The following is a 144,179-nucleotide window of genomic DNA, read 5'->3' as shown; positions in this document are numbered from 1 at the left end:
GTGGACAGAGACCAGTTTGTCCCTGCGCACTAGGACCAGCCTGAGGCACATAAGGGTGCACGAGAAAATGACAAAGTCACCACAAAGGACACATGGAGAACGACTGCAGCTGCATTAATATAGAAAGCTGACATACAACCATCAGACAGATGACTATGTTAAGTGTCTCAGGGCAGCGTCCTGTTCACGATTTCCATCATTTACAGGTGCTTCACAGTAATGCACGTGGACAGAGATAACAGGCTGGATAAATGGGCACACTTGCTACAGTGCCATCTGGCTGACCCACTAGTCCCAGAGAGCGATCGAGCGCCTGAGACAGAGAAACGAGATGAGGAAGCAGTGCAATGAGGAAACTGCCCACCTGCCCCCGCGATGCTCCAGCATGTTGAGGTGGTGCAGCGTGCTGGTGATGTCCTGGGGGCAGATGCCCGTAACCTTGCTGAGGCGCCGGATGGTGACCTGCCGGTCACGCAGGTCGTGCAAACACTCCAGCACCACACTTCGCCAGTACGCCATGTAAGAGAGGCGGCCCAGGTCCGACAGCGGTTTCTCCGGGGACCCGGGCTGGCCCTCCCTCTTGGACAGCAGATAGCCTGGGGGTGGGGGGGTCAATGAAGAAAGCTCAAAACGAACTGAAGCGATGAGGGGCCCCTTTTCCATATGAAGGTCAGAAAACGCTGCCTTACTGAAGTCAATGAGGAAGCGTCCATAGCCTTTACGCTGGTACTGGGGGAGAATCATGATGCAGGACACATTGTATTTCTGCTGACAGTGTTTTTCCTGGAGGAAATGGAGAGGTACTATCTTTAGAAACAGGGCTTGTAAAGAAAAAAGATCATCCACGCCACAATAATACAAGGGATTCTTAATAAATCAATGTGAAGATTTTCAAGGGTTTTCACTCACAGGAATAATACTGGTGGCTAGAGTTTAGTACTGTATCTCCTCCTCTTGTGTGGCACTTAATGTTAAGTGTAGTGAGATGATAGAGATACATCAGAAATACTGTAGAGGGCTAAGACAAGCTCACCTTGGAGAAGTAGCCCACCAGGTGGCAGCCCTTGCTGTCATTTTGTGTCAACACATAGAAGAGGAAAGGCTCCACGTCATAGTACAGCGTCTTGTGGTCCAGAAAGAGCTTGGCCAGCAAACACAGGTTCTGACAGTAGATAGTGCTGACATTCCCATCCACCTGGAACAGGAAGTAGCAAAGGGGACAGTTCCTTCTGCAGCTGTCATTTCCTCCCGGGAAGCACGGGATGTGGAGTGCTGCACAGAAGGAGCTCGTGCGTGTCCTGACACGAAGCAAGACCGGGCCTTCAGAAGCCAACTGCCAGAGCAGACGGCCATAGAGGCTAACAAAGCTGTGTGACGACATCCTGGAACACTTCCACTGTCCCCCCAGGGCGTTTTCAAGGCAGTAAACCCATGAGGAGCGAGAACAGTATCTGCTGAGGTGGAATTTCCAGCAGATCACTGAAAGCTACTTTCTAAAAAACTGCCACTGGCTGAGTCATTTAAGTAAATCAGCTTACTTCTATTAAACAGCATCTAAAACATCATTTGCTCTTATTTCAGGCTCACAAATAGCCAACTAGGTCTCTGACTTATGCTGCACACCTTTCCAGGTGTCTGCAAACTCAGGGTGCTAAATATTCCACCTGTAACAAATGATACCACTGCTTTGATATCAGTTTGATCAACTCATTTTCCAAGCCAAAGAGCTCAGTTTTCCTCTAATTGAACCAGTCAAGAAAATTCTCCAGCTCATGAACTTCATCCAAAACTGCCATTTAACTGAAGAATAGAGTCTAGGTCAGGGGTATTCAATTAAAATTAACAGAGGTCCAGTTATTCAGTTATCACCTCAGTAAGGTCCAAACCTTGAATGACATAATTATGGATTCCGGGGGGCTTCACGACAAAGCGAGAAACAGTCATTGTCATGGTTTTTAACCAAAGTCTACATATTTTCAAAATGGATGTGTCATTTAACTAGTATGTTCATCACGTTTCCCTGGTAGCTCGTCTGCAGTTCTACTGGTTTGCACAACAATAGTTATTAACACTATTGGACACGATGCTGCAACAAAAGGACCTGCAGAGCCCTGCTGAATTGACCACTCTGTGCCTTTCCCAAAGTCGTCTGACCTTATACCAAAAATTTTTAGCATCACAAATGATGCTCAGTGGTCCGGATCTGCATCTCTCTGGGTCAGGATTAGGAGCGGAGTCCACAAGTTGGTGACCTCTGGTCTAGGCTACATGACCATATTAATTGCGGGTGCTCAGTTATACATCTGACAAAAAAAAACAAACATTGAGTGAATGAGGAACATTCACCTCTTGCAATGCAATTGCCCCGATCCATCAGAACTTCAAAAGGTACGATGTTGGGCGGCAAGCAGGCGCACTCCCTCACCTCAAACACAGACACACTGTCCTTGCGGTAGATCTCATTGGCTGGTGGGTGAAACCAGGTGCACTTGCGCATGTGCTGGAAAAGGATGCTGCGACTCTTCATGTAGCGAAGGCAGAACTCACATAGGTACAGTTTGGGCAACCTGATGGCAGTAGAAAATTGAGGAAACGTTAAGAGCTGCAAGGGCATCCCCCAAATGCTAGCACACAAGCCCCAATGGCTTACCTGCTGTACTCCTGCGGGTATGGAGACGAGTACCACGTCTGGATCTCATACTTCCCAAACTCGATGACAGATGGGTAACGCATCTGGGGGTCCGGAGGCCCCGTCACCCCCACTTTCTGTAAGTGCAGGAGAAAGACATCAGAAGCAGGGCAGAGCTTTCACAGGGGATTAGGAGACTGTGGGGCAGACAGATTACAAAATAAGGGATTACTGTGCCTTGGCAGCCCCAGCCTGGCCACATGCACACACGCACACATGCAGGGCACGCCTCCTGCTGAATTATTATTAGCACTCTGGTGAGTGTTGAGTGGAAACTGAACATCTGCCACTTCGCTGGGCTCTGTTTTACAGGCTAGTAACCACAAGGTCTGAGGCAGAAGCTGTTGCTGACGCCCTCTCCTTTCTCTCTTTCTCTCTCTCACACACACGCACACGAACACGCACACACACACACACACACACACACACACACACACACGTGCACCCGCAGCTGCATGGGCAGAGATGAGATGCTTCCTACTTCGTCCCCCATCATTTTGTCAAAGCGAGAAATCAGCAGCAAACTCTTTAAAGACTGCAGGTAATCTGCTGAGGATAAACTAGCAAGATCCTTTAGACATTCTGCATGTTTGCAAAAGCTAAACCTCCAATTGCTCTCATTAATGGGTATTTAAAGGCGAACGAGTCTCTCCGTGCATGTTTCGGATGCCTGAAGCCCTGAAAAACAATTACGTGCACAGGCAGAGGTCAAACGTAGACAGGAAGCAGGGACAGCCAGTTACCTGCTGCTGGGCTCGCACTGCAAGCTGATCCATGCCTTCTGACAGGCAGATGCCCTCAGGCAGGGTCCAGTTGGGAGTCCAGCACAGCTGTTTGCACATCTAGCTACTGTCCGTGGGTGCCTGTTCGTCGACTTCTGACTTTCCCTGCCGTCTCGCTGGCCTCACTTCCCCCCTCCCCCTAGCCATGTGGGCTTCCGCTCCCCTAGCGCCAGCCCAGCCGCTCAGTGACGAGGGCGTCCGCCTCCAACCTCACCCCAGCCAGTGCGAGTGCGTCAGTGCCCCCTCCCCCCACCACACTCTGCACACAGGAGTGCAAACACTTAAAGAGAAAGTGTGTAGGACATCCAAAAAAAAAAAAAGAAAACGGTCAGTGTGGGAACGCCTTACTTGTAGTGCTAGTTCCTGAATGTGTCTAAAAAGTTCCACATCCTTCTCAGTCAGGTTCTCATGGCCTGGAAGCCTATCGTCATCATCGTGCCACTCCTTCCCACACTCTTGATTGTCTGTGGAAGACAGAGAGGGAGGGACAGGGCCATGAGCCAAACACCCACGGACAGAAGGCCCTCTGGCAGCGGGGGAATGGCCGCCTGCGGCGCAGAGAGCTTGCGAAAAGCAGATGGACGTGGAGGTTCTCACCTCCAGTTCTGTCCTCCACCTCCCCCTTGCGGTTTGCCTTCTTGCGAATCCGGTGCTGTTGTGAGTAGTCCACCACCTCAGTCCGAGCCTTGCGGCCATCCGGGGAGGGCGTGAAAAACTTGGTGAGGGCATCAATCAAGCCCTTGGTCTTCTTATTGAAGCGCAGCCCCCCCTCTGTGGAGTCATCGCTTTGCAGGGAAAAGAGCATCCGGTTGTCCCCGGGGTAGCCCTCGCAGGATGAGCCCGATGAGGAGGCTGGGGACAAGGAGCCCTGCGAGCGGCGATCTGCCCCTCCCACACCTCGTCGCCGCCGGCCTCGTCCACCTGGCCCACGCAGTTTCTTGAAGGGGCGCTTCGATCTGCAAGCGGCATGGGAGTAGTCAGTGCCAAAATGCCACACGGGTGCAGGAAGTAATTTCAAAGGCAAAGTACTGTTCCATTAAATAGCTTCTATAAGTATGACATGTGAAAGGTGGTCAGATGTTTCAAACCAGGGGCAATAAGATGCTTCTTTACCTTTGATCATCTAACTATCTGTGTGACTGGCAGAGCAGCAGGTTCACACCAGAAAGCAAACGCTTTTTGACATATTTAGTGGATGTTCTCATTTCAAGATTCTCTTTATCATGCTTGTTACTTGTAGGATTTTTAAGCCTCCGTCATGAGAATGTCCTTTGTATTAAATGAAATTTTGTATCTTGCTTGCACAAAAGGAGCAGCGATACCTGCTGTTGATTCATCTGTCTTGGTGCCCAAATGTATTTGTACAAAATTTGTTAAAATTCTTATATACACATTTTTAGTGACGATCTATATCCTGTAGGTCAGAAGGTGCAGGGTTACTTTGTAATACTTATCCCCTACTATGATTTGCATCAAATAAAAAAAATCTGGGAAATATCGCATTTAACATCAACTGCAAATTTCAAAGAATCAAATAAGAGTGAATGAGGATGATTGTTGATGCTTGTAGGGCTATAACTATGAAATAATTTTTGTATTTTTCGAAAAAATTTGAGCAAATTTAATTTTTAAAAGTACACAAGGAAGAAATCTCATTCTTTTGAATTTTAATTAAACTCAATGGTCTTCTCTAAAAGGAGATGACTAGAAATCGCTTAACAGAGCACACTGTCAAAATAGGCTGACCATAATGAAACGGAGATGCTTTTATCATGCTAAACATCCACTGCCTTCATTACTATCGGCGAATGAGCACCAGATCACTGCTGCACTGAGACATATGATTCAAATGCTCTTTAGTGCATGCTGTGCCAAGCCAGTTTATTTCCCCATATTTCACGCCACAGAAAAAGTCCTCCTCTTGGATGCCTTTTGGCTGGATTTTATTATTCCCCCCAATGTTTCCTCAATTTTAAACAACACACACGTTAAGAATACAGGCTATGCCGTCCATGAATTGAGATCAAGCTTCTAAACACATGTATAGCAGTTCCCAGGTGACGGAAAATTCAAAACAGATGATTGCCTGGTACTACGTCACAAAGCTTTTGCTCCCCCCCCTCAATTTGCAGTACAGATTTCAAAGTCCCCTGTCAAGCATGCTGTGACTTGAAGCACTTAACGTATATTTGCATGCAAAACAAAAGACCGGAAACCAGCAGTGCTTAAAGCTATTTGATACATTAAACATCCTTTAACATGCCAACACACTCAGCCAGGCTCCTTCCAGGAAGCAATGAGAGTAATGTGGGGAGTCTTCACCCTTAAAAAGAAATGGCTGACTGCACTGGGGCGCCCCCTGCTGTTAATCATTCTGTAACAAGCTTGAGAGAAAAGGCCATACTGCACATACCTGTTCTTGGGCCGCCCCAGAGGTGCATTGTATCGCCGTTTGATTTGTGCTGCTTTTTCATGTAAGAGTTTCCTTCCCTTTTTCCTTGGCCGGCAAATCTGACAAATCCACATACCTGCAAGACAAACTGTGTTAATTGCAGGACATGAGGCAGCCCTTTCTGCGTTCCTCGATGCGCAGCACCACATTTTCAACCTTTGGATAATAAAGTGGAGAGCAGCAGGCTGGTATGAGAGTCAGCTCTTATGTTAAGCGGGGTAGAGGACGAGGCCAAACCTTTTGGCATCCTGATCAGCGGAGGGTCACAGCACTCCATGTGGAAGCCACGGTCACACGAGTCGCAGAACAGCATATTCTCCTGCATGGGCAACCAGACACATGTCATCTGACTGCTCTCCACACACATTCCAAACCAGTCTTTTCCACAGGAGCAGAAGAAAAAAAAAAAAAAAAAAAAAAAAAAAAAAAAAAAAAACACGTGAAGAGAGAGGATATGGAGAGAAAGTATGACTGGCTACTTATTTTAGAAAACAATGTGTATCCATCCTCCCCTCAAACACACTAATAATAGCAGTGATGCAAAGTCCTGATCTCCACAGAGCTATAGCTCCTCGTAGAAACAGTGTCCTGAAGGCTGAACATGCACATTCACGTCACCCTCACCGCATTCTTTCCCTGGTCCTGACAAGAGCTGCAGGTCTTGCACTCGATACACTGCCACCACAGCGCCTTCACTCGAACGGTGAGCTCTGGAGAGAACTTCAGACATGAAGGATGACCTGTTGGAAGAGGGGAGCACCACTGATAATTGACGACCTGCAGAGCAGTGGGAAAATGCTCCAAATGTTTTGTAAAGGTACGCTGCTTGTGGAACGAGTGAGTTGTGCTGTTCAGGGGGGAGGGGAGACAGCCAAATGACCATGGCTGCAAATACCTGGGGAGGCTACAGACTCAGCAGAGCCGTTGGTGATCCCTGTGACCAGCAGACACCAGACGACTTCTACTCACCGCTGTTCCCACAGTCAGCGCAAGAGATGAGCTCCTCTGGCTTCTTGTCCCGGTTCTGCTCCTTCGTACCCAGACAAAAACTACAGATGGGAATAGGCTCTGCCACCGGCTGTTGGGGGAAGACAGACACACCCTGACAAGCTGCCACTCCGCAATGCTTCGATAAATAGGAAGGGGGCATTGGCAGGCATTTGTTTAGATCAAATCACTAAACGGGGGTCTGCTCCTGCTACAGAAGAGCCTACGAGACACAGCTTCTCTGAAGGAAAATAAAACCAAAAATAAACCATCAAAAGGGACCTTCATATTACAGCATCACAGACATCTCAGGGATTTAACAGAGATGCTACCAGAGGCAGCTGCAGCTCCCCCAGCAGAGATACGCATGCAAGCAGCAGGATGATCTCCCAGACATAGGAAACCCTGTCTGGCTTCTGCTCACTCATCTCTGCAGGTAGAGCTCAATCACCGCCTAGTCCTGCTTTGAGAGCACACGCTTTCTGCATTGCAGAGGACGCAGGGATAGTGTGCAGCACGCACACATGAGCCTCGCACACGCTGGAAAGGCACACAGCACACACCTCCTCTTAACAGCATATGAGAACAATGTCTAATGTTTGCATTTGTGTAATGCAGGACTAGACATCAGGTGTAGGTTATTCTCCTAGGCACTGTGCCATCAGGCTTCGCTAGAGAGATGAGCCGGTGGATCAAGCGGAGAGGTCATAGAGCTGCTGTCACGCTCGCTTGCTTTTCCATGGATAGCAGTTGCAATGCCCAGCCCTTGGACTTGGATCGCGAGCACACGGCCTAGTTACAGAACATGCCAAGTATTCACACTTGATGTGTGCATGTGGCTCCAGCTCGGTTCGGGCAACAACACTGACAGTTACCTAGCTTTCCCCTGCCAGTCACCTCACCACCATCCTTCAACCTAACAGAAGACTACTCAGAAAAAGTAAAAATTCTACACAGAGTAAAAATTCTTTCCACCTTTCAGTAGCTGAAATCATGCATGAGGATCTAGACATGGTACTTCTGTCCAGCTCTGTGAATCTGGCTTTACACAAGCTTAAAAGCTGCCCCCCACCAAAATGTGAAAGCAGTATGAAGGAAGTGATCCTTTCAACACTCATTCAGTCCTGCACCAAACTGATCTTCCACATAAATAAACCCATAGCAACAGAGAAACTGATGGTGAAGTATTAAAGGCAGAGATCGTTTCCCCACTGGGACCAAAGCGTTTGTATTCCTCAGAGGTCGGGGGTGGGGGCAGGTAGCAACATATTCCTAGCTGGCCTCATGTAGCTGCAAGCGAGCAGGTCTGGGAGGAGAATGAGGACAGGAGAAGAGTGTGATTTATGGGGTTCATTTTTTCTGTGACTGGGGCTTGGCTGAAGGCAAGTGTGTGTGTGTGTTTGTGTGTGCGTGGGGGGGGGGGGGATCTTCTCTGATGTGGGGCAGGTATGAGCCAGGTGACATGGGGCTCGTGCTGCCCATCATTACACTCCACCTGAGAAGCCTGGATTCCAGCTGGCATCACACAGGCACATACAGAGATCTTACAGACAGCCCCACACTCCAACACCCCACTATCGTGTGGACGTCCATATACACCAAGATTTACAGTGTCACACCTCCCCTGGTAACAGCACAGTACATACGCTCACTTTCAAAACCAGCCATTTTACAGACTAGATAATTACTGACAGTGTCACCTTTCCAGCATCGCATCCCTCAGGAACCTGGCTGGCCGTCATCCAGGGAGGAGAAAATGAAAGAAAAGCATGCAAGAGGAACCAGAAAAATAATGGGGGTGTGAGTTAGAGAGGGATGGGTGGGGGTAAAAGAGAAGGAGCATAAGAAAAGGAAAAAAAAGCGAGAACCTGCTGTCCTTGTCCGTTCACTAGTCAAGGTTCTCATTAACATGTGAAACCCATCTCTCTCTCCGCTTTCTCACACCCCCCCCACCCATACAAGCAACCCCCCATCACAGCCCCATTGATCACTGTACGGTGAACAGCATTGGCACATGGTAAGGGCAGTCAGGCAGGCATGAGCAGAAAAAGATGACCATGGAGCAGGTGAAAGCATAGAATGCAGCTCCAAGCTTGGAATCACCACTGTTTCCAGACTCTGTGTGCCTTCACCATACCACTACACACAACAGGATTTACCTGCTGCTCACCTGCATCAAGTCACCTGTACATGTGGTTAATGATTTATTTAAATGACTGCTCTGACTGCTGCAACAAACGGGGACAGCAAATTAAGTATAGGCTTCAGAAAGAGAAGCATATAGCAGCAGCCTGCCAATTTCCAACACCCAAATACTCCAAGACAAGTTTGTGTGGTTACTGTGGACGTCAAGCTGTACACGTGGAGTCAAACTGGCCCAGAGGCCAGTTCTACACTTTTCTGATGGAGCAAAACCGCATAACGTGCTCCCATTGGGGAAGATTCAATTCACACACCCACAAAGGGCAAGGACGTGCTTGTCCCTTGGTACCACTGCCTGCTAGTAGCTTGCAGGAGAATAAGTACGATGAAAACAACTAATAAACATGCTAAAGAACTTTGTTCTCTTCATAAAAGCTCTCTAACACTAAAAACCATGTAGCTAGTGTGTTAGTCAAGGTAGATGTCTTCAGTGATTTAATAAAGAGCTTTAATTCAGCACCTGCACATCCAAGGCTTCTGTATGGTGCTCCTTTTGACACATTCAGAATTCACTCAAATAAGCAGATACATGGCATAACTGGTAGCAAGGTGATCTTTTTACCTGTTGGCAGTGAGTTGTTCAATTCTGGCCGTACTTAAACATCCAGATGAGAACAACATGCATTTCTCGGCAGCAGATTAGAAACAAATAAAGTGTCAATATCACGGCCCTGCAATTCACCCTGATTAGGAATCTCAGATAACCCAAGACACCATGTTACCTGCAGGTCCAGATACATCCACATCAGATACTGCTGAGCTGATCTCAAGATTTAAACAGTACTTAAGCTCGCCTGCTGCAACACCCGTTATAGTCGGCTAATACATATCAAGCCAAAGATCTTTATTGGTCCCTGTACAAACACAAAGGCAGAATTGCTTAATTAAAGGCCACAATATTACACTGCACGCAGGCAAGCCTTTAACCAGTTTAATATTTGTTCAAAGGCTCAATAACATTAATCCATTCCCACAAACAGCCAAAAATCATCAGGTCAGCTTGTTGCAGAAACCTGATCCGGTGTCTGAATGATTTTCGTACATACCTCAAAAGCATACCAGCTCTATGGGAATGATGCAGCCCAGACCAGCTGCTGGAGAGGGTAACCCGGGGACTACAATTGCTCTTACTGCTGACTCTGACACAAAACCAAAGTCACACACCTCCTTTATGATGGCTTCAGATTCTAACTGCTACTGCACTCAGAAAAGGAATGAGATTTGCTATCTATATATCCATGACCCCTATCTGACTCCCTCCGTATTGAACCCCCCCTAGCATGGCCTGGCAATGACCCCCTATTAGAGCTGCGGGGGGGCGGGGGATTGTCTGTGGAAAACCTGAACACAGTGGCACTGTGCGCACCCCGACTCTCCATAAGCGGGGTCAGCAGCAGGGCTGAGTAGCTAAGGTCACTGGGCTCATCCATCTGGGCCTGCAACCAAGCAGTACACGCCCAGTCGGCATTTTACAAACCCCCTGTCCATGACAAGAAGGCTGTGCTGCCAAAAATCAAAAAAAAAAAAGTTTTGAGAAGATGGAGGTGTCCCTTTGCAAAAGTCATCAGACCATGACCAAAAATAACAGTGCAAGCAAAAACTCTGGGTGCAATACATGAGGTTCGAGGCTACATAGGGCACAGAAACACCTGTCCTGGGAGTGCATCACGTGACGGGATTCCCCCTAGAAGAGACAGGCTGCTCTCCTCAGGAACCAATGCCCACACATTCCTCATGTGCCTCCTCGCCCGCATGCATGTATCAGAATCCCAGATATGACCCCGTCGGCATAACAGCTAAGGGAACCCTCACACGAGCTGTGATTGGAGGCATGCTGAAAGGAGAGGGAAGGGAAAATATCAAAACGTGGGGGAACTGTCTTATGAGTATCCCGCCCTCCCCACCAAAGTGATATGAGCAAGCGCAAAAAGCAGCTGCACCTAGCAGTTAGGAGAGAGATTGGCCAGCCCAAGTACTCTATGCAGTCTATCGGGTTTCACCAGTAGGCGTGTCTACATGCTACCAGACGCCTCTATGTCTGCCGCACCCGCCTTTGCCTGCTCTGGGCGGCTCCAGACCTGCGTCAGCCTGGCACAGCCAAAGGCATCTCCGCTTGGCCTTACCCCTCATGCTGCAAAGTGGAGCATCAGCCTGCTAGGCCGGACACAAGGGTCCCAAGCAGCACCATCACTGACCTCCCTCAGGGAAGCCTAGGCTGGACAGCTGCCTTAACATTTCTACATGCCCCAATGCCCCATGCCCAACCACCATACCGCTGGCCCATTAAAGCAAAAGCTATTCGGAGCCAGCAAAGGTGTCATGATATTTACCACCCAAGTAAACAAAAATGTATGCTGAATGTTCAAATATCAAAAATTAAAAACTTACACTGATGTGTAAAATTAACACTTCACGCAACACTGCAAACCTCCATGTCCGACAAAATGCAAAGCTTGTTACAGTGGCATGTTTCTTCATACATTTCTCACAAAAGTTAGTTGTGAATGCAAATTGATCAGCCCCATAGACATTGAAGGAGGAGATTTTAATGAAAAGCTCATAACGCTGATAATATACTTAAATGGTAGTATAACTCAATTCATGATACACCTTCCTCTGAAGCATTTATTAGGCAGGTATTGTAGCCCAATGCATATGCTCAGTTACTGTACCTTAAACTGTCTTGAAATATTTTTCATCAAAATGTTATATTTAACATAACCACTAAGACTGAGTAAGGAAAAGAACAAACTACTATTTTTTAATATTGTTTTTCCCCCCTCTGTGCAGCACGGTAGTTACAGGTTTATGCTCCCAACAGGAGAAAAACTTTGCCACATTCACTTAACTACTGAAAATATCACATTATTGGATCACAATGAACCACAAGACAAAGCAAAATGTACAAAATGTATGGCTCTATATAGTTAATAAAATTAGAATTTCAGTTAGTCATTTCCTGTTCTTACTGAACATCTTTGCTGTAGTAAAAAGATGCCGTAAAGGAGAATTTACACTACAAGATAGTACCAGCAGTCACACATTGCAAAAGCAAACTGATGAAACAAAACAGTAAATTCCACTTCCATCTGCTGCCATCTACTGCATTTACTTCTGACTCTACAACTTATCAGGCATTTACTGTCACTACATCTCCTTCAATTAGAAAACATACTGGAAAAAGAATAGATTGACTCTTTCGAAAACTTAATATCTGATGGCTGTCCTTCACTAAATGACATGCAACTGTCCAGACACACAGACAAACAGATAACTGAAAAGTCAAAACACAAACCGAAACACTACTTCTGGGTGGGTACTGCTGGCATCTTCTGAATCTGGACAGAGATCAGTTTCATTGGTTACTATACTCTCCCTATATATCAAATCCCAATTATGAGCTTTGGAATACAAACGGAAACCAAACTAAATGATCTTGAACAAAATGCCCATGAAGAATTTCAGATGTAACTAATTGTGGTCGCGGTCCCAAAGCATTTCACCCAGTAATTTGGAACATCACTAAACTTAGTTAAACGTTAACAATTATGCTAAAGGCTCCACAGAGACTGCTGTCGCTCTACCTCTCTGTCTAAAGCTCATTTCAGTGGCCCTCTTCAGATCCATTGCATGGAATTTCTCCTCCTCCCCTCCCCTCCCCCACTCTTCGTCACACCTTCTTGGACAGACCTGTACCCCATCAGACACCCTCCTGCCTAGCGTGCTACAGCCCTTACCTTGTCCTTTTCATGGGGAAGTAGGCGCACTGGTGGAAGGGAGTCCAGCGACAGGCAGAGGGGCCCCTCGGCCTGCGGGCCCCGGCCGCTCAGCTGGTACAGTGGGCCCCGCTTCAGCAAGCGGCCATGGGCCACAGCACGCTTCACAGCCACACGCAGCTGCTGGTGAAACAAGGCAGGCCCTGCAGAGCCGCTGGCTGACAGGTGGGCCGCCACATCTCCCTGGCACTTCAGGAAACGCTCCATGCTCTTCAGGGAAGAGCCACCCGGCTCATGGAGCCCCTCCAAGGCCCGTTTGATCAGCTTATTCCAGTCCAAGCCGGGGCGCCGGCCCGGGCCAGCCGAGCCCCCACCCCCACTGCCTCCTGAGCCCCCACGTGGCTTCGGAAAGGCCAGGCGACCAGGGTTCTCGGGGTCTTTGTAGGAGTTGAGCCCCTTGTTAGAGACCTTAAGGATGGAGCCATCCTTGACGCTCAGCTCCAACTGTTCCAAGACCGTCTTACGATCCAAGCCATGAGACATGGACACAGCATTGCAGATGCGCTCTTCTGAGGGCCGCTGTTTCTGCTTTTTCACTTTCTTGATGGCCTCCAGGATCCAGTTTGTGTACAGCGGATTGGCCAGCTTCACCATGGTTAACGATTGGCTGCGACGACGGCCTGCCGACACACCCATCCAGGAAGCGCCCGGCCCCTCGCCCTCACGCCGCCACTCCTCCCTCCTCTGTCCAGAGACTATCCTTTGTTCCGGGGCCGAATGGAGAGTCCCTCACAGCCTGAGCGCAAGCAGCAGGGCAGGGGACAGCTCACCATAGCACAGGCCCCCTCCCACCCCCCCAAAACGGAACCTGGTCCACCGGCTCGCCTCTCCCAGCTGGCGAATGGGCCGCAGGGAGAAGAGCTGTCACAACACAGGTAGAGGGGGGCACTGATCCCCACCTCTGGCAGGCCACTAGGATCTTCACGCTAGGCCTTGGTATCCTGACCCACCAAGCATCAATGGCCTACGATACAAATGGAAACCCTGTCGTTTCAGTCCACAGATATGGCTGCTTTCAAGTTTATCCACAATCAGGAATTGACTCTTCTTCCACAAGCTGAAGAATTCTGAGGCGTTTTGGCAAAAACATGGACCATGTGATGGAAGGGAGCGAGCAAGAGAAGGTCGTTAGGGAAAAGGATGATGGCATGAACTGTGTAGCGTGGCTCCAGTGGCTGCTGTCTCCCTCCTCGCTGCGTCACACACCTTCTCTTTCAGCCAATGCAGGACAGAACTCTCACTCCAGGGACCAGCAGAAGCTGATCACCTTCATGCCGACCACGCTTCAGCAGCAAGAGCAGCCTGCAGGGACAAACGATACGGACACACCAGAGGTCAGTCACAGGTTGCCGTGTGGCAGCTGAACGCAGCAGCAACAGGAATACACGGTGGCAGAGGGCAGACCTTGACGAACCCCAAACACAGCCAGATGCCCCCTCAGAAGGGGCTGTGACCTAGCAGGGAGGGCACCCTCCTGAAAGACACTGGACACCCTGAAGGCAACCTAGCCACCCTGAAGACTCGATTACACCCGAAAGAGGACTGCAGTTATGAAGCATGGCCAACTATCTTTGCTGCAGTCCTCCTAGCTAAGTGGACATGCTTGGAAATCCACAACAAGGACATGCAGATCACCATAATGCATCCTAGTGTACCTGCATTACCCTCACAGATGGACTAATCCTATTTTACCACACTCGCCATCTCACTCCTCTCACCAATGAATACTGCACCAGTCCTGATGAACAGCTACCCCCCCCCAAACTCCACCCCCTATGTGCCCATCCAGAACACAGAGGCATGCAGGACAGTAACCCTCCACGGAATCTCCTTCACCAGAAACCCAGGAGCTGACAAAGGGCTCTGGAGCAGAGCCCAGGCCAGATTTCACGGAAGGAAGCAGGATGGGGGGCCGGGCTGAATGAACCCCATTTGCAACCTACGCGTTGTTGTTGTTATTGTTTACTATGGACATGACGGTTTCCAGTCAGCCCCACCGTTACCCGCCCAAATGGCGATTTGACAGTAATGACAGTGCCGGTGAGCGGCACCGGTCTCTTCCCACGACCGCAGAAAGCGCGCCTGTATGTTTACATACAGCGCCGGTTACGAACCTCCCCAGCCCTAACGACAAACCCCGTCCCTGCTACTGACCGTACGCGGAAAGAGCCCCGTGGGAGAGGGGACGCGCTGGGCTCCGTTTTAGGGGCAGCAGCGATCGGCCATGACAGCCCCAAGGCGCCCAGGGTTCGAACAATAACGGCCGCGCCGTCACGCGGCGGTTAAACGTCCAGAACGGCTGGCGGCGTTCCGCTCGCCTTGCGGAACACGGCGCGGCTGGAGATGTCCAGCAGGGCTCGCGGAACACATCGCGGCTCCAGGCATCCAGCGCGGAAAAAAACATGCATTTTCCCCCCTTTTCCGTCTAACAGAGGCGCGGACGATATGGCCGCTCGGCCTCCGTCTCAGCTTCGCCTGCGAGTAGAAATCCGCCCCCCCAGCACGCACACACACACCTCGCCAGCGAGTGGCGTCCCTGCACACGGATAGTCCCCCCCACCGCCGTCTCCACTTCCTTCCTTCCCTCCTGTTCGCCCACCCTCCTACGTAGCGACCGCGGTGCGGTGGAAGACAAGGCCAGCGGAGCGAAGTAGGCCTCGACTCCCCCCTCTCCTCCTCCTCCTCGTTCTCCTCCTCCCACCCCCCCCCTCACTCCCTTCATTTCTCCCCGTACCCCTCTCTCCCTCTCCCTCTCGGTAGGACGGGTCCAAGCCAGGCTTGTTAAAAAATGAACGTTCGGAGAAGCGGAGAAAAGCCGCCTTCACTTCCTTGTGAAACTCACCGGGACTCGGCGTCGATCGGCCGGACAGAGCGCGCCAGAAACCTCCCGAAACGGAGACAACAACAAGCCCGAAAATGCAGCCAGAGACTAGGGGCTCTGGAGCTGACGCCATCTTTGAGTGAAACAGGAGCTGGGCGAGCGGGGGGAGGGGAAAGGGTCGGGCCGAGGGAGCGTCTGCATGGTGCAACCCGCAATCGGAGGCGGAGACGGGCGGTGCGGGAGGGGGATTCGGGGGTTGTAACCGTGGAGGTTGAATACCGGTTGTACGAATGAAATGGAAGAAAAGGACAGATGGTGAAGCGGGGAAAATGGATCGGTGTCCCGCTTCTCCCCCCCCCTTATGCGCGCACACAGTGGCACGGACGAATTAGGGAGCGTCTCGAATTCGCATTTTGCTTTCAGCAGCAGGACGTGGTGGTGGTGATGGTGGTGGTGTGGAGAGGGGGGGGGGTGAGAAGAAAAAAAAAATCAAAGCTACGGATTGTGGTTTTAATGTTAGAGGGTATTTAAAGATCACAGAGGCCCTCCTCCGCTGCTGTGTAGCCCTGCATCGCATTGTTGCTGGCTGCTGTTTTTTTTTTTTTTGTTCACCGCTTCTGAGTGGACTGATGTCAGCCTGCCCCCGGGGAAGACAATATGTCACGTCCAAAATATTCAGCTACCTTCATACATCTGTGCCGATTGATCACTTCCTTCTTTTGTGCATTTGCGTGATTTCGTTCTTTATTGTATTTATATGTGCGATATTTATGTTGCGCAAACGAACCGCAATGCTTAAAAACGAAGTCATCGTGCACCCAAGAAGGGGCTCGTTTGACCGCAATGGGGGGCTGACAGGTGACTCCCGGAAGACCTCCTACGCCAGTATCCAGAAAACCTGTTGTGTGTCAATGCTTATTGCTATCGCACACAATCTCATCTTTAAAGCATCATCCGATCGAACGTCTCCATTCAGCGTTTAATTTGGAACTATTCATGTGTTTTATTAACTGTGTTATTTACTTCCAAAATCACTGGGCTTTAACAGGGATATAATACATGCTCTTTTATATTCTACATTTTGTGTCAATTAGACCTTTTATTTTTGTAAGGAGTTATAATTCATTTTTATAATTTAATAGTAGCAGAGCGTCAAATTAATGACAATAACTAGTTCCTAAATGATCATTTTTAGAACATGCATATCAAAACAATTATTGTTTTACAATTCTCATTTGAATATTAAGTAGTATTGTCCCAGGAATTAGAACTTAATTACTATAAATGTTTTCAGTTACAAAATTAAGCTACAATTAATGTTCTGAACAAATAAAAAAAAGTAGTCAGTTTTATTTGTATGTATTGTATTGTTGTCTTTTTAATTTATTTCATAGAAAGATATGTATCACCTTTTTTCTTTAAAATGGTTTAATTTGAGGAAGTACTTTTTCTGGTGAATAAAATGTATTCGTTTTTGAAAATGTTCTGAACATGGTTTCACTAAATAGTGCTTTAACTGTTTTTTTTGTGTTTTGTACATTACTCTATGTACTTTTAACCATACACCTGAAAAGATAATATCTATGTGATAATTAAATAAAATGCAACTAGAGTGGTGAGTAGGTGTCATTTTTATTTTAAATAAGTTCTATCAATCCGTTTTCAATTTGGGTTACTATGTTAGGGCGGCATGGTGGTGCAGTGGTTAGCACTATTGCCTCACACCTCTGGGACCTGCGTTTGAATCTCTGCCTAGGTTATGTGTACGTGGAGTTTGCATGTTCTCCCAGTGTCGCCGTGGGATTTTCTGCGGGTACTCTGGTTTCCCCCCACAGTCTAAAGATATGCTGAGGCTAATTGGAGTTACTTAAATTGCCCATAGGAGTGAATGGTGTGTGAGTGTGCCTTGCGATGGGCTGGCCCCCTGTCCTGGGTTGTTCCCTGCCTCGTGCCCATTGCGTCCGGGATAGGATCCGGAGCCCCCGTGACCCAGTAGGATAAGCGGTTTGGAATATGGATGGATGGGTTACTATGTTAGGATGTATAGGCTGTAAGAAAAGGTATGTGCCTGCACATCACTTTAGAGGCGGCAATGCATATGAACTGCCTGTAACTGGACAATGGGGAGAAACAGGAGTTGCCAAAGGAAGCCCACACAAACAAGAAGATCTAGCAGCAGGGTCCAAAGGCACATGCCTGGTGGTGAACGTGCAAACTCCGCACAAAGGGTGGCACTGCCCGTCACAGCTCAATGGTACTGCATAAGAGTGGTGAAGGTGAAACACAGTCTGTTTCCAAATGAGTAGTTATTAATTTATTAGTGTACATGTATACAGTATATACAGTATAATATATAGAAGAAGAGAATTCACTGAGATGTATTCTATATTTATAATGCTAGCTACATTGTTACAAGCTCAAATTAGCTTCAATAACTACACCATTAGCACAGAGTCAATCAATACCTAGGTTAAATGGGCCAACATATTGTAAATGGAAGAAACCACAAAACCTTGCTTAGCAGCAGACTGGAAGACTTTGGCTTTTGAGGAGACAGTCAGTCTCTGTGATGACACACCTGCCTGTATTCTGAACAGTGTCACTGCGTCCTACGTGGGCCCAGATAGTGTCATTCTGTCACACATGTCCCTGCTTCACAGGTCACGCACACCCACGAGTCAGGATGTTTGTGGAGAGATTGTGGCCTTAATTTGCATATGTGTTATTTTATAAACCATCAGGCGCCATATGTTGCAAATGTACTACTGTGTTGCTTTGATTAAAATCATGAAAGGCCACCCAGAAAACTCCATTTATAAAATCAACCAGCCGTTGAATCTTAAAAATTCTAGCCTGCCAGCAGACACTAACGAGAGAGAGGTGTTCACTGAGAAATTTCCTCTGTAGGAAAACAAGACACCAGGCAGAAAATCAGATCCTTCAGGCTCAAATGTCTACTAACGCCTGCAGGTGCTGCTCGGCCTTCGAGCGATTTGCTGGGATCAATCCAAGGGCTATACTGCCCGTAATTGCAAAAAGCTAAAACAACCACTTGTTCCATTGATCCCATGCCTACATGTTTATTTAAATCATGCTCAACATCTCTCCTAGATTGTTACAAATCTAATTAACGAGTCCCTTAAACCTGGAACGGTGCCATCGCATTTCAAAATAGATGTGTTTGCCCCTTTCCTGTAGAACACTAATCTCAACATGGAAGGTTTCTGTGAATATTAACTCATTTAGACTTTTTCATTTTTGCCAAACAAAGAGGTAAGAGCTGCCCACCGGAAGTAATATCTAGCATATGTTTGATTTGGTCACAATAAAGCACTCAGACAATAAGTGCTATTAATGACTCACCAAGCATCTCTGAAAGATGAGCAGTATCTCTGATGTTGGGCACGATGACCATTTTTCATGGGGCAGCCATGGTTAGAACTGTTGCCTCACACCTCTTGAGCCGTGGTTTGAGTCTCCGCACCAACTCTGAGTGTGAGGAGTTTACATGTTCTCCCTCTGTCATTGTGGGGTCTCCTCCAGGCACATAACAGTCCAAAAACATGCTAAGGTAATTGGGTTTGCCAGATTGTCTGTATCTGAATGGCATGCGATGGGTTGGGGCCCAGTCCTAGGTTACTCCCCACCTTACCTCATGCCGATAGGCTCCAGACCCCCACATCCTGGCATAGGACAAGTGTGTATGGAAAATGGATGGACTGTTTTCATATCAGTGAATATACTGAGAATTCCCAAGAAAAACTATTTTCAAATGGTCTCCTACACCCTCGCAGGCAGATAATGGAGAGAAGTTCCAATTCAGGGCTATTTCCTGTTAATACGACGCGTCTTGGAAATGTACACAATTCATTCATTTGACCCAGATTTTTTGCTGGATGAAGGTGAATTTGTGCCTGAGATCAGTATAACAGGGATAGCTCATGAGATACCATCATATCACCATCTCTGGTAATAACATCTCCGGTGCAGAGGAGATAATTCCACTCTTCACTCTAGTCGTTCCAGTCTCTAGCGAGGGGTTTGATGCCACCCTGCATTCTGACCCACACATTTACTGAATTATTAAATGTCATTCTTTTCACTGTAAGCTGTTGTTGCCTGGGCTTTGCAGCACTGGAAAAGTGTGAATGGTTGCAGTTTCGGTCTGGGTCACACAAAGGAGACTCCTTCATCAAGCTGGTCTATATATATATATATATATATATATATATATATATATATATATATATATATATATATATATATATACATGTGTGTGTGTGTGTGTGTGCACACGCACATTTTTCAGTCCCTGGGACACGCCTGCACACCACAGTGCCTCGGCCATCTCTCTCTGGAATGCTTCACTCAAACATCTGCAAAGTTCTCAATCGATCACAGCTTTCACATGTGACCTTAAGACAGAAACTCCCATAAGTCTGCCTTTATGTAGCACATTATCTCTATGTGGTCATTAGTCTCCTTTTTGTTGCCTGGTATTACGGTCTTCACTGTATCATTTACCTTGATTTATCTGCACGCCAGACTTTAAAGGTTTCTGTTTAAGGTTCTGTCGGTAGAGTGCTGTCAAAAATGTTTTTTATGATAATAACAAAAACAACAATAATAATCTAGGGTTGTCATAGTGAAAATACTAATTCATTGTTTTTCCTAAATGAAATTTCTGTCGGAAACAGAATTCCTCAAAATTTCTGGTTACTATTTTGGGGACACACCAGTGTTTTGAGTGCTTAAAACTGGAACTGCAGCATAGATAAAATAAATAGACGGGTTGGTGAATGAAGGAAAGACGTAATCGTAACTAAAAAACAGATTAGGAGTTAACAGTGGTCCTTACTAACCCATCGCAGTGTGAAGTCACACTCCACTGTTAATGAACATTAGATTGCGTGTAATATCATATCTGCGTTAAAGGCACCTTAACGAGGAATGATCAGAGTGCGCAGCTCAATAGCACAGCCATCCTCAGTCGTGTTCAGCTGCCGGGGGGGGGGGGGGGGGGGGGGCTGCTGCCTGAGTCCTGCACAGACAGCCAGGCAGCCGTGGTTACTTTTGTCCGTGTGAACCAGAGAGCTTCCTGCTGTGCCTGGCGTAATGCCAAGGAGCAAACCCCAACCCCGCCACTCACACCCCTCCCATCCTGGAATGGGCTGAAACACACAACGGAAATTTCCAGCCCCCCCCCCCCCCCCCCAGCAAACTTCACCATCCCCCATTCCTTCCCCTCCCCAGCCCAAAGGGGACAGACAGCAGCTGGAAGGTGAAGTGTGGCCCAGTGGAGACAGGGAGCCTGGGGCTCGCCAGGGCACCCCCTGCAGCCATTGAATTTGATCTTCAGCCAGCTTTTCTCCGCCTCTCTGTGTTGCTGAATTGTCTTTTTCCATTTTTAATCCCCACCCCCCCTCCCTACCTTAAATCCGAGAGTCGTCAGCACAGGGTCTGCCATAGCTGCTGATTGGCACAGTACTCTTAATTATTACATAATTGCTTAAGTGACTCTAAGTGTACTCCTCTGATTTGACCTTTTTCATGAAAAATAGATAATACTCCTAGTTTATTGGTGAGTCAGGTAATGGCTGGCACTAACTGCAGTAACCTGCCAATTAAATCCTTTTGTGCATATTCTGCTGACAAGATGGAGGATAGTCTCTCTAAAATATTAATGATAATAAGACACCTGTTTTGACTTCTGAAGTTCCTGGTCTTTCATTTCCTATGTCCAATGAAAGGTAAACTGACACTCTTGTGTCTGGAGAGCACCTGTTGGCCGTGAACTCACACCTCGCTCTGGTACCATATGGGGTTTGCCATCCTCTCCATGTAAATAATCATCTTCCATAGAGGTTGTGCAACTAATCATCAACAGCCCCTCACTGTCTTCCAGGGGCACTGGTCTCTCAAGCAGGGCCAGGCCCTCCAGTGGAGAAGCAGTCCCATTGCGTGTCGGTCTCCAGTTTCCAGTATGTTGTTGTGTTGATCCTCCTTGTGACATGTCCATCTACATCTCCGCAGAGACCCAGAGCAGTGTGGGGTGCTACGACGGCCCACGATAGGCCACAAAGAGGATCCAGTGTGAAATAAAACGCGAGTTTTAAACACTTTATCAAAGCTTGTTAGCACAAAATCCACGTTCCTGTCCTGTCTGGCCTATCTGCTCCCAGGTTATTCATCATTACATGTCAGTAAATTCATTGTTCAGAGACATTTGTGAATTCTTTCATTCATTCCTTAAGGTTGTTTTTCTCGTTTACCTGGTAGAACGGAAGGACAGCCTTCAACCGCCAGTCCTAGGTCACTTTCTTACTTTACCTGTCTTTCTATACTGGACTGCTGTCTTTTCTGCTCAGTCTTGTTCACAGACAGTGACTCACTGAAAGACAGCTTATTTTGTCAGGTTTAATCTCCTGTGTGCTGGAATTGGCATGGCTCGGTAGAAGCTGGGGCTTACTGGTGCTTAGTGGGCCAATCTGACAGTAATTCATAAATCTGTAAGATTGTAACATCCCAGAAAATGAAAGGCTTTTTTGGCTCTAGCGAAAGTCCAGCAATCGCATTCCAGACTTGGTACATTTCTTCCAGACTTTCCACTTCGGTTCATATAAGCAAGTGCAAGTGATGTCCGGCACGTGGCTTTGGGCTTAGGACTCCCAGCCGCCTTTGCTGTCATGGGGGGTGACGGTGGCACGGGTTCAATGAAGCGGAACCCACCAGTGATTCTGCTGCACCTCTGTGTTGTCGTGAGTCACACAGAGTTCCGTCCCACTGTAGAGTCTGACTGTTTCTCTGGAGTGGAACGTACGCAGCGAGCCGGCTCTCTCAGTATTTTCGGTGCCTGTCACACTCTTTCTAAAATGAACCAGCAAGATTTCTTACCTGCGAGGCCTGCACATTACTGCCTGTGCAAAACCTTCACTTCACAGCCCTTAACTTCACCCTGACCAGCATCCATCCATCCATCCATCCATCCATTGCATCCTCTTATCCTATTAAGGGTGACATAGCTCTAACCCAGGGGTTAACCCAACCCATCACAAGAAACGCTCGCACACCATTCACACCTACAGGCAATTTTGTAAACTTCAGTTTGCCTTTGCCTGTTTTTGGACAGTGAGGGGAAACCAGAGGAAACCCCCCACAACAATATGGGGAGAACATGCAAACTCCACACACATGGAACTATAGCAGATATTCAAACCCTGGTCCCCAAGATGTGAGGCATTAGTGCAAACTACTGCACCATCACATGACTGGAATTTAAGTAATAAATTAAAAGTCATTCATTCATTAATTTATCTTCTATGCTGTTTGTCAATACATCTAAAAAATAATGTCCAGCTAATCACCGTGTCTGACTAGTCAGTGTTAAATGCGGTATAGAAGTTTTTCTTTTCTGGAAAATTCTTGCATAATTGGAAAAGATATTCATTATCTAACTTGTTCTTTTATGAATTCAGACATCAGGGTAAACCACTGCTCAAAAAAAAACTACTTTCAGTTGTAAAGAGGGCCGCAGTGAGCTACGAGATCACCAAGGTGCGGACCTCAGTAATTAATTAAGAGCTAAAAATAAAATTTTAAGATAAATTTTCACCTGAATAAAAATTAGTCTAACAAACATTTCACATAACTAAGTACTTAAAAAAAATAAACAGCTTATGTAGGGGGGGGGGGGGGGGGGGGGGGCGGTATCAATAATGTGATTGATGAGAGTCACCCCCCCACACCTGTTACTTTTTACAGACCGTGGCTACAAGCCTGGTTGGACATTAATACAAAACCTCCTGCATCTGTGATTCTTCAAGATACATATGAAATATTCCAAGATGACAAAACAGTGGCCAAAGTTTTCTCAGGTCCTGGTTCATTCATTGGCGGATCACTCTAAATGCAAGTCTGCCCCATGCCCCCTGGACAGGCGAGGAGGGCAATTTGAAGGCGAACAGAGTGCAGTTTGTGAGCTTCAGTCTTCAGAAGATTGACCCATGGGAAATTACTTCACACGTTTTCATCTCCTATCTCTCTTTCGCGTTTGGGTTACACTCACTCTAGAGGGGCCCTGTAGAGCGATGACCAAGAAGCATCTTTGCTCAAAGAAAGTGCCTGATTATGGTAGTTTTCGATAGGTTCTGCCATTTTTGCTCATTCACCTGGTTGACCAGAACGGGACTTAAATGAATGAAACTTTCCACAGTGAGATAGGAATGCTCTGGGAACACCTTAAGGCGGGGGACGCTCACCTCGGTGCGCTATATGAAGCGTCAGTCACGGTTTTCCTTATGGCAGCCTACACTGATGCAGCCTGACACCAAGACGCGTTAATAATGGATCATATTCTCCGTTCCTCTGTAACGCCAGGCTAGCAGTATACCCAGTGAGCCATTCATGCTGCAAAAACGGACATAAAAATGCATATTGTATCATTTTCACGCGGTTACTTATTTATTATTGCGATGAAAATAAAAGCGGTACATGGCGATGCTTATTGACTAGTTAAATTATTTAATTATAATCATCTTAATATGCGATTGAGGGTGGTGATTGTTATAATTAGTTCACAATCACTTAAAATAATAACCATAGTCATTATGATAAGTGATCGATGATGCTGAATATTAAAGTAATTAATCAGAAACATCATCGTTATCATCAACTTTCCATTAGACCCCCTTTATTCACCACCATCCCAGTCAAGGTACCGGGTATATAAGTGTGAGAGCTTTGCAGGTGTCTGAAGGTGCCCTGCGCACTAGTGTGTAGGAGATGTACATCACCGGGCCCAGTAGTGAGTTTTTAAATCGTGAATAATATTTGGGCTCGGTTTTTAATAATAAACTGTGCTTTCAGAATAATGCTGACGCTAATTCGAAGAAGGTACAACATCATTTTATTTTGTGAGAAAAATTAATTCTTTAAATGTGTGTTCACCAAAATGACTACGTTTCATTGAACTTTTATTGAATCATTCCTTTCTTTTTGCATGGTGGCTTGGTTTGGGAACCTGAGTCAGGCCATTGAGAATAAGTTTGGTGGAATCAGCCTCAGCTCTCTGACCTTTACAATCGGCAAGTCATAAGGAAGCCTTCTGCCATGTTGGATCGTACTGACCACTCCCTGCAGACAATTACCATCAGGTGGAAGATGTACCATCATAGTATTAAAAGATTTAAAGAATCGGTATATAAGTTAGTAGGGTAAATTCACACAAATGATGGCAGAAAGGACCTATTGCACTCTGCAACTTGGCTCATTATTATCTTCACATGGAGTGAACGTGTATTGTACTCTACTGTAATGCTGTCCTCATGTTCGATCTCTTTATGTTTATCTGTTTATTTACGGTGGATTGTTTAGATTTTTAACATTTGGCTGTGTAACTATATTTCCCCCTAGAGGCATAATAAATTTGACTCGAAGCTTGACTAGAAACTTTCATTTCTTAAACATAAAAATTAATGTGTTTTTCAGAATATCTGCCGCATTGTCCATTTATGTACGTTAAAAATTGTTTCTGGTTTCTGTCTAGAGTAGACTGGGATAAAAGTTTCTCTATGAATATTGTCTTCTCCAGCTGGGATTCATCACTATCATAACTAATCACTCAACTATCAGGCACACGAGCTGGACAGGGAAGTGTGCAGTGAAACGCATTTGGTTTGCATGCTGCACAGAGCGACATCTCTGGAGAGGTGAGGGGTCCTCTCTGACTGCACTGCACTCAGTATGTGCAAACTCTCCCCCCTCCAGCTGTCAGCCAGCCTTCCATCTCATGGTGGGTTGCTACGGTGACAGGAGGCCACATGTCTTGGGGGCGTCGTCTTGGTCAAAGAACCCTATTGTTCTCCCGCTAAGCCGTCCTCACTGTGCCCGTCTGTTTTTGGGAGAGTAGTCACACTTTTACACACTCAAACATGAGACACGTTACTCACATTTACAACTGCACAGCCAACGAGAGAAATCTTTCCTTAATGTTCATTATAGAGAACCAAGCTCATGTGGTACAAATATATCAAGACACAGATAAACAGATTTATATTATCAATAGATTAACTTCAGGTGGAAGCACAGAAAAGCACCAAGTTTTGGTATACGGTGTATAATCTTACAATTTCCACCAGATGGCGACATAGTTCCACAATCAACGAATCGAAGAACAATGGCACGGTCATGACACGAAGTTTTGACTGATTTTACCAGGTGTTTCCAGTTTTAAGAGGAACAGTTTAATATTTCATTGCTGTTAGATTTTCCATTTCACCTCAAAATTAGATTTAAAAATCAAGAAAAAATTGGCAGTCGATATGTCTGACGTACTGTAATTGTATCTGGAGAATTTATTCATATCTGAAATGCAACTAGAAGACAAATACTAGGTCTCTATACTGTGAATGAGATAAAACACCGTTAATTCATCTTTAATTAATAAAATGAAATTTCACATTAGGTATCTACAATCTTAAAGAGGTCATTTTTCTTTACTGGGAAGGTTGTAATAGGAGCATGTAATAAGGGCAGAGGAAAGTGCAGTTACAAAATATCTATGTAGTTTATCAACTTAAACATTTTAATTCAGACTTTAAATCACCTCCCTCCCCAGACAGTCATTTATATTCGGCATTATGCTAACGCGTACCCAACTTTTCCACGTGGCCACCAGAGGGCGTCAAAAGCAGTTAATCGGGAGAATAACGTTTTGAGAAAAAGCGCAGCAGGTAACTGGCGAGCTCCTTACTGGCCCATAGGAGGCACTGTTGCACCACACAATGAACTATTTCTCTCAGAGTTATTAAGACATGGATCTTCCAACAGCTTATCCTTGGTTGGGGATTGGAGGGGGTTGGAACATATAGAAGACAAGGTAGTGAAGAAAGCAGGGATGCTCCCTGGACACCAGTCCATCAGGACAGGGACTGACACACACACACACACACACACACACACACACACACACACACACACACACACACACAGTTTAGATGTGGAGGAACCCATCACAACACAGGGAGAGCAGAAGCAGACCTGAACCATATAAGCACCACCCCTTAATAATTACTGATATTAATAGTTGATAACAGTACTTACTGTGTAATGTAGACCCAGCTCCACAATGCATATGGGGTTAAATTTCAGAAAACATGGACAAACTTATTGTTTTTTTTTTTTTTCTCAAAACAAGAAATATCCCGTTTCTCAGCCGTCGGAAGTCAGCATCACACACATTGTGAAATACATTTCACAGTCGCTACATTAGTGTGGGGTAAGGTCTGTCCAGAAGCTGAATCTGAGATTCAAAGTCGAAACTCAGGATTGATTCCAGGTTCGAATCACGATGCTGAACAGAAAATGGGTCTCAGGCCCGCATCCATGAGACTGGAGCGTTTTCTTTTTAATTAAATATATCGAGCGGCTGCGGGGATTACCTTTCGCTGCCAGAACACGTGTAATTCTGCGTCTTCCTGCCTGAACTGGGATTGATTTACCTCCATTTGCATTTAATGGAGCAGAGAAAACACACAAATAACAAAGAGAAGGATAAACAAATGACAACAGGGGACAGTAAATACATCTGGTAAGCCTGCACCAAAGGGTGCCATCACCACACAATGAAGTTCTGCTGTAAGGGCCTTATAATTGTTTTGTCAAATGTAGCATGACTACAGAAAGGATTCATCTTTAAAAGAAACATTACTAAACTGTTACAGTATCCTGGAAGACACACATATACCCATTTTAATATGCATGGGCTCAGCACTGGTCTACACTGGCCATGATGCCATTGTCTCCAAAGCGCAATGCCTGGAGACACAGAGATTCACTAGCATGCATAATACTCAGAGGCTCAGGATGTGTGACCGAAGCAGTGACTCACAGGAAATATGGCTGCTGCCTTGGATTTTACAGCCGTGTTTGTGTCAGAAAGGTTCTCGTCTTACGGACATGACAGCTTCACCGCTGCTCGTTCTGACGTATCGTGCATAAGTCATTAACATCAAGTTAATTCTCAAAACGGGAGCAATCCCATCAGAACTGCACACAGCTAGAATTATTTCTGGATTTATCACTTATCCAAGGTCACTGGATGAGTATTTATTTATGTCTTTTTTGGTTGTGTTACCATCCACCCTGCAGTGTCTTCCTGTCAGGCCTTTCACCTAATAAATCTTTAGGAAAAAGTCGGCAAAACTCGCTTAGAAGAAGTTGGTTACTGCTGAAAAAGGAACAGGATGCTAGTAGGTACAAGCAACAAAGCATTGTTTGTTTTCCTGAAAACGTTCAACGAATGGATCCATAAATGTTTTCTGTTTTAATGCAAGCAGTTTGTTTAACGCCATCAATTAAAGTAAAACAGCAGAAAATAAAGCAGAAAGTGGCAAACTGATGGCATATACCCGTGTAAAAGTGTTAGATAATATAGCCAAGTTTCTTGTTTATCTGTATGTTTGTCTATTTATCACAGTCTGGTACTATTTTTACCACTTGCAGGCAAAGTGTGAGTAGTAGCACAACAGTTTCAAAATGGTAAAACTTTAATGAACATTCATATTTATTTTTAAATTTAGCAGGAAGTTACATCTGATCTAGATTATTTTGCAATGACAATGATGACAAAAACATATATCGACGATTATAGGTTGGTGGATCCCTTACTGATGCAACTGACTCTCCGACCCACAACATTACATCAACTATCCCAAGGACTTTATGCGCATCTATCAATGTTCATCCCTCCTTGCCTTTAAAGATCAGCATTTCCAGAAACACATAATAAATATTTAAATATTCAGAAAAAATCTTCTTCTCGAGTGTCGAAGGAGGACAGTTTTTGCAGCCCTAGTTGGGGGTCCATGATGGTGTTTTGTCAGGGTCCCAGAATTCCTAGCTATGCCACTGCTTCCAAGATACTTTAATCATCTATTTATTAACTTAATAAAATACACAGGAATTCAAAAGCATGTGAAACAAAACAAGTGTGTTTTATAAGATGCATTCCAGCAACACGAAGTAGCTTAATATTAGGAATCAATGTTAAAATGTACTTAACACAAAATACTAATGAATAAAAGGCAGCGATAATTAAGCACAGCTGAGGAGTCTGACTGGTTTCCACGGTGCTGACTCATCTCCAGGGGGTAGCGTCCAGATTGCCTCCGATGAAAAGGAGCAACTGGCAATGAAAGAAATAACCGCAAACTAGATTAATCATAAAAAATAACAAGCCAGCCAGGGAGAGCAGAGGACTCCAAATAAGCAGCAGTGGGCTGTTCATGGGCGTGTAGTGTAAGTGTGAACCCACCGCTTGCTTTGATAATGCCATCTCCCCACACGTCCTTGGACTCGGCTCTTTTTTCCTCCATTTTTCTGAAATGTCAGTCAAAGCGCGGTCAGAATTCAATAGTCAGTACTCAGGTTGGTGGATTTCACAGCGGTGTGGAAAACCACAGGGGTGGAAGTTATCAATATGAAAGTTCTCAGAGAAAACACTCAGCATTCTGCACAGCATAATGTGACAAAGGAACGCGGCGAGAAGTCAGTGCTCAAATGGCATCTCCGCATTCGACAGTCTCCCTGCGTGGGCTCCGTGTGACCTGCAGGATTTACGTGGTGTTCCTCCAAAACCAAACAGAAATTGATTCGTGAGGGAAGGCAGCTGAAGCAGTGAGAATTCTGGGTCTGTAAGAAAAACTGATTTTTACTACAGCTCAGCCCGAGATTGCTTACAAAAGCTATTGTTTGCACAGTGGGTCACTTCACCTGGTATCATGTAAAGCAGTGTTTCTCAAACTGGTCTGCAGGGATCCCCAGACAGTCTGGGAGGGAGCTGGGAAGGAGCAAGGATGTGGGCTGTTTGGGGGTCCCTGAGAACTGGGTTGAGAAACAGTGATGTAGAGCAGGTAGTAATCACTTCTGAGAGAGACCAGGCAGCAGTTTCCAGCTGTCTAGTGTGTAGTCACTCACCTCCTCACCCACGTTATTCAGCCAGTACTTGAACCAGTCCAAAACCTAAATCAGAGGGGAGGTGTGTGCCAATATGGCTCTTATCTTGACTACGTCTGAAAGAGAATTCACACGAAGGTGTGACTGTCTGTGAGGTCCAGCCATTGTACTCTTCCCCCTTTGCCCATCCCTTCCTAGACAGGATGTGAACTCTGTCACATACACATCGGAGCACAACTTCTGTGTATATCCTCAGTGTTACATGTAAATATTAACACACACAGCTCCTACAGGGATTGGACAATGAAACTGCAACACCTGGCCAATAGTGTTTGAGGCTTCACCTACCTATGCGTGACCTGGTCGCCGATCTTCACCGACTGCACATTCCATCGGTAAGAGCAAAGTCTGGAGATTGAATTAGCAGAGCAATAGCACAGCTGTACATAAGATATTGCAACCCACACAATATAACAAGAGACATATCAGTTCAAAAGAGGACAAATTGTTGGTGCACATCTTGCTGGCGCATCTGTGACCAGAACAGCAAGTCTCTGTGGTATATCGAGGGCCATGGTGTCTAGGGTAATGTTGGCATACCACCAAGAAGGACGGACGGCATCCAACAGGAGTAACTGTGGACGCATGAGTAAGCTGTCTGAAAGGAATGCCCGGGCACTAGGGCTGAGCGATATCATGTCGATATTATATCATGCATGCTCAACTATCAGCAGGGCTTCAGATGATGTGCGAAACATTGGGTCGGATGCTAGCTTTTCGCTGTTATATGGACGTATATTTACGGCCAAAATTTGGTAAGCAGATCAGTAGTATGGCTAAAATATTAATGAGATGCATTTTTGTTATAGCCAAAAGTTAGTAATTAGTATAAACTTGGCGTATCTTTATGTTTATTAAATTCCGTTAGCGGAGCAACTGCATAATAGTGTTGTGGTATACTATGGTTTGGTATACGTCACTTTGATACAGCATGCACTGTAGTGGGGCATACCGCATAATACTATTGTGGTATACTATGGTTTGGTATACGTCACTGTGATATGCACTGTAGTGGGGCACACCGCATAACACGACATCTTTTAAAAGAGATCTTGTGGATAAACAAGGTAAAAAGACGGTGGTGTAATGGTACTTTTCGCAGTTCAAAGTCTGACATTTACAGGCATGTGAAAAAATTAGGACACACCATTAAATATTTAGTTCTTTATTAAGAGATATCAATATATCAGTATTAAATCTTTCAAATTATATCTGTAGATAAAGGTGATGTGATTGCATCATCTATGCAAAAACAAGAAACAAATTCACTTATTTACGAAAACAAATTAACTAAGATGCTAATTTCCACTGAGGAAAAATTAGGACACCCTCACATTCATCACTATTTAAAATTGCTAGAATTAGATTTAGGCGCACCGTACCAGGTGAAAATGATTAGAACATCATTACAAAGCTTTTTGGGCAGAGCCTATCTTATTTAAACCACAGACATTTAGTTTGGTTTGCTCTTGATTGTTGAAATGAGCGGTTTCACCATGGTGAGAGGCAAAGAGCTCTCTGAGGCCTTCAGAAGAAAGCTTGTAGATGCATATGAGTCTGGGAAGGATATAAAAAGATTCCAAAGAGAGTTTGGAATCAGCCATTCCACTGTCCGAAAAAACAATTTATAAGTGGAGAACATTTAAAACTGCCAGCATAGCCAGGGGTCCCTAGGAAGTTCAGCCTGAGAACAGACCGCAAGATGTTGGAAGAAGTCTCCAAAAATCCTAAAATGTCATCATGGTTCATACAAGAAGCTCTTGCCACAGTTGATGTTAAGGTACATGCATCTACCATCAGAAAGCGATCGATTTACATGGGAGCTGTGCAAGGAGGCAACCCGTGCTGTCAAACATACATCTGGCCAACAGTGAAGTTTGTCAGAGATGACCTAGACAAAGACCGGGACTTTTGGAACAATGTGCTTTGGACAGATAAATCAAATTGAATTATTTGGGCACAGTAACAGAGGACATGTTTGGCGTAAACCAAAGACAGCATTTGAGCAAAAGAACCTCATACCAGCTGTGAAGCATGAGGGTGGAAATGTCATGGTTTGGGGCTGCTTTGCTGCAGCAGAACCTGGCCAGCTCATCATCATAGAATCCACCATGAATTCTTCATTATATTCATATAAGAAATGGAGAGTTCTGGAATGGTGAGGTCAAAGCCCAGATCTGAATCCTATTGAGATGCTGTGGGGTGATTTGAAGCAGAAGTTCATGCAAGACACCCTTCAAACATCACACAGCTTAGGGAATTCTGCATTGGAGCGTGGGGAAAACTGGCAGTCGATGTCAGAGATTGATAGATGGTTACAGGAAACGTCTCATCAAGGTTATTTCAGCCAAAGGGGGAAATACTAGCTATTAGGGCACAGGGTGTTCTAACTTTTTCCTCAGTAGGAATTGACATTTTAGTTAATTGACTTTGTTAAATAAGTGAATTTGTTTCTTGTTTTTGCATAGGTCAGAGGTCGGCAACCTTTTTAAGACAAAGAGCCATTTTCTCCTAAATGTCTGACCTAAGATTTACAAAGAGCCACAATGGGTAAGGAAGGGTGGTTGAGATACAATTTTTCAATGTGATACATGTATATAGGCATTTAACACAAATATAAAAGTTGAAGTACTTACAAAAAACTAATAGAAAAACTATGTTGGGTGGGGGGGGGGGGGCATCTCCGGTTTAAATCTCTCAGACGCATAACAGCGCAAGGGTGAATAACAGTGCAACACTTAGTTCTGTTGCGATAGTCTTCACCCTCATCCCTCCTTTCGTCTGGCTCCACAGTCGTCTGCTGTTCACTCTCCACTTCAGTACTGTAACTGTGCAAAATGCACTCACCACTCCAAACTCAGCTGGCTATATGTAACTCGGAGGAAATATAATTCTTCTTATGAAGACCTGGGAAGGCGTGGTGACGATTAACTACAAAAAAGCGTATGAAAGAATTAGGAATCCCAATAGACGGTGAAGCGTATATCCAATCTCAGGTGCTTAAGAAAACTCCGGAAAGCGTACCATTTAACCAGAGACGTAATCTCGTTTCAGCGAATGACTTCGAGGAGGATGTGAATTATGCAATTAAGACGTAACAGAAGCAGACTGCCTCATTCACAGAGTTAAAGAAATATCTAAACGAAAAAAATTACCCCATAAATAAATGATTTATCTTTATGAAAGTATCATATGTTAAGACATGAAAATGTAAATTCGTCTATCGTGATGAGAAGAGTCACATCCGTGTGGCTCGCGAGCTGCAGGTTGCTGACCCCTGGCGTAGGTGATGTAATTACATCACCTTTATCTACACATATAATTTGAAAGATGATTTAATATTGATATTTGTTAATATATAATTAAATATGATTTCTTTCACGACTATATTAAACAAAGATGTCGAATTTATACTGATTACTCACTTTTGGGTGTCATAAAATGCCTCATTGATATTGTAGGTGTACTACTGCTCTGCATGACAAACCGTAGGTGGAAATAAACATCCGTATAATACCAAAAAGCTGGCATTCAGCCATATGCTTCGCCCATCATTGGAAGCCCAGGTGATTATTGTGCATGGGCAGTATAATATCACTATGATATCGCTCAGCCCTACTGAGCGCTAATCTAAATCATATCCGAAAAACAAAAAAAATCAGTCGCCTGGCTCACTGCCAAATTCGAAGTACATGTACATCACAACTCTCCTGTTTCCACCAAAAACATTCATGGTTGGACTGCATTAGCCAATCCTTTGGTCACTCATACCAAAGTTGGTTTCAATGGTGCCAGCAATGCAAATCTTGGGCTGTGGACAATGTGAAACGTATTGTTTTCTGATGAATCCTCCTTCACTGTTTTTCCCACATCGGAGAGAGTTACGGTGCGGAGAAGCCCCAAAGAGGCTTACCATCTGCACAATTGTATACCTAGAGTGCAGCACAGGGGTGGATCAGCGATGGTTTGGGCTGCAATATCATGGCATTCCCTAGGCCCACTACTTGTCCTAGATGGCTGTCTCTCTGCCAAGGACTACCTAACCATTCTGGAGGTTCAAGCATTCTACCTTGAAGGTGGTGTCATGAGTCTGAGTGATAATGCACCAATACACACTGCAACTCTGGTGACAAAGGGGTTTGATGAACATTAAAGTGAAGCTGAACATCTCCCATGGCCCATCACAGTCTGAATGATTGAGCCACTTTAGAACGTCTTGGAGGAGAGTCAAAAAATGTTTTCCTCCAACAGCATAACATAGCAACCTGGCCACTATGCAGGACGGACTTGAATCTATCATTCCCAGGATGAAATGTTGTAGTATTGACCACAAAAGGTCAATAATGGTAGGGAGTCTCCAATAATTTCTATGGGGGGGGGGGGAAACCTAATCTCAGTTATGATAACCTAACCCCCTACCCAGCCCTAACTTTAACAATAACAAAACACAAGACCTTTGGCTATTTTAATTTTTTTGATTGCATTTGGAGATAAATAAAACTGAGGTTTATATTTTGGGGACCTTAAACATATCACAAGCTAAAAAGCAGCAGGTTTTACCTCGTTGTGGGGACATACAAACACTTGAAAGGAACAATGGACTGAAACGAAGACAATGCATTCATTCACATATCCGAGTATGTGGTAGAGCCAGTCCTGCTACAACAGGACTAATGCATTCCTGAAAAATCTCATGTTCACCAAAGCAGGAGCTGGGCATACAGAGCACAAATATTATGGTATACAAAAGACCACTGAAAGCAACATAGCTATAGTCTACAAAAAATAAATGTAAATGAATTTTAAAAGCCTGCTGTGTGTTCTACATGAATTTGTAAAAATATTTTCATAATCTAAATTTTTGACCTACGCAATACATGAACGAACAAAATGTTCTTTTAGATTGGGAAAACCAGTTTAATCGATTCATTCACAACATTCAAAAGAACGACTTGTTCAAGAATTGGATATTACTATCGTTCATTTGGATAACTGTTTTTGCATGCAAGTAGTGTTTCTTGCCAAGACCATATCCCAATGTAGATCACATAGGGCTTATCTCTCGTACTGAAAATCAAGCAAATACAAATGCAATTCTGCATTGTATTGGACTTGGGAACTAATAAATCAATTGTGAGAGAAAACATTCACAGTATGACAATGCAGAAATAACTGTACATTGAACAGTTTTGGGTAGTAAATCAATTAACACACTTATCGCCTCTCTAGATCAAGTTGTATCAAAGTTTTATTTACAAAACACCTTCTGAAAATCTTTTAAATCAGAAGACCATTTATCTGAACTCATAGAGGCATCTTCAGAGACCTGCTTCCTCTGGCAGTGTAGGTCTGGTCCAGCGTTTGCTTCCCCTGCGCAGTGACCTGGAGATGTCTGGAGAGGTGTTGAGAACCCAAGCCAGCCCACACTCAGAAGGGTCCATATTGGCCTGGTTCCGCAGGCTCCTACGGACAGAGCGACGGCCCCTTGAGGGATGCTGCAGGACGTCATCAATGCTGAAGTCCGGCAGTTGCCAGGGCAGCTCCTGATCAGTCCTGACAGCGCCCTGGCTGACCTCGGATGAATCAGTTGACGGAACCCCCATCACGGCGCCACCCTCCCATCTCGCCTCCTCACGTACTCCTGATAGTGAGGGATCGGGCACCTGCTGGGCTGGCGTCTGCTCCTCAGCAAGAATGTGCACCTGGCTGTCCTGCACCCGGCAGCTCCTCCGACTGTTCCCACCCCTCCCCTTCCTCTTTCTGCTTCTCTTTGTTATCTGATTCACGCCAATCTCAATCAGGCTTCCACCCAATTGTGCAGGAGCTGCTTCATCTGAATTAGTTCCCGGTTCACTACATTCCTGCAGCGTGTGCCAATCAGCATCACCTCCCACTTTATGAGGATCGGAGTTCACCTGTGTAGATTCCTCCAGAGGAGGATCGGCAAGACCACTGGAGTGAGTGGGGTAGCTGGAAGGAGCCCTGTTGGTCCCATCAGCTGGCTCCATCTCAATGTCAACCATGCAGCCAACACCTGGCCTCCTTCTACCCCCCTTGCCGCTCTGCTGGTCCGGGCCAGCTGAGGGACCCTCTTCTTCCAACGTGTCCCCTGCCAAGTCATCAGAGTGGTCTTTTGTGGGACCCTCGAGCCGTGGGCAAAACCGCATTCGCCACATAGCAGCTGCAGCGATGACACTGGCAGTGAGATCTGAACCTCTGGGACCGGGGGCAGCATCAGGCACCTCCAAGGCAGGCCTCTCCAACTCTCCTAGGGGAATGAGCTGTGGTGAGATGGTGGCGATGCCATCTTTGGCTTTCACATGTGCTTCTCTGTAGAGGCCATGTTACCTGAGGGTTGCTCTCTGGAGTGGTCAGGCTGCGGAGCAGGCGAGCTGCTGGCAGATAGTGCAGCCTCACTGATGGGGCTCAACGTGGGGTTCTTCGACGCATAGTCCCTCTTCCCATAGAGCGAGCGGTCCACCTCTTTGCTGCCCCAGTGCTTCTTACGCGAGGAGCCCTGGAAGAAGACAACCTTTAACCCTTTATCCGTTCAGACCAGAAGAAGACTCTTGCCCATTCTATTGTGGATGCCCCCACGCTCCAGCCATTATGTTCTGAAGAGCAGGGATGGTGAAGACCAGCAGCGAAACACCAACCAGAGCCGTCACTGAGGACACACAATGGTGGAGACCCTACAGTAGGGGTAAGTTTACATGGGGGCAGCTGCTCTCCCCCCCCCACCGTATGTCTTGCCCCCCAAAGGTTACAGTTGCTAAAATTGTAATTATTACGCAAACGCCACTGCGTCCGTAAGCTGCTCAAATCACTGAAACGAACAGGACATGCAGAGAAATCCAAGTGCAATCTCAGGTCTTGCAAAAACTACAGCACTGCACTTGAAGGTGCACAGGGTAGAGAGCTGACAGCACAAGCCTGCTTGTATGCAGGTGCAGAGGAGAGGAGCCCCTGAGTCGTGCTGCCTTTCAAGGGGGACGTCCAAGCTTCGCCATTTGAAAGTCCACCAAACAAATTTTAGTCAAAGTTAAATTAGTAATGAATGTAATTAATGTATGCTAAATAAGCAATATATGGCTTGGATGATAATGGCAATTCAACAATTAGAGTCCGTTACGGCAGTCGCTCGCTAAACGGAGTTCAAAGACATGATTTCCAGGAGCATTTTAGATTTAAAGGGCTAGCTTTAGTTTTAGTAAAGACAAAAAGCTGCAAAACGCTGTTATATTTGGATGCACAATGTTGAAGTAGTGGGTTGTCAGTGGAGACTGTAGGGTCTGAGTGCGGCTGTGAATCTTAGAAAAAGGAGGGAAAAAAAAAAACCCATACAGTCACGGCAGATGACCAACTGAGGAGTCTAGCTGTTCTCAGAACCAGTGTGGAAGAACACTTAATTTGAATATTTTGCGAAACATTTTGTTGCACAAACAACCATCGCCTTAAAACGGTCTTAAAAAGAAAAATGTGGTCAGACATGACCAGATTGCACGAACAATGTTCTGTTGTTCCTATTGTCGATTAAGATAAACTTGGGAAGTCCAATTCTTGATTGCTTTAGCACATTTCATAAAAACAAACATTCAAGACTGTATGAGCATTTCAAAACAATTCAAGCACTATACTGGCTTTTGCAGCTAAACCAACTTACACAAAACAATTAACTCATCTCTCAGAAGTACAAAATTCCACCAATGAATTAGTCAGCGCCACCAAAATGAGAAGTACAATAAGCATTGTTTTAACCATGAGAGTCAAAATGCTTAGATATATTGTCAGGGTAAGTATGCCCCTGAGCTCCGTAATTCTGAATGATAGTCGGTTCCCATTCTCACTGTCACTGACTGATCATTTTTCTTTAGAAAGACATCAATAGTTTCTTTCCCTTTCAGGTCAAACACAGCAGTTTCGACATTACATACTGTAATGTAGAAGCTTGCAAAGTTCACTGGCAAGAGAAAACACTTGCATGTACATGTACTGTGTTTTGAGATCTGAAGAAGTTACAATAGCAAACCAAAATATCACATAGTAAAAACACTAAAATGCCAATGGAGGAAAACACAATTACAAAAAAAACATGTACTGCAGAAACCAAAAATACAAGGTATATCACTTAAAATGTACAGAATATATTTTTTAATCATTTTGAAATCTTGATTAGGCGTTTTGCACATGGTGGCTAAAACAGTGATCACATACATAAATAGTTCCGGGTGTAAAATTATTACAGTGGGAAACTACATACTCTATTGTGACTAATGCAACTGAAAATTGTACCAAATTATGACAATTGAACAAAACCATTTACGTGTATGCGCTAAAATATTTGAGAATTTGTGTGAAGCAATGAGATATGACGTTCTGTTGTGCAGAAGTGACATGATGTAGGGATTACATTTATTGTGTTGCAAATGTTAATTGTCATGTGAGAAATGCTCCAAAGCAGTAAAGAAACACTAATATTGTTCAAATAAATATTGTAAAAATGTATTTGTGGACCTTTTGGAGTACGTTTAGCTATAGAAGAACAATTGTATTTCTACAAGAGCTCCCACATACTGCTCCACCACACCACCCTGCCAAAAATCTCTTGCCATCCCTTTGCCAGGCCATATGAAATTTCATAGATCTGTCACCTGCCCTACAGGGAAACACGAGTACAGCAGGTAAAATAGTAGGGTGATGTGAACAAGGCCTGCCCTTCTGCACAAGGCATCCAAACTAAACTTCTCCAGCAAAGCACGGCAGATGAGCAGCAAGTGGACCGGAAGCCATATCAGTTAGTGTGGGGATAAATAAATCCTAGGCTTGGGTGAATTGCGTAGGGAAGCATGATATCACATCGGGATGTAATATTTCCAAAAATATCTGCGATATTTATAAAACACAAAAGGTGAAATCACCTGAAATGAATATAGCCATACAGAACATTTTATACACCAACAGAGCGTAAAATAAGATGGTGGTCTTGCCACATACATAACATATTATACACCAATAGAGTGTAAAATAAGATGGTGGTCTTGCCACAGCTTGTGTCAGACACAAAGCACTGCCGACAAATGCAATGAGATTATTGCAGCTGCACAATAAGACGACGCTGACACGACGCATTACGTAGCCCTAGTATTACGGCAATATGGCATACTGTGGTTCTTTGGGTATACCACAGTATTTTGTAATCTTGAGAACAATATATCCCACCAATAAAACCACCAGACTTCTTAGACAACTGAGTTTGCACAGCACAGGGGATGCAGCTGAGCAGCCACCTCATTACACGCGGTCAGTCTTCTCTAAATGTGTAAATCAGAGACATACCCAAGAGTAGGGCTGTAATGTACACAAATTTGTCATGTGCTGTTTACTTACGTCACATCGGGTTCAAAATGCACAGTGAAACGAATGAATACAATTGTTGACATGGACGGAACATGAATTCACAAGTACATGTTCATCACAAAAAACATCACTTATTTTGGGGGTAAGTTGGCTATGGCTAATGCTGTAGTTTGGGAACATATTGGTTTCCCAACAAAATACACCAACACTGGGGAGAAAGTACTTAGTAAGACCAAGACTGATGATTCTGTTATAGCACACTCAGTTATATAACGGGCAACACATCCAACATGCTCAGTGTTTCCCAAACCGGTCCTCGGAGCACACTGGACCGGTCCACATTTTTGTTTTATCCCAGTTCCCAGAACACCTGACCCAAGCAATCAGAAACTACCTTACAGGTGTGATGGGAGCTGGGATAAAATAAAAATGTGGATCCGTCCAGTGTGCCCTGAGGACTGGTTTGGGGAGCACTGTGCTAACTCATGAGACATCATAATCCAAGTGCGCGTACGACCAGAGCAAGGCAGTAACCGCCACTGCAGGTTTTACCAGGAAATTCATACTACTGGGATATTTAAGGCCTCAGACAAACAAGCACACTCCATAGCAGAAAACAAAAAAAAAAAAAAAAAAAAAAAAAAGAAGAGTACGATCATTATGATTGTTATTATGCAATTTTACTTATTTATTTTTACGACATGCAAATAAATGCCTGGTTTTGTTATTCAGACAGTACAGGCATTACACTTGGTTGGCAACCGTTTCTAATAGTGTTTGTAATTTTAATAATCATTTCAAAACAAATTCCTTTTCTCTGCTGTACTGAAATCGCACTGACCCATGACTCCAAAACAAATAGGTACAAAACTGTGAATATTGTTTATCGCTGCACTCCTGCCCAAGAGCACTGTGAGCGGACTGTCAATACAGCCCAAGCATGTTCAACACCACTCAGACTGAGCTACCACAACCACACGTTTAACATCAGAAAACCCCCCACCTTCAATTAATTTCAGATTTATTGCAGAGAATCTTTATGTAACAGTTCCGCATTACAGCCGTGTGACTCCTGGGCAAAACTAATAAAAATGGTTTCCAAGCAACAGAAACCAATTCTCACTGGAACTTGCAAACGAATGACAGAAGATAACCTGAGTTAGGATCCAACACCAGGACTGTCAGCTGAAGATGGTATTTATATTCCATTTGGCTGCTCTCTCTGTCATCGGTGAGAAGGTCACCCTAGTACTTCCTCTCCAATCACAGACCCCGGTTCCTCGCTGTACAGGCTCCTACAGAAAGACACTGACCTTAATCTTCTGCGATGCGCAAACAGCAGCTGTACGGCTCGCCCTTTTCCTGGTCGTGAGGATCTGCTGCGAGCGAGAACATAATCAGCAGCTGACACTGGTCCAAAGTTCACCGCTATGACAAGGCCAGGTGGGGGATGCCACAGGGTCCCTCCCCCATACCCACGCCAAAAGCTGGCTTACCTTCCGCTTCCTGCCTCGAGAGCAAGCTGGAGCGGTTTCAGTGGGGGGCTTCTCCGTGGCACTGGGGGGCTCCGACTCTGAAACGAACAAAACTCGGACGTCGGATTGAAGGCTGCAAAGATGGTGAAGGAAGAGGCAACCAGTGAGGAGAGGACAGGGTCACACACCCGGGTGAGTCCCAGCAAGGGAGTCCTGCCGCACAGGGGGGATCATCCCAGACTGAGGCTGACACGAGGCAATCGGTGCTGGGGCCACGCCTGCAACAAACACGAGGGGTCGGAAACGTGAGGTGACTGCGGCACTTAAACAGGAAGCGTGCCCAGCAGGAAGTGAAACTGCAATGAAGAAGGCTGTACAACAAACAAATGCATCTTACGTCTTTGGTAAAATGTGGAACTGTACAATATGGGGATTGGGTGGTTTTCTGCAAAAGTTACACCGAATAAATATTACGGAATTGATTGTTGAAGTATATTTATAGATCAAGTTTACATCTTGGATGTTAGCAACAGCTAGAGGAAAAGTGTCAGGCACTCAAAAGTACTCAGGAGCACTGCACATACCAGAGGTGCTCAGGGTGCATTTGCTGTCTTCGGTCACATCCAGCAGGGACACCTGTGGACACTGGAGAAGTGCAGGCACCAAATCAGTTCCCCAAGCTCACAGTCGGGGGGGAGCTGGAGGCCCTACACAGCCAATAGGGGCCTGTAAGTATTTGCACCTCATCATCCTCCCTGTTGTGTTCCGTCGGGTCAAACTGCATCTCAGGTGGTGCGCCTCGGGTCTCAGAGGGACTGCCGAAGTCCGGCTGAGGGAAATGCTGGGGTGACCTGTGTGGCGTCTTCAGTAGCGAACGGAACGGAGTCTCGGCAGGGCCTATCAGGCGAGCGGGCGTGCCCCCCTTCTGCAGTGGGGTGCTGGGGGGCAGCGTCATGTCGAATAACTCTGGGATCAGCGGCGCCCCAAATCGCACCCGCTTCTTGGTGCTCAGCAGACCATCTGCTGCACTGGTCACCTCACCTGCAGCTTACACAGAAGGCCATCATCAGACAGGACCGACCGAAACGTTGCATGAACAGCTCAGCTCTTTTGCACGGGACACTGGACTCCCCACCGGGTCTGCTTGCCCCATTTTCCACACGCTGTGCCACCAACACACTGTGCACACAGCCATCATCAGCCCACAGGACACACATAGCGACACTACCCTCTGCTTTCCACCCACAGCCCCACGGGCACCCAGCAGACAGCAGACGCTGCCGGAGAGTGGAGAGGGGGAGGGGGGCTGAGCCACTAACCAGACAGACAGAAGCAAGTTTCATGTTCAGTGGACCTCCTCAGCGCAGACTGCTAATGCGGCCTTGTGGGAAATCGACCCTGGATCCATGGTACAGAGAACTCCTACCCCCAAACTGACAGAAGGCTGGCGTTCAGACTCTATTACTCAGAGTTTTCAGCTCATATGCATCTCGGCAAGCGTGATACAAAATGCAGGGAGGGAACAGCAAGGTCACCGATAGCATTCTTACACGTGGAGTGTTCAGCGGGAGGTGACAGGAACATCAGGGAGCCACTGCGGGGAGCACTTGGCTCATCAGGCAGATGAAGACCGTTAGAATCTGGCCGAGTGTGTCCAGTAGAGTGAGCCTGCGGTATGGAAAAATGCAATATGAAGGTCATCAGAGAGCAGACAGAATCCTGCAGGTTAGGCCATGTAAAGACAGTGATACCTGCTGAGCCGCTGCAGGAGGGAGCCGCTCCGGGTCGGAGCCTCCAGGATGGGCAGCACGGCAGGACAGTGGAGACTCATATATGGCGTACTGCAGCTCAGGGCAATCGGGCACCACGGCGTCCAGCGGGGGCTACGACACGGGGGGCATGCATGCAGAGCGGGTCATTCCGGGTACATCAGCAGCACCTGTGCTGCACAAAAACCTCAACACGGGCGAAGATATGAAAGGTGGATGTCCTGAAAGACTGTCCCCCTCACTTACCCCCGGATGCTGCACTGGGGAGCAGGGCGCAGGCGGTGAGCTGAACATCAGGAAGTAGGGGCTGACTTGCACACACTCCATGCGGGGCTTCTTATATGAGGGAGGTGTAGCAGAAACCAGGCAGCCCTGGGGGTCCATGTTCTCCTTTGCAGACACAGCACTGCTCTCATCTGCAAGTTTCATGCAACTTTAATTAGAAGCCTTCCAGATGGTACCGAGGTAAAATCCAATAGTAGTAAAAAGCTAAAAAAAGGCATCTTAGTGTAGTCATGGCACATTGATAGTTTATATTAATCACAGCCAGTAATGGGGACACACAAGGCTTTGTGTTTATGACTAAGGACCAAAGCGACGGCGCCAAGCCCAGAAGCCCGGCTCTTACCGGAGACCTCTTTCTGCTCCACTCCTGGCAGCAACTCTGCTTTCGGAACCTCATCTATATCCAGCAGGCTCTGGAAGGATGCCATTTTCTGTCTCAGAGTGGAGAAGCCATGGGCAATGAAGGGGCTGGGCGGGAGACTCTAGAGAGGCAGAAATGACAGGGCCACAGGCTGAAAGGCATCAGGGCAGCCCTGCTGTACCGAGGCACCACATCATACGTCTGTGGGAGCACGAAGACCAGAAACTCGGGTCTTACTGGGGGCGTCCGGCATTTCTGCTGGGCCATGTAGCGGATCAGCGAGTTGGTTTCGGGAGACCCTCGCACACCGATAGTGGATCGGCGTCGTGCTTTCAGCTGCGATAATCGGGACTTATCTAAAGAAATGGAGAAAAGACTACTTCAGAAATCAATAAAAGCAAAAGTAACAAAAAGGAGGCGGCCACTGCCTACAGGTTCATGGCGATACATTCAATGCATAAAGTTTGATGCTGTTGAATGAAGTCAAGGACAGCTGCCCCCTGTCCCTTCTAGTGTGTTTGGTCTGTTTTTCCCATCCCTTCACAGCATCCATATAAAACAACCCAATAAAAGCACTACGGTGAGTCTGATGTGTGCTGTGCTGACCTGAACCATAACACAGAGAAGCCCTTATGGGTGTACTACACTGCAGGATCATTTATTAACTCAACACCCACCTCCCACACACAACCTCACAGCATCATCATTCAGACACACAGGAGAAGCTGTAAACTCCAGTATCTTTCCAGAAAAGGCTGCTGCTCTCAGACCAAGAGCTCTGCATTTCGTGACAATCAAACCTTGAGAAACTCTCTCACCCATCTCACCTTTGTTTCGACTAGAAGGGATGAAGCTTTCTGTGGAAATGCCAAACCGGGAGGGGGTGACCCGTGAAAAATCCAGCGGTGGGTTCTTCTCGGTTGACCCAGCTATCGCCTGCCCTAGCTCGTCGGCGTCCTCCATTCCGGCCGTCTGGACTACGGAACAGGCGTTTTTACTGCCAACCCGAAGCGACACAGGAGACCTTAAAAGCCACCGAGAGTCAGCTTCTCGACACCAGGAGGCACAGACAGTCACTTTACTGACTGAGACTGACAGCACACAATAACAACCCCCACAATTCTTGCCAACGCTGTAAATTGAGCCGGACACCTAGCTGACACTTATGTATCGTGCAATAGGGACAAGAGTATCACCCGGCGGAGAGCTGACTGTTTGGGGGTGGGAGGGAGAGTACGTTTTAAAGAAGGCCAGGAAAAGGGTGACCAAAATGGGGAAGTTGGGGATGGCTGGGTGTGCAACTTCGCCAGGGGAGCATTCTTGCTAAGCTGCCAGTGCCGAAGGACTGCCGCTAGGCCGACATATTGAAACGACGCTACATTTATCTTATCTAAAACCTTAACTACGCCCTGACACTAAATTACTACTTTACACGGGACATGTTAATAATGTTGTTATTAAACCAGTTAACGGAACAAATGGGACTGGCTAAAGTAAACCGCGCGGCGAGCTAAACACATTATCTTTTAAAGAAAAGGGTCTTACCTGAGAGGGAAGTCGTTATCGATAAATAAATTGAAAAAAAGTAAAACAATAAAACACCGGGGACCACTAAAAAGCGATTATATACGACGGATCCCCGTAACTATACATATAACAAACAATACAGGAGACCAAGCTGAGCCGCCGAGCGCAGCAGTGCGGCTCAAACTGCGCGCCACACGGCCGTGCCGTATTCCTCCGCCGCCGAAACTAGCGTGATCGTCATACATTTACGTGGCAAAGTAATACAAACTGACGCACAAATGTATCATTTTGTGTAAGTCCTCGTTTGATTTTCTGACCACACATTTATTATTAACATTTCTATTACACTGAATAAGGGGAACTATTTCTTGGCCTCTGGTCATGTACAACACCCCCAGTCTAGTACTGATGTATTTTTATATGAATGAACCAATAAGAGGCGACTCAGCGTATCACGTGTTTCATGGTGTGCAATGATCTTCAGTTAGTTCTCCCCAGCACCAGATTTAATACTACTGTGATATTTCAGAAAAAAATCTTACTCACAACTGAGTCTGTAAAGTTCATAATTACATATTGTCTTTTAAAAAGCTAGTGCTAAAAATAATTGAAATCGTTGTCTGTATTAAAGAGCTGATAATTATTCAAAAACATAAACTATTAATATTCGTACTTTAACAGTATCAGTTAATAAAATATGATCATATTGTAATATGCTAAAGGGTTAGCAGTGTCATCGTTCTATTGTTACTGGTATTTTAAACAGTATTGAAATGCATAAACACTTTAGATGCACAGCACTACTGTAAATAGTGATTACTTTGAGTTATCTTTCTACCAGCCTCTTATCAGGGGAACAGCTGGAGGGGACAAGGTTGGGATACAGCTACAATCCTACACTGGGCAATTTAGGGACATCAATTAGCCTGACAGCTCATCTTTGGACTGTGGGAGGAAACACACTTGACAAGGGGGTACACATATAAATTACACACACACAGTGGAGACAAGATTCAAGAAGAGACATCATGCCTTTCTACTTTAAGTGACCTTCACTCAGTGGCCACTTTATTAGGTACCCCTGCAGAATATCTAGTACAGAATATCTAGACTTTTGTCCCCAAAGCCCCATCAAGGGTTGATGAGTTGTCCATTTGGAGATGCCTTTCCATGTTTTTTGTTCTTTACACCACCTCTGTGTAAACTCCGGACACTGTAGTGCATAAAAATCCTAGGACAGTGATTATTTCTTCAATGCTGGAACCACCACATCTGACACCAGCGATAATATCACACTTAACAGCTCTCAGATCAAATCTTAGCTGCTCCATTGCGGAGTTGAGCGGTTAGTGAACCTTTTGTGAGATTCTGTATGTGTTCTGTTTCAAGTGCATTGTTCACTGTTTAGAGGTGTTTGTACTGTACTTAATAAGGAGGTGTACTGAATAAAACGGCCACTGATCATATGTGAGTAATACATTATATTATTAAACTTAATATAACTTACACTTGACACCAATCCATATAGGGATCACCAAACCTGGACGAGTGAGTAGAAGACATTACCCTACGGAGGTCAGTCAGTCTGGGTGCTGCACAGCGAGTACCACGCCCCCAACGAAGATACTCTGCACTCAAAGGAACCTGGACCAGATGTGCTAGAAGTAGGTGCTGGTCTATTCTCTCATCACCAGGGCCATACTGACTTCATTAAAATCCCGTACAAACAGGGAAGCAGGTCATTCCGCACCTGATTAAATGACTAAAAGCCCAGATGTAATCAGGTGGCCAACAGCCTCAGACAGGTCTCCAGAAAAGGGCTTGGAGGCTTGGAGGGTGGCCTTCATTGAAACTCACTGGGAGGTAAGATTTCAGTACACCAACGCAGACTTTCATTATCCTAAAAGGCAGCAGGCTCTTCGTATTTGTTAAAAAAAGTACTGACTTGTCTCTCTGTATTCCCATTTTCCCAAGTTGCATTTTTCAAACATTGAACTTTTGTTTGCATTGCTAAACGACACATTTGCATATGAAACATTATCATCCTAATTATGGTGAACATTGAAAAACTGTAAACATTTACTTAGCAGCCACTGTCTACCCTCCAGCACGGGTCCTTGGCCGGTGGCATTGATACGACCTGCTCTTCCCTGCTGGGAATCGCAGTGACATAATCCCTCCATTAAAGCCCTAGGGCCCTGAGTATGCGGCAGGATTGTCTTTTGCCCCAAGTCACTTTTGGGAGGCATGATCTCATCCCAAGACAGGGAGGGAAGGTGCTGAAATCCAGCTGGAGGGATTGAGGGGGTGGGAAGATTCTCATGGAAGATCAACGTCAAAAGAAAATGGATCTTTGGGATTCAAAAAAAGAAAAAGACATTTGTTTTCATTTCGCTGCCCGTTCTACTGCAATGTGGTGAATTAACAATAAAACTGTCTTCTGGATTTCAACCCTCTACGTCTTCAGAAAACAGCAACAGTCCCAAGATACAGTAACCACATGCTTTGTCGATTTGTTGAACTACAATGATGTAAGTTTTACCAGAAACTGAGAAACTGTGTTTTGCAACATTGAAAAGAGCAGTATCTCAGAAAGAGCCAAATTCAAACAAACACACAGACACCCCCACATGCACACAGCACACACATCCTCACACACACATCACACACAGACACACATGTACATCACACACAGACACACACCCTCACACTCACATCACACACAAACACACACCCTCACACTCACATCACACACAGACACACACCCTCACACTCACATCACACACAGACACACACACTCACATCACACACAAACACACACCCTCACACGCAGATCAAACACAGACACACACGCACATCACACACAGACACACACGTACATCACACACAGACACACACCCTCAAACTCACATCACATACAAACACACACCCTCACACGCACATCACACACAGACACACACGTACATCACACACAGACACACACCCTCAAACTCACATCACACACAAACACACACCCTCACACGCACATCACACACAGACACACACACACATCACACACAGACACACACCCTCACACTTACATCACACACAGACACACACGCACATCACACACAGACACACACCCTCACACGCACATCACACACAGGCACACACGCGCATCACACACCCCCTCACACGCGCATCACACACAGACACACCCCCTCACACGCACAGACACACCACCTCACACGCACAGACACACCCCCTCACACGCACATCACACACAGACACACACCCTCACACACACAGACACACCACCTCACATGCACAGACACACCACCTCACACGCACAGACACACTCCCTCACACGCACATCACACACAGACGCATCCCCTCACACGCACATCACACACAGACACACACGCGCATCACACACCCCCTCACACGCGCATCACACACAGACACACCCCCTCACACACACAGACACACCACCTCACATGCACAGACACACCACCTCACACGCACAGACACACTCCCTCACACGCACATCACACACAGACGCATCCCCTCACACGCACATCACACACAGACACACACCCTCACACGCACATCACACACAGACACATCCACTCACACGCACATCACACACACACATCCCCTCACACGCACATCACACAGACACATCCCCTCACACACACATCACACACAGACACATCCCCTCACACGCACATCACTCACACACACCCTCACACGCACATCACATAATCACAGTTGGCCTGTTAATTGTTTATATTCCCGAGTGTATCAGGCTGAGAGGTTGTGGCTAAAGTGTTCACGCACGTATTCCCCACAGTCAGAGGAAAATATGGGCCTGGGATCTCTCCCCCCCGCCCCACCTTCAGCCCCCCTTTATCAGAAAGTGGGCTCCCTGTCCCTCGATCACCCCCTTCTCCCCCGTTGCTGTTTTGGTCCGCCTAACCCCAGGAGATACTGCAGCCCTGGCTGAGCTCTGAAGGAAGGCAGGGCCCCGGCTGACCTCGCTGCACACACCATCACACTACACTGGGTGCGCTGAGGCAGGGGCCGTCACATTGCATCACACCGCACTTGGGACACCGAGGCCAGCGCTGTCACACCCGATGCTCCGGAGACCCCGGGCTGTGGCCTTCTGGCCGTCTGGCACGTGGCTGTGTGTGTGTGTGTTGGGTGGGGAGGTACAGCTGTGGAGAGGGATTGACATGGAGAGATGTTAAGTGTAAAACACCCTGTCCTCCTTTTATATCTAAATGTGTAGCAGTATTTATCTCTGAAAGAATCACGCTATGATTTATGTCAGGTCTCCATCACTGCAGATGGACACACTAAGAGCTGAATCTAAACATATGTACAAATCTCACACACACAGGCACGGATGCCATCCCTACCTTTATTTATATTTATATATATATATAAAAATAACAACTTATTTACAGTGACAATAAATACTGATGTTTTATACAGGCAAAATAAGTTACAAACAACATAATCCTGTAATAAACAAAAACTAAGACTCAAGCAGACAAATTATGTAACAGCTTTTCAAATGTGTTCAAATGATAAGTATAAAAACAAAATTAAAGCTGTGGAGTGTAAACAACATTTAAAAAGATGCACGTGTCTGGGTGGGGGCGTGAGGGGGGGGGGGCCTGGCTCAGAGTGAGGGATTCCCCAAGGTTTCCAGACATCAGTCCATTCTCTGAGGGGCTTCCTCAGCAGATGAGTGACGGATGGATGGATGGATTCGTTTTACGAAGCTCTGGGGCCAACGCATGCAAAGCAAAGGCTTCAGCGTGACAGCAAATTGAGTAAAACCCTAAGTACATGATCTGTATGTTACACATCACTAATCTGTAGGGGCAGCGATGAAATGAAACAGCACTGAAACAGCCTATAGACTGGTAGATAACAAGGTGTGTTCTAATCTCGTCTAGCTGTCTGTGAGTAGGAGAGGCACCGGCTGGATTACGTTTTGGGTTCAGGGAGGATTTTGAAGATTTACAATCAGAAAGAAAAAGTGTGGAAAAAAAATCAGGCAGAGAGAAATAAACACTTGCAGTCGTCTTTGGCTTTTCCCCCGGTGAAGAGGTGCAGCCTGAGGGAACAGGGCGTGATGTTATTTTCCAGTTCAAAGCCTGATCGGATCTCAGTCCGGCCTTTGGGGAAGTGCAGCGTACCTCTTCACCTGGAATCTTCATCAAAATTCACACCTTCTTCTTCTTCACGAAGAGAAATCAGAGTCGGCGTGCGAGCCCAGCTTCACACGGGGTTGTGGTGGGTGCAGGGGGGAACGTCTGCAAGGAACGGGACAGCGCCAGAGAGAGGGTGGGGCGACGGTTAGCGAGAGACGCCCCCTATGCACGGTGGAGGGACACGGCGACCCTGCGGAGGCCCCGGCTGTACCTGCGCCGCCGGTCGTCCGGCTCCGTCCGCCTGTGTGCCCGTAGGGGTGCAGCGCCCTCTCCGATGCTCCCTAGCGTCACAGGTGAGGGCGCAGTGAAACCCGCCCACCCACAACACACAAAGCTGTCCACCACGACACATGGACCCCGCATAACTGAGAGAGAGACGTCGGCTGTGATTGTGGCAGTATTAAACTTCTCCAGCCCTTGAACGTGTCAAAATACATCATTTAAGATCATCAACGCTCTCGCCGGATATTAAGACAGAGTCTGTGTGATTTCACCACCTCACTCTGCTCCTGGCCTCCGAAAAGGGCAGCTCTGCGCAGGTTAACGGCGGGCAGAGGGCGCCGCCACGCACCCCTGGCCGTTCCTTCATACGGCTAGAGAGCTTTAAAGCCGTAAGTTATTACTGCCGCAGTCTCATACATAAATAAAGTAGCAGTTTGAAAAAAAGTCATAATCAACAATATCACAATATATTATTTTCACAAGAGCAATAAACAAGCAAGACGGTGTTGAAAAAAGTACAAACAGTTTTTAAGGAGCCCATGAGCTTTATCCTTCATTTGCTTTGTGGCATTCAGCTCCTTCTGTGCTCTCTCTCTCGCTCCGATTGTCCTGAAGTTCACCCGCCCCCCGACAGAAGAATATGATTGTCATCTTATTTTCAGTCTTTAGTTCATGCCTGTCTCTGTCTCTCTCTCTCTCTTTCTCTCTCTCTCCTTCTTTTTCACTTTCACAGAAAACAACCAGTTTAACAGACCGGTTAAGTCCAGAGAAAAAAAGACAGATTCTCCAAAACATATTTTCGGGTTTTCCGTTGACATGCAGTCTGTGTCACTGAACCGGTGTGGTACTGCCTGGAATGACTCGCAGACATGAAGTGTAAAGTACCAGATCTTTTAAGCTCAGAAACATCCGCTTTCTCGATCGCCATGCTTGCGGTCGTCTAGCATAAATACAGAGGTTTTAAATACAACATGTACACCATCCAAGGGATTTCAGAGCAAAATAACGCAAATGCAACACATGGTGCTAAAGTGGAGGGGAGTCCGCCCATGGGCAAAATTCCGGGGATGTGACCCCAATGGAAAGGCGCGGGTTGGGGGGGGGGGATCGGATGAGAGAGAGCAGCACAGGGTCTGGCAAGAGGGGACCGTATCGAGAGAGAGGATTCTGCACAGGGAGGGAGGTAGCTGAATCGAGCCGATGCCGCCGCCGCTGGACTCGGTTCCGCGCTCGGCTACACGGAGGACTCCTCGGGGTTGGCGTCTGGCAGCACGCTCCTCTGCTGTAGGGTGCGGAGCAGCTCCTCCTTGAAGGGGCTTGTGTAGTCATTCCCCAGACTGCCCCCGGCGCCCAGCCCTCCGCCCCCTGCCCCGCCCCCGCCGGCCCGCTCCTCTCCAGCCGCGCTCATGTTGAGCCGGATATATCCGTTGCTCCCGGAGCCGCGGATGTTAGTAAGGCTCAGTCGGCTCGGTGAGTGAATGGGCTGCCCGGGGATGGTGCTGGGGGGGGCCGAGCTGCTCCCGGGGCACAGCGCGTGGCCAGGCACGATCTTCAGCGAGCCATCCGAGTAGTAATAGTTGCCCCCCGTCTCCCAGAAGCGATCCTCGTCGCCGGACATCTTGCTGGGCACGAAGGTGGGCGGTTCTTTGGGCAGGGTGATGGGGTAGACCAGCGTGCTCTCCAGGGGCTTCATCTCGGCGCCCTTGCCCAGGGCCAGCTTGAGGCGCCGCCGCAGGTACAGGGCCACGCCCATCAGCAGCAGGCAGGCGGCCCCCAGAGTGATGACCAGCACCCAGAAGAGCCCCATGCTGGCGTCGGGGGCCCGTGCCTTCATCACCACGGGGGCGCTGGCCACCACCGTCACCTGGAAGCGCTCTGTCTGGAAGCGTACGCCCTGCTCCTCTGAGTAGCAGGTGTAGCGACCGGCCTGCATGGGCCCCGCGTCAGGGATGACCAGAGCACGCAGGGCCCTGTCGAAGCGGGCCCCCACAGCCCCCTCGGGGCCCTGCAGCAGCTCCCGCTCGTTCAGCAGCCAGGACGGTTGTGCCAGGTTAGACACCAGCTGGCAGGGCAGCACCAGGTCAGATCCCACCACCACCGTGACATTCCGTAGCACTGAGTGTTCTGGAAAAAGGGGGGAGTATGTCAGTTTACATCCTGGTGTTTAACTGCGGCCTCCGGACTGAAGCTACCTACAGCACATCAGGGAGATCGAGTGCCGATGGGGTCTGTGGTTCTAACGCAGGACAATGCTATACTGTTCTGTGCTGTTCCGTTCTGTTCTATGCTGTTCTATGTTGCTCCACCCTGGCACTTACCTGGGCTGGGAATGGAAACTGGCTTTTCAAACTTGGCATTGCCCCGGCTGAACCTGTCCAGCAGGAGGTCCTGCATAAGTGTCGAGGTGGACCTGGGGGGGGCAGAAAATGAGTGTGGTCAATGTACCAGCGAAAACAGCAGGCGGTGTTGGGTGGGGAGCTGGCAGAAGCTCGTGGGAGCGACTCACCCGCGATGCTGGTCCACACGGACACAGGCCCGCCCCTCGTTGTCCCAGGCACAGTAGGGGTCGCGGGACAAAAGGCAGTCTGGACTGGACTGATAGCGACTGCAGTTGGCCAGAGGGAGCTGAAGAACTTCTGTTCTGGAGCCAACATAGAGAGATTTCTACAAAGACAGAGAGAGAAAGTCAGACTGTGAACGAGCTTTATGAGATGTATAAACATATAGGAACATCTACAAGGAAGGAAGATCAGGCAGACGGGTGGATCAGGCAGGTGTACAAAGGAATTTACCGTCAAGTGTGATATTGTGAGGCTGTCCACGGGCTGTGGAGATTCAAAAAGCTGGATTTCCTCAATGACATGGGCCTCGGAGCCTAGGATGACCGCCCTCTGCAGCCAGCCATGCGCTGAGCAAGATGGCAGCGAGAAGGAGAAGACAAGATCAATGCTATGGAAACAGGCATGACAGGATCACGTGGTGCGACTGCTAACGGTGGCAGTGAGCAGAGTGAGAGCGATCCTCCCCTGGGGCCGAGCGGGCCGGTGTCAGAAGCCCCCGTCGCCAGTGGACCAGAACCGACTTTGGCGTGCAGTTGATTCTGCGACCGTTTGACTCCGTCTCCCCCCCCCACCGTCAGTTTTCCCTGTGCGGTCATTGACTAATTAGGCTCGCTGAAGGGGCGATAAACGGCTCTCTGGTGCGGGCCTGCGGCGTTTCGCTTGCCAGAGGACAGCAGCCTGCGCCGGAATTACTGCAATGTCAGAGTAACCTACTGCTACTCGGCATCACTCGCATCCATGGAGACGCAAGTCAGCTGACAGTGCAGCGCTGACATATGATGGCAGCGGCTGTAAACCACATGCCAAGGGTGCTGAATATCTCGGTGCAGGCTGAGTCACATACTGCAGATATTGCTTCCTCTATGCCTGGGAGTACGGCAGTGACAGAGGGGCTTACCTGTGCCAATAAACAGCACGCTGTACACCCTCTGGTCCAGAGAGATGACCTGGTCTACAGCCAGCTGTGTGAAGTTTATGCCCTTCGTGAGCAGCAGGGGGCGTGCCTGAGCCTGCTCCTCCATCAGTGGGTGCTTCTTGGCGAAGCTGAGGGTGGCGTCTGGCAGCTGCAGAGAACTGTTGTAGCCATTCTCCCGGTGCCAGCGGGTAATGCACTACGGGGCCGGGGTTCCAGGTTAGTCATGTTCAGTTTATAGTCACTGCAGCACCAAACTACTAAATCCCCCCCTCTGGGCGTGTGCCCGACTCACCGCGCCGGGCCGTGGGCTTGGTACGGGCCCTGTGTAGCGGCCCCACCTCTGCGACGGCTCCCTCAGCTCCTTGTAGGCCCCCTCGAACACCTTCCTAACGTCGGCAATTCGGTACTGGCAAACCACCGACACATCCACGTCGCCCCTGTCGGAGAGTGAGGCCAGTGCCGGTCAGTGCTGCGGGGGCCCGGGGACACCTGATAGTCCGGCGCCCTGAGATAGAGGGTGACTCACCACTGTGCGTGGAAGATGCCGTAGAAGGCGGTATTCCTCCAGTCAGGCTGGCTCACGGTGTAGACGGCGCGCAGGTTGTTGAAGGTGACATGGCGCTCGGGGAGGGAGCACATCAGCCGCGCCTTCTGGAACGTGGTCCACTTCTTCTGCAGAGTCCTAGTGCCACCAACGTCCCCCTGACGGGATACACAGAAGCACGTGAGGTCGGCGGCACGGCAGTCGGGCTCGTCGGCGCCTCTGGGTGGCCGCACTCCGCACGAGCGCTCGCCCCCCCACCTTGCAAATTCGAGCCACACGGGCCACCGTCAGCTCGCTGTCGCAGTCCAGCTCCTGGGCACGCTCGCTGAAGAAGAAATAAATCTTGTCGTCATCTCCCTCGGGGCTCCCTCTGCTCTCCTCCACCAGGGCCGAGGCCACAAAGTCCGGCTCTTAGAGACGACACGAGGAAGAAAATGAAGACCTAGAATCTGGCAGCTTCTCTACATAAGCTCTACATAAGTCTCACCCTTTTACCCTCTCCCTGGCCTCACTGTTGAGACCTCCCCATCTAGGCCCCTCCCCTAACCATTGGCCCCGCCTCCCTTCCAGGCCCCTCTCCTCACCACTGACCCCTCCCCTCACCATTGAGCCAGGTTGGCAAGTGCTCGCTCTTCATGGTGTAGTGCTGCTGTCCCAGGCTCCTCAGTATGACTGGCTCCGTGCCCAGGAAGGTGTTGAGTGTGGCTGAGTACAGTTCCTTGTCTGAGAAATATGGGAGTATTGGAGAAGCTGAGCCAGCTTTGCCCTAAACCCCACTGCCCTTTCATACACAAATAGACTCACAAACATGCAGCAGGGCAGAGGCACTCACCAACTATCAGCCCTGTATGTCCTTTGGCTGGGTCATAAGGGCACTTGCCCTTGCCATCCTCCAGGGCGGCGCTGTTAAGTGTGAAGCCATTTATGTTCTGTAGGGTGGGACAGAGTAGAGGTAGAGGGTGGCTTAGCTGGTGAATACCCCCGGTGTGGAACATTCCAGAAGCTGAGGGTAACACTTACAATGTAGGTACACTTGGGCTGGAAGGCATAGGTGCCACAGCTGTAGAGGTGCGTTTGGTTGTAGCTCTGCAGGAAGCGGATGTAGTTGAAGCACTCGGTCTGTGGATGGGGGAGAGGGGGTTAGATAAAGACCAGTATGAGGGGCCTTAATGTAGTGAGTGTCATAATACTGGGGCAGCTTGCCACAGTGCAGCCAGTGTGCAGTGCACTGTACCTGGTTGCTCTTGCCCTTGGAAACACACTCCCGCTTTTTCTCCAGTGGTGCTTGCCACTCAACCTGTCGGAGAAGCACAGAAACAGACTGTCAGAGCCCCCTCGACAATCGCAAGGAAGCACTCAAACCCTCCCCCCCACCCCCCGAGCCAGATGAGAGGCACAGTGAGCCGCAGGCGTACCGGCGCTCTCAGCTGCCTGCTGATGTTGCTGGGGTCCAGGGCGAAGATGGCTTCCCTCGCACCCACATACAGCACCCTGTCGTGGTCTTCTAACCGGAGCAGCGTGTAGTTCCACCAGCCGGGAGCCCGGAACCGCGGCATGCTGTCGCACACATCTGACAGGGAACCGGAGAAGGTACAATCTTAATAACAACTCATGGGCCCCGGGGCTGCGCTCCCATGCCTGACCAGCTGGAGGTGCTGGTGTGATGGTGGAAAGTGTGATTCGCTGATCGGTCACATGTTTCTGCAGACTTCCTGACTAAACAAAAACAACGGGAGCTGTGATAATGGGATGGGAGCCAAAGGAATATCAGCAGGGCAGGGATGGGTCGGGCCTGGGGGTCTCACTGCACACAGTAGGGCCCTCTCAGACCACGGAGGGCCCACCTTCTGGGGCCCCGTGGTACAGGAGAGGGCCATTCACATGTTTGTGAGCCCCTGCTGTTGCGGCAAGCCCGTTATGAGCGTGCAATCGAATGAGCCGGAAGCCACATTCGGGCCAAAAACTGACCTCTGGCCAAACATTAACTATCACTTTAAAATGACAGGATGTACATCATTAGTATCCTTCAATCGGAGAAGCGGTGGTCCTTGTGTGGGGGCACTCTGCTCATCTTGAGAGGCAGCTGGCTACCCCTCAGGGCCAGATACATGCGAGAGGAGCCGTCCCGGAACATTCCAGCTGTGTCCGCCCTGTGAGAGCCGGCTCAGCCGCCAGTCGCGGGTTAGCATTTTACAGAGCCGCACCGCGGCGCCACACATGGATTAAAATGAGAAGGCTGGCAGAAAGATGGAAGAGCGACTGTCAGAGAGAAAAGGAAGGGAGAGAGAGGGGGAGAGAGAGTGACAGAGTGGAAAACCGTAGAGATGAGAAACGCTTTTCTCTGTCGGGGTCTGTGAGCGCGTCACCAGCCTGATTGTGCCAGGAGGGCTTGCAGACATTTTCCGTGACTGATCGCTGTCACTGAGGATCACGTGCTGTTCACAGAATGAACTGTAACAGGGGTGAACTGCAGAGAGCAGCAGAGACAGGAAAAAGGCAGATGCACTGGTCATATAGGCACCTTCCTGCAGGCCAGAGATGAAAGAGGGCAACGGCACTGAGTGTGCTTTTCAGACAAAGAAACACAATCACCCTGCCTCACCACATGGGGGCAGCACCGAGGCATGTTTTTCAGTCTTCTTGCCGGTGGGTGGGTTCTTTTGTTTGTTTAACCACACTCTCCGTCCCAACCCAAAAAGGTGAGGGTAGTGATTTAGCAAAATAAAACACTGATTGAAGTGTAAACAAAAGAAAGCCTAAAAATAGCTTGGCTTGTGGGTGTAGCTGAAAGACAAATCAAACCACTGGGTGGCGTTTTCCCTTAGGGCTCGGCGCTCCTGTTAGCCCATAGGACAGGGACATTCTGTTAAACTCACGATGCTCTGAGACATATGTGTTACGCTCCCCTGCAGCTCCCTCGTTCATCCGCAGACCCCCCAGGACACTAACGGGGGCCTGTCCCGCCCCGGAGCTCCGATGCCCCTGCCTGTGTGCGATTCGGGCCGTTTCGCTGCTCTACTTGGAGACGCTCTTCTATAAATACAGCTGGGCTCCGGTTATAGCGCATGCCCGCAGTGTAACGCACAGGGCACTGTAATTAAAGCCCTATTTTGAGGACTTTGAAGGAACGGGGCAGGCAGAGGCATAATCTCTGAGATGAGGACGACCCACCTTCATCTGCCGCCACACTACCAATCAGACAGAACCAGGAACACTGAAATGGCACGGGGGGCTCAGAGCCACGGAGGAGGCAGATCGGAGAGGGGGAGGAGAACCGAGAAGGGATTTGAGGCACCACTACTTCGGACCCCGAGGCAGAGAGACCAGGGACTGAGAGGAGAAAGAAGCTGAAGGTGTTAAATGGAGGCAGAGAGACCTGAGGAGAAGGTGGAGATGGAGAAGGACAGCTGGAGGGTAAAGAAGCGAGTGAAAGCATGCTCAGAAATAAACAGGCACGCTCTGAATAAGACCATCCAGGGAGCCTCCGCTTCTGACACAGTGGGGCCATTTATTGGCTGAGTGATTCCTTCATGGCAGTGTGCACTGCTGGCGAGGCATCGCCGCCTCCGAGATGCGAAAGTGGGACCCAGCTGCGTCGGCACCTTTCTGGGTCTGAAAGGGCGGCTGAGCCCCTCCGGCGAAGCCGTCTGCCAGGCTGGAAATGTGGCCTCGCCCGGAGCAAGCCGGAAAACCGGCCACGTCCCATCGGTTAGCCCGGCATGGCGGCAGCCCCGCCCCCTGCCTGGGACCCCGCCCTCCCTCGCAAACCGCTCATTACGCTAATTGGTGGGTAGCGAGGGCTGGGGAGCCATCCGGCCCACTCTCACTGGAGCTCTCCCCCACCAGTACACTTACACTGCCTCTCCTCCGGCTCTCCTTTCTTTCTCTCTCTCTTCTCTCATCCTTCTTTCCACTTGTCACGTTCCCCCCATCCACCACCTCCACCCGGCTCCCCAGATCAAAGCTTGCTTATGTGTGCTTCAAAAAAAACGCACATATTTTTTGTTTCTCCAAAACAAAAGGAGGTCTGTGCTGCTGCCCCCCTGACCGCAGGGCTGAGGTTGTGCTTCTGGACGCTGACAGTGGTGGTGCGGGGGGAGTAGTGAGGAGGGGGGGGGCTGCTGGGTGGGCTCTCTGCCCCCATTTTGCTGATTACATCGTCACTCAGCTCAGCCAATCAGTCTTTGCTGGATTTTCATTTGAAAAAGTCACGACACAAACCTGACCTGGGAGGGATCGAGTAAGGGACAGAAAAAGTGGGGGAGGAGTTACGGAGGAAAACAGAAAGAAAGAAAGAGAGTGAGAGAGATAGAATAGAAAGAGAGAGACGGAGCAGGAAGTTAAACGTGTTTGGGTTTCTCCCCGCTGGAGCACAAATTACTGTAAGCCGCACGTAATTACAGAGGTGGGTCTAGCACAGGGGGCTTTGTGGGTAGTAAATATTATCTGCACTCCCATCTCCCCCCCACCCCCCAGTGTGAGCAGCAAATCCCTCATTCTGCAGACGCAGGCAGAACCCATGCCCCCCCACCCCCCGCTCCCTCAGCTTTACGCTTTATACCTGGGGCTGAGGCTTGCCTCCCCCCCCCCACCTCCCCATGCTCTGGACCGCCCCCTTGTCCTTTTAAGGTCGTCCGTGTGCGTTTCGGCCCCCCCTCTGGCTGATGGTAAAAGTGCCACACTCACAGGGTGGTTTTTTTCCCTTCCAGGTTGGTACTGACTGCGTGTCTATTTTTTATTCCCCTTTTCTGTATCCCCACCCTCCACCAACGTTGAGAGGGGGAGGGGCCAAGCAACTGGAAAACGAACTACGGGAGGAGGGGGAGGAAAGGGAGAGAAAGGGAAGTGAGCTGTGAGGAAACGGAAAACCTACGCGATGGGTGTCAAAAGCCCCACAAATACAGCGTCCCTGCGCAGGAATACGTGGCAGACTGGTCACGATGAGACAAAGGTACAGAACATTATACAGAGGCAGAGAGGGAAGCTGTAGCTAAGAGACAGACAGGCAGCGAAACAGAGACAGAGAGAGACAGACAGAGAAACAGAGAGAGAGAGGCGAGAGAGAGAGAGACAAGGAAACAGAGACAGAGAGAGACAGAGAGAGAGAGAGAGAGAAACAGAGAGAGAGAGACAGACAGAGAAACAGAGAGAGAGAGAGACAGACAGAGAAACAGAGAGAGAGAGACAGACAAACAGAGAGAGAGAGAGAGAGAGACAGAGAAACAGAGACAGAGTGACAGCGAGAGACAGAGAGAGACAGACAGAGACAGACAGAGAAACAGAGACAAAAAGACAAGAGTGAGATAGAGACAGACAGAGAGAGCCGATTGAAGCAGGGCAGTGACTCACCGCTGTATAACACTGTCTTTCGTGGGACCGGGTTCCAGTTCAGACACATGACCCTCCCCCAGCCAATCAGGAGCAACAGCAGCTGTAGTCCGGCCCCGCCCATCACTCCTTAAGATTTCTAACAGAAGGGGCAGCCGAGGAGGAGGGCCGGTAATCTGAGGAGAAGAAGACGGGAACAGAAGCTCAGGGTTAAAAAACAGTCTTCGGAGAACTAAAGTAAGAAGGCAGCAGCATTTACAAACACACCAGGGTGTACAGGAATACGAGCAAGGCCCTCAGCTTGGGCCCTCAGCCAGACATGTCTCTGTATGGCCTCCCTCAGGGACGGCACGCACACACACATACACACACACGCACACACACACACACACACACACACACACACGCACACGCACACACACACACACACGCACACACACAGACACACACACATGCACGCACACATTCACACGCACACGCACACACACACACACACACACACACATGCACGCACACATTCACACACACACACACACACAAACACATAACTGCATGGTTGATAGCTCTCTGACAGCTGGTCACAATCTGCTACATACTTACAATGAGCACTCATAGGTGGCTGTGCACATGCCTAATTAAAAAGAAGAGAACATCCCAAGTGTATGAAGATAAAAGATGTTCTATCCAACACTCAGACGAGCACAAAACCCTAATAACTGGCATATTTTTCACACACCTCAGTACAGATAACAGCATCATTTTTTAAAAACAAATCTCAGACTGCTTTTTGGCAATGAGTCCACAAAGACCTCACTGGTCCTTTGAGTTTCATTCTGACTGAATAGCACTCATCAGCAGACAGCAAAGTCAACACGTTCTCACCTGAGGGTGATTAGTAACGCTCTGTGTCCTGCAGAGAGCGTAGGCAGGAGCTGTGCTACGCAGTGTCTGTACATTACCAGCAGGAGGACAGCTACAGTGCGGCGCTTCCGCGCTCGGCCGTGCCGCTAGCTGATGGGTAGGAATGTCCCATATCTGGATAAAGCTGTCACCCCACCCACAGACAGCTGCCCCTTTAACTCCCCCCCCCCACCCCCAAGGTTTATGCTCACCCAAAAAAACAGAGTTGTGGCACAGATCAGTTTCCTATCAGCAGAAATTGATTTTTGGGTTGGTGGGTGGGTGTCTGTGGGGTGGGGGGGTGGGGTGGAATAAATGAGCCAATGTGGCCGCCAAGAACCCCCCCCCCCCCCCATGTGCCAAACCATCTGTATTGTTCCACAGATGCCTGGTGCTTGCTTACACACATTTGGACCAACTTTCCAAAATATAAGAGTACATGTTAAATGGACCGTGGATGTGTTGGGTGTCCGTCTTCCCAGTGACACACAGAAATAATCACCAAGCTCTTTAAAACCTGGTCATGCTTTCAGAGAATAAGGCCAGCACTTCCCCCACACCTGTATCTTCCTCCTAGTGGGGATAGTTAACGACTGAACGGACAGAAAAATTGGATTTAGGGTCTGATCGGCCAACATACCGTTAAGAAGAAGAGCCCTGAGCACCGGTGCCTCGTCCTGCTGAACACACAGTGGGCCGTTAACTGGCCCGAGATGGACTAACGCTGCTGCAGCACTTGCTGGTTTCATTTTTAGCGGACAAGAGTGCTGCAATGTCCCCGAACACTGAATTTCCGTCAGGCCGCTTCTGGCTTCGGTTCAGCAGCCCAGCGACTCACAGCTGGCAGCCGGTTTTATTGGATCAATCGAACGCCTTTGCGAGGCACACACACACAAACACAGAGATGTGAGTGTTTGAAAACACGACCAGACTGAGTCTGGAGCCTCACACCCTATCGAGCCAAACATAAAAGGGGTGAAAATGAAATTGCTCTTTGTTTTGTGAGCGGGAGAGTCGGTGACCACCATCCCCAGACTGTGCACTTGAGCGAAATACGATCTCTCCAGGAAGTCTCAGAAGCAGCAAGGGAGAAGATGAAAATCTGAGGGATGATAGATATAAACTAAAGGGACTAAAGATTGACAATAACACCAGCCAGAACTTCCGGAACACAAGTGGAAGGTGCAGTAGCTCTATCCTAAGATATTAAGGCAAAACAGGAGGATTCTTTGAAGCACAAGACTGCAGGTATCAAGTATTTAACATTCATAAATTACTGATCAGGCCTGCTTCTGCGCCTTGGGATCTTGTCTCTGTGTGCTTGCTTACATTCATCTTCCTACAGAAATTCCACTCAATAAATCCTGTTCCAGTCCCTGCTCCCTCTCATCCACCGCAAGTCAAGGTCCGCTGGCTGATGTGTCCTTCAGAAACAGTGACCTCCCGAACCCCCAAGAGTCAGAGGTGCCTCTCCGTCAGGGACCCAGCAGGGACACCGCGGAGGACACAGTTCCCAGCACATACGCAAACACGCTCCCCCCCCCTACTGTAACCAAACCAAAACGCACACACACTCCAAACCGGCCAAACTTAAAAACGAAAACCGCTAATAAACAAAGACTTTTAGCAGTTTGAGTTGTTATTTTAAATGATGCAGGCGTGAAAAAAGGTGTGTCCCTTTGGGAGGCAGCCAGGGCGCTTATTTTTTTAACTATACCACACACACACCCACACAGAGACTTACACGCAAGCGCATTTTCATAGGCAAGCAGTAACCTTGACCTAACAAATCAAATTTCCTCTCCATCGGCTCCTGAACTGCACTCCTGTTGGGCCCCTGTGAAAGGCCTGATGTGGCCCGGACATTGAAGGGGGCCACAGCCAGGGCCCAGCCCTCTAATCACCGCCCTGAGAGGGAGCGATGGCGACCCCCACGCGCCCACCTCTCATCCTGGCTTTCATGGCAGATGAAAGGATGACGCTTCACTGAGTTTGTGGTCACCAAGATGAGACTGTGTGCGTGTGTGTGTCTGTGTGGATCAGGTTTATATTACGTTGTGGGGACCAAATGTCCCCTGCTATATTGAAGTTGTGAGGACCATTTTTCAGGTCCCCACAAAGATATGTGAATGCAATCAAAAAAGTAAAAATGGCAAAATCTTGTATAAGGTTAGGGATGGGTAAGGCTTAAGGATATATTTACACACCTGTGTGTGTGTGTGTGTGTGTGTGTGTGTGTGTGTGGTGGGGCCCTGGCGGGGTTTAACCACTGCAAGCTCACACCCAGGCCCTGGGCGGCACCCACAGGCCAGGAAAGAAACGGCAGCCTGTGTTTGTGTTTCTCCAGCCCGGAGCCAGAATTTCCACAGAAGGTGCTGGCCACCCCCACCCAGTCCGAGACAGGTGGATGGAGATCCACCCATGTTAGTTTACTTTTCCCTACGTTTGTGGCTTTTCAGGGAAGTTTCCCCAAGCAGAACAGCTCCCTAGAGCCACAAAACCATGCATAAGTGCGTCTGTCTTTCCGTCTGGTTCTCCAAGAACAGGCGCCCAGTGTGTCCCTGCCATTAGCATGTTAGCCTGCTGGGGCTCCTACCCACCGCCGTCTGTATGTTAAGCCAGTTCCTCACTCCCAATGCAAATGCAAATGCATATATATGTATAACTTAAATAATACATAAAAGTCGCTTATGTGAGTTCTCTTGCCACCTGTTTCCTGCTGGAGCTAAAAACTGTCCTAAAATGACTTCCAGGATGTCCTGTGGGAAGTAAACTGAGATGAGATCAGGGGATAAGAGGAAGACTTAGATTAGAGCTGAGAAGGGGCCTGAGGGTATGGCTCGGAGAACAGCTGAGAGTGAAGCTGAGAGTATAGCTGAGAGTAGGACTGAGGGTATAGCTAAGAGTATAGCTGAGAGTAAAGCTGAGAGTATAGCTGAGGGTAAAGTTGAGAGTTGGACTGAGAGTGAAGCTGAGAGTATAGCTGAGAGTAGGACTGAGGGTGTAGCTGAGAGTATAGCTGAGAGTGAAGCTGAGAGTAGGACTGAGGGTATAGCTAAGAGTATAGCTGAGAGTAAAGCTGAGAGTATAGCTGAGGGTAAAGTTGAGAGTAGGACTGAGGGTGTAGCTGAGAGTATAGCTGAGAGTGAAGCTGAGAGTGAAGCTGAGAGTATAGCTGAGAGTATAGCTGAGGGTAAAGTTGAGAGTTGGACTGAGGGTGTAGCTGAGAGTATAGCTGAGAGTGAAGCTGAGAGTATAGCTGAGAGTATAGCTGAGAGTAAAGCTGAGAGTAGGACTGAGGGTATAGCTGAGAGTTGGGCTGAGAGTAGGCTTGACGAAAGCACTGATGGAGATGACACCAGTGTTTCTCTGTTAGTTTGTCTTCTTGAATCCTTTCTGCTGCCAAACGTAGCTTCTGAGGCGTAAACATGCCCAGCTCGACATAGCTGACGTTCAGAGTGATAAAGGGACGGCTGTATGTGCCAGTATGGGCAGATCACCATCCTACGTGCCGAATAGCACCATTGTGCTGTTCCAAGCCACCGGTTCACCGATGGCCCCCCTCCAGCACCCGCCCCCCAGTCTCATTTCCGACTCCCCTGCTCCAAATTTCCCCTTATGTCCCCTCTCCCTTCCTGGTCACTTCAGGCCTGCTTCCTCCCTACACCCGCATTCATCTCCTCTCTCCCAGCCCCCCCCACCCCACCCCATCCTGCATTCTCAGCTTGACAGTACTGAGCTATTTATGAGTACCCTCTATTCCAGGGCTGAGTGCCACCCCCCCCCCCCCCAAACACAAACATACACACGCACCAACTGAAGGAACAGGCTCCACCCCACCCCCCCTCGCCCCCCCCCCCCCTTCCAGCTGTGCTTTGGCACTCCACTCTTCCTCTCTATCTATCCCCTCAGCGTCAGGTGACCGTGTGTCTGTCTGTGTGTGAGCATTACTCCGCCTGTCACCACCACACAAAATGATCTCCGGGATCAGGGACCTATCGAAACATCTTTTATCGCTGCAATTAAACCACACAAAAATAGTTTTGTGGCTCAGCATCCATAACTGTCTTCTCAAAAGGCAAGTGCTGTGATCACAACTATCCTTACAGCCTTCTCCGGTAATTACATGCACCGTTAAAACACTAATGGATTCATCTGCTCTCCGCTCGCCCGCGAGCGTGATGTTATGAGACACTGTCGCTCCTCGCTCAGTGTGTAAAGCGTCTAAACAAAAAGTCCCCGAGGACAGCCAGCCCTCCTCTCCTGATACCCTCTCTCCTTGTTCTGTTTCCCCCCCCCCCTTTCCCCCACTCTCATTTCCTCCTTCTAGAAAATGCCCTCGTTCTTCTGAGAGTCCCTTACGTTAGTCTGTAAAAAGATGCGTCAGATTTGGAGACTTCCTGTGGGAATGGCAGAGGGAGAAAGTCCTGCTCGCCGAAGGTCACATTGGACGGGTGGGGGTGGAGGGGTGGAGGGAGGGAGGAAGTGGGATAGGGGGAGGGGAGTGGCAGGGGGCAATCTGCTTTCAATCAGGGTAACGTCCTCCTTCAGAGTGCACTCCGACACTTCCAAGCCTGGCCGGGAAGGGCAGAAAATCCGCTGCCACACAAATTTCAACGCACCGTCTTTTCTGTCAGACTAAACTTGGGAGGGAAGCTCATACCTCCACCAGAGCTTAGAAATGGGACGGTCCCATTAGCGGCGGCTCCACGGCGCACTGGTGAAAAAATACAGCATCAGAAAAAGGCTCACTACTGCACAGTCTTCATGTTTCAATTACTCACGAGAAACAGGTCATAGAAACCAGAGGCGAGTATGTGGAGCAGCAGGTTCCTGCAGGAATTAAAGGACACAGCTCACAGATCATACAGATTAAAGGCACAGACTCACAGATCACAGAGATTAAAGGTACAGACTCACAGATCACAGAGGTTAAAGGCACACACTCACAGATCACTGAGATTAAAGGTACAGACTCACAGAGATTAAAGGTACCGACTCATAGATCACTGAGATTAAAGGTACAGACTCACATATCACATAGATTAAAGGCACAGACTCATAGATCACTGACATTACAGGCACAGACTCTCAGATCACTAGGATTAAAGACACAGAGACACAGATCACAGAGATTAAAGGTACAGACTCACAGATCACTGAGATTAAAGGTACAGACTCACAGATCATATAGATTAAAGGTACAGACTCATAGATCACAGAGATTAAAGGCACAGACTCATAGATCACTGACATTACAGGCACAGACTCAGAGATCACTAGGATTAAAGACACAGAGACTCACAGATCACTGAAATTAAAGCTACAGACTCTCAGATCACAGAGATTAAAGGCACAGACTCTCATATCACAACCATTCTCAGCCATTAAGGTTTGGACTCACGACTCAAAAGAGATTAAGGGTATGGACACGTGACTCAAAGATATTAAGGGTTTGGAATCTTGACTCATAGAAGTTACTGGTATGGACTCCCAGCAACTGATGGAACGCACTCATAACCTGAAGCGTGAGTTCTGGATCCTAAGAGAACATTCATCTTTACAGAAGGGTAAAAGTTGTAAAGCAATGCTAGATATATCACTTGGTTTTGGCGATTACAAAAAATGGATGGTTACATTCACAAACTGAATTGTGCCTTGCGCAGACCAAAAAATATCATGCATTTTTTGAGCTGTCAATAAATCAGTATGACCAATCAAAGAATCAGCCAATCAACCATCTCAGGAAGCCCGATCCCCCTGCCTATGCGCACATTACCATTTACCAATCAATTCAGTTCTTACATGGCACTAACAGGCTATATTACACTGCCATTTAGCATGCAGCTTTATAAAGCTCTAATAAAATAAGATAACTTAGGTATTTTGAAAGGAAAATAAAAGCAGACAAGGTAGGTAAACAGAGCAGGCATTTAATTGGGGGGGGGGCGATGCGTCTCTCTCCTTGCTTTCTCATACCCCTTGCACACACACACACACACAGAGTAACCTGTGCATATATCAGTATTTTACCATAGTGGAATGGAAAAACGGAATTGTCTACTCATTAATCTATCCTGGATAGCGTTCTCCTATCCCCCTCTGTTTTATGTGCAGTGCAGTTAGGCTGTTTTTCTTTGTTGACTGAAGCACTGGAGACTATTGAAGAGGACTTAATTTAGCAACCACTAAACATAATTATGACTGTCACTGAAAAATAATTAATCTATATGAATTCATATAATTATTAAGTGTTTGTTTATCTGCATAGACAGAGAAGGAACATGTCATAAAAAACATACGTACCTCAATTGTCTGATGTTTGCATTTTTTGTTCAGTAGTACCGTCATTCATTGCCGCACACACACACACACACACACACACACATGCACACACACACAAGGTATACCTATGCTTATGAGGCCCGCTCATTCACTTCTATGGGAAAAATGCTAACGCTAACTATGACAACCTTAACCCCCACCCTGCCCTAACCTTAACCATAAGTAACCAAGCAAAATACAATAGTTTTTGCATTTTTAACTTTTTCATAGCAGTCACCGATTTTTATAAAATAGAGTTTTCCCTTAGGAAACCGGGTCCCCATAAGAATCACGTTATGGGGACGTTTTGTCCCCATAATGATAGGTATACCTGCTCACACACACATACACACACACACACACACACACACATGCTCCCTCTCTGGCTAACAGCATGTGTGCTATTGCGCTGTGAGGTGTTTCCTAAACAGTGGCTCTCTCCCACCCTTCCTCTGCTTGGATCTGACCCCCCACTCCTTTTGAAGGGGGGGGGGGGGTAAACCCACCTGCAGATGGGATCAGCCCAGAAATGTGTATTTTTCTCAAGCTGGAGCTAAAAGCAACACAGATTTTTAGACACAAGGGGGCCTCGGGGTCCCGCCCCAGGTTTCCCCCCATCTTGCCCATGATGTAATAATAGTTGACAGTGGCACCAGGCATTAAGGTGTGTGGTGACTGTGTTACTGACTCATCATGTCTCCCTGAACATTAAGGAGCACAGAGGCCAGGGGGGGCTTTGCACGGCCACGCCGCTCGCTCTCATGAGCACCACCCGTTACAGTGGTCTGGGGTTTACATGCAGCTCCTCCCAGCTGCTGATGTGGGGAGCTCCGGTTCGCAGAGGATGAAAAGACTGATGGAAACTCGCAGCGCATCCGGACAGAGCAGCTGGCCAGTGCAGCCTGACTCAGCGCCGAGAGAAACCGGTGCCTTCATTAGGTGGGAGTGAAGCACTTTCATGTGGGAGCTAGGAGGGCCCCTCCCCCCCGATGAGCACGACACCTGGCAGGGTCACTGGCGGGAGCGTCCGCTTACCAGCCGGCGCCGTCATGCAGATGGTAGGTGCAGCGGCGCGGGCACGTGGGGGGTCTGAGTGCGGACAGCCCGCACCCCCGGCGCCGGCCCATGCTTATTATTCCTGTGACTGGGCCGGAGTATTCAGAGCACAGAGGCGTGGAGTGCCGTGCACCTGGTGTCGGAGCCAAGCCCGCAGCTGGGAGTCCGGAGCTGTGCCAAAGGGGGACTGATGGGGCAGGGGGGGGGCTTGTGTACGCACACGTCTGATTTTGGGAATCTCGTATGAACAGTTTGGCTCGAACAGCCCCCTAGGCGAGATTCCCCAAAGTCGTGTGACGTTAATCCGTGTATACAAAAATAATTAAAAATGAAACAGAAAGGTCAGCCTAAACGGACCATCAGAAAGGTCGGCCTGTTTCCATAAACACCCACTGCTCCATTCCCAGCCAGAACCTCAGGCTCAGCCCCCTCCCCCCTTGGAGGAGCTAAGGAGCTAATGACTGGAATCAAGGGCAAAGTTAAGACCCCTCTAATGAAAATGAATTAATCATGGTGACTGTAAAGATGGGCTATCATCGCTGTACAGCGTTCGGGACCGTAACCATTATAAGGTGTCAGCTCTCTGCACGCAGCCCGAAAGCAGCAGTAATACAAGGAAGGAACGTTTCCTGTGAGAACACAGACCTGAAGGTCAACAGCAACCAATCAGAAAGGGAATCTGATCCTGAGAAACTGTGAAAGCCACACCCACGTGAATTAATGATGGACAATCACCCCATGGTACCCACCCCACATGTGTAGCATGCCCAGTCACCCCAGGGCAGGAGTGCCTCACATGGTCCCAGCCACACACGGTGGGGGGGGGGGGGGGGGGGGATAAACAGCTGAGCCCAGGTGATGTCATGTGTTTATTCCTCCCCGGCCACCGTATCACCAGGAGAGTTAACGAGCTGACATAATGGCACGCCGCTCCGAGCTAAACCGTGACATAATCCCTGTCATAATTCAGCAAGTCTGGGGCTTGGAAGGGCTTTCTGTGTGTGTCACGACAAGCGTGAAGCACTCAGGATAATTTAGCCGAGGATATGCTCTCATTATTCAGCAGATATGGGAAGCGATGAGGCCTGCTTGTGTATGTGTGTGTGTGTTTGGGCTCTGTGTCTGCAGGGATGAGGTGAAGCACACTGGCCCAAAGCGGCACACTGAAGTCATTTATATTAATAACGCCAATAACAACAACAGGCACGGATGTTACACTGGGACACCCCCAGGTAATGCCACATGGCCCCCAGTTCCTCGGCCCCCGAGGTGGTCCATGAGCCGGAGGCGTGAGGGGGGACCAGCGCTTAAGACAAATGCTGAACTGAAGATGCCAAAGATGGATACTGGCATCCCAGTGACAAGCCCCATCAGGACCGTGCAGGTCACCACAGGGTCTGCAGGACCACAGAAGAAGCCAGAGCGAGTCGAGAGGAAGTGCTGAGGACACGGAACCAGGACCAGAGACCCCAATGCGGGAAACAGAGAAAAAACACAGAAATTCATTCATTCAACTTCAACACTCTTCTTCCCCATTAATTAATTTTGCAATTAATCTCGAATCGTAATGTAATTAGAGTCGCTGGTAAATGCAATTCCGGCTCCTAAATTGAGTTCTATTAACGGAGCGAATAGATTAGCGATGGAATTAGGGGACTGGGGCCCTGAATTGATTTCACAGCAAGTTAACGGAGGAGAAAGGCGAAGGAGCTCGTGGAGACCAGATTATGAGGAATGTTCTGGGGGTCCTGGGTGGCACCAGACCATGGCAGTGCAGAAGGTAATAAAGAGAGCAAGAGAGCAGTTTAACGGCTGGGGGGGCTCTGGAAACAAAGGCTATAGCGGTAATGAAGACCCGGATCCTGGGTTCACCTGCAGGCACTCTTTAAAAAGGTGGGGGCTGCCCCATATAAATCGCCAATAAATCGATGATTCTGCTCTAGGCAGCGGGGGCGGGGTAGTTAGACCCCTTTGTCCCAAGACTGCTGCTACTCCGTCCATAGCGAGTCAGCTGGCCACTGTGTGCCCAAATGACCCCCCCCACACTGCACCAACCTCCCCAGGCCTGTACAGTCAATCAAGAGAGTCTGCAGCTGGGCAGAGCGCCAAGCATTAGCTGTGGTGGGGGGGGTGAGGCACAATGGGGGACGTTTTCCGCCATCAGTGGGACTTGGTCAATCAGCGACTTCTCAGCTGAGGAAATAAAATACCAACATCGAAAAAAATTGCTCAGAATATGGCACCCTCATCCCCTCCCCACCCACCTACCAATAGGACTGACACAAAGCAGGCAGGCTACGTGTTCCTACAGGAGTCACGGCAGAGTCACAGTGTAATCTGCACGGAGTCAAGGTGGAGTCAAAGTTTCGAACTGGCGCAGAATAACTGCGGAGATGAAAAACACCAGCAACGGCTGGATTATAACAGGACAAAACACAAATTCACAGAGTATTATCGGTAACTGGGGAGGCCCGACTGATGATAGGGTCAGGGGGCGCTGGAGAGCTGAGCTTGTGAACAGATATAAATGCATTTAGCTTAACAAAAAATCGATTCATTAACAAACAAGTCTTCCAAGAAGGTGAATGGAAAAGGTAATGAGAAAATCACTCTAAGACACTTAAGGAGGCATAGGATAGGGAGGTGGGGAGACGGTGGACTTAAAAGAGGGACCAAATGGATTTATTAAATTTACCACCACTGCCCCCCCAACTATGAATACTCAGGCTGGAAAGAGTTTGGGAGGCAGAGGGAATGAATGAAAGGCCCCAAACGTATCAGCGTGGATCTCTGAGTAGCACCGTTTCCAGGACCTTTTTAAGAAATACTCTATAGATTTTTTTGATGTGCTAAAGGCCAGTTTAAGAGCTTGGGAGGGGTGCAGACAACCCCTCCCCCTATTGCCAATCCCAAACTGGTTATGGTACTGTTAAGAGTTCACAGTTCCCCGAATATTTGAAAAAAGAGTGAGTGATGGAGGGGGGAGGCAGGGAGGGAGAGGAGAGAACAGGGGCAACAGAAAGTGAGCTGGGGGAGATGGAGAGGCTGGGATGGATGCTGGTCCAGTAAACACGGGGGGGGGGGGGGTTCAAAACCACTCAGCAGCCCCCCTGGCACCCTGAAATAGGCAGGCCTGCCAAACCTGCCACCAACTGCCTCGGTACCGGAATCCAGAGCTGATTGGGCTGGGTGCCCCCTCCGACGCTGGTGGCAGGATGGTGGCTCTGCAGCATTTCCTGTGGCCTGGAGATCCATCTCTCTGCCACATGAGAACAAAGCTCCACCGCAAAAGGTGCTAATGCAAACTAACTGTGGTGCCCCCATCACCCAGCCAAATACCCAGGAGGCTGTGCTGGGCCAAGGCACAGGGTGGGGTGGGGGGGAGCAAGAGGAGCAGGGAAAAACACAGACACAAAATGGAAAATGAGACGGGCATTGCTGCATGTGACCACAAACAGGGCACGTGGCTTCCAACGGGACACGGGGAGCCCGGCCCACGCTGGCCATGTCACGGGGCGGCACTCAGAGAGACCCGAGAGCGGGGAACTGGCCCACGCTGGCCATGTCACAGGGCGGCACTCAGAGAGACCCGAGAGCGGGAAACTGGCCCACGCTGGCCATGTCACAGGGCGGCACTCAGAAAGACCCGAGAACGGGGAACTGGCCCACGCTGGCCATGTCACGGGGCGGTACTCAGAGAGACCCGAGAGCGGGGAACTGGCCCACGCTGGCCATGTCACGAGGTGGCACTCAGAGAGACCCGAGAGCGGGGAACTGGCCCACGCTGGCCATGTCACGGGGCGGCACTCAGAGAGACCCGAGAGCGGGGAACTGGCCCACGCTGGCCATGTCACTGGGTGGCACTCAGAGAGACCCGAGAACGGGGAACTGGCCCACGCTGGCCATGTCACTGGGCGGCACTCAGAGAGACCCGAGAGCGGGGAACTGGCCCACGCTGGCCATGTCACTGGGCGGCACTCAGAGAGACCCGAGAGCGGGGAACTGGCTCACGCTGGCCATGTCACGGGGCGGCACTCAGAGAGACCCGAGAACGGGGAACTGGCCCACGCTGGCCATGTCACTGGGCGGCACTCAGAGAGACCCGAGAGCGGGGAACTGGCCCACGCTGGCCATGTCACTGGGCGGCACTCAGAGAGACCCGAGAGCGGGGAACTGGCCCACGCTGGCCATGTCACGGGGCGGCACTCAGAGAGACCCGAGAACGGGGAACTGGCCCACGCTGGCCATGTCACTGGGCGGCACTCAGAGAGACCCGAGAGCGGGGAACTGGCCCACGCTGGCCATGTCACGGGGCGGCACTCAGAGAGACCCGAGAGCGGGGAACTGGCCCACGCTGGCCATGTCACTGGGCGGCACTCAGGGAGACCCGAGACCGGGGAACTGGCCCACGCTGGCCATGTCACAGGGCGGCACTCAGAGAGACCCGAGAGCGGGAAACTGGCCCACGCTGGCCATGTCACAGGGCGGCACTCAGAAAGACCCGAGAACGGGGAACTGGCCCACGCTGGCCATGTCACGGGGCGGTACTCAGAGAGACCTGAGAGCGGGGAACTGGCCCACGCTGGCCATGTCACGAGGTGGCACTCAGAGAGACCCGAGAGCGGGGAACTGGCCCACGCTGGCCATGTCACGGGGCGGCACTCAGAGAGACCCGAGAGCGGGGAACTGGCCCACGCTGGCCATGTCACTGGGTGGCACTCAGAGAGACCCGAGAACGGGGAACTGGCCCACGCTGGCCATGTCACTGGGCGGCACTCAGAGAGACCCGAGAGCGGGGAACTGGCCCACGCTGGCCATGTCACTGGGCGGCACTCAGAGAGACCCGAGAGCGGGGAACTGGCTCACGCTGGCCATGTCACGGGGCGGCACTCAGAGAGACCCGAGAACGGGGAACTGGCCCACGCTGGCCATGTCACTGGGCGGCACTCAGAGAGACCCGAGAGCGGGGAACTGGCCCACGCTGGCCATGTCACTGGGCGGCACTCAGAGAGACCCGAGAGCGGGGAACTGGCCCACGCTGGCCATGTCACGGGGCGGCACTCAGAGAGACCCGAGAACGGGGAACTGGCCCACGCTGGCCATGTCACTGGGCGGCACTCAGAGAGACCCGAGAGCGGGGAACTGGCCCACGCTGGCCATGTCACGGGGCGGCACTCAGAGAGACCCGAGAGCGGGGAACTGGCCCACGCTGGCCATGTCACTGGGCGGCACTCAGAGAGACCCGAGAGCGGGGAACTGGCCCACGCTGGCCATGTCACTGGGCGGCACTCAGAGAGACCCGAGAGCGGGGAACTGGCTCACGCTGGCCATGTCACGGGGCGGCACTCAGAGAGACCCGAGAACGGGGAACTGGCCCACGCTGGCCATGTCACTGGGCGGCACTCAGAGAGACCCGAGAGCGGGGAACTGGCCCACGCTGGCCATGTCACTGGGCGGCACTCAGAGAGACCCGAGAGCGGGGAACTGGCCCACGCTGGCCATGTCACGGGGCGGCACTCAGAGAGACCCGAGAACGGGGAACTGGCCCACGCTGGCCATGTCACTGGGCGGCACTCAGAGAGACCCGAGAGCGGGGAACTGGCCCACGCTGGCCATGTCACGGGGCGGCACTCAGAGAGACCCGAGAGCGGGGAACTGGCCCACGCTGGCCATGTCACTGGGCGGCACTCAGGGAGACCCGAGACCGGGGAACTGGCCCACGCTGGCCATGTCACAGGGCGGCACTCAGAGAGACCCGAGAGCGGGAAACTGGCCCACGCTGGCCATGTCACAGGGCGGCACTCAGAAAGACCCGAGAACGGGGAACTGGCCCACGCTGGCCATGTCACGGGGCGGTACTCAGAGAGACCCGAGAGCGGGGAACTGGCCCACGCTGGCCATGTCACGAGGTGGCACTCAGAGAGACCCGAGAGCGGGGAACTGGCCCACGCTGGCCATGTCACGGGGCGGCACTCAGAGAGACCCGAGAGCGGGGAACTGGCCCACGCTGGCCATGTCACTGGGTGGCACTCAGAGAGACCCGAGAACGGGGAACTGGCCCACGCTGGCCATGTCACTGGGCGGCACTCAGAGAGACCCGAGAGCGGGGAACTGGCCCACGCTGGCCATGTCACTGGGCGGCACTCAGAGAGACCCGAGAGCGGGGAACTGGCTCACGCTGGCCATGTCACGGGGCGGCACTCAGAGAGACCCGAGAACGGGGAACTGGCCCACGCTGGCCATGTCACTGGGCGGCACTCAGAGAGACCCGAGAGCGGGGAACTGGCCCACGCTGGCCATGTCACTGGGCGGCACTCAGAGAGACCCGAGAGCGGGGAACTGGCCCACGCTGGCCATGTCACGGGGCGGCACTCAGAGAGACCCGAGAACGGGGAACTGGCCCACGCTGGCCATGTCACTGGGCGGCACTCAGAGAGACCCGAGAGCGGGGAACTGGCCCACGCTGGCCATGTCACGGGGCGGCACTCAGAGAGACCCGAGAGCGGGGAACTGGCCCACGCTGGCCATGTCACTGGGCGGCACTCAGGGAGACCCGAGACCGGGGAACTGGCCCACGCTGGCCATGACACGGGGCGGCACTCAGAGAGACCCGAGAGCGGGGAACTGGCCCACGCTGGCCATGTCACTGGGTGGCAGTCAGAGAGACCCGAGACCGAGGAACTGGCCCACGCTGGCCATGTCACTGGGCGGCACTCAGAGAGACCCGAGAGCGGGGAACTGGCCCACGCTGGCCATGTCACTGGGTGGCAGTCAGAGAGACCCGAGACCGAGGAACTGGCCCACGCTGGCCATGTCACTGGGCGGCACTCAGAGAGACCCGAGAGCGGGGAACTGGCCCACGCTGGCCATGTCACTGGGTGGCAGTCAGAGAGACCCGAGACCGAGGAACTGGCCCACGCTGGCCATGTCACTGGGCGGCACTCAGAGAGACCCGAGAGCGGGGAACTGGCCCACGCTGGCCATGTCACTGGGCGGCACTCAGAGAGACCCGAGAGCGGGGAACTGGCCCACGCTGGCCATGTCACGGGGCGGCACTCAGAGAGACCCGAGAGCGGGGAACTGGCCCACGCTGGCCATGTCACGGGGCGGCAGTCAGAGAGACCCGAGAGCGGGGAACTGGCCCACGCTGGCCATGTCACTGGGCGGCACTCAGGGAGACCCGAGACCGGGGAACTGGCCCACTCTGGCCATGTCACTGGGCGGCATTCAGAGAGACCCGAGAGCGGGGAACTGGCCCACGCTGGCCATGTCACTGGGCGGCACTCAGGGAGACCCGAGACCGGGGAACTGGCCCACTCTGGCCATGTCACTGGGCGGCAGTCAGAGAGACCCGAGAGCGGGGAACTGGCCCACGCTGGCCATGTCACTGGGCGGCACTCAGGGAGACCCGAGACCGGGGAACTGGCCCACGCTGGCCATGTCACTGGGCGGCATTCAGAGAGACCCGAGAGCGGGGAACTGGCCCACTCTGGCCATGTCACGGGGCGGCACTCAGAGAGACCCGAGAACGGGGAACTGGCCCACGCTGGCCATGTCACTGGGTGGCACTCAGAGAGACCCGAGAACGGGGAACTGGCCCACGCTGGCCATGTCACTGGGCGGCACTCAGAGAGACCCGAGAGCGGGGAACTGGCCCACGCTGGCCATGTCACTGGGCGGCACTCAGAGAGACCCGAGAGCGGGGAACTGGCTCACGCTGGCCATGTCACGGGGCGGCACTCAGAGAGACCCGAGAACGGGGAACTGGCCCACGCTGGCCATGTCACTGGGCGGCACTCAGAGAGACCCGAGAGCGGGGAACTGGCCCACGCTGGCCATGTCACTGGGCGGCACTCAGAGAGACCCGAGAGCGGGGAACTGGCCCACGCTGGCCATGTCACGGGGCGGCACTCAGAGAGACCCGAGAACGGGGAACTGGCCCACGCTGGCCATGTCACTGGGCGGCACTCAGAGAGACCCGAGAGCGGGGAACTGGCCCACGCTGGCCATGTCACGGGGCGGCACTCAGAGAGACCCGAGAGCGGGGAACTGGCCCACGCTGGCCATGTCACTGGGCGGCACTCAGGGAGACCCGAGACCGGGGAACTGGCCCACGCTGGCCATGACACGGGGCGGCACTCAGAGAGACCCGAGAGCGGGGAACTGGCCCACGCTGGCCATGTCACTGGGTGGCAGTCAGAGAGACCCGAGACCGAGGAACTGGCCCACGCTGGCCATGTCACTGGGCGGCACTCAGAGAGACCCGAGAGCGGGGAACTGGCCCACGCTGGCCATGTCACTGGGTGGCAGTCAGAGAGACCCGAGACCGAGGAACTGGCCCACGCTGGCCATGTCACTGGGCGGCACTCAGAGAGACCCGAGAGCGGGGAACTGGCCCACGCTGGCCATGTCACTGGGTGGCAGTCAGAGAGACCCGAGACCGAGGAACTGGCCCACGCTGGCCATGTCACTGGGCGGCACTCAGAGAGACCCGAGAGCGGGGAACTGGCCCACGCTGGCCATGTCACTGGGCGGCACTCAGAGAGACCCGAGAGCGGGGAACTGGCCCACGCTGGCCATGTCACGGGGCGGCACTCAGAGAGACCCGAGAGCGGGGAACTGGCCCACGCTGGCCATGTCACGGGGCGGCACTCAGAGAGACCCGAGAGCCGGGAACTGGCCCACGCTGGCCATGTCACTGGGCGGCAGTCAGAGAGACCCGAGAGCGGGGAACTGGCCCACGCTGGCCATGTCACTGGGCGGCACTCAGGGAGACCCGAGACCGGGGAACTGGCCCACTCTGGCCATGTCACTGGGCGGCATTCAGAGAGACCCGAGAGCGGGGAACTGGCCCACGCTGGCCATGTCACTGGGCGGCACTCAGGGAGACCCGAGACCGGGGAACTGGCCCACTCTGGCCATGTCACTGGGCGGCAGTCAGAGAGACCCGAGAGCGGGGAACTGGCCCACGCTGGCCATGTCACTGGGCGGCACTCAGGGAGACCCGAGACCGGGGAACTGGCCCACGCTGGCCATGTCACTGGGCGGCATTCAGAGAGACCCGAGAGCGGGGAACTGGCCCACTCTGGCCATGTCACTGGGCGGCACTCAGGGAGACCCGAGACCGGGGAACTGGCCCACGCTGGCCATGTCACGGGGCGGCACTCAAAGAGACTCGAGAGCGGGGAACTGGCCCACGCTGGCCATGTCACTGGGTGGCACTCAGAGAGACCCGAGAGCGGGGAACTGGCCCACGCTGGCCATGTCACGGGGTGGCACTCAGAGAGGCCTGAGAGAGCAGGGAACCAGGGGGAATGTAAACATGCTCACATACAGCGTGCAGATCACTAACACAGCCGCCAGCTGCAGATGGTCAGTGCTGCTCAACTGCTAACAAATGCCTCACTGTGAGTCCTGCCTTCCACCTCCGAGCAGCGAAGGCCCCCACCCCCACACTACTGCGTCTCATTTTTCCGTTAGCTACGTCTCCTCCCCCTTCTCTCTCTCTCTCTCCCGACTATCAGCTCTGTTTCAGTAATCACATCCGAAAGGTGGGATTTGTTTTTAAATGAGGCAGCCAATCAAGTCCAGGGTCAACCCTGACCCCCTCCCCCAAAGGGAAGGCCATAGGTCAGGCTTCCCCTGAAAATGCCACTGGACCATAAAACACTGAGGCCCACACTAAAGAAACAATGGGGGGGGGGGGTTCTGGTCAGAGGAACTACACTTCATGGGGAGACATGGAAGTGATCACCCTCCACACACACCACCTGCCTTAACCCATACAGCTGTACACAATTCACTCCAGTGTGAGCCTACAAGCCATATGGCCATGGGGGGGCCAGGATGCCACCACCGTGTGCCTGAGAAATGGCGGGCAAGCGTTTGCTGGTGATTCTCCAGACAGGGGAGCAGACGCCCCCACCCCTGACTCCAGGACAGGCCTGTCACTCCTCTGCTCTGGCTAATTGCCCCCGGACCATTAGCACCACACTGAGATCTCGGAGCCCACCACAGGAATGATAGCGGGTCATTTGGCTCATTTTCCACTAGAACTGAGAGGGAAAAATGGGGGGGGGGTGAGTAATTGGAGAGAAATAAAGTAGACAAAGGGGGGTGGAGATGGAGAACGTGTAGGAAGAGAAAAAGAGAAAAAGCTGTATGAAGTGTGGCTATCACATATCACCTAATGTCAAACTGCAGCATTAGCTTTTGGCTAGCTTTCTGTTAACTCCTGGCTAGCTTTCTGTTAGCATCTGGCTAGCTTTCCATTATCTTCTGGCTAGCTATCTGTTAGCATCTGGCTAACTTTCCACTACCTTCTGGCTAGCTTTCTGCTAGCATCTGGTTAGCCTTCCATTAGTTTCTGGCTAGCTTTCCAATAGCTTCTGGCTAGCTTTCCATTAGCTTCTGGCTAGCTTTCTACTAGCTTCTGGCTGCTTACGTACTGTGTCTATCCAGACGTCATGCATTTCACCATCCACACAGCTGCCCACAGTATTTTGGCTGGGGGTCTCGTTGAGACGACCTTCAGGTTTAAATCTGCGCCCTGCGCCCCCATGCTGCTACGTCCGATGGGAATAAACTGTTTCAGAGCTGTCACAGATATTTCATTTGAACCACTTGCAAAGGGCATGGCCCACTGCTGTTTCACGGGGCTGTGGACGGGTGATACTGTGTGTGTGTGTCTGTGCTATTGGGATGTTGATGGAACAAACGCGGTCGTCAGATTCTGTGCCGTCAAACCCTGTTTTTTGGGCCCCAGGAATAACAACTCAGCCTTTTTAACACCTATTCAAGATGTCCGCCCTCATCTGTTACGTGCTGACCTGACCGACACCACCATGACCAGGTGCCCGTGGGCCAAACATCAACTGGACAGCCAATGAGATCCAGAAAGTGCAGCAGGGAGACTGTATGACAGGGTAATTGGTTTGTTCTTCATTATTCATTATATGCATCTGCAAAACCAGTTAACATTAAAAGGCTCACAGACTGCAAATCAGCGTAGAAAAACACTGCAGAGTGGGGCGGGGGCAGGGTGGAGGGGGGGGGGGGGTCCTCAGGATGTATGTCCATTGTGAGTCTGACAATGAAGAGATCAACTCTGCAGGAATCCAATCCGACTCTCAATGCACAGATTAACATCTGGGGTGAAGTGGCAAGAGAGTTTCCACCGGCCTGTTACCCCCACCCCCAACGCACACACACACACAAACGTGGATATGTCTATGCACCCTTTCGGAAACACATTCGCGAGCGTGCACACACACACACACACACGCACACACGCACACACACACACACAAACCATCTAACAAAAACACAACGCACAAAACACTAAACAGATGAATAAAGGATTTACTGGTAACTACAGCCAGCCGTTGATATTTATCCCCAGAAGAAAATGACACTACTGGGGGGGGAGGTCTCCCACACTGAAACACTAGGGTCCAGTCCCTATGCATCACAGCAGAGCAGCTCCTACCCACACAGGTCACGCTGCAATTACTATAATCACCCAGCTGCTGTAGATGCGTATTTCATTACCTCCTAAAAGAGGCAAAGAACAAAGAAAGCGAGCCGCTTTGCGCCTTAATTCGCAGATGGGGACTAAATAACGTCTAAGATAAACGACGTAAAACTGCCGTTTAAAAGAAAGTTGGTGCTATGCAATACGTGTATTGCAAAGTACCCCCAGTGCACGAAAATGGCACAAATGTAACTGGTCGGTGACCCGAGTTAAAAGCAGATCGCCATCCATTTAAAACCGTAAGAGCTCCGAGGATGGCTCACCACTCAGCGTAGGAAACGCAAGTGAATCGGAGTAAATGACATTACAGTAGTACAATTCAGCCATGGTCCGGAAAAAAACGCACTGAATCGCAAATGTTTCCTAACTGAATTAGAATAAAACGAACGCTGCTCCGTACGTAGGCTATAACCACGATATAAAAACAGCCTATTATGTTTTATTCGTATTTTTCTCCGTCAAAGTCCCTCCATCCCCCGGACAGGATTGCGCTACGTCCACACCACACCGCTGGAAATAAAGTTGCAGCTGGAATTAAATGCAATCCGTTTTAAGTATTTTATACAAATAAAACTGTGATGTTTTGGGCAACAGCTGGAGAACAACCCGGTTCTGGTGAAGTCGAGCAGCAGCATTACATGCCCAAACCCAATTTCTTCACAGCGCAGCCCCAGAAAAAGACCCACACAGTAGACACTTCGGAGCCCACAAAAGGTAAATATCGGCCGGAGCAGAGGCTCAAACTTACCGGACTTTTGCGCTGCCTGTTCAGCTGTTCATGCGGTATTCCCGATCCGAAAGCCGCTCCGGGAAAGTGCAGAATAACAGATATCCGCTTTCCTGATGCGGTCTGTAGGGTCCGGGAGATCACGGACACCCGTAATGCTGGCTGTACGTTTGTGTGTCCGTGTGTGTGTGAGTGTGTGTTTACTCCTCACAAACTCCGACCCTTTTGTTTATCCTGGATTTCTGGGGAAACTGTGAAAACGATGCTGTTAATAGTGGCCATAGAAGCGCGTCTCCGTCGTGGGCTCCACACTCGCCCTGCGCTGTAATAGGAGCCCGTAGGGAGGACGCATGAACCCGGTCCGCTTCCAAAATACACACGCACACACACACACACACACACACACACACACACACCGACACACAGGCTCTGCCTCTCCCTGCACGGATAAGCCCGTCTGGGAGGATATGCGCAACGCCTTTATTCGTACAGAGACCAGCCTTATTTCCAGCCGAGTGTGCGGCTCCTGCTCCGGGTATCCGGGTACGGACGGCTATAGACGTGGCTCAGCAGATACACGAAGCGGACTCCAGAGCATTTCGCCTAATCCAGCCCCGGACAAAACACACAGAATACCATATAGTCTATAGTCCGAAATATTTTGAATAATAATACCAATACTACAATACAGGCTGCTGGCAAAAAACATGTTCTTCAGATAATAACAATCAAACCATCGGCTTGGTCCTTTTAGTGTTCTGACCATCTTAATGGATTTTCACGTCTACTGCGACAATACCTGCAGAACTATTTATAGAAAAGTAAATAAATACGAAACCTAGGCTAGGCATAGATAATTTCGAAACACTTTTAAAAGATTTAATTTATTCTTAGCAAGAATATTTCCTGGGTAATCTTGAACATGAATATTTATTTAGAAAATATTTAAAATAATAATAGAAAGCTCTAGATTTAGGGATATGACAAAGATCTTTAGGATCTACCTTGAACAAAACATGAAAAATCCTCATTTAAGGTTCTCACAAAGTATTTTCATACTTAATGTGAGAAGTTTGATCCGTAGATTATTTTACCTTTTTTCTGGGTGGGGTGAGCAGTGAATTGTCGAACCGCTGTCTTAAATTACTGTTTTAAGGTTAATAATGATTATAGAAGCATATCTCATATATCTGTTTTGTTTAGCTGTCTAATGGCTATGTAAAATTCCATTAGTGTATGTTAATGCTTAAACGTTACGAGTTGATAATCTCTGCATGATTACGTTTCTCACTGAGAAAATTACATATTTTCTTTTATCGATTGCCCTTATTTAACACTTCACCATTTCTATACATAAATAAAATCATCATTTATCATTTGGAGTTGCATGAAGGTAAGAAGCGAATGAGTTTAATACAATAATTATAACGGTATAATTATCCCACAGTGTATAGTGTACAGTTTGTACGGCTAATCAGGCTTCCTGAGGTTTAATACGGAGAAGGTTCATACTCCTTCCAACAGTACTGTAGGGGGCGCTGTTAAAACCGAATTCTGTTTCAAAAATTTCCTTGCAGGCCCTACAGCTTTCAGTCCCAATAAAAAAAAAATCACTGCCAAATCTAAGAAAAAAGAAGAAAAAAAGAATTTTATCCACCAGCCACTGTGAAGAGCGGGTGGTGCGTATGTGATTCCCTGAAGCACAGAAGGTGATATAAATCTTTGACCAAGTTAACTACATTTTTAACTGTCTTGTAGAGCTGGGTTCATGGTAAATGCTTTTTCTTGTATTATTTACCCTGTTTGCAGAGACCCTCATCTAGATGACTATTCAGAGGGGGGACCCATCCAGGCTGGACAAGTAGGCCAGAAATTTTGGCTGATGCTGGACCCTGTGCCTCCCCCCACCAGTGTGACCCCGGACTGTACCTAGCATGGGAGCACTGGGCAAAACGGAGAAGTCTGGGGTCACGGAGAGTTTTTGGGGGCGCCCAGAAAGTTAAAACACAGCAGGACATATACAGGTGTTATAGTGGTTAGGAAAACCAGACTGGGGGGGGGGGGGATTGTTAGGGGGAGTAGGAGGAGTGGAAGGGCACTCTGCCAGACACTCAGGCAGAATGTCTGATTTCAGCTGATATAGCACAAATATCAGCAAATAAAATCTTGAGGTAAGGAACTATATGCATTACTTTGAGTGAGAGTACCGTCCGCCCCACTAAAAAATTAAGCAGGCAGTTTGATCTGATGGACAAGTGGACGCTGATTGGTCAGCAGTGTAACATACAGCCCGCCTTGTGCACCGTTCCACAGAGTCATTCTTGTTACCGTCCATGACAGCAAGCAGAAGGCAGAGGAGTCCTCCAGGCACCCAAACGTGAGCCAAGGCAGACTCTGCCCAATCCATGCCAGCATGTGGATGCTAGGAAGATCTCCTTTACATGGACTCACCTGACAGGAATTCATTTCTCTTTTGTTTTATCAACAAAACACAGAATTTTAAGTATGGGGAATAATGTATACAGCCCTTTATCAATGGCCCTTCATCTGAAATTCAAATGCGGCACAAACAAAACAATTATGTGCAAAGAGGACGTCTTGCCAGGAGAACGGGGTCTCTGTAGGCCGTGCATGGTCATCGCGTGGCACCGCGTCCCCGTGGGGGTGGGGGGGGGGGGGGTTGGGGGGGCTGTGAGTCTGCCCTCGTCAATATCGATCAACATCAGAGGATGGACTGGCCTCTGTGGATCACTAGACATCTTTACAGGCAGCAGTCAAGTAGGACTCCATGCTGAAACATCACCTGGAAGACAGAGAGTGAACCGCTGGAAGATATGAAAATAATTTGAATAAATCATTTATCCATCCATCCATCCATCATTCCATAATTGCTTATCCAATCTATAGTCAAAGGCCCCAAATATCCTATATTCTCACCTGAAACATCAATCATCAACAAGCCAATAGCTGATACTCTGTGGGAACCAGCAGAGGCTCAGAGGAAAAGACAGAGGAGTTGGACTGATGAGCAGGACGGCAACAGCTGGAGCCAACCATGGAAACAAAGGTAGGATCAGCTGCTGAAATCAGGTCGATCCGCCCAGCAACAAGACCACCGTGAACCGACTGGAAATTAGACCCCGAAAAGCTTCTCAAGGCAGAAGAACCCTCACTACCAGAAACTAGGGGAAAAAATCCCGCAGGATATCTTCAACAAATGTCATTTTTTTAACCCAGAAACCCTTTGATCCATAGTGGCTGTTTTTAATATTCAGCAGCACAGTGCTAAAACATTTTATGCAAATTAAAATTAAAAAGTGGGTTAGCAATGGGATTAATTAATCCATGGTCAAGGACATACCATTTCCATGTTACCTGGACCGTTCCCCTGAAAAGCTTAAAAAAAGAGTCCTGAGTGAGCGGTGCATTGCAAATATGCCTTAACGAGCATTATAAATGAGCGATGTCAAAGAGGCAGTTATTTAATAGCAATCATTTAAACACATTTCCCATAGTGTGCCTTCAGAATACAAAACAAAAGTATGTAATATATATTGTCTCTGCGGTACATAGGCAGACAATGTGGGGATAATGAGGGCACTGTCCCTCCTGTCTGCACGCTGCAGTGCACCAAGCATATTACAGACGTTGCATGAACGTTTCTGCAAGCAGCTTGTTACTAAGGGCGGTATTAATATGGTGTTTGCGGTAAGACGCTGCCTGTCTGTCTTCTCATTTTTCCAGTGGTTAGTTTTAGTTTTTCTACGGCTGTGTGTATGTCTGTTTCAAAACAGCCTCCCCCACCTCCCTGGACCGGCCTCTTCAAATAAAGTCTGTTTTATTACAGCTTAACACTTTAACACAAGCAAACACCAAAGGAGGAGGGGCAGGGGGTTCGGATTAGGGGATGCGGCGGAAATCCCAGAGCACCGTGGGACACGGGGCTGCATCTTCACACTCGAGGCTGTCGTGCGCCATACCCCGTCAGCCGTTTGCCCCCCCCCCCGACACGCCCGCTCTGGTGCGAGGGCTCTCGAGGCTGAGAGGATCACTCCCCAGGTGTGCTAATGCTCACCAGATGAGGCGAGATGCACTAATACTTAGTGGTGGCATCGTACCTAGTATGTAGGGATCTTTTGCATCATGTATTTTATAGTGTAAATAAATATAAATGTTATAAATAGTTATAATGGAGGAACAATTTGGAGGACCGCCCCCCCTCCACCACCAGAAAATACAGGACTCCCCACTTTCCCGTCTTCATCACAAAACGTTCCACAAGTGGAACGAGCAAGCGATCGAGTCGTCTTGCTAGTTTACAAACACGGTACTTTGGAACGAATGCCAATCTGCACATCCTTATCCGCCTCTGCTCCAGACAGCACGGTCCTCCACGCTCAGCTGTCTCAAACAAACATTCATATCTGCGACTTTTCTGTTATGAGTTTCTAGAGATAAACACGCTGCATCACGACAATTAAAGCGTGCAATCAGACGAACCGTTTACTGCAGTGAATGTTTACAAACAACAGTACGTGCTGGAAGCTTCAGCGGTGGGGGAGGTGAAACTGAGAAGGTGTGTGTGGGGGGGGCAGCTTTGGGGCATGAGTGAAATGAAGCATGTGGAGACCCCGCCCAGTGACCTGGGAGCTCGCCGAGGGGAGGGCGCAGCCAGTCACTGTGTATGCAGAGAGTGCTTGCATCTGTCCAGCAGCTCAAAGATCTGCAAATTGACACCCAGGAGCATCGCAGCCTCAAGTTCGTCCAGAAGCGACGTCATGCTAATTTAATCAGATCCACAAGCTTGTTCCTTGTCACAGCAATAAGTGAATGTGATTTGTCTGCAGGAGGCTGCCGAGATCCCTGCACTTAGTCACAATTTGTGTCCATGTTTATGCCGTTTAGGCAAGTGACACAGTTCCACTCGTCGGTGTTTAAAGACTCCTCGATTCAGTGCAGAAAATTTTATCCATCTGCAAGGAACATAATAAACACACAACAAATCTTGCCAGTGAATTATGTGGAATTGAAATTAAATTTAGTGGAGAATGTTTTTTATTCCACACCTTTGGTGACCCTGAGCTCTGAGCACCTGAAGGACATACTGAACCAAGCCGTTACGGTGCTACGGACTGGATCGTAGATGGCTCTGCTTCGGAAAATCGGTCACTTCATGCTGAAACCTCCCTCTAACACCCTCAGTTCAGAGGTATCTGATCACCACCTGAAGGCTACGATACCACAGGTTGTTTCTGCTATTTCAAATGTGCCCAGACAGAGCATCATTCTTCCCATTCTGCAGACAGATTGAGCCATTTGTCTCAAATGGTTCCCAAAAGGCCACTCCATGAATCAGGTCAATTAATAGGCTTGGGGACTGCAGGAAGAGCTTTTTGACCCATCAAGGATCAGAAAGGTACATATGGCTAACTCGGCTGGCTAAGCTAACACTCCTCAAGGATCAGAAAGTGAAACACAGCTAACTCAGCTGGCTAGGCTAACACGCCTCAAACATCAGAAAGTGAAACACGGCTAACTCGGCTGGCTAGGCTAACACGCCTCAAAGATCAGAAAGCGAAACACGGCTAACTCGGCTGGCTAGGCTAACACGCCTCAAAGATCAGAAAGTGAAACACGGCTAACTCGGCTGGCTAGGCTAACACGCCTCAAACATCAGAAAGCGAAACACGGCTAACTCAGCTGGCTAGGCTAACACGCCTCAAACATCAGAAAGTGAAACACGGCTAACTCAGCTGGCTAGGCTAACACGCCTCAAAGATCAGAAAGCGAAACACGGCTAACTCAGCTGGCTAGGCTAACACGCCTCAAACATCAGAAAGCGAAACACGGCTAACTCAGCTGGCTAGGCTAACACGCCTCAAACATCAGAAAGCGAAACACGGCTAACTCAGCTGGCTAGGCTAACACGCCTCAAACATCAGAAAGTGAAACACGGCTAACTCAGCTGGCTAGGCTAACACGCCTCAAAGATCAGAAAGCGAAACACGGCTAACTCAGCTGGCTAGGCTAACACGCCTCAAACATCAGAAAGCGAAACACGGCTAACTCAGCTGGCTAGGCTAACACGCCTCAAACATCAGAAAGCGAAACATGGCTAACTCGGCTGGCTAGGCTAACACGCCTCAAAGATCAGAAAGCGAAACACGGCTAACTCAGCTGGCTAGGCTAACACGCCTCAAAGATCAGAAAGCGAAACACAGCTAACTCGGCTGGCTAGGCTAACACGCCTCAAAGATCAGAAAGTGAAACACGGCTAACTCAGCTGGCTAGGCTAACACGCCTCAAACATCAGAAAGTGAAATACGGCTAACTCAGCTGGCTAGGCTAACACGCCTCAAAGATCAGAAAGCGAAACACGGCTAACTCAGCTGGCTAGGCTAACACGCCTCAAACATCAGAAAGCGAAACACGGCTAACTCAGCTGGCTAGGCTAACACGCCTCAAACATCAGAAAGTGAAACACGGCTAACTCAGCTGGCTAGGCTAACACGCCTCAAACATCAGAAAGTGAAATACGGCTAACTCAGCTGGCTAGGCTAACACGCCTCAAACATCAGAAAGCGAAACACGGCTAACTCAGCTGGCTAGGCTAACACGCCTCAAACATCAGAAAGTGAAACACGGCTAACTCGGCTGGCTAGGCTAACACGCCTCAAAGATCAGAAAGTGAAATACGGCTAACTCAGCTGGCTAGGCTAACACGCCTCAAACATCAGAAAGTGAAACACGGCTAACTCGGCTGGCTAGGCTAACACGCCTCAAAGATCAGAAAGTGAAACACGGCTAACTCAGCTGGCTGGGTTAACACTCTTCAAGGATCAGAAAGGGAAACTGTCTATGAATCAATCAATAAGTGTGACAATAACCACAATTAGATGCAATGATTGACTGGATAAATTCATATGCTAAATCACAGTTCTGTAGGCTGTTTTGATCTAATGATTAAAATAAAAGTCATAAGTATTGGGGAAGTTCTTCCAACTTTTCAAAGGTCAGAAAGAGGAGAGTCTGAGGTGGAAGGGGGTTGGAGGCTGCATGGCTCAACACACACACACAGGAATGCACATGTGTGGTTGCACACAGAGATGGCTGTGGGCTGTGAACCTACATACACACAACAAAGCTTTGTGCACAGTTAGTCATGGGATCCCCAAAAGGTCTGAAAAAGCCCCCTTTGTGTGAGCCTGTGTGGGTTCGGTACTGTACAGCACAGTCCTCTTTTGTGCTGGGGATGAATTGTGCTTTTTAGCCACACGTATGGTCCCTCCCCCTGTGAAATCTCATTAAATCACGAATTATTATCATTCTGCCATGTGTGACTCTTAACTTTGCAGAAAGACAGCTTTCAGACCTCTGCTTTACCAAGAAAATAAATCTAAAACTGTCCATGAAGCTTTTTCCACCGGGAACGGAAAGTTACAAAGGGGAGGCCAGTCCCACTGGCAGCGTAGAAACAGCAGTCGGTGTTCGAGAGCCCCAAGCTGAAGCGAAACATGCACAGCTGTGAGTATGTGAGCCGTCTGTTTACCTTGCAGGCCGGACTTAGGGCCTCCCCAGGAGGGGCCACGTGGCTTTGGGTTACCTCCTCGGGGGAGTGGTCCTCCTCCCCTCCGAAGGACGACTGGCCCTTTTAAAAACAGTTCTGGTGTTACCAGCATGGGCCTATGAGGGGGTTGGTGAGGCACTCTCTGCTTGGTGCCTGAGTGGATTGGGGGCCTGAGGGGGGTGGGGGAGGGGCCAGCTGCTGCATCAGCGTCTGTGCAGTAATGTGATAGCGAGCCAAGCCGCGCTATGAAAACAGGAGCTCAGAAATGCTGCTGCCAGGCCCCGGGGGAACGGCACTGGCCTAATTATGCATGCAGAGCTGGGTGCGCACGCTCACCAGGCAGGAGACGCGGGCAGGGCCGTGCCACGCTGCACCAAATCTGCCTTCGCACATGTGAGCCATTTCCTCTCCAGCAAAACAGGCAGGCCACCCTCCCACCCCGTGACGTGGGACCACCAGCTGGGACAGCGTCTGACACAACAGGCTCATAAAACAGCGTGGTTCGGGTGACACTGCTCACGTGCCAGGGTGTCTGACAGTGAAGTGGCCTAGGATAATCGCTTTACTGCGCAGGATGGCGTCATGCTGTCCAGGGAGAGTCCTGTGGGATTTAGTGGGGGTACAGTACAGCCACATGCAGCAGTACAGAAAAAAAGTAGACTTGGGAGCTGGCACAGACACTGTACAGCTGTACAGTGCAGACATGACCAGAGCTTAGCCTAACACAGACACTGTACAGTACTGACAGAACCAGAGTCCGTCACAAACACCTCAAATCTGTACAGTACTGTAAGAACCAGTGCTCAGTCTGGCACAGACACCTCACAGCTGTACTGTACAGCCAGGACCAGAGCCCAGCTTGGCACAGACACCTGTATGGACAGGACCAGAGTTGGGACACTGTACAGTCAACCTGTCCCCCCCCGCTGAGCCCTCCTTTGTGTTTACTCCAAAGTCATCTCCCTTTGAAACTCGATGCCCTCCAGCTCTGCATTGTCTGTCAGACTTCTTACCGGCATTTTCTAACAGAGGCTCTTTGTTGCTCTACATGTCATGTGTCCTCCTACGAATTCAGTATGAGATTCAAGGCCAGCGTGACGTGAGGAGAAGCGCGTTTGGGAAGCCGATCGACCGGATATCACCACTGCGTCAGCCTCCAGAGCCAGACACCATTTCCTCTGCACCTGATTGCATCAGTAGCAGCCTTAGCCCTGGGGAGCTCGGTAATATGGTAAATGAACTGACTCCCTTCTCACAAAATTAGAAAAGGAGGGTGGGAGGAACAGAAGGAAAGATGGGGGAAAGAATGGCAGAAGTCAGAAAGGCAAGCAAAGGATGGAAAGCGGAGCTAATCTGAGGAGCAGAGGGTTTGTTGTGCTGCAAGGTGAACTGCTGAGGAAGGCATGTGCAGACAGTGAGAGGTGTGGTTTCCCAGGCAGGGGGGATACTGCTGTTGAACCATCAGAATAAACCTAAGAGAACTCGGTTGTCAGTAACACACGTGCGAACACACACACACACTTACTATAGCATCCCCAGCCAAAACGGGGCCACCAACTGGGACAAAATGTTACCTTGTAAAAAGATTTGTGGGTCCTTTAGCCCGAAAAGCACTATGTGGGAGAAGCCCAGCTGAGCTCTGGACTCAGCCTAGGAACTCGCACAGCAACATTCTCAGCGGGCCGTTGAACGCAGCGGATTTGAGTGCTTGTGTGCGCTGCTCTTTGTCGCATTGAGACATGGTGCCCGGTGTGACGTCATTGGCATTTTGGAGCTGCTGAAATGCAGCATGATTTGTAGAAGCAAGGGAAATGTCACTGAAGGGGCAGAGAGTTCTGTGGGAGTTGAATGGTCTGCACGTGCTGCATGCTCCGGAACCACTGCCCACTGCATCGCCTGGAATGTGTGCCAGTTCCGCTCACAGGACACTTGAGAGCCATTCGGGCGAGACTGACCTAAGCCCCCCCCCCCCCATGATGGCCTTGCTCCCTCAAATCGAGAACGCCATCTGTTCCTGTCTCTCCAGCTCAGACAATGGCCAGCCAGGACAGACAATGCACAGCTGGCCCCATCACAGTCATAAACACCCCCTCAACCCCCCCCCCCCCCAAGTCTCTGAAACATCTGCTGTGCCTGCTCTCAGAGCACTGCAAATCTACGGGGGGGTCCAAATGCATTTAAATGCTAATCCAGGCATTTGTTTCTTTGGTTCGTTCTTCCAGTAGAACACGTGGTGAAACGGCCCACTGTGTGAAGAATGTTTCGGTTATTGGTGAGGACATTCCAGCGGCCAGGCTGTAGGTGTCACCGTGGATGCACAGACAGGACCGTCGGTTCTTGCCAAAACCCTTTGACAAGGGCCACTTGTCTACTGTAGGGGCCAATAGTGTGTGCGTGTGCAACATCGCTATCCAGGCAGTAATCATGAGGAGCTCACCTCCACGTCCCTTCCAATGTCTGGGCCACAGGATCTTAAATACACAGCCTGTTTTATACATCTCACCCAGGGACGGATTATGGGTTGTGTGGCCCCTGGGCAAAACGTTCGCGAGGGCCTCCCTCCCCCCCCACCACCACCACCAGCACCACCACAACCACCACAATTCAAGGGCCCTCCCTATAGGGTCAGGGGCCCTTGTAGGCAGAGGATCAAAGAATGTAGGCCCTCTAAAATAGACAAACGAAAATACATTGTTGATAAGCGTTGCAAATTGTTTTGGGCTAGGGGCCCCACGGGCCCCCTGCACCCCAAGGGCCCCTGGGCAGCGGCCCCGCTGGCCCGGTCCTTAATCCGTCCCTGATCTCACCTGCTTGGGAGACTCAGTCATTACTGAGGAACGGGGTGTTTATTAGTCAGGGGTCTGCTCCTTCCTGTGGGCTCGTTATCCTCTGCCATTAACTGTCACCTGGGTCATTATCCTCCATCATTAGTTGTCGCCAGTCCGACGCCTCCTTGTTTCATGCTGACAGAAAGATTGACGCAGCACTGACGATGTTTGTTTGTCAGTAGCCATATTCATCACCACGTTGCTATCAATAGTGTGCTTTTGTAACTCCTCCTCCGAGTCCAAACACACAGCAGAGCCGGACTGCCGGACCCAGGGAAGCACCCTGTGTGGTAGACCAATACTTTACCAGAGGTTAAGTAGATCAAGTAGCACTCAAAGGTACGCAGCCTCCTGGGACTTGAACCAGCAACCTACATAGCACAACCTGAATTAGCATCACACTATATACGGTAGGTGCTCTGGTGACGCAGTGATCCGTGTGTTCGTTGGGGTTTAGGTCGCCCTGCAGAGGTGCAGGCCCAGGTTTCATGAGTGGACATGCAATGGTCATCCTCTGCCAGTGTGACAAATCCAGTGAAGGGGAGAAGCAGAGGGGCTAGTTTGAAGGGGGGAAGAGAAAGACAGGAAAATAAAAATACAGGAGGGAGGGAGAGGAGGACAATGGGGCCGAGAGAGGAAGGAGAGAGAGAGGGAGGGAAGGGCAGGGAGTAAGGGATAGAGGGAAAGATTGAGGGAGAGAGGGAAAGACAGGCAGTAAGAGACAGAGGGACAGAGAGGGTGGGAAGGACAGGGAATAAGAGAGAGAGGAACAGAGAGGGAGGGAAGGACAGAGAATAAGAGAGAGAGGAACAGAGAGGGAGGGAAGGACAGAGAATAAGAGACAGAGGGACAGAGAGGGAGGGAAGGACAGGGAATAAGAGAGAGAGGGACAGAGAGGGAGGGAAGGACAGGGAATAAGAGAGAGAGGAACAGAGAGGGAGGGAAGGACAGGGAATAAGAGAGAGAGGAACAGGGAGGGAGGGAAGGACAGGGAATGAGAGACAGATGGACAGAAAGGGAGGGAAGGACAGGGAATAAGAGACAGAGGAACAGAGAGGGAGGGAAGGACAGGGAATAAGAGAGAGAGGGACAAGGAGGGAGGGAAGGACAGGGAATAAGACAGAGGAACAGAGAGGGAGGGAAGGACAGGGAATAAGAGAGAGAGGGAGAGAAAGGGAGGGAAGGACAGGGAATAAGAGACAGAGGGACAAGGAGGGAGGGAAGGACAGAGAATAAGAGACAGAGGAACAGAGAGGGAGGGAAGGACAGGGAATAAGAGACAGAGGAACAGAGAGGGAGGGAAGGACAGGGAATAAGAGACAGAGGGACAAGGAGGGAGGGAAGGACAGGGAATAAGAGACAGAGGGACAAGGAGGGAGGGAAGGACAGAGAATAAGAGACAGAGGAACAGAGAGGGAGGGAAGGACAGGGAATAAGAGACAGAGGAACAGAGAGGGAGGGAAGGACAGGGAATAAGAGAGAGAGGGACAGAGAGGGAGGGAAGGACAGGGAATAAGAGACAGAGGGACAGGGAGGGAGGGAAGGACAGGGAATAAGAGAGAGAGGGACAGAGAGGGAGGGAAGGACAGAGAATGAGAGACAGATGGACAGAAAGGGAGGGAAGGACAGGGAATAAGAGACAGAGGAACAGAGAGGGAGGGAAGGACAGGGAATAAGAGAGAGAGGGACAGAGAGGGAGGGAAGGACAGAGAATGAGAGACAGATGGACAGAAAGGGAGGGAAGGACAGGGAATAAGAGACAGAGGAACAGAGAGGGAGGGAAGGACAGGGAATAAGAGAGAGAGGGACAGAGAGGGAGGGAAGGACAGAGAATGAGAGACAGATGGACAGAAAGGGAGGGAAGGACAGGGAATAAGAGAGAGAGGGACAAGGAGGGAGGGAAGGACAGGGAATAAGAGACAGAGGGACAGAGAGGGAGGGAAGGACAGGGAATAAGAGACAGAGGGACAGAGAGGGAGGGAAGGACAGAGAATAAGACAGAGGAACAGAGAGGGAGGGAAGGACAGGGAATAAGAGAGAGAGGGAGAGAAAGGGAGGGAAGGACAGGGAATAAGAGACAGAGGGACAAGGAGGGAGGGAAGGACAGAGAATAAGAGACAGAGGAACAGAGAGGGAGGGAAGGACAGGGAATAAGAGACAGAGGAACAGAGAGGGAGGGAAGGACAGGGAATAAGAGACAGAGGGACAAGGAGGGAGGGAAGGACAGGGAATAAGAGACAGAGGAACAGAGAGGGAGGGAAGGACAGGGAATAAGAGAGAGAGGGACAGAGAGGGAGGGAAGGACAGGGAATAAGAGACAGAGGGACAGGGAGGGAGGGAAGGACAGGGAATAAGAGAGAGAGGGACAGAGAGGGAGGGAAGGACAGAGAATGAGAGACAGATGGACAGAAAGGGAGGGAAGGACAGGGAATAAGAGACAGAGGAACAGAGAGGGAGGGAAGGACAGGGAATAAGAGAGAGAGGGACAGAGAGGGAGGGAAGGACAGAGAATGAGAGACAGATGGACAGAAAGGGAGGGAAGGACAGGGAATAAGAGACAGAGGAACAGAGAGGGAGGGAAGGACAGGGAATAAGAGAGAGAGGGACAGAGAGGGAGGGAAGGACAGAGAATGAGAGACAGATGGACAGAAAGGGAGGGAAGGACAGGGAATAAGAGAGAGAGGGACAAGGAGGGAGGGAAGGACAGGGAATAAGAGACAGAGGGACAGAGAGGGAGGGAAGGACAGGGAATAAGAGACAGAGGGACAGAAAGGGAGGGAAGGACAGGGAATAAGAGACAGAGGGACAGAAAGGGAGGGAAGGACAGGGAATAAGAGACAGAGGGACAGAAAGGGAGGGAAGGACAGGGAATAAGAGACAGAGGAACAGAGAGGGAGGGAAGGACAGGGAATAAGAGAGAGAGGGACAAGGAGGGAGGGAAGGACAGGGAATAAGAGACAGAGGAACTGAGAGGGAGGGAAGGACAGGGAATAAGAGAGAGAGGGACAAGGAGGGAGGGAAGGACAGGGAATAAGAGACAGAGGGACAAGGAGGGAGGGAAGGACAGGGAATAAGAGACAGATGGACAGAAAGGGAGGGAAGGACAGAGAATAAGAGAGAGAGGGACAGAGAGGGAGGGAAGGACAGAGAATGAGAGACAGATGGACAGAAAGGGAGGGAAGGACAGGGAATAAGAGACAGAGGAACAGAGAGGGAGGGAAGGACAGGGAATAAGAGAGAGAGGGACAAGGAGGGAGGGAAGGACAGGGAATAAGAGAGAGAGGGACAGAGAGGGAGGGAAGGACAGGGAATAAGAGACAGAGGGACAGAGAGGGAGGGAAGGACAGAGAATGAGAGACAGAGGGACAGAGAGGGAGGGAAGGACAGGGAATAAGAGAGAGAGGGACAGAGAGGGAGGGAAGGACAGGGAATAAGAGAGAGAGGGACAGGGAGGGAGGGAAGGACAGGGAATAAGAGAGAGAGGAACAGAGAGGGAGGGAAGGACAGGGAATAAGAGAGAGAGGGACAGAGAGGGAGGGAAGGACAGAGAATGAGAGACAGATGGACAGAAAGGGAGGGAAGGACAGGGAATAAGAGACAGAGGGAGAGAGAGGGAGGGAAGGACAGGGAATAAGAGAGAGAGGGACAGGGAGGGAGGGAAGGATAGGGAATAAGAGAGAGAGGAACAGAGAGGGAGGGAAGGACAGGGAATAAGAGAGAGAGGGACAGAGAGGGAGGGAAGGACAGAGAATGAGAGACAGATGGACAGAAAGGGAGGGAAGGACAGGGAATAAGAGACAGAGGGAGAGAGAGGGAGGGAAGGACAGGGAATAAGAGAGAGAGGAACAGAGAGGGAGGGAAGGACAGGGAATAAGAGAGAGAGGGACAGAGAGGGAGGGAAGGACAGAGAATGAGAGACAGATGGACAGAAAGGGAGGGAAGGACAGGGAATAAGAGACAGAGGAACAGAGAGGGAGGGAAGGACAGGGAATAAGAGAGAGAGGGACAGAGAGGGAGGGAAGGACAGAGAATGAGAGACAGATGGACAGAAAGGGAGGGAAGGACAGGGAATAAGAGACAGAGGAACAGAGAGGGAGGGAAGGACAGGGAATAAGAGAGAGAGGGACAGAGAGGGAGGGAAGGACAGAGAATGAGAGACAGATGGACAGAAAGGGAGGGAAGGACAGGGAATAAGAGACAGAGGAACAGAGAGGGAGGGAAGGACAGGGAATAAGAGAGAGAGGGACAGAGAGGGAGGGAAGGACAGAGAATGAGAGACAGATGGACAGAAAGGGAGGGAAGGACAGGGAATAAGAGACAGAGGGACAGAGAGGGAGGGAAGGACAGGGAATAAGAGAGAGAGGGACAGAGAGGGAGGGAAGGACAGGGAATAAGAGAGAGAGGGACAGAGAGGGAGGGAAGGACAGAGAATGAGAGACAGATGGACAGAAAGGGAGGGAAGGACAGGGAATAAGAGACAGAGGAACAGAGAGGGAGGGAAGGACAGGGAATAAGAGAGAGAGGGACAGAGAGGGAGGGAAGGACAGAGAATGAGAGACAGATGGACAGAAAGGGAGGGAAGGACAGGGAATAAGAGACAGAGGGACAGAGAGGGAGAGAAGGACAGGGAATAAGAGAGAGAGGGACAGGGAGAGAGGGAAGGACAGGGAATAAGAGAGAGAGGGACAGAGAGGGAGGGAAGGACAGAGAATGAGAGACAGATGGACAGAAAGGGAGGGAAGGACAGGGAATAAGAGACAGAGGAACAGAGAGGGAGGGAAGGACAGGGAATAAGAGAGAGAGGGACAGAGAGGGAGGGAAGGACAGAGAATGAGAGACAGATGGACAGAAAGGGAGGGAAGGACAGGGAATAAGAGACAGAGGGACAGAGAGGGAGAGAAGGACAGGGAATAAGAGAGAGAGGGACAGGGAGAGAGGGAAGGACAGGGAATAAGAGAGAGAGGGACAGAGAGGGAGGGAAGGACAGAGAATGAGAGACAGATGGACAGAAAGGGAGGGAAGGACAGGGAATAAGAGACAGAGGGACAGAGAGGGAGGGAAGGACAGGGAATAAGAGAGAGAGGGACAGAGAGGGAGGGAAGGACAGAGAATGAGAGACAGATGGACAGAAAGGGAGGGAAGGACAGGGAATAAGAGACAGAGGAACAGAGAGGGAGGGAAGGATAGAGAATAAGAGAGAGAGGGACAGAGAGGGAGGGAAGGACAGGGAATAAGAGAGAGAGGGACAGGGAGAGAGGGAAGGACAGAGAATGAGAGACAGATGGACAGAAAGGGAGGGAAGGACAGGGAATAAGAGACAGAGGAACAGAGAGGGAGGGAAGGATAGAGAATAAGAGACAGATGGACAGAAAGGGAGGGAAGGACAGGGAATAAGAGAGAGAGGGACAGGGAGAGAGGGAAGGACAGGGAATAAGAGACAGAGGGACAGAGAGGGAGGGAAGGACAGAGAATGAGAGACAGATGGACAGAAAGGGAGGGAAGGACAGGGAATAAGAGATAGAGAGGGAGGAGGGAGAGAGAGGGAGCTTCACAGAGATGATGGTATAATAAGGAGAAGGAGCCAGTCAGGATAAATGCTTATTCTCTTAATCCTCTTCTTCATCATCATCTCATGCTATGTGTAACCTCTGGCAGTGAGCGTCTTGTCTGACAGCCAGCGAGGCCTTCGACAGAGAGGGAGGGCAGAAAGGATGGAGCTACGATGGTGAGCACTTCACCACGAGCACTCGGTCGTGAGCACTGCAGTGTGAGCACTCTGCTATGAGCACTGTAGTGTGAGCACTGCAGCATGAACACGCCTGCATGAGCATTCCAGTGTTAGCACTCAAATGTGAGGACTCTGGCATGAGCGCTGCATTGTGAGCAGTCCAACGGGAGCCCCCCAGTGTAAGCACTCCAGTGTGAGCACTTCACTGTGAGCACTCCAGCCTGAACGCTGCACCATGAGCACTCCGGTGTGAGCACTGCACCATGAGCACTCTGGCATGAGCAGTTAAACCGCTGAGGAACCCTGAAGGGGAAGCAGGATACGGAAAATGGAGAGCCGAATTAGCACAGCACCCTGGAGAAATAGAATGGGGGGTGCAAAATGGAAAGAGAGGTGGTCTGGAAGGAAGAGGAAGAAGGAAGAGGAAGAAGGAAGAGGAAGAAGGAAGGGAGAGGATGAAGAAAGGTAGAGGAAGTCGGGAGGAAGGGGGAGGAGGAAGGAAGAAAGAAGAGAGAAACAAAGCCAGAAATGGAAACAGACCTGTAGGCCGATGACAAGGTTGCTGTTGGGTCAGAAAAGTCGGCCATTTTAACTACCGACTCCCGATGACCTCGGTTTGGGAAGCTGATCATAGTCACGTGCAGAGTGAAGTTTCTGCTAGTGAGAGGAGTCTCCCAGAACTACTGGAAACCATGGAAACATAAACCAGAACGCATAAATAATGGTGTAACAAGGCCTGTTAGCCTGCAGGCGTAAATATAACCGGCTACCTGGTGCTGACTGCAGTGGTAAATGTAAATAGTTTGAATTGACCTCACTGGCAGTGTGGAGTCCAGCTGTTTATCCTTACAGGGTAAACCTACTTGAGCAGCGAGTTAACCTAACCCTAACCCTAAGCTAACCCATACTGAGCGTCAGGCCTCTGTGCATTTTTGCATGCAGCTGAAGGAGGTCAGGCTCTGTATCAAATTAACAATTTTCAATTGCTTCACTATGTCACTCGGCAGGTTTTAATTAGGCCGCTGTATTTATATCAACACCGGTTGCCCGTCCGCGGCTCCGCCCGTGTGCTAAGCCACCAGAAACGCGCTAATCTCCAACCCCCACTCCATTAGCTGGCACCAGGGGCCAGTGGCGAGAGCGATCCACACCCCTGCCAGCGAGCTGCTGACAGCGGGGGCCGGACTAATGCATTTACACCGTGGACAATCCCGTCTGGTGACGGCACGTAAACATAGGCCCCTGTGCTCTCCCCATCAGACTGAGAGCAGAGGATTATGGGAGGTGCTGAACGGAGGACGGCAGGAGTGTCAGCATATGATTGGATCAGAGCCAGATGGAGGGAGAATGTGATGGACAGAAAGAACGGGGAGATAAGCGCAGGCAGGCCGAGGTTCCTTAATCTTACATGACCCATGCGTGTTGCCATCACCCTCCCCCCCACCCCCACCAACGGATTTGAGGTTTGAAAGATACAGCAAACATCAAATAAAGCATCTGCAAAATATATCTGGTTGTAGTGATCAATGACGTTTGACACTGAGGCAGGTCGGTCCTGATCTCTGTGGAAACAGCAGATCTCAGGTCAGTGAGATCCGAGTAAATAAAGAAGCCTCTCAAAAGCTGGCCAAAAATAACGGCACCATTGATACCTTATCTGCTGATGCGTCGGTCCTGGTCTTCCTGGTAACAGTGAAAGGAAAGGGCCCCTTTGAAATATGCCCTCACATACACGGTACACACACCGTACACACACACATGGTGCACACACACACGGTACACACACACATGGTGCACACACACACGGTACACACACACGCGGTGAACACACATGGTGCACACACACACGGTACACACACCATGCACACACACACACACAGTGCACACAAGGTACACACACCGTACACACACACATGGTGCACACACACACGGTACACACACACGCGGTGAACACACATGGTGCACACACACACGGTACACACACACGCGGTGAACACACATGGTGCACACACACACGGTGAACACACATGGTGCACACACACACACCGTACACACACTGTGCACACACATACACCGTACACACACACACACGGTACACACATACACGGTGCACACACACACGGTACACACACACGGTGCACACACACACGGTACACACACACGCGGTGAACACACATGGTGCACACACACACGGTACACACACACGCGGTGAACACACATGGTGCACACACACACACCGTACACACACTGTGCACACACATACACCGTACACACACACACACCGTACACACACTGTGCACACACATACACCGTACACACACACACACGGTACACACATACACGGTGCACACACACACGGTACACACACACTGTGCACACACATACACCGTACACACACACACACAGTACACACACACACGGTACACACACACACAGTACACACACACACGGTACACACATACACGGTGCACACACACACAGTACACACACGGTACACACACACACGGTACACACACACGCGGTGAACACAGATGGTGCACACACACACACCGTACACACACTGTGCACACACATACACCGTACACACACACACACACAGTACACACATACACGGTGCACACATACACGGTGCACACACACGGTACACACACACGGTGCACACACACACAGTACACACACACACGGTACACACACACGGTGCACTCACACATGGTGCACACACACACGGTACACACACATGGTGCACACACACACGGTACACACACACGCGGTGAACACACATGGTGCACACACACACGGTACACACACACGGTGCACACACACATGGTGCACACACACACGGTACACACACACGCGGTGAACACACATGGTGCACACACACACTGTACACACACTGTGCACACACATACACCGTACACGTACACACACATGGTACACACATACACGGTGCACACACACACGGTACACACACACACGGTGCACACACACACGGTACACACACACGGTGCACACACACACGGTGCACACACACACGGTACACACACACGGTGCACACACACACGGTACACACACACACGGTACACACACACACGGTGCACTCACACACGGTAAACACACACGGTGCACACACACACGGTGCACACACACACGGTACACACACACACGGTACACACACACGGTGCACACACACACGATACACACACACACGGTGAACACACACAGTGCACACACACACACGGTGCACTCACACACGGTGAACACACACGGTGCACACACACACGGTGCACACACACACGGTACACACACACGGTACACACACACACGGTGAACACACACGGTGCACACACACACGGTGCACTCACACACGGTGCACACACACACGGTGCACACACACACGGTGAACACACATGGTGCACACACACACAGTACACACACACGGTGAACACACACGGTGCACACACACACGGTGCACACACACACGGTGCACTCACACACGGTGCACACACACACGGTGAACACACACGGTGCACTCACACACGGTGAACACACATGGTGCACACACACACAGTACACACACACACGGTGCACTCACACACGGTGTAAACACACGGTGCACACACACGGTACACTCACACACGGTGAACACACACGGTGCACACAAACACAGTACACACACACGGTACACACACACACGGTGAACACACACGGTGCACACACACACGGTGCACACACACGGTACACACACACACGGTACACACACACAGTGCACACACACACAGTACACACACACACGGTACACACACACACGGTGAACACACATGGTGCACACACACACAGTACACACACACACGGTACACACATACGGTGCACACACACACACCGTACACACACTGTGCACACACATACACCGTACACACACACACACACAGTACACACACACACGGTACACACATACACGGTGCACACATACACGGTGCACACACACACGGTGCACACACACACAGTACACACACACACGGTACACACACACGGTGCACTCACACATGGTGCACACACACACGGTACACACACATGGTGCACACACACACGGTACACACACACGCGGTGAACACACATGGTGCACACACACACGGTACACACACACGGTGCGCACACACACATGGTGCACACACACACGGTACACACACAAGCGGTGAACACACATGGTGCACACACACACTGTACACACACTGTGCACACACATACACCGTACACGTACACACACATGGTACACACATACACGGTGCACACACACACAGTACACACACACACGGTGCACACACACACGGTACACACACACGGTGCACACACACACGGTACACACACACACGGTACACACACACACGGTGAACACACACGGTGCACACACACACGGTGCACTCACACACGGTGAACACACACGGTGCACACACACATGGTACACACACACACGGTGAACACACACGGTGCACACACACACAGTGCACTCACACACGGTACACACACACGGTGCACACACACACGGTACACACACACACGGTACACACACACGGTGCACACACACACGGTACACACACACACGGTGAACACACACGGTGCACACACACACGGTGCACTCACACACGGTGAACACACACGGTGCACACACACACGGTGCACACACACACGGTACACACACACGGTACACACACACACGGTGAACACACACACGGTGCACTCACACACGGTGCACACACACACGGTGAACACACATGGTGCACACACACACAGTACACACACACACGGTGAACACACACGGTGCACACACACACGGTGCACTTACACACGGTGCACACACACACGGTGCACACACACACGGTGAACACACACGGTGCACTCACACACGGTGAACACACATGGTGCACACACACACAGTACACACACACACGGTGCACTCACACACGGTGTAAACACACGGTGCACACACACGGTACACTCACACACGGTGAACACACACGGTGCACACAAACACAGTACACACACACGGTACACACACACACGGTGAACACACACGGTGCACACACACACGGTGCACACACACACACACAGTGCACACACACACAGTACACACACACACGGTACACACACACACGGTGAACACACATGGTGCACACACACACGGTACACACACACACGGTGAACACACACGGTGCACACACACACGGTGCACTCACACACGGTGAACACACACGGTGCACACACACACGGTGCACACACACACGGTACACACACACGGTACACACACACACGGTGAACACACACACGGTGCACTCACACACGGTGCACACACACACGGTGAACACACATGGTGCACACACACACAGTACACACACACACGGTGAACACACACGGTGCACACACACACGGTGCACTTACACACGGTGCACACACACACGGTGCACACACACACGGTGAACACACACGGTGCACTCACACACGGTGAACACACATGGTGCACACACACACAGTACACACACACACGGTGCACTCACACACGGTGTAAACACACGGTGCACACACACGGTACACTCACACACGGTGAACACACACGGTGAACACACACGGTGCACACAAACACAGTACACACACACGGTACACACACACACGGTGAACACACACGGTGCACACACACACGGTGCACACACACACACACAGTGCACACACACACAGTACACACACACACGGTACACACACACACGGTGAACACACATGGTGCACACACACACGGTGCACTCACACACGGTGAACACACACGGTGCACACACACACACACATGGTGCACACACACACGGTGCACTCACACACACACACGGTACACACACCGTGCACACATGGTGACACACACACACCGTACACACACACACGGTGCACACACACACGGTACACTCACACACGGTGAACACACATGGTGCACACACACACACACATGGTGCACACACACATGGTGCACTCACACACACACACGGTACACACACCGTGCACACATGGTGACACACACACACCGTACACACACACACGGTGCACACACACACACAGTACACACACACACACGGTACACACACAGTACACACACACACACGGTACACACACAGTACACACACACACACGGTGCACACACACAGTACACACAAACACACGGTACACACACAGTGCACACACACACACGGTTCACTTACAAACACACACGGTGCACACAGTACACACACACACGGTACACACACCGTACACACACACGGTGCATACACACAAGGGAGAAATAGCCACAGACACACACCCATGCACAGTCATACCAAAAGGATGTAAAAGACTAGTGCGTGCACACACACACACACACAGTAGGGTATACCTATCCTTATGGGGCCTGCTCATTCACTTCTGTGGGAAAAATGCTAATGCTAACTATGCCAACCTTAACCCGCACCCTGCCCTAACCATAACCATAAGCAACCAAGCAAAATACAAGATTTTGGGCTTTTTTAGTTTTTGATTATAGTTGTCACACCCGGCTCGTCCAATCCTCATGTGTGCCACGCCCCCTGATTATCCACGTGTGCCTCCCCAATCATGCCCAGCTGTGTTATTTCGCCCTGTCTTTGTTCTATATCAGTCCACGTCTTGCCCTGCCTTTGGTCCGTCATTGATATTAGATGTTAGTACCGTTGATCTGTCCTACCCGTAGCCATCTACCCCTCAATAAATCCCCGTCTTCCCCGACTTTCGCCTGCCTGCCTAATCTTTGCCTGCTTCCTGCCCGCATGTCTGCTCGTCCGCACCCGCAAACTCTGACAGTAGTCACATATTTTTATAAAATTGAGTTTCCCCTTGTGGGTACCGAAAGAATAGTCCCCACAACTGTAATGTCCAAGGGTAGGCGAGCAGGTGGGAAGCGGGGAAGGATGAGGCAGGCAGGGGATAATGCAGGATTACGAGGGTTTATACCGACAGACCAGGGCAGACAGCGACGAACATCAATGACGGATCAGAGGAATACGGACTTAGACGAGGACTAAATACACAAGACAAACCGAAATAACAGGAAACAGCTGGGCACGATTGGGGGAGCACACGTGGATGATCAGGGGGAGTGGCACACACGAGGACTGGACACGCAGGTCATGACAACAGCGTTAAAATAACAGGTTTTTATCATATTTTTATCATATTGTTGCACTACTGTTGCACAGTATTGTGCAAAAGTCTTAGGCAGTCAAAGAAAATGTTTAAGGCTACATATCTTGGAAGTAACTGCATGATTGCTCAGGAAAAAAAACATAATTTAACATTATAACATATGCAAATTAACAGTAACACAATAAAAAACAAACAAGAATTTTGCCTATTTTACAGATATCTTCTTGGACAGCTCAATGAACTGCATTTTGGTTCCTAAACCTCTGCTTAGGGGCAACTCAGCCATTTTATTGATTTGTTAAATTTCTCCACCAGCTGAAATAATTAATTAACTTGATTTGTTAAATAACTCATTGGGGTACTGATTAGCCAAACATGGGCGGGGTGGTGGTCATGTCAAAAAATACACGGAAATATTGGACATTTTTGTGACTTGCGACTTTTGCGACTGTACATGTTCATATTCACACAAATAGAGCAGTCTTTCTCCATGCAGGATGTCCACTCACACTATCCTGCCCTTCCCACTGACAGCTTCAGACTTAATGAACCTCCATCCCATAAGGGGGAAACAGGTCAGGAGTCTCCCAGCACGGCACAGAGCACCCGGACGCTCCGGGAAACTCCCAACATTGTTCCTCGACGGACAGGTAATTACAGTGACCTTCTCCTCAGCCGGGATGGACACAGAAGGGTCCGGTTGGGTGAGGGGAGGAGGTGAGGGAGCACAGGGGCGAGTGGAGGGCAGGATGGGGGAGGGGTACGGAGAGAACGGGAGATTTGCAGAATTGGGGGGTGAAGAAAAGAGAGATTATACAGACTGGAAAAGAGGTATGTCAGCAGAAAGAGAGAGAGAGTGGAGATAGGCAGGAAGAGAGACAGCATAGACCTGGATGAGGATGACGACAAGGATGAAGACGGTGATGGCGGGTGAGAGGAGACCAAAAGATCCAGCCATTAACATTGACCATGCGTCACCAGGGGCTAATCAGGAGCGAGTTATGGGGAAAACAGCGAGGGAGATTCGTCAAACAAAGCAGGCGGCTGAGCAGCTTGCAGATGAATAGAGGCGGCTGAAATTAGCCTTGATGTTACAGGGATGGAAAGTAATTTAAGCGAGAGCGCCGTCAGAGGGATGATACTGTACGCTGGGCATATATAACAAAGACACAGACGCGTTTATATGCGGGGTAACACCATTAAGTAGATCAGCCCTCATAAATGGCTCGGAAGAATGTACATTAGCTACCTCAGTGGAGATAGCCGCACGGCGCACTCCGCAAATTGCCTTCATTCCGATACTTGAGGACGAACTGATGATTTTGGAAACGATGTTCCCGCCCGTCACCCTCACCGAAAGCACCGGAAAAAAAAGCCCATCACAGCGTGACGCCAGCCGGGCTCCGGAAAGTTACCATCAACACTCCGGTCATGTTTTAACATCAGCATAAAGAGCATGGGGTAACAGAGACAAAGAGAGGGGCAGAGGTAGGAGGGGAGAGACAGATAGAGAGGGGGATCAAACGCCTACTTTCCTTAAAAGCGCTGACTGGCAGAAAGAAATTAGCAAGGAACGGACAGAAGGAGGTGTAAAGGAGCTCCCAGCGGACGATATGACAGGGAGCCCACTAGTGGGGCTCCGGCCTGGCGTGTGGAGTGCCACAGCAGGCTTGTCGTGGGGCTGGGCCGACGAGGAGCGCGGCGGAAGAGAAATTATACATTTTTCATTAAGTTTCCAGGCACTAAACCACATCAAAGCCATCATGGGAGGGGGGGGGGGGGTAGCAGGGGAAATGAATAGTAGGAGCAGGATGCTCTAATTAACTTCACAGGCGCCCCCCTCCCCCCATATAGCCCCACCCTGGCCATCTCCCTGCTCATCCGCTCGCTACCCCACACGCTCTCCACGCATCTTGGAAATCCATCGTTTCAGGGGACTCAGCGGAGAGCTCCATCCTGACAGCGGCGGGTAGGGCTGGGGGGCAGCCCAGGAAGGGGTGAGGATGCACACAACGGCCCTTCCTGCTGACCTCCCCAGCTCTTAGCCAACAGCAAGTGACTCAACAGAGAAACTCTGTGTTATCCACATGCCTCTCGGTATCAGTCACACTTGTGGCACTTCTGTCGTGAATTAGCAGTGGATTTGCGAGCCTGGGGCATGCTGGGATGCCAACATAGCCCTTCATGAGGCCATCTCCGCGTAACGACTCTGTCAGACATCCAGCACAGCAGCTAACAACTCCCAGCAGATGACGGGCCGTAACAAATTCACTCTGTTCCACCAAGACGACCTTGGCTGAGGACCAAAGACAGCCAGCTTGCTCCCACTTGTGGGATATTTACCAGCTTAATGTTTTCAAAAACTAAATTCTATTGAGTTATACATGAAATATCAAAGTTTCATCTATGTTAGAATATTCACATTTTACATTTTCTGTTTTCGTCTTATAGTTTCCTAAAACAATAAAACTCCTGAATATAAGAGTTTTATGTCTTCCCCCTCAGTTTATATACTTACGGTATCTGTGGGTAGTCAGTTTCTGCTCATTGGATATTTGCCCCACGTGTCACCCGATACAGCACGACACTGATTGTAGGAGCAGCACGTCCATCACCTCAGGCAACCTGCAAGGCCACGCCTCTGTCCCCGAAGAAGAGGGTGCAGTGGAGATTACCACTAACTCAACAATATCAATTCTTAATATGCAGGTGCTTCCAGGGTGAATAACAAGCAGGGATTCTTTTCAATGAGCTCACATATCAAACAGATGGTACAAAGACGGGGACGATCCATTAGCAATCAGCAGCAATACTGAATGCACAGCGCTCGATTAATTAAATGCTAATTTCTGGCAGATCGTATTCCATGCATCTCAATCAGAAACATTTACAGTCTGGACACTCTGTATTTCTTGCCTGTGGTTTTCCGGTTGCCTTCTGTCGACCGATGTGTTTGAGCTGTTAAATAAATATTCTTACATTATGATATTTACAATCGTAGCGGAGGTCCCGCTAACCGCTCCAACCTCCTAACCTTTTCGTTTCCCACAAACCCCTGGGGCTACGAAAGGGATAAATTATCGCTTGTGGAGGTTGGAATAGTCCTGCGTAGGTTGAGTTGCCAGTTTGAGTGAATGACACAGTGCAAACCACAGTGAACCCAGAGTGTTTGCGTACTGCAAGTGTAGCTGCATGTATCTGTGCCAGGGCTGGACAATTATTTTCTGCAGAGGACCAACTCTGTACTTCAGCATGTCAGCTGGGTCTAATTTTTAATGATTATATTCATGTCCCAGGAAAGCTGCAACGACAGACTCAGACTTCTTTGGAAAGGCTAATCCTTGCGTGCTGGTATGGAAACAGCAGTTGTATTTGTGATTATTCATGGAACTTCGGTGTAAAACTTAAGCCATTTTTTCCCTTTTTAATGATTACGTGCGCCAATGAAAACAGGCCCCATGCTGCCATGTTTTCCCTGGTCTGATCTGTGCTGTGTGACCGCAGTGCGGCCCAGGGGCACTGCAGTCACACCAGTGGGGCACCATCACTTTTTCCTAAAGCCCGTCTATTCCTCTCACCTTGTGCTTTGCATCACACCCATACACAGTACAAGCAGCGGCAGCCATCAGTGACCGCTTCAGTCTTGGCATGCAAAGCATGTCTTTTTCCAAGAGGGCTGCTGGGCAATTTTAAGCTGAATTGAGGTGGCTTGACATGCTTCTCCTGCACAAAAAAACAAAATCACCTCAGTCTAAATTAGTCAGCAGAAAGCAGGGCCTTTGTCAGTGGTTGAGAGGACAGAATCCGGGCCAAACACTGTGTCTGACCTGTGTCATAAGAACATGAGAAATTTACAAACGAGAGGAGGCCATTCGGCCCATCAAGCTCATTTGGGGGAACTTAACTAATAGCTCAGAGTTGATAAAATCTTATCTAGCTCTGATTTAAAGGAACCCAGGGTTTTAGCTTGCGTTACACTAGCAGGAAGACTCTTCCATACTCCAACTACATGCTGTGTAAAGAAGTGTTTTCTCAAATTCAGTTTAAAATGTTCTCCCGCTAAATTCCACTTATGGTCACGAGTTCTAGTATTTAAATTAATATTGAAGTAGCCATTTAGCTGAACAGCATCTAGACCTGTTAGAATCTTATACACCTGGACCATGTTCCCCTTTAGTCTCCTTTGCACGAAGCTGAACAGATTCAGCTCAGCTAACCTCTCCTCATAAGACATTCCTCTAAGACCAGGAATCATTCTTGTAGCCCTGCATTGCACCCTTTCCAAAGCAGCAATGTCCTTCTTAAGGTATGGTGACCAAACCTGCACACAATATTCTAGGTGGGGTCTTACCAAGGAATTGTATAATCATAGCATCACCTCCCTTGACTTAAACTCCACACACCTAGAGATGTAACCTAATGTCCTATTGGCCTTTTTAATTGCTTCCCCACACTGGCGAGGGTGGGACACAGGAGCATTAACATACACACCGAGGTCTTTCTCATAATCAGCTACCTTTATTTCAGTGGAACCCATAAATATCTGTACTTTATATTTCTGCTCTCTGCATGGATTACCTTACATTTATCTACGTTAAATTTCATCTGCCAGGTATCAGCCCAGTCGCTAATTAAATCAAGATCCCATGTAGCCTCTGTGCTGCTAGTTTAGTATCTGCTACACCACCCACCTTGGTGTCAAATTTAACCAGTTTACTGTATGTATTGGTGTCAATATCATTACTGTAAATTAGGAACAGTAGTGGTCCTAAAATTGAACCCTGCAGTACCCCACTACCGCATGAGAGGAGACAGACGAAGGGGATGAAGGACACCATTAGAGTTGTGGACTGTGATAAACATCACGTCAAGCTGTGTGTGTGTGTGTGTGTGTGTGTTTTTAGCAGGAACACCTGTTTTTATCAGTGTTAATGGGTTGTAGTCAGTGATGTTTTAACTCAAAATCGGACACATCTGGGCCTCAGTTGGTTTGAAATTTCCTAATGTGACTAGAAGGTACAGTTTAGTATCATGGACTCGGGTGGTTTGGGCACAAAACAAACATCAATGATTCCAGAAAGAAGAGAACAGGATCAGGAACTTAAATACAAAACTAAACCGGGTAACGACACAACAGAAGTGAGAAACAATTAACCAATCCGGGAAGGGGCAGGACAACGAGCAATTAGGTAAACACAGAAGGGCAGGCACAAAAACAGGCAACAGCTGAAACTAATTACTCAGGGAACTCAAACTAACAAAGAAACTAAGAAACAGAATCTACACGAGGGGAACAACAGATAGGAAAAAACACAAGCATGGGCACAAAACACGAAGCCAAAACCAATTCATAAGACACAGGAACAAGAAAACTCATACAATGAAACACTAGGGAACCACATATAAAAAACAGGAGAAGAGGGGATTTGAACAGAGGACAGAAGGGTTCACAGACAACCACATGCTCAACAAGGTGAGCTATGCAGTCTACAAAGAGCAGGGGAAAACACAAAGACTGACAACACGAGGGACTGGATGACCAGCAACGCCTGCTAGCCAAACGAGGAAGGAACAGAGTGGGACAACAGGAGCTGACCCTGACAGTTTAGTAAACCTGAGAGCAAGATGAACCCATGAGGCGAGAAGGTACACTTTAGTAAACCTGAGAGTAAGATGGCCCCATGAGGCGAGAAGGTACACTTTAGTAAACCTGAGAGTAAGATGGCCCCATGAGGCGATAAGGTACACTTTAGTAAACCTGAGAGTAAGATGGCCCCATGAGGCGAGAAGGTACACTTTAGTAAACCTGAGAGTAAGATGGCCCCATGAGGCGAGAAGGTACACTTTAGTAAACCTGAGAGTAAGATGGCCCCATGAGGCGATAAGGTACAGATTAGTAAACCTGAGAGTAAGATGGCCCCCTGAGGCCAATCTTAAATAAATCAGCTCCCCCCCCCAAGCTTTAGCCAGGGGAAGGAGGGTGGATCAGCTCTTCCTCACCCTCTTCCTCTGAAATATTTGCGAAGTTTAGCTTGTCTCACTTCAAATGCCCCCCCCACCCGCTTCAGCTCAGCGAGAGTACTCACCCTCCCTCTGTTTCAAAAGAACTGGACCCATCTTGATGTTGGGGCTGTAAACAAACATGCTTCTGGAACATTCCAGACACAAAGTCAATATGTGAATCTAACGAGATTTATGTGCAAAAACCAATAGTAATGCCCTAAATATGGCTATAATTTCACCTGATAGATGAGGGTGTACATCGCTCATGGGTCCCTGAGTCATTTTCTGGGATTCGATTGGGGGTTTATTCGCTCCACCTCTTTTCACAGCCTGACTGATTTCATTTTTTGCTGTTTTTTAATCATTCACACTGCACCCACGGAAAACGGTTTAGAAGTTCAAGCCGGCAGTGCACACAGTGTGCTAATGTCACTGTCACCCTGTCACTCTGTCACCGGCATCACAGTCACCGACGCATGTGCGCGGAAGCGACCGACGTCACGCAGTGACTCTGCGCACGATGCCACGTCAGCACCAGATTGCCCAAAGACCAGCTGCTCATGTCCATGGCTGTCAGCGCGACGCTAACCGTCAGTTCAGTGCTAATCGTTCTCATTTTCCCAGTAATTCTAAGTGACGCAGATACTTCAAAGGCTTGTGGGGGGGGGGGGTTTACTTGTTAGAGAGGGAGGGGAGTTACTTGTTAAGCAGCATTACCACCTGTTACACCTGTTCTGACTGATGTCTGCTCAGGTGAGCCAGCGTCACTATGCTATGGCTGCCGTGAGCCAAACGGACTGGGACGTGGGATGGCAGTGGGCTCCAAGGGGGGGTGTAGACAGCTTCTGAGCGCATGTATCACCTCTGCCTCATTACAAGCAACTTAAAGAGGCTCCTATCTCAGCCCCAGAATGCACTTCCACTTCCTCTCCCCTGCTGCTCCACATAAAATCCTCATTCCCTCCTCCCAACACCTCCTATCCCGTATATCGGACTCCCCCACTGGCCTTCAAGATGCCTCTTATGCAGACAGTCCATCTGAACAACAGAGTCACTGATGCTCCGTGATGCTGTCCAGGACTCTGAGTAACTTCTCCTCTGAGACATGAATATGCATCAGGAATAACAGAACGCCGCATATTCGCATCACTGAAACAGCCTCGGTGTAAATTTACCCACAATCCCCCACCCGCAGTCACACGGGTCAGCTGTATGATTCGCGATTCTCTGTGAGCCTGTTCTTTAAGCCTGCCTGCCTTCCCCGAGGATTCCACATCTAGCGTTTGTCAGATTCCTCCGCCTTATCTGCCCGCTTCTCGCAGCTCTTCAAACTGAAGCTCTGAGTAGTGCCAGCACACTTGAGGGAAGCCCTTCCTTCGTTCTCTGGCTAGTGAATATTTTACATCCCTTCTGCCTTGGCGTCCACGTAGAGCGCACGCACTGACGCCTTCGGGGGAAAAAAATCCGGAGTAAACGGAGGCGTCTGTCTCGACATGATGTGCTGGGCCAGCATGGCGGCAGAGGTGTCAAATGAGGCAGGGGGGCCGGCCAACGAGAACCTGCGCTTTCGCTTGCTGAAGGAAGCCGTGTCATTTAATCCCCGAAACGAGGACCATTTTCCTGTCAGGAGGCCATCATGGCATTTCAGACACTGGCCCTAAGCCCAAGTCCTTCAGAAAGACAGAGTGTGATGTTGCTTACAGGCAGGATGGGAGGGCGGGTGACATTTAACGCCACATTGCTGTCAGAATGTGATTTCAGAAATGTGTGTCAGAAAAGTATAATTCGCTCAAGTGCTTGTGCTTTAACTGCGAGCGACCAGGTTCACACCGAGGACCGAAGAGTCCACCAGCTGCTTCATGTGGTCATTTCTGTGAGATTGCTGCATTGAGACTGTGCAGTGAACAGGGGCTTTATCTGTGCTGGGAAAATGGGAGGAAAGACAGATGCGCAGAGATGGGGGAGTGTGTGTGTGTGTTTGTGTGTGTGTGGGGGGGGGGGCAATTTACCCTGAGAAATTTATGATCAGCATAAACACAAACACACACCCCACCTAAAACACCAGTTATCTTGGGGACAGACAGACCTGATTTAGTTCCAAGTCTAGCAGTTTAGCAGTGACTATTTATGACACGGAAATGAGGGAAATGGCTATCCATCCCAGAATGCCCTTCTGCCATGATGTCAAGATACATCAATAACAGAGTAAGCAGTGTAATGATTCTGTGTCGCTCTCCTGTTTGGGTTTATTAGCATGCTATAAAAGCTTCATTTGGCACGGATACATTGTGCTATGAATGATTTAACAAGCTCTAAATTAAACTCCAAGTCCTCCCTGAAGAAGTTAGCGAAGAGCTGCTCAGAGCCGGACTACATGGTGAAAATCAGCCAAAGAAACATGATATCAACTTCAAAGGAACTTCAGTCAGGATCTTCTCCTCGGCCTGATGAATTATTGAGGCTCTCTGCAAGCGGCCTTGGGTTGTGTGAGTTTTTTTTATTTTTTTGGCATGAATAAAGCTAAGCCTTTAACTGGCTCCACTGCCAGAGTGCTGTTTTCGCGGGAGGAGAGCATACAACGTTCAGGGCTGACATGCCCTTCCCTAACCCGTGAGCTGTAATCACCAAGCCAAACCTTACCCAGTCCGATGAGCTGATGGATTTGTGGTCCAGTCTTCATCCTTATGGATGCAACCTTGGCTAGTTCTCTGAGGCGTGGAGGAATACCATTTGTCAGGAATGCCCATATCTGTGTTTATTCTGTGCCGTGTAGCAGAAGGTCTAGGAATACGTTTCCTTGGTGTCTGACAAACATGCTCTGCTCTGCTCACCGGGAGCACGCGGTATTCGCATCTCCAGGTATTTCTGGATGTCTAATTTTGGCCAGTAACAGTAATAACACGAGGGAGCGTGTGTATTTTCCCAAATCGTCTGTCTGACACGCTGTCCTTTATACTTACGACTCTGGAGACCCTGGAAAAGGCTTTGCAATGATGAGAAGAAGCTCTGTAACCCAAATACAAAACGGGCTGTTGTCACATGGCTTGGTTAGCCGGGGGGGGGAAAACAGTCTGGTCCAAAAGCTGGTAAAAGCCCAGTCACATGGTCCCTCGGAAGAGCAGCGTCAGCAGCATGGACACGGCAGAAGCCATTCCTATTATTCTAAGACAACAGGATTTCTGGCCCATCGAGGAAGCGAGGGGGAGGGGCGGATGGGGAAATCCTGTCCTTAGACGGTGATCTCCAACGCAGGAGATTTCTGCAGCAAGTTCAGCTTCCACCCAATCAGAACTTTGGGCTCATGTAAGGTACATATAGAGCTGGCCGCACCTTACAGCTGCACAGAAACCCCTTGAAGGGTCTGTGTATGAGAGTAAAGCTAACAGGCTCACAGACATCGAGGACAGCTAGTATTCATAAGGACTCCGTCACCGTGGTGACGGTCCCACCTGCTTAACCTGCATCTCCTGATATGGCTACAAAGCCAAGCTATCTGCACGCATTTAAATCAGTGCTGCAGTTACTGCATCGCTGTAATAACGAGCAGACAACAAGCAGGAAAAGAAGACGAATCATGACCCGAACCAGTTAAGTCAGTGGTATGAAAACAGCACCACTGTAATTAACCAGAGTTAAATATACAGCATATATTATATTAAAAGATGCTACTAAAAATGATCAGCGGGTAACAAGTGGGAATTGAATCCTAAGATACTTTAAATAGTTATCCATTTTTATCCATTTTCTGCAGTGAAGAGAATCCAATCTGCATGCAAACACATCGCTAACTGCATTTAACAGCAAAATAAATCCACCAGTCAGTGAGGACTGCTTTTTAACTGACCGCAGAGATTTTATAAGAGCCGTAATTTAATTATTTTTTAATATATAAGATCCCGTTTTTGCTGATACATTCCGCCTGAATTCAGTAGAGCAGATTTGGATTACACGCGGCGATGTGATCTCGGATAACGGAACTGTTCTCAGCGCTCAGGTCGGAGTCTGAAAGACTATCCTGTGGGTGAGGGTAAAACCCGCCTGCTTTATACGCCACAATCATGGGTGGTGGCGGTGAGGGCAGGTAACTATTCAAAACCGCCGACTAGTCAGTGTGACGGCTCGTGTTAGACCGCAGCCGATGTCTCCGGCAAGCTTCAGCCAAAGATTTTCTCATTTATTCATGGTGCTGTTTAAAATTAGATTTTTTTTCCGCCTCAGAATAAATGTCTGTGAAATGGCCCACATTGTGTGTGCCCCTGGTCCTCTCACAGAAGGTAGTACAACACAGCATCTCCAGACTGCGCCGGGGCAGTACCCAAAACGCAGGACACACTGCACGGGATCTCTGAGTTAGCCACACAGCATGACACTCTGTGGGTGTGTGTTAGCATTTTCAAGCTAATGCCCATGTAGCCTTTCTCAAGGTACCGCTGTTAGGTTTTGCCCGGCGTGGGGTGGGATAATGATGCACTTCTTATCGAAAACCCGCGACGTGTGAAGCGGCGGGTAGAGAGAGGGGGAGGTGCATGACTAACACCTTACATCAGCCCGTGAATCACTTAGCGTCACCTCACGCTGCATTAAGAGGCGCTGCGCAGGGCGCTGTCAGCAGCTCTGTAAGATCCTCTCTCAGTGATGGACCGTCTCTGCTCATCCCTAAATCTGACCTTGCAGCTTGCACCTAGCTCTGAATTGGACACAACTGGTGCACAGAAAGTCTTGGGGAGTGGGGGGGGGGGTTGTTCTTGAGGTGTTATTAAAGCCGGAATACAGCCGCATTTCCTCTAAGAGAATTCCTGGAAGGGAGCTAAGAGTCACACAAAGACAGGAAATGTGTGACGGACAGCTTTAGCTGGGGTGGTTTCCACACAAAAAAAAAAAACAGTTTAAAAGGGCAGTTCGGTGCATAGAGTGTCACTCCGTGGGCGGCCAAATCGGCTGCTGCCCGCCGGCTCCTGTGAAAGGCCGGGCACCTTCATCATGCCGTTTCACTGAGCCGCTCCATACTGAAGGGTCACCGCAAACATTTGCCGAGAGAATGTGCATCCAGCCGTCCCCCATTTATCCCGATTCCATTCATTTTATTTTATAGATTCCTAAGGGGGTCAAAGTGCCATGCGGCTGAAGACATAAAAGTCCGTCGTGCAATAAAGTCCTGACACAGCAAGAAGAAAGATAAATGAAAAATAAAAGGTGTTTAATAAAAGGATACAATTGCACAGGCCTTCTGAAGAGATAAAGACCATTTCCAAATCTGTATGGAAAGGGCACCTGAGCGGGGAAGCCACATGTGTGGAGGCTAAACGCACTCAACCGCATTCAAAGCATGACATCAGACCAAAGGAGCCAGAGGACTTAAAACCCAACCGGCTCTCGGCAGAACAAAGAACACAGACAGGGGTAGTGTGCAGCGAAAGGTCCAGATCGGAGACGCTGACGTGAGCTGCTTGTCAATGGCTCACATCGGCACCGCTCATGAAAAAGCAAGGCGAATACTCATAGACATCAAACAAAGCATCACTCTCACGAGTCTGATCATAAAACTCATTTAGGCAGCCAATTCACCGAAGTGGAGAGCAGTGAAAGATACAGGGACTCTATGGGAAGAGGAGTGGAATGCATGGGACTCTATGGGAAGAGGAGTGGGAAGCAGGGGACTCTATGGGAAGAGGAGTGGGAAGCAGGGGACTCTATGGGAAGAGGAGTGGGAAGCAGGGGACTCTATGGGAAGAGGAGTGGGAAGCAGGGGACTCTATGGGCAGAGGAGTGGGAAGCAGGGGACTCTATGGGAAGAGGAGTGGGAAGCAGGGGACTCTATGGGAATAGGAGTGGGAAGCAGGGGACTCTATGGGAAGAGGAGTGGAAGGCAAGGGACTCTGTGGGGAAAGGAGTGAGACAGAAGGGGACTCTGGGGAGCGGAGTGGAAGGCAGGGCACTATATGGGGAGGAGTGGGAGACAGATGACTCTATGGGGAGGAGTGGGAGACAGGAGACTATGGGGAGGAGTAGAAGGCAGGGGACTCTATGGGGAGAGGAGTGGAAGGCAGGGGACTATATGGAGAGAGGAGTGGGAGACAGGGGGACTCTAAAGTGAGAGGCGAAGAAGGCAGGGGACTCTATGGGGAGGAGTGGGATGGAAGGGGACTCTATAGGGAGAGGAGTGAAAGGCAGGGGACTCTGTGGGGAGGAGTGGGATGGAAGGGGACTCTATAGGGAGAGAAGTGAAAGGCAGGGGACTCTGTGGGCAGAGGAGTGGAAGGCAAAGGACTCTATGGGGAGAGGAGTGAAAGGCAAAGGACTCTATGGGGAGAGGAGTAAAAGGCAAAGGACTCTATGGGGAGAGGAGTGAAAGGCAGGGGACTCTGTGGGCAGAGGAGTGGAAGCAGAGGACTCTATGGGGAGGAGTGGGATGGAAGGGGACTCTATGGGGAGGAGTGGGATGGAAGGGGACTCTATGGGGAGGAGTGGGAGACAGGGGACTATATGGGCTCAGGAATGAAAGATAGTGGGACTCTATGGGGAGAGGAGTCAAAGATAGTGGGACTCTATGGGGAATGGAGTGAAAGACAGGGAGACACTAATGGTAGAGGAGTGGAAGCCGGTGACTATGGGCAGAGGAGTGGAAGGCAGGGGATCCTATGCTTAGTTTAGGCTTAACTCCTTGCACACAAAGTACCCTAAATGAAGCACCTACCTGGACAGCTGATATTTCTTTAGACATCACTATGGACACGAGAAAGCCATTTTAATGAATAATGATGATTGAAACTACCGTAGTGGGAGACACCAGGGCAGGTAATGATATGGGAGGGCTGGGGGGAAGGAAGGTGAGATGGAGGTATAAGCATTGGCGATGAGTCACGGAGGAGAATAGCTTTGTCTCCTCGCCATTTTGTCCAGAGTCAAATCAGATCTCAGCTCCCTTGCCAACTTTCACATGAAGTCCACAAACTGGTTTTCAAAATCAGAATCTTAAGTCAGCCTGCCAGGGCGGAAGGGAGAGGGAAGGATATGGAATTGTTACTAAAAGATGTGACCCCCCCACAGGATGGATTACTTCCTCAGCTGCATCCTGTAAAGTCATATTTTTACCACTCTGTAAGAACAAGGGGGAGGGGCAGCCAGCTGTCCACTCAGCTGACACGCATGCAGTCATAACATGGGCTTGTTCACGGACACTGACAGGCCACCCCCGCGGACTGTCCCTCCCCACTGCCTGGAGGGGCTCGCATCACGTGCCGGAGGGTAAATTGGCATGGGCACGGAGGCAGAGCTCCCCCGATATCGGATGTGGTGGACGCCCCAGAGAGCCTTCCGACATCACGAAGCTCCAAAGGTCCCATCACGCTAATGAGAGGGCAGAGGACGAACGTGAGAGGCGGTCTGCATGTTTACACAACACCCACCCATCCTGAGCAAGCTGCCGATGCAGGCAACCCAAGATCCACCAAGATTAACCTTTTTATATCCAGCCATTACACATCTAGAGCCAGACGGATTACAGTTTTACACAAAAGAGCTTATAAATTATGAGCTATTACAAAACGCGGAGAGACAGAATTTAATTCATTTATCCTTACTGTACTACTGAGAAATGAGACATTTACCATTATTAAGGACAGAATAGGGGGTGTATGGGAAGACAGGATGGGAAGAGAGCCAATTTTATAATTATATCATTAAGTCCCCGTTGGGTTATGACATTGATCATATGCTCAAGAAAGACAGAATTAGCGAACCAGAAACGCAGTAGAGACATGGTGTGCTCAGCAACCAGATCCACTCGTTAAGCTAACGGGGGACTGGAGGGAGAGCTTGAAAAGCAAGAGGCACAGATGGAGGGAGTGATACAGAAACGATGGCAGAGAAAAGGAGGGAGAGACAGAGAAAGAGAACTAATGAGGTGGCAGTGAGATAAGGGAGAAAAAGCAGAGCAGATAAATGCAGGCGAGCGGAGTACACTGGCTGCCCCCTGCATCTCCGTACTCACAGTAGGAAAAAGCCGCTCTCCGGAAGTAAAAAGAGTGATAAAAGAAAACCGTAAAAGAAGAGATGGAAAACAGGAAGTTACGCCCAGTAATCCACTACAGATGGAAACTATCAGAGAGGAGGGAGGAAGAGGAGGAGTGGGACAGAGTAGATAGGGCTATAGGGAAGGAGAGGGCAGTATGGAGAAGGGAAGTACCAACAAAACAGAGAAAAGAGAGTGAACTAATAACAGAAGAGGGGATGGGGAAAAGAGAGAGGGAAGTAACGACAGAACCAGGAAAGGGAGAAAAGAAGGGGAAGTAACGACAGCCAGAAAAGAGGGAAGAGAGAAAAGTACAGAAATTGGGAAAGAGACAAAAGAGGTGGAAGTTAGGACAGAACAGAGGGGGAGAAGAAAAGGAAGAGAAACAAAAGGGAGAGAGAAAGAAAGGGAAGTACGGACAGAATAGAGTGGAGAAAAGAGGGGGAAGTAATGATAAAACGGGAAGGGAGGAAAGAGAGGGGTTTAAGGACAGAATAGGAGAAGAGAGGGAATTAAGGAGAGAAGAAGAGAAGGACACAATATGCAGAAAAATAAATAGAAATGACCCTATAACCCGACACCTCTGCTGAAGCCAGGTGCTGGAAGAGAAGTAGAGGGAAATGCATCGCAATGTGAATAATTTGTAAAAGATGCTTCATGACTATTATACAGACTATGGATTATTCAAGTAAAATAAAAAACAAAATCAAATAATTCCTAGTTGAATCCTATGGGACTAACTGGTGAATAGTGTGTTTTTGGTGCTGGCCATGTGTGTTTTGTAAGAATGTCAGTAAAACTATACCCAACCCCTTCTAAATGATGTTTTACCAGCCTTGGTTACACCGAATCTGACACCTGACTGACCTGCAGGCGATTGCTACGCTGGTCCAAAGCACCCAGCAACTAAGATCAACTAAGCAACACACTAATCTAGGGAATTGCTAAGGGACAGTGAACAAAGATTGGGACAGAAGACACACAACATGATTGGTCATAAACATATCTTAGACCAATACTTCCTAATACTGGAGACTCCCAGACAGTTAACGTTACTGGGAGGTGGAAGGGAGCAAAATGTGGACTGGCTGGGGGTCCCCAATGACCAGGTCAGGAAACATTATCTTAGACATCAAGCCTCCACTGACGTGAAATGAAGGTGCAGCCTGGTGAATATCTGGACCACATCCAAATTATCCAGAATACCAGGTCCACACTTGGCCAGAAAGCTCCAAAGGTCCATATCAGACTACTGTAGTCCAGAGAACTCCCTAACAGAGGAGGTTAGATGGGTTCAGAGAAATGTGTCTAAACCACAACCACAGATGGAACAGCGATCATCCTGATCCCTGTAAGTGCTCCATCTCCCATTCATCGGCTACTCTGACAGAGACACCTGTCCGGGATGAAGAAACCCAGACAACAGGACTCATATTCTCTCTCCTCTAGTCATCAGGGACTGCGGGGGGCGGGGGGATAACTCCAGGATATTGGAGAAAAGGAAATGAAAAACCCAGAGATCATGTTTCGAGCAACCTGAGAACTCTGTGAGAACCTGCAAGGAAGGCAGAGAGAGAGAGAGAGAGAGAGAGAGAGAGAAAGAGAGAGAAAGAGCAGGAGAGACAAAGAGAAAGCGGGGGAGGGGGAGGACCAGGCGAGTGGAGGACACTGAGCAAGCGAGTGAATGAGCGGGCGGTAAAGGAAACCTGGGATGAATAATTAAAATATTCAAATGATCATTATGCATATATACTGTTCTCTCCAGTTTCTATTTCATTAATCCAGCAAATATTGATTCAACGGCAGCTCGAAATTACATATACTGTATAAATGTATGAGTACATCTGTATATAAACATGCTAAATGTGGCTCCAGCCCGGGGGCTATGATCTCATACCCTACTGGAATGTGGCCTCCTGCGTACTCCAGGAATCGGACCACAGTGCTGTAGCGAAGTGTATGCTCTTCAGCCAGGTTATGAAGAACCCAGCTTTAAACAAGTTAGCTTCTCTCCAAGGTAAAAGGCAGCAAATGTGGGGAGGCTCGTCGTGGAGGTTTGGCACGAACGTTTACCCCCTCAGGGGTAAACAGATTTTGATCCAGACCACGTGGATCACTGTGAGGAGGATGAAAGACAACAAATGCCCATGTGTAAAAGTGGTAAAGGTGGTAAGCGAGTGGCAGCAATCCATGTAGTGATCATCTGGGCCAGGCCACACCTGTCGGGGCCTGAGTCATCACAGAGACCCACTAGCGAGGGATTATGGGATGGGGGTGGGGTGCAGGGTTTGGTAAAAGGCTTTGTAAAACCTGTTGGAGGTAGAGAAGGAGTTTTGTTCATACCATATTTCATCTGTATTGTGTTACCCATTCACTTGGCTTGGTAGAGGTGGGTCACGGCAGAGGTCACATGACATTCGTTACCCCCGTTCAAAACCGGTTTCTGAAGAAGAAGGAGGTGGGGAATGATAGAACCATGAAGATAAAATCCCAAAGAGAGACGCAGCTCACCATAGTTCACAGTGGCTGAGGCTGAAAAACTGAAGACAGGGAGCAGGAGGAGGTTGAGGTCATGCGGCGTGTGATGCTGGGGCATCGGTGAACAATCTCGGACTCTGAGTTCAAAGCGGAGGAGGCACTGATGTCACGGTTTAGCACTGAGGCTAACCCTCTGAGGCTAACCCTCTGAGGCTAACCCCGCCATCTCCCTCTTTTTGTCTGAGCTGTGCAGATGGTGCATTATGAGCCGGGAGACATTAAGCAGCCCTGGAAACGGGAGCCTGCAAACAGGCCCGCGGAGCGCTGGGGCGCACGCTCACTCTCGCCCAATAACCGGCAATTATGTGGCTATGATGTCACTGGCTTCCAGCGAGTGCAGAGCCCCCAGCCACCGGGATATTAGCGGCGATGGAAAGTGCTTCCTCTGCGGAATACTAATGTGGGTTACCCTCTCTCTACCAAACCGAACGGCTGAACTGTGGGGGGGGGGGGGGGCCACGGAGGGGCACTGGCTGACGGACGAGTCCATGACTGACTGACACTCATGAACTGGAGCGCTGACAGGGGAGCGTGTTGAGGGACACGCAAAGGACGCAGAACCAAGGGGGAACGGATGAGGCCGTCCCAGCAAAGGCTCTCTGTCCATTGATTATCTGATGAGGCGGAAGGAAGGGAGGCAGGCGGGGGTAGGGGGAGTTGGGGGGGGGGGGGGGGGGAGAAAGGTTAAGTGTGAAGAGCCTCTATCATCGTTTACAAAAGTCCTTTTGTACGGAGGCCTGAGTCATAGACAGTACCAGAGGGCAAGAGCAAATCAGCAGATCTAATGATGTAAACCTCCAATCTGATCGCCCCCTAGCCGCCCCCCCCCCCCCCAAAAAAAAAAAAAGTTCAGCGTGTCTGTAATCCAATCTCACGTTATTAATTACACACAGAGAGGATCAGATGCTTACCTTTAACCGCAGGAGGCTGAAGAAACCACGTCAAGTTGAAAAAACGTGCAGAAAACAGCAACAGGGGCAGCCTGTATGAGTTTAAAAAGATCTATTACTCATTCAGTTAGTTAGTCCTGTGAGGGGGGCTAATTAGCCCTGTGTAAGACACTTCTCTGTACCCTTTGTAACTGTCCAGGAAGGAGGGTGGGTCAGGGGAGCTGCACCACCAGTTACAGAACTTTTTCTAGTGTGTTGTTCACAAAACCGCAGGTGATGGGACAGACCCCCAAGCCCAAAGCAAATGGGTCAGGCTCACCTTTACAGACCAGGGGGAAAACTTGCAGTGCAGAGGGTCTGGGGAGAAAGGGGAGGGGCACAAGAAGATAGAGGGAGGGTGGGGGGTACTGGATACTTGAAAACTGTAACATTCTGCTGTGGGGGATTAAAAATGCAACTCAGAAATGCAACCTGTGCAACTTGTTAGAAAGGCGTGGGTGGGGGTGGGGGGGGGGGGGGGCACAGCCCTGTAGCCAGCAAAAAAATCACCAGAATAAGCAGCCACTAGGGGGCGTGTGGGGCATTACACAGAGAAAAGTGTGCATGACATAAAACTGAAAGCTGATCAATGGATCCCGCAGCTGCTCGCTTTATAAAAGACTGTGGCTTTTATTAGCAACTGCTCACATATTTATAAGATGAATATTTCAAATGCTTGCAGGAGAGGCGAAGGGGCACATTGGCTACTGGGGGGTAGGGGGGAGGAGAACCTGTCAGGCCCATGCGTCACTGTCATAGCCCACGGTCTGCTGGGTTTCATTGGGGGGCCAAACGCTGCCCCTTCATGAAAGGACGCCCCTACGGGCACTCAGAGTGGGCGTCACTGATGGTGCCAGGTCAGTAATTAAACCCCAAAATGAAACTTGGTCTCTGCAGTGATGGGAGTCCAGGACACCAGGGATTTTTTAGGGGGGAGGGGAAGGAGGGTCCACTATCGTCACCCACACATTTAATCCTCCGAGGGAGCGTGTGTATCTCTGGCTGCCCACCCCACATCTCCTCCATTCCACATCACTACAGTCATCACATCCACTGACCTCCATCCTTACTCATCCTTTCCACCATGTGGAGGTTTCTGTCAGAGCTGTCAGCACCATCTCCAAAGAGTCATGGGCACCAGGCCCATGCTGATCCAGCTGCCCGCCTCCGAGACTCCACCCTCCACACTCCTGGAGAAGCGACACAATCCTGACTCGACCACGTTCCCTGAAAGGCTCCTTCAAACTCGCCCCCCCCCCCCCCCCCCCCCCCAGCCGTGCCCAGAGAACAGCTTCAGAAGGTCCCCCGTCACCTGCTTTTGTAGGACAGCTCCACCACAGCATCCTATCTGCTGTGAGAGCATCTGAAACCTCATTTCATTCAGAGAACCTTAAAAGCCACTCAATCATTTAGGGAACCTTAAAGGAAACCTATTAAATCAGAAACCCTTAAAAAAAACTCCCAGATCATTAGAATGATGATAAAGGTCACAGTTCAATTAACAATTCAATTAAGTGTTTCAAACCTCGTTTGTCTGAAACACTCAAGGGCCCGTAAGAATGAGGCTGAGAGCTCAGCTCATTCCCGGATTCTGTTCTGGGAACGGTTTGCAGTCCCATATACATATGTGTCTGTATAACCGCCCTAGATCTGCTTCCAAAGCCCCCGAAAAATCTCCCAGAAAAGCCTGGGTTTCATGTCTCCACGCTCTCACTTGGCTTTGCATTACAACTGACAACCAGCAGGGGGGCATCTGCTTAAGGCCACTGTAGTGGTTACAGACATCTACCCTGAAAGCTTCCAATTCAAGTCCCAGAAGGCTGATCTGTTGGACCCTTTAACCTCTACCCAGCCCCGACCCTAACCATAAGTATCCAAACAAAATACAAGACTTTGGAATTCTTAATTTTTGGTTGCAATCACAGAAATCACAAATCGAGTTTCCCCTTGTGGCATCAAATAACAGGTTTTTATCACATTGTAGGGACATCTGGTGCCCACAATGTTATATATACATGCCTTCCCCCTAGACACACACAGACTGTAAATGAAATGAACAGTTCCTAAAATCCATCCCATAGCTCTTGATGATCTTCAGCTCTCTGTACGTCTCAGAGTGCCAGAGTTCCTAGGCAGAAATTAACTGACTGTTTGACCAAACAAAAGAAATAAGCCATTAATCTGGGCAGATGCAGCCACATGTAGCCCCATCTCACAAGGAAACTGCAGTAAATCCTACACCTAATGCTTTCAAAGGCAGTTATTTCTGAAAGCAAATGACTCCCCAGACCTGACAGCAGCGAAACGGTTACGGCAAGGGCGGCCAGCTGACGGGATGGGGGTAATGACCGCCAGCCCGCATCAAATGGAGGGGGTGACATAGCCAGGGTCTTCATTTCACTGGCGGCGTGATGCCGTAAGAGCACCCATCTCAGGGGCCTCGGGGGGTCTGTATAAAGGCTGGGAGGCACAAGGTCACCCGAGGAAGACGAAGGCCTCCTGCCTGATCCCCAGACACAGTCTCATTCATCACCCCCCTCCCCCGAACCACGGGAGATGCAGCAGACCTGCATCTGCTCTGAAGTGGGATCGTGTCCCGGAACAATGCCAGCACGGTGTCATCACGCTCTGTGCGAGAGGGTCGGGATTCGTATGAGTCCGGGGAGGAAAACAAAGAGGCCTGTTAGCCTTCTGCCTTTACTGCTTTATCAGCTGTTTTTGAAAACGCGGCACCGCGAACGTGATCGTCCCCTGGGACATGGCAAACATCTCACCGCCTCACGGTGCCTCACAGGCAACGTCGGACCACAACCTCCACCGCCATCCTTCTAGAACGTTCTGCTCAAGACTCTGTGCTACCCAGTTCCTCTCCAATCATCTCTGCCCCCCCCCCTCCCTTCTGGTTCTCCCTTTCTGGGCCCAACCCCCCTAACTAGGCTGTCGTACTATAGCCAGGGCTCCTCTTAATTGGAATTCTACTCTCCTCTCTCCCTGGCTTTCTCGCTGCTCCTGTACACATGGGAATATGAAATTGAGATAATATTTCCCTCATGCTGTGCTCTTGCGAATGACCTTTGATCTCTCTGATTTATGCGGCTCAAACATGGTTGGCTGTTATCCATCCTGTCCCATGCCAGTGGCTACACTCTGACATCATTAAATTTTTCACAATATACAAATCAGCACCTTCTCCCTCCCCCCCCACCCAGAGAGCCGCTGAGGTTTCTGGGCGAAGGGCGTCCTGCATAATGGCATCCTCTGATGGCTAGCTGCTCCTCACTCCCTCCCCAGCACACAGTCGTCCTAGAACAAAAACGATCCACATGATTTACTACTAAGGCCTAAATTTGCATATAGGGTCCTGCCTCACCCTCAGAGGGAGAGAAAATGGAGGCAAGCTGAAATTTCTGCCACAGCATGGATTTGAGGTGAATTGAATGTGCACTCACTTGGAGGTCAAAGCTCCTCATTGCTGGGCCAGTCAGTACACATCGATTTTGGATGATAAGATGGAACGCTCTCAGCATATAGCCAAAGGAGCTTTCCCACGAGACTTCAAGTCCTGGCCAAGGGTCAACTATCAGTCTTCTCCATTGCATCATTTCCTGTACCACTATGTGATGGAGATGACCTCACAGCCCCGGGCAGAACAATGAATGTGCCAAAAAAAGGCAACTTCCTGCTTCAGGAACTCTTCAGATACAGTCTGTAGGAGCTTTGTGTTCACTGGGTGTGTGATTCTGTTCCATGTCATCAGGCTCCTTAAACACAAATGGTACCAATGTACGACGAACAGCATTTAAAGCACTGCATGAAAACACATAAACATCACCGTGGCCTCCCGTAACCACATACATTTTTTTGAAACGCGAGTAGGAGAACTTGAGTGATGGACGTAACGGGACAATACCAAGCTTGCCCTGTGATTGTAATACAAGCTCTATTACAGTGATTTCTCCACGTTGTGCGCCAAACAGCAGCCGCAAGCACTCACAGGCCATAATTCGCCTGCCTCAGCACCTCAAAAGATAAATATCTACTGGTAAACAATGACATCTCAGGGTGTTCCTGGGTCCACACAGCAAATTCCCCTCGATATCAAGAGGGCTGGAGGGCGGACGAGCCAAGCAGAGCTATTTCTGACACTAAGCTAGTCCTGGATCGCAAGGCAATTTAATTTATGCCGGTTCTCACAGCGTCGCTGGGATGTGAATTGAATATGAATCCGATCTGAGCTGGAAGCCACGACGCGATTTGCGGGGACGGGACCCTCTGTGATTCCATTTCTCTACAGTAAATACTGACTAGAATTCAATTTCATCCCCGTGACATCTCACTGTCTACTGATCTTCGTTCTCTCACGGTGCCTGGGTTCAGCATAGAGAGGCAGCACCCATAATGCACTGCGCCCCTGCTTTCATCTGCTCCAGCGCAATACTCTCAGAAAATACCTCCCTATGAATCTCATTTGCTCTTTCTGACTGAAAGTATCCAAAGCGTATTTTGTTTTTTTTTTTTATACGACTGAGAAAAAGGTTCAGGATCAAGGGTTCTTGCGACGTGGAGCTTCTTCGAATGCTCACTGCTTATCCAAGCCGCTGGGATGCTAAAGGAAAAGACAGGAATGGGTTGGGAACGGTAGACGATCCCAGCACTTCCTGTTGTGGCTGCACATGGACTAATTAATGGAGCTAGACTGCCCCCTCCCCCATTTCACACTCCATATCTCTGTAGCCTTTTTGCTGTTCTGGCTCAGTCCTGCTCCACTTTAAGTGACTCCAGGTAAACTCTGTACCTTAAAGTGCGTTTTAACTGGGACACACAGTTCTGGTTGTTCCCTGATCCCACACTCAGGTAACTGTTCTTTTAGCACTGGACCCATACTGGGGAGGGGGGGGGGGGGCTTACAAGCTCCTGAAACTGCCATGTCATTTCCTGCTGAAAGTCAGCAGCGCCCCCGCCCTTGTGGGGCTTTTGCCCTGGATTTGGGCCGTTTTAAGTGCCACTGAAAGCTACTGTTTTAAAATACCTTTATTGTGTTTAAAAATACCTTCAAGTTCTGATAGCATCAAGACCCAAGTTGGCGGACGCCTACTCCGCAGCTCCTGTGTGCGCCGTTTAGCGTCTTTACGGCATCCTGGTGAGCTGAGTCCTCCCCATGCTGTTCTCACCCGCCGTCAGAAGGCTCCACACGACTAGGCCACCCAACGCCAGCTTTGGCACGTCCATCCCCACGCAGCCCCCCCCCGGCTCTGACACGTCCTACGGTTTCTCTGCCTCTGCTGCGGGGTACAAACCACATGTCAATGTCATGTGGACTCAATCTCTTTGGGATGTCTCCCTGGCTGTGCTGGGATTAGACATCAAAGAGTAGTGGGGCAGTGGGGGGGGGGGACGCGGTGTGTCCATGGTGCCGGCGTGGCATGCAAAAGGGATGATGGCGGAAACTGGCTTCCAGGTCTGGAAAAGCTGGATCCTTTTCTCATGGCACTGGGCACAAGCACGGCCCTCTGTGTGTGTGTGCGTGTGTGTGCATGTGTGTGCGTGTGTGTGCGTGTGTGTGCATGTGTGTGCGTGTGTGTGTGCGCGACAGGCAGCGAGTGAGCACAGTCCACACCTACTCTGCCTTAATCAGACGGAGTGAAAACGAGGACAGCTGGGAGAAAATGTCAAGTTTACTCAACGTTCTTTCTTAAACAAGAAATAATTACTCAGAGTTGGCCAGAGCTGTTGTTTATCAGGTTGATGATGAAGAGGACTATTACTGTGAAAGTTTATGTTACGACTTCCGGGCAGCCTGTTCCATCTACTGGGGCACGCCTGTGTTTCCCACCCACAGTGAAACACTGCCCCTGTGTGGACATCGGGCTGAACTGCTGGAGAAGCAGGCCAGCTCCATGCTGGTTCCAGACAGATCATTTACTGTGTGAGTGACCCCAGTGTTACACATCAAGATACACGGCGGGTGTTGGTCTGTGTGTATGTGTGTATGTGTTTGTCTGGACACACTATTTAGATGAATTGTCAGGGACAGATTATCAGACAAAGACACTGCTATTCAGAAGGACTGAAAAGATTTTAAGAACTACATATCAAACACATTCATCAAATTCACCACACAGATACTTGCCTCAAAGCTGAAGTTAATGTTCCTCTAGCTCTACATCCTTCCGTTCCCCCATCAGCCACATCCCTCTCTTCCCTCCTGCTCTTTCCTGCTCCCCTCTTTTCTCAGAGGGCCGATGTCTCCCTTCATCACTCGCTCCGTCCCCATGTAAGCTTTCTTCAGCTCCGGCGTTAGCGTCTCCATCCTTTTCCTACATTCATAAATCTCTGTCTGAAAATAACATGGGGGCAAGACTGTTTAATTTAAGGCTTAATGATTCAATTCAGGTCAATGTTCCTAGACCGCATTCTGTAATAAACAGTGAATTTCGCTTAGGGATGGGAATCGTTCCACTTGAAAACCGGCTCCAAATTTTTATATCCATGAAAATCCTATGCCTCCAACATTATCAGTTCTTCTTATCGATGCCAGCATGTTATAGAACGATGTTGGAATACAAACCATGAGACAGAATACATCTCAACACGACATTTTTTTCCCCTCTAGTCATGGTAAAAACACCCATATTTATGTGCCATTTTTGCTTGTGTGGTCACGACTTTAAGGATTTCAGCCAGTGATGCTCCTTAAATTTGCATGTTTGCATACTGCGATGTAAAGCTTTCTTACAGCATATGCAAGAAGCTACTCATATTTCAAAGCAGGATTCATGCAATATTACAGTCATGAGCTGATGATGCTCTAACTAAACTCACATAAACTAAACTAAACTAAACGCCTACAGCTCTATCAAGGCATCTGACCTAAAATCTATGCCAGAACGTACGTCAGTACAGAATGGGCTACTATGTAGTGAACTGCACTGTGAGCAACAAAGCGTCTTTCCCTCCACATCACCTAAAGGTCAGTTTGAATCCTGAGAGCAGCGCTCACCAGACATCAGCTAAATCTCAGGTCAGTGTTAACACCACTGGGAAGCTGGTTTAATATCCAACCTTGACAACACATTCGCATTGAAACATTGTCAAAATGTGCATGTTCTGCATAAATTCAGAAAAAAAACTGTAAGAAGTAAATGATTTACAAAAGGTTTAGCACAGATATCACAGATAATGCACAATTTGATGATGCTTCCTTATCTGTTTATGTCAAAGCTGCAGCATGCTTTAGTAATACTGGTGAAACGTGCCAGTAAAAATGACATGAATGCAAAATTAGAGTATGTAGGTGAGAATGAGCATTCGACTGATAATGAAAAGCAGTATTTTAAGTTATTCAAATGTTACAAGGCATGCATGCCTGTTTTTCTGAAAAAGAATTATTTTATCAGTTTCTAAGTTACATCCTTTTATGGAAAGAAGCTTTGTCATTGATTTTAACATAATTGAAAGTTAGGCAGACATTCTACAGTGTTTTCAGACAATAAAATGGCTGCATTGATGCTGAAAACCAGTGTAGGTTTTTTCCACATAAATTGACCAGGGATCAATAAAGGAATTGATGAAGGTTCAGATCAATAAGCAGAATCGATAATGGCATTGGTATCAATAAAATCTTTCCCCATTCCCTAATTACATTTGACGACTACTTCTACCAATCGGATTTTCACTTACACTTTGAAAATATTTCGAACTAAATGACACTATACCAAATTAATCCAATTTGCTTCATAAATTCATCTAAGTGTGACAGTACGCAAAAACATAAGAAATTAATTTTAGTCAAAATATATCATGAAAATCGCCAGAGACAAAGAAATAAATAATATTATTTCTAAAAATACAACATTCATAAAAGATAATGAAATTAAGTCAATCTCCCACAGTCCAAACTCATGCAGTTAGACTAATTGGTATTGCTAAATTTCGCGCCGAGTATAATTTTGAGTGTGGGCATGCGTGTGTATGTTCCCTGTGATGGACTGACATCCCGTCCAGGGTGCATACCTGTGTTTCCTAGATAGGCTCAAGACAACCCCACAACCCTGCTCAGGATTAGTGGTTAAAAGATGAAGAGATGAACTGTGATGCCAAACATTTAACCATGTTGGTCTTCTGAGCTCCAATGTATTCTTAACAAATAAGGCATATACATGGACATCATACCTCCTGTGGTTTTCCCTCAAAAAGAACTCAAAGTTCTTCAGTGAAAGATTCTCTGCCTGAAAATGAAGGATTCAGTGTTAATGAAAAGCACGTTACTGAAAACAAAGCAAGATGCTAAGAACCTGAATACTTGTAAAGCCTGAGGTGTTAATCAGTAGGTCCTGATGTGATGTCTGATGTCTTCTCAGCAAATGATCCTGATGCATCTGCTGCCTCTCACCTTGCCAGAGGGAATGCCCTCACTGGTATGAAGCAGCACGGAATCTTCGAGTCGAAGATCTTCGAAACCCCAAGAGGGACTTTGTGTTGCAAGGGAGGGACCAGATCAGGTCGGAACTGCCGGGCCTGAGGAAGACAGTGGCCATTTCTCTGCTGTGGAGTTTGCAGCCTTTGGGCTCGACGGGGGACCTAGGGAGCTCTGGGCAGGCCTGTTCCGTCTCCTTCTCATTCTTCAGCTCTGGACAGAGAAGATAAATGTCTTCAGTAAAGGGTCTTGCAGTGAGCCTTCACTTTAAATCAGCATGGATCTATGAGCTAATATGTGAAATCGATATCTGCTCAGAGAAAGCCTCTCTAATGCCGTACCATAAGGGTACCATGTATTACTGTGTTGCTTAGTTTAATGATTTCAACCGCAGCAAAGACTTAAAACTTTTCAAGGCAGGAGATTTTGTAACACCAGCGTGAGCATTTTGTTCAATGGCACAACAGATCCTGTCCTGGGCATGAAATGAACAACCTCCATGCCTCACTCCCTGACCTCCATGCCTCACTCCCTGACCTCCATGCCTCACTCCCTGACCTACATGCCTTCTAGTGACATGGAGTCGTATCCAGACATCTTACATTCCGTTGCCATCATTCCTCAAATGAGCAAACAAGGTTATTTGAAATGTTCTAGTTTATAACAACATTTGGTTTTTAACACTACATAAAACACTGTGTTTTTTACACATAAATCGTAACCCTACTGTAGGTCTCTTTGGATAAAAGGAGTTTACAGTAGAGCAGTATATAAATCCTCCTGCAAATAAATTGTTTTAATGAAGGAATGGGCAGGTAGGAATGTTGTCACATATCTCCAAGGCTTATGATTCTTACTGGGAAGGGCGGGTTTGGGTTCTGGAGCAATATGGCTGGCCAGTTCAAGTACAGGAGAACAAAAGGCTTCACCATCAACTGGTAAAGGCTTGCTTCCTGAAGTGTTGGATCTTGATGGACCAAAGAAAGCTAATGAAGGGTTTGTGAGAGCAGTGGCTCCTCCCACTCTCTTGGACTCCCTGTTTTCTCCCTGGCCTGTAACTCCATCTGAACCAGCTTTTGGATGTGTCTCCTTTGCATGTTTAAGCCCAGAGAATGGACTGTCTCCAGTAGGGGTCTTTTACCCAGTACCCGCCATGTGTCCTGATGGGCACCAAGCACAGCAATGGGACCCCAGTCCCACAGAGCAGTCCCCAGCACAGCTGGTTGAGGGGGGTGTCACTTTCTTGTTTGGTGTCACCTTGAGGCATCTGGGTGTCCTGTGAGACAGACCTAAGGGTTTCAATTTGGAGTCAGTAGTTTGTCGGAGATGCTGCGGTCTTACAGCCAATCAACACAAGGGCCTCCCCAATGATGGGGCTTTTGCAGTAGGCTTAGCTTTCATCCCATCACTAGCAGCACAATGACGAACTCTCTTTCTCTGTGCAGGAGATCTCCCCCTTTTTTGGCTATCTTCTGGAGCTCCAGAAGGACTTCTTAGAAGGGGCTGAAGCCTTTATGTTAGGAGATATTTTAAGTGATTTTTTCAGTTTGTGAAGCTTAGCTGTGGGATATGTATCACAATCCAAAGCAGAGTGAAGGGAGCAGGAACCACACTTCGGCAGGTCACATGAGACTGCAGTCTTTGAGGCATGTTGATTGTTACCACCCAGGCTAGGTTCTGCTGTTGATTTAGCAGGAGATACAGCAGCTAAATTACCCCAAGGTACTTTAAGGGGTTGGCAAAAAGATTCCAAAAGCACCAGATTATGCACACAAGAATGTTGCAAAACTGCATTTTTCCTGTTTTCCTCAAATACCAGTAAAGCTGTTTCAGAACAGAGACACCTTCTCTTGGTAGCAGACTCTCTTTTTAATGCAACCGCTGGAACTACTGTGGAGGCGAGCTTTGATCCACTTGAAGGGCAGACTGGATCCTTTGAGCAGTTCAAGATTTCACTCCTGAAGGTAAATGGTTGGGAGATGTATGTTGGGATTGGGGCTCTGCAGGTACTTTCATGAACAGAGTACATCCTACTTGAGAATGGGAGCCAAACGTACCTTTAGTGGAGCAGGTTAAGGTAGTAAGAGATCCACTCCTTAAATCTGACCAGTGAGTATCTGGAGTGTTGTTTGAATCTGTTGCTGTAGGGGAACATCTAGCGAATGCTGAAGCACTCGCAGGTAATGGTGTAGACTGCTACACCCGGGGTAACTGCTTTAATGAAGACGCTTGAGACTTTAGTGCTGGATGTTACTCTTTTTTTGCAGGGGGTGGTATCTGAGGCAGCAGGTTCAACCGCAGAATTTCCACAAGTAGCTGCAGGGCCCCGGGTTTTATTGGTCGGGGGGGTGTTTTTTGTGCCAGTTACTGTGAAGCGAACAGCAGGGGTGTCATTAGAGGCACTCAGGTCAGATGCTGGAGAGTGAGAACTGCTGCTGTCCGTTCTACAGCTCCAGGGCTGGCAGACCTTTCTCCAGTGTGCCAGAAGACCTGCATGCCGCCTCCCCTTGGTCGGAGGGCTCCTCTTCCTCTTCAGGAAGGTGGAGCTAGTACTCCCACGCCCACTGAGGGGCGGAGCTGAGGTGACAGTTGGGGCGGGAACTCCTCACAAATTCTGCTTTGCCATTTCCTGGGGTCTGCTCAGCTGGGCCTGTTAAACACAAAACATCTTCTGGAATACTCACTGCTCAAATAGCATTTCACACTGCTATATCTGTAAACATCTTAACTCTTTGTACGAATCCAAGCTGTATTACTTGATTAAAAGCACCATTAAAGTGATCTGGCAGGAAAGAAACCTACAAATCAAACTAATTAATAGCTTTTTACGACATAGGATAGGATTAAACTTTAGTTATGCTGACAGAAACAGTTTTGCTAAGGCATAGCTCTCATAGTGTTAAAAAAAAAAAAACCTAAAAGACACACTATAAGAATATAATAAAATACAACAGTATGTTTATAAGCCCAGCTCTCTCTGGAACGAAGAAGGTTAAAGCATCTGTCATTTTTATTAATAATGCAATAACCTGACTGCTTCAAAGAGCTGAGCATGCTCAGAATGGCACCAGGACACGGTGTCTTCTGTGATCCATCCACATGTTCTCTGAAGTCTCTAGAAACGCAGCTCTACTCACACGTAGGGAAAACCTGTTTCCTCAAAGTGACACACTGCTAGAAAAATCGGAAATGAAACGCCAGGTACCTTTGGAGATTCTTTTCTCTGGGGGGACTCGGTTACCTGGGAAACAAAGACATACATCAGGAAGATTCCACCTGATTAGCCACAATTATTGACAGCCTGGAAGATACTTAGTGTCAACCTGCTAACTGAAATAAGGTCTGAAAACCGAGCCCCTTATAATTAAAACCACATCCCTATTCGCCCATCTGTTTGTCTCCTTTCCAAAGAGTACTTTCTAACTGAGTAAAATCTATTCTTTTCTTATTGCTTGCCTCCAGCAAGATGATTCTTAAATGAATTCCGCCGCCTGATTTGACTGGGTTCGTCCCGCACTGTTGTGTATATTTTATGGTTCCCAGACATTTATTTACAGCTTACAATGAATTCAGGGGAACGCCTCAGGAGCCATAAGCGCTAATTAATTTATGGGCGGGGTGGTATGAGAGGGGAAGAAGCGGATAGAACTCTCTGCGCCATGGAAACTGACAGGCCCGTCCACGCGAGGCGACGCGGGCGGCCGGTTTGCCAGGAGCTTGCAATGCACTTCAGTCACATTCTTGTGGAGCCGCTCCAGCTGTCTCCGAGCACCTCGGAGCTTTTTATTCCTGCGCAGGGCCTGGTATTTCACCATCTGGGCAGGGTACCGCCGGGTTCGGTACCTCTTGCACAAGGGTCAGAGGCGAGGCAGAAAGGAGGGTTCTGGAGGGGAGGGGGAGGAGTCACAACGTGTCTCGGGAAGCTGGAATGTTCTCGCCGATCGGTGGCTTTGGGGAAGTGGGGGACATGTTCTTCTGGGGCAGAAGATATCAAAACAGGGGACTGCTGTCTTTTCAGCTGAGACCTCTTGTTCACAGGAAAGGAACCAGGGAATGGCTTCTTGAGATCCGCAGAACCCAGAGAATGCAGGATGGAGCAGGTGGAGGCCTTGGGTTTTGCAAACCTGACCTTCTTAGAAGCTGAGGGTTGCACCACCCTGAATCGCAGCCTGGTCCTTTTCGACGGGATGATGGGTTGAGGGATTGCAGAAGATGGCGGAGGAGTGATCGTTTGGCCTGGGAGCTTTGGTAGGCAGACCTTCACCCTGATCCCGTGGAGGCAAGACTTACAGTACAGGACAGCTGATCGAGTGGTCTGACCAGGGGCATGGAACAAATTAAGACATGGTGGGAGAGTAGATGGACCATCTCTTGTACATTTCAAAGAGAGGTCCAGAGAAAACAGAACATTTGACCATATCATCAGAGAGTTTTAAACCATACAGATTTCTATACTGCCATACAAGGTAAAACAGCCTAACTGTATATTTTATAAAAAAAATTTGTTATAACTGAAACCGGGTCAGTTTTATCTCACGGCAAAAAGTTACTCCATAGATACTTCATAAATACACATTTAATGACTACACTATCATTTACCTACCTGCAACACATAGGGCAGGTGTCAGGAGAACAAAATGGGCTTTATTACACTAAAATAGGAGCAACAAAACAAATGGGAGCACGGGGGGGGGGGGGGGGGGGGCAAAACAGGAGGACTAATACTGGGAAGGGCACAGGCAACAAGAGGACTGACGTCAATGACCAAACTGGGGAACACGGGACAAGGGGCTGACACAATTCAGGTGTGGATGGTTAGCACAATAGTATTGTAGATAATGAGCAGCACACACCTGGGGGGAATAAGGAGGGATCCGGAGGACCAGCAGGACAGGGACAGTAACAAAAGACTCTAAATAGGAGTCATATTCAACTGGTGACACAAATATAAGCAAGTAAATTTCCTTTATGTCATGATTTATAAAATCATAGCAGATCTATACATTAAATACAGGATCTGACACATGAGGAAAAAATAAAAGCACTCTGCAAACTATAATACCCCTGGCTGTGCTGCCTGGGATAGAGCTGTGACCCTGACCAGGATAAGCAGACTGAAGATGGATGGATGGATGGATGGATGGATGGATGGGTGGATGGAGAATTTTACCATGCCTTTCGAGCTGGGGCACAGAACACTAGGGATTTGGGTTAGGAGTTGGTTAATTTCCAAAAATAAACGACGTATTTTCAACCCATGTCATTTTAATGACGCCCAATGATCACGCATTTTGATATCAACTGAAAAAATGGAAACAGCTAAACCTATTAAATCTGCCCATCGGTCGACACGTTTTACCAGTCCGTGAAATTTTTGCAAAATGTAAGCCGGTCCATGGCAACTGAAAGGTTAGGAACAGCTACTTAAACTGACCTAGGCTCAAAGACACCGCCTGTCTACTTTTTGACACTTTAAATGTTGCTGTCTGGCATCACTAGAATCACTTTGGTTTGATTGCAATGCTAGCAAACCCAAAACCTTGATTTATTCCATCCTATTATTTCATTAAGCTGTACTGTACTGTAGTTGCTTCTCTGTTTTTGGTTTTATTTGAATCTCATATGTGAAGCACAATGAACTGCATTCCATGTATGAAAAATGCTATATAAATAATAGCAACAATATTTATCATCATCATCATTGTGATTAATCTTCATAGGTTACCAGTGTTGACCTTCAGATAACAACAATCCTCAAGGCGCTGTCTCTACCTGGGTGAAGATGATCGATCTCATCTAGGGCTGCACAATTAATCGAATTTTATAATCATCGGCGATATTAACATTTGAATAGCGGGCTCTGCTGCATATCAAATCAAGCACTTTCTCAACCAAAAGTCAGCCAACCACCAGGGGGCGAACGAAAGCATAGACTGTATGAGCGGCAACCTCAAATTGTGACTGAGTGAGACGTAATGTCGGGAGTAGAATGTCATATGTTTTTGTGCTTATTAATTTAAGTATTTCCAAAGATTAATCTTAATTGCCCAACAGTGATAAAATAAAAGCCTTGCTTTAACATAAATACTATAAGAATAGATCGCTTTAATTGCTATTACAGTTGGATTGGCACGCGGTCTTATTTAAAAAAGATACAAAAAGAGACGCATATAATGTTTATTCATTCGTTTTGTATTTGTCCTAGTAACAAAGCAAAGGAATGATAAGCCGCTTCAGTCGAAAACTGCATTTTGCTTCTTATTTCAAATAAAATTCTGGGTTGGCAACTTTGGTCGGCTGCATGGAGTGAGATTTTCTGTTCTCTGTTCTGCACATACATTTACATGTATGCAAGTTTTATTACCTTGTCTGTAGAGTTTGCAAACTGCCGTAACGTTTTTGATGCAGCTAATTTTAAGTTCAGAATGGAATGTAGATTTGCCGTAAGTTTTCTTGCGTGAGAGTCTGAAAGACTTTGCATCCCTGAACACGTGCATTTTTTGTTTCACCTGAAATGTTTTGTATAGAAAATAACAGTAAACAGTTGTTAAAAAGTAGAAACTTCGACCAACACGAAATCACCAATAAACGACTTCTATTTATTCAACATTTTATAAAATGCATACTACGTTTAAAAATTTCCAGCTTTACGGACAGAACACCCACTCTGTTATGAACATTACGGCTTTTTGAGTGTTGTTAGCTGCTGTTATTAATAGGGGGTAATCAGCGTTACCTGCAGGATCGCTATTTTTCTTTTTGCTGCAATTGTTTTCATTATTATTTAACTTGACACACCACATCTTTAAATTTTCATCCTTGCTTTAGAATATAGACCGGTTAATATTAATGGTATCTCATGCTGCGTCATATGTTTTAAAATTACTACACACTGAATATTGAACTGAAGCTTGACATAAAAAAATAAATGGCAAATCAAATCGTAATCGCAATGTCCGTCAGAAAAATCGCGATTAGATATTTTCCCCAAATCTTGCAGCCCTAATCTCATCAGGGAGTTTACGTTAAGTTAATCAAGGACACTAAGATCCTGTGTAGATAAGTAATAATGCACATTACAATACCTATCAAAACATTTATGAATTTACACAACTTGAAGCTTTTAAATGATATGTATAAACATGATTTCATGAAATGTGAAATACACTCACTGGCCACTTCATTAGGTACACCTAATGCAGTTTATACAGTTTGTAATTGTTAACTGTAACAGAAAAGAGTCATAAAGTCAAAACTTGAGCTACCCAAAGAGCTAGCATGCTATGAGTTCTTTCAGAAGGCCGTCCTGCAGTTGGATGATGACAGGCTTTCACCCAAAGTCCTTGGGTTAAAGAACAAAATGAAAAGTTAAAAGTTTTAAAGTTAATTAAAACTAAACTAAATTAAAATTGTTTTCTGTCTTTTTTACTTGTATACCGAAGATGACACTGATATCTGAAGTTACTAACTTTAATCAATTTATTTCTTATATGTTTAATTTAATTCAAATGTATAGGTGTCATGACCTGCGCGTCCAGTCCTCGTGTGTGCCACGCCCAGCTCGTCACCTCGTGTGTGCCACGCCCACCTCGTTACCTCGTACGAAGTCCCAGCGTACCAACTATCTTGCGTTTATTCTGATGTCATGTCCTGTATTTAAGTCCACGTTCAAGTCTGTTTCCTCAGGTCTGTCATTAACGTTGTTGATCGTGTACTCCCTTGTCTGCCTGTTCCGTAATAAACCCCTTTGTTGTGGATTTCGGTCTCCCGTATCCTGCTTCCCCGACCGATCATCACAATAGGTTAATAGCAACCCAAGATACACATCACATTTAAGTAGATGTACCAAGGGTGCTATTGAAATTATTTTTTTTTAAATAATGAAACCCTACCGCATTTGTTTAGTTTTAACTTTAACATTAACTTTTTGAGCTATAGATACTTATATCTTTAACTTAAGTGAACTTCAGTGAGTATTTATATCTGATCGTAGATAAATTCATTTCTTGTGACCACTCATCTTCATAAAATTTATTAAATCCAACAAAACTTTTTTTTCAGTGTATCTATAGATCTGTGCAAAGGTGAAAAAGAATGAAATGTCCAGCAATAGCCTTTGCACACTTAACTCTTCAGCTTGTTGACATTTGTTCTACATAATTGACAAAAAATGCTAAAATAATTGGCTAATATTACTAATTTGCATGTTAGAGCTCAGTGTCTATAGCTGGCATGAAGCAAGTCGTGCGTAAAACAACTGATGAACACTAGATGAACCTGTGAACGGGTTGCCGTGGGCTAAGGACAACCTGAATACATTAACCGGAATGCGAAAGAGCTACAGTCAGCATCCTCCAAAACATCAGCAATGAAATGGCAAAATCATGTATAACCCTGGGGAGGTATTCCGGGCATATCCCACTGGGAGGAGACCCCGGGGAAGACCCAGGACACGCTGGAGAGACTATGTCTATCGGCTGGCCTGGGAACGCCTCGGGATCCCCCCAGAGGAGCTGGATGAAGTGGCCGGGGAGAGGGAAGTCTGGGTCTCCCTGCTGAGACTGCTGCCCCCGCGACCCGACCCCGGATTAAGCGGAAGATAATGGATGGATGGATGGATGGATGGATGGATGGATGGATGGATGGATGGATGGATGGATGGATAACTCAACACAGAACTTGAACAGGGAGTTGTGTGTGACACTGTCCATAATGACAGCCTGCGTGGCAGGTTGGAGTAAGACTTCTTATGGCATCGTCATTGATGGAAATACCTTCCTGCACCTCAAACAGCTATGACTTGATTAGGATTACTTTGTCATTGAAATTGTCTTGGTAACTACAAAAACTATTAAGTTATCTTAGTCATAATAAATGACTATCGGACCTTGCGTGAATATTCTATTGATTTTCCTTAGGACTAACTAGCCTGAAAATGCTGCTGTTTAGACGGACCATTCAGACTGAAAAATACTCGCTGGTAATCTCGCGTAGTCCTGTGATACTTTTAATAAATACTTCAAAGACGAGGTGTCAGTCATGTCTGTTCATCCATTCAATTTGATCCACCTGGCTTTTCCATGAGGGGGCTGCCTGGACTTCATGGCGCTGGCTGAACTTTACGATGCTTTAGGATTAACGGCTTGAAAGATGCGAAATTTAACAGCCATACAAAATTTCTTCCACCCATGACGTATCGCTCAGTTGAAAATGCAATTGCCATAATGCAGTCTCATGGTACGGTAAAATCCCGTTATAGCGGACTCGCATATAACAGAATGTTGCTTATAACAAACAAACAATTTGGTCCCCAGGGCCACTTTTAGTGGGACTGTGTTGATATTTGTTTATTTGTCACCCATATAATGCATCTACAATGTTTGAAAAGGAACTGTAAAATACTTTTAGAGTATTTTCTTTTAGAGTTTCACAAGATCAAGCATCTTTTACAGCTGCCAGTTCCTTCCTTTGCTGCCACACAGCATCGACAAATTATCTTCAGAGTGCAAGAAATCAGCCAAACTTTAAAGCAATGGTCGCTAAGCCTTTTGCTTTATTATTTATTTTGTGAAATAAATGACCACTTAATGTTGGGCACTGTCCTATAAAGAACTGTTTAGAGCACAATGAAACTTTGCGTGCCTTATTTAGAGTTATTAGCCTATTGCTTTATTCCAATGCATGGAAATACCAGTCATTTGAAAAAGACTGTGCATTGTCCCCCACAGTCAACTGTTAAAAGTACACTTAACTGGATATTTATGTTTCGTGTTGTTTTAGAGTCATGATAATAGTTGCTAAATACTTTGTGCTATGAATGGACACTTAGGACAGGCAAACATTTTTAAATTAAAATTCGTCCGTAAAGAAATCCGGAACGCAAGGGGTATGCGAAAGTTTAACTTTAAATGCCGAACCTCGTTACATCGAAAACAGCCCATTTTCGTGCATATTAACAAGATTAAACAAACAGCGAAAAGGCTTGAATGAACGGTGTCCATCTTTGTGCATTGGACATCAGCTATCTATATATATTTATATACCGCTCCGTTTCGTCTGTATCCCTAAGCTTCCAGAAAGCAGGGCACAGAAGACTACGACCGTATCTGAATACGTATTTAACGTTAAGCATAAATTATAGCCATAAAAGATGAAGACGGAAAAAAGCAATAGAAATGGCATTGTAAATAAAGCAATAGAAGCAGCATAAAAACTTAGCCCTGGATGACTTCGCAAAAGAACGATGCGTTGGTTACTACGGTTAATGATCTTTCTAGTAGAGAAAGCATTTATTACAGAAATGTATGAAGTAGACGAAGCATTTCCCGTGGAAGTCGATAAAATAACTGAGATGTCATTACTTTAAATAGAGTTCTCGTGATAACGGAATAATTCTCATTAGAATCTCGAGAAAACGAATGTCGTTTCCTTGTGATAACGTAATAATTACGAGGATGAATATATAGCCTAAGGTTTATTATGTTATAGCCTCAGCGTGTCATTGGGGACTTTATGTCGTTTGCAATGGCAAAAGAACAAGAATAGGTCTATATTGATCACCGCCTCACATTTTTGTTTATCAAAGCTTGATGCAGGCTGAAATAGTGTAATTTCTCCCTTGTTCTATAAGATATCTACATATCCTGTCTCTAGGATGCGCGGCAGCATATTATGATATTGCCACCATGATAAAATTTGTCCAGTTTTTTGTTATAACGAGATACAATATTTGGTCAGTACCACATTTTGTATTTATGCACTGCACCCCCAGGAGACTGGACCTGAAATGAAATGGCTATGTTTTTTAAGAAAATTACATTTTATCCCACTTTCTTCATAAGTTACAGTTGTTTTCAAGCATGTAGCCTCAAGGTTTCGGGAAAATTGTTCTGTTATCACATGAACACGACGTTCGTTTTCTCGCGATATTAAAGAAATAACGTTATCGCAAGAAAACGGTATGAAAAAATCATGTGGCATCGTAGACTACGTGTTTTATTCATATGATGCACCACAGATCCCATCAGTACTGCCTTGTAGTATATCAGATAGCGTTCGTTATATGTTGAAATTTAATCCGTTATGACTAGAAAACGATATACAAAATGTTTCACGGCCTTCCTCGGCTTCCGTAAATTACTGTTGTGTGGATTAAAATATCTTCACACGAGCAACAAACCCAATTTCTTTATACAACAATCGGGTTTGATTTTAATTTAGATTAATGAACCACTTACGGAAGTAGACTGAAAATAATATACAATAAAATTCATATGTCTGTTTTAAGCAACTGCAGTTGTCGGTTGGTCCATCAAACAATTTAATTAAAGATGATTGATTAATAGATAATTTGGGGCTGGATTAGGTAAACGCAACCGTATGAAAAGACGCTGTCGTATGAGTGCAATTTGTAATACGGACGCGGGGTGGCAGTGGTTGAACTCCTGTGGACGTCCAATTTCTTTCGGTCATGAAACGTCCCGTTCGCTCCGTGAAATGTGGTTACGCTAAACTTTATGCCAGGGGTCTCCAGATATTTGTATTCATATGCTTCTAGACAAAGTTATATTTTCAGACTCTTTCAGTTTCAGGTTTTTCAATAACATTACATTTTCATGTCGGCATTGCTCTCAGTCCTGCAATGATGGGGGGACACACAATCACAAAGCTGTGTCCCTTCGTCACGTCGTGTCACATTTCAGTGTCAGTCACCTGTCCGGCAGTTTAGTCTGCCGCTGGCATATAGAAGGCCCTGATCTGTCACCACGAGCTCAAATAATTAGCCTGTTCCCAGAGAAAGACAGAGATCACCTTCAGATTACCCACTGCACCCCTGCGGCCCACTGAGGTTAATTATAACATAAATTTGAGAACAAAGTCAGATATCTAGGGCAGAGTACTGACTCCTGACTGGTATCATATTTTAACTAGACACATGACCTGTTTCTTTCTAAGGATGTTTTGAGAGACATTTGCTTAAAGAATTAAAAAGAATTTTTCACATTCGGATTTTGTGATTTTACCGCGGAACATTCGTACTCACGAACACAACGACTCGCGCTGCCCAAAGTCATACCTGTTTGAATTCCAACTCACCAGGCTTGAAGGCTGCAACGCATGATAACCAAGCTCCCATAATTCAAATCTCACCATCCTCAAGACAAACACCACAGAGATATTTGCAAAATGCAGCCCTACAATGACTGCATGTGGTGGGAATTTCACTTTGAGTGAAACTCATTATGTCTCTTTTTTTTTTACAATATTTTCAAGTTCATGGTGTATTTCTGGGGCAGGGGTGCCGGGTTGGGGGTTTATACCCCAGCTTTTTGGGCCATTTAGTCACATTGACTCGAAACACCAGGCTTCCATGCCTGGATCTCACTGCCATGTCAATCACTAAGAAGATCTGGTTAACCAAAGGGACTTGGAGGTGGGTTTCCCCAAGAGGGGGCTGTTGTTCCTGGCCGCGTTGAGAGCTGGGCTGCTGAAAGAGGGACCTTCTGCTGGGGGAAGATGGCCCTGATGTTCTCCTGGACCCTGCCTTCCTATTCATGAGCTCCCACGGATGGTGACCTGTCACTCAGCTGGCGAAGCCCTTCACAGGGACCAAGGAAGCCGCTCTCTGTGTGTTTTCCTTCTGCAAAGTTGGCATTTCTCTCATGCGTGGCACCTTTCAGGCCCCTGGGATGAAAAGAAGCTCCCGGTGATTCTTTCTGCAGTGCAGCTCATCAAAGGCGCCCCTCGCTGCAGAAACAGCCAACGGAGGGCGTGTTTATCGACGCGTGCAGAGGCCTCGCAGAGACGACATGTTTGTTGTTGTTACACTCGCGCGCGAGTCAGTTTCTTATTCACCTGGGGTGAAGAATTGCCTTCCGAATGACACCCCTTCAAGCAGACCACTAGGTGGCAGTGTCTGTCTCCGAAACACCCCTCTGCCATATGTCTGAGAATGGCTTTCTGGTTTTCTTCAACTGTAGTAAAATGTAAAATATAGACACCAACTGTAGCCGGCGATTTTTCAAAGGACCACAGCAAACACATTCTATTATGTCAACGGGGATTTTCGCCACTTTGGCATGGTCTCACAATCGTACGGCTGTGGACGGATGCAGGGAGGTGACCGGCCCCCGACACGCTCACGTGTTCAGTAAGCACAGCCCAACACTTACGCTTGTGTAAAAACACAGTGAGGCTGGACAGGCCCAGCGTAAGTAACCAGCTGCCCAGGGGCTGCAGAGTTGGGCCGCCTCGTCTGGTAGAAGCACTGAAAATCAGTCCAAGGCTGCCCAAGCAGGCATCTCGGCACCCACATCGAGACGGATAAATACACTTTCAGTGGGGATCTTACCCACGTTCCCTTGCTCCTTTGGCTGGGGATGGGGGGAGGCAGGGGCTGGGGGGCGCAGGGGAACATGACTATGTCTAGAGGAGCCAAATCTGTTGGCCTGGTTTATAGGGCAACCCCACCGCCCAGGTTTGACAACACTGTACTTCTCCACAGAACTGTAAAAATGCAAGCAGTTGGTCTGCAGAAAAGGCACAAGCTGGTCTTAATGAGGGAACTGTAGCCCCCATCCTGGAGTGACTCTATCTTCATAGCTGCTGCTGGGCCCTCAGGAGAATTGGCTTGCCTTGCCGTTACGTTTGATGGTGTCAATGCACGGGGCCAGTCAGCAGTCAGGCATGTCAACGCTCGTCACCCTTCAGTCACCCGTCTGATGGAGACTACAGGTCATGGTTTTGATGTGAACGCGGTATATTGAGCATGCGAGCACTTGCCATCTCTCTGTTGTGCTACATGCTAACGTTAGCACTCGTTGTACCCAGGAGGCCTTACTGGCAGTGAGTATTGCTGCAAGGGTTCATGAAACATTCCAGGAGGGCCAGGGCCACAACACAGGCATTATACGAAGACTGACACGCTGGGGGCAACATGAGCACCAGTCTGGTTAGGGAGCTTGGCAGGACAGATATTTTCAGAGCGCCGTGAGACGGCTGGGGGACATTTTAAAGCTTAGTTGAACCGAAGGTGATGTCATCTGTCCGAGCATGTTCTGTCTGAAGCAAAGCGTGTTCCTCACTGGGAAGGAACAGAAACGTGCCTTCAACCTTCAAACAGGCCAATGAAAGCTGCTGGAATGTTTTTGCTTGTCCGCTTGACTAGGACGTTTTTTTAAATAAGCACAGTTTTAATAATTCTAAAACTGTGCCATCTTCGGGACCTTGGATGGTTTAGGCGTCTTGGCTCCATTAGGTGGTGCTGCTTGTCAATGTCACTTGTGAATATAGAGGTTAAGGGAGCAGGGCCAGAGGAACCAGCCTGAATGATTCTGTTAAAGGAGACCCAATCAGCTCCATCAGTAGCGGGCCGCCCTGTCATCGGTGCCGGCTGACAGCTGACGTGCCCGGAGGAGCAGGTCACCCTGGCTGACATCTTCTTTGTCTTGCCTGTGATGGATGGGCTCAGGGTTCTACCTGCAGCATTGTCCCCTCTGCCCAAGTGTCCCCCTCTCCCACCCCGGTCAAGTGATCTTATCAGGCCACGCCGAGTCACTCACGCTGACCACTGGCCACACACCCTCCCGAAACCAGATCCCCCTCCCAGAGCTGAGAGGCCAGGCGTCCAATGGATACAGGGGGAGCGGTGGCCCATCCCACTCCTGTGGGGGGGGGCGTGCGCTCCCATTTATCAGTTTTAATAAGATGCTGGAGATTAGGGTGCTTTCAGGGTGCCCCGGCAGGGGTAGGAAGTTCAGCTGGCCTGCTCCTTTCTCCAGCTATCTTGTATCTCTTCCATCCATCATGGTCTGGGTATTTGTGTTCCTGTATAATTGACTAGCTGAAGAGCAGGAGGGATGGTGCCCTGTCACCCAGGAGAAACGTCCGTGTCGCCCTTCCTCCGCACTCGTTTGTCACTCTTAGGGCTCCTTCACCACGGCAGCCACCCTCCGTGGGGCCGCAGCTAACACGTCTGCCACCAGCTGACCGAACTGCCATGGACTAGGGGGCACCATTCCATGTTTTCTTTATTTTTCTGTGGATGGGGTCAAGATCCGGAGGGTTTGCGGCATTTCTGCTTTCTGGACGCTTGACCCGCATGCAAAAATGATCAGGTCTGGCCTTTTCCATGCAGTAAATTTCGAAGTTTGGAGGA

At 48.8% G+C, this 144,179-nt stretch overlaps 3 protein-coding genes and 3 long non-coding RNA genes across 15 annotated transcripts in view; 3 read left to right on the top strand and 3 right to left on the bottom strand.

The window, feature by feature from the left end:
* The window catches only part of kat6a (K(lysine) acetyltransferase 6A), a 23,154-nt gene extending 7,277 nt beyond the window's left edge, over positions 1–15,877 (bottom strand). For both annotated transcript variants that reach the window (XM_048982830.1, XM_048982841.1), the window contains exons 1-14: positions 15,731–15,877; positions 12,850–14,190; positions 6,893–7,001; positions 6,548–6,663; positions 6,161–6,242; positions 5,885–5,999; positions 4,069–4,427; positions 3,820–3,935; positions 2,651–2,766; positions 2,426–2,567; positions 1,034–1,195; positions 690–783; positions 365–596; positions 1–40 (exon numbers count right to left, since the gene is read on the bottom strand). The exon at positions 1–40 is cut by the window's left edge and continues 159 nt beyond it. In XM_048982830.1, the coding sequence (XP_048838787.1) occupies positions 1–40; positions 365–596; positions 690–783; positions 1,034–1,195; positions 2,426–2,567; positions 2,651–2,766; positions 3,820–3,935; positions 4,069–4,427; positions 5,885–5,999; positions 6,161–6,242; positions 6,548–6,663; positions 6,893–7,001; positions 12,850–13,524 (2,358 nt within the window). In that variant the 5' untranslated portion in view covers positions 13,525–14,190; positions 15,731–15,877. The remainder of the gene's footprint in view (positions 41–364; positions 597–689; positions 784–1,033; positions 1,196–2,425; positions 2,568–2,650; positions 2,767–3,819; positions 3,936–4,068; positions 4,428–5,884; positions 6,000–6,160; positions 6,243–6,547; positions 6,664–6,892; positions 7,002–12,849; positions 14,191–15,730) is intronic.
* On the top strand, positions 15,334–17,328 carry LOC125712611 (uncharacterized). Its single transcript, XR_007383358.1, has 2 exons — positions 15,334–15,538; positions 15,649–17,328. It is a non-coding gene; the product is annotated as an uncharacterized LOC125712611 (long non-coding RNA).
* A 16,996-nt stretch (positions 17,329–34,324) lies between these two features.
* cdca2 (cell division cycle associated 2) lies at positions 34,325–44,885 on the bottom strand. 5 transcript variants are annotated; one of them, XM_048993155.1, is made up of 14 exons: positions 44,515–44,885; positions 43,797–43,966; positions 43,207–43,325; positions 42,952–43,090; positions 42,570–42,739; positions 42,306–42,437; positions 42,105–42,222; positions 41,297–41,601; positions 41,139–41,199; positions 40,743–40,832; positions 40,576–40,652; positions 40,393–40,458; positions 36,071–36,239; positions 34,325–35,990 (listed from the first exon to the last, which is right to left on the bottom strand). In XM_048993155.1, exons 2-14 carry the CDS (start codon positions 43,930–43,932, stop codon positions 35,041–35,043), a joined length of 2,532 nt encoding a protein of 843 aa, XP_048849112.1. In that variant the 5' UTR covers positions 43,933–43,966; positions 44,515–44,885; the 3' UTR covers positions 34,325–35,040. The 5 variants fall into 5 exon arrangements, with proteins under 5 accessions (XP_048849112.1, XP_048849101.1, XP_048849134.1 ...); XM_048993144.1 differs by having other exon boundaries at positions 43,797–43,946; XM_048993177.1 differs by having other exon boundaries at positions 40,393–40,455; positions 43,797–43,946.
* Positions 44,886–48,887: 4,002 nt separating this feature from the next.
* sema4c (sema domain, immunoglobulin domain (Ig), transmembrane domain (TM) and short cytoplasmic domain, (semaphorin) 4C) lies at positions 48,888–112,046 on the bottom strand. Of its 5 annotated transcripts, XR_007384969.1 has the most exons (17): positions 79,836–80,619; positions 59,296–59,450; positions 55,362–55,516; positions 55,181–55,243; positions 54,967–55,065; positions 54,779–54,875; positions 54,550–54,669; positions 54,205–54,356; positions 53,929–54,104; positions 53,695–53,839; positions 53,385–53,598; positions 52,718–52,833; positions 52,432–52,589; positions 52,244–52,335; positions 49,915–52,049; positions 49,689–49,805; positions 48,888–49,606 (listed from the first exon to the last, which is right to left on the bottom strand). XR_007384969.1 is itself a non-coding variant. In XM_048993120.1 (15 exons), the coding sequence occupies exons 2-15, from the start codon at positions 59,396–59,398 to the stop codon at positions 51,160–51,162; spliced, it is 2,580 nt and encodes an 859-aa protein (XP_048849077.1). In that variant the 5' UTR covers positions 59,399–59,450; positions 111,769–112,046; the 3' UTR covers positions 48,888–51,159. The 5 variants fall into 5 exon arrangements, 2 of the variants coding, with proteins under 2 accessions (XP_048849077.1, XP_048849066.1); XR_007384968.1 differs by having other exon boundaries at positions 49,689–52,049; XR_007384964.1 differs by having other exon boundaries at positions 48,888–49,805.
* LOC125718906 (uncharacterized) lies at positions 79,270–82,478 on the top strand. Its single transcript, XR_007384977.1, has 3 exons — positions 79,270–79,801; positions 81,392–81,523; positions 81,624–82,478. It is a non-coding gene; the product is annotated as an uncharacterized LOC125718906 (long non-coding RNA).
* LOC125718902 (uncharacterized) lies at positions 111,438–135,361 on the top strand. The gene is made up of 3 exons (XR_007384974.1): positions 111,438–111,614; positions 133,061–133,270; positions 134,743–135,361. It is a non-coding gene; the product is annotated as an uncharacterized LOC125718902 (long non-coding RNA).
* The last annotated feature ends 8,818 nt before the right edge of the window (positions 135,362–144,179 follow it).

The sequence above is a fragment of the Brienomyrus brachyistius genome, chromosome 2, assembly GCF_023856365.1.
Source record: "Brienomyrus brachyistius isolate T26 chromosome 2, BBRACH_0.4, whole genome shotgun sequence".
NCBI classification, from domain to species: Eukaryota; Metazoa; Chordata; class Actinopteri; order Osteoglossiformes; family Mormyridae; genus Brienomyrus; species Brienomyrus brachyistius.
Note: the sequence above shows the minus strand (reverse complement) of the source record. Positions and strands in the feature narration are given on the sequence as shown.

Excerpts from the sequence above, each read along its gene's own strand:
- cdca2 (XM_048993155.1), bottom strand. The coding sequence starts at position 43,932 with ATGGAGGACGCCGACGAGCTAGGGCAGGCGATAGCTGGGTCAACCGAG. Across the intron at positions 43,091-43,206 it reads AGAAATGCCGGACGCCCCCA|AGTCTCCCGCCCAGCCCCTT; the intron begins GTAAGACCCGAG and ends CTGCCTCTCTAG. Across the intron at positions 42,438-42,569 it reads CCCCAGTGCAGCATCCGGGG|CCCCCGCTGGACGCCGTGGT; the intron begins GTAAGTGAGGGG and ends CCCGTGTCGTAG.
- sema4c (XM_048993120.1), bottom strand. The coding sequence starts at position 59,398 with ATGGGCGGGGCCGGACTACAGCTGCTGTTGCTCCTGATTGGCTGGGGG. Across the intron at positions 54,876-54,966 it reads AGCCCAAGTGTACCTACATT|AACATAAATGGCTTCACACT; the intron begins GTAAGTGTTACC and ends CCCACCCTACAG. Across the intron at positions 54,357-54,549 it reads CTTGCCAACCTGGCTCAATG|AGCCGGACTTTGTGGCCTCG; the intron begins GTGAGGGGAGGG and ends GTCGTCTCTAAG.